We start from the raw sequence: 144,179 nt of genomic DNA on the forward strand, positions 1-144,179 counted from the left end.
GTGACCGAATATGCTAATTTCATAACCCCATATTCATTGTATTATTCCTCCATTATCAGCTAATGTAGAATGTATCTCACTGAACCTCCTGCTAGTGTTTGTTCTATTACCTTCCAATCCAGTCCAGTCTGGTGTGGCAAGGGTCCCCATTCCAGGCTTTTTGATCCCTACATACAGTAGGCTACTCGTTACCGTAAGAACCTTGCCCTTTTTGGAGTTCCATTAGGATTGTTGAAGATTTTGCAGTTTCAAGACCAAGAGCTTTGGATTTTTGTTTTGTTTTCCTTGGATGATTCTTTTTTACCTATAGCAGTATTCATTTATTTATTTATGAAATTAAAAATTTTTAACTTTTAACATCCTGCCCCTTTGTATGAGTGCTTTTCCTTGATGGATCCTGAATGACAACTGGTTTATCTGTCTTGTTTCTTCTGGTTATCGGGTTCCAAGCTTTTACCTGGTCCCAAGCCAGAAAAATCCCCCTTGACTGCAGAAATGCTGCCACCAGTTGCTTGGGTGAGCCCCCATCCAGCTCCTTGCTATGTTCTGCCCTGTCTGCTACTGCCTTTGCATATGATTTGGGTTTAAAGTTGATAACATATTTAATCCCTGTGTTTTCCTAAAGGTCTGTGACCTGACATTCAAGGAAGGCAAGCTGCTTTTCCTTCTCTGCATATTACGTAAAGAGCACCTTGACCTCTACAACCAACTCTGACATGTAAAAACTTCCTCTCATTGGAAGTCCAGTAGGTTTTTTTGTGATCATCCATTACCAGGGTAAAGTTTTCTCCTCTCGTTTTTATAGTGTGTCCCATTGGTTGTAATGCAACCACTCCATTCACTTAGGCATCTTAATGTGGTGATCTCTGGCAGCATTTTATATGTAGAATCAGAACGGAAAAGAATCAGTATTATGAAAAAAAGAAGCTGGTCTGCTTACTGAAATTGCTGGTCTACTGGTATTTTCAGTTCAATTTCAGTAAATGGCATTTACATGGTAACAATGCCTAGTTCTAGGAGGAGCATGACTATGGCTATGTTCACAGTACAGCCTGAAGGGACCCAAATCCGATTTTTTTGCACATATGCAAGCTTTATCTGATCCTTTAATGACAGTCTGAACAACACATATCCGATTTTTTACAGTGCGACCCAGACCATGGATATGTGGTCCTTAATCCTATACGAATCTGATCTTTTCAAATTCATTCATCTAACCTGAACATCATTAATACTCAACAAAGGTCACTATTCTGCATCTTGCTACGCAGAAGCGGGAAGAAAATCAACCATGGTGAAGAGCAGTCTTTTTTTAAAACAATTTTGAAAAGACTGATTTTTTTAAAGTTGGGAAAGATTGCTTGATGCGCTCCAGCACTACCATGCATGTTTAGTTCCGTAAATGTAGAGCACACTTGCTTGTGGCGTCATTGCGTTTTCTAGTGCATGTGGGACACTTGCGTTGTATTAATGCAGTTCACACAGGAGATCACATACAAGTCGCATATCTTTGGAAATGTGAATGGCAACGCAAAAAAATTGGAATTGAGCATTAATGCCTGGAATGTGAACCTAGCCTGTGACTTCAGCAACCTTTGTTGGTCAAAGATCTTTATCAAAGGAAAGTACATTTTAAATGTGGTGGATATTTGGAAAATGAATGTTCAGCTGACTGATGTAAATGTACTGCATTAAATAGAAACCTTGTTAGATCTATTGTATAAGATCCAATGCATCTTTAAGGCAATAGAGACGATCGTATTGTTGCAGATGTTTACCTAATATGATATAGTACTTAATAAAGTGATAATGTGTATACATTTTATAAGGATAATCTGAAATAGTTATGGACAGGTCAAAGCGTTAAAAAAAAAATACAGTAGATTTAATAATACCAATAAGTACATCAATAGATTTTGTTTAGTATTACCATTTTTGTGGGTAGAAATGTTTTTTTGCTATCGGAATGTCATCTACTGTAAAAGATACATTGAAAGTGATGAAAATCATTTATATTTGCACAAACTTTAAGGTGAGCTTGCATTTGTGAAAAGAATATTTTTAAAATGTCTTCATAGAGATGCAAAAAAGAAACAAGAAAAACACAGAGGGTGTGCTTTGAAAGAGACAACAGATATAGATGTCAGTTTCATTGTATTCATCATCAGGTGTGTTTACAAATGTGCTCATAGTACACATCTAACAAAGAGTCTCTCGCTGTCAGTGTAGGTAACAGCTTCACAATACTGACACCCACTGAAAAGCATCTTATCGCACAATTTCTACTCATAGATAAAGCTCTCTCATATATTATGTAACATCTACTTGTGACTCATGGCACAGTTGGCCTTTCACAAAGGCTGAGATACTGACACATATCTACTGTAAGTAAACCACTGCAGGAGAAAGCAGTCAGAGTAAATAGACATAAAACAGTCTGATGCACAAAAATAAAAAACAACAATAAAAATAATATCTTGTTTTTGCACATTTGTTAGAGCCAAAAAAGACACAGCAGTATACTGGATCTTTTTTGGGCAGTTTTCTGACTATCCAAGGGGATGATTATTCAGATATCTTTTAGTGAACTTCTCTTATCACAAATCCTATTAATAAATATGTCCACTTGCTGGATATTGGTCCTTCATCTTGACGGTTAAAGTTTATTAGTTTCACAAACTAAAAAAAAAAAAAAAAAAAAAAAAAAAAACAAGGCAAGCAACAACAGAAAAAAAACACAAACAATGATATTGTTTTATTCCAGTGCCTGCATATTTTAGTTCTGATCAACATTATATGAAACTTTATTACTCTTTGATCAGTGCACATAATTACCAAAAAACAAAAACAACTCTTCTCAAAACTCAAAGTCCCCCCTGCAGATTTTGTAAATAGACTCATCTTTACTCTTGGATAATCTGACTCATTTTAATCCAAACTCTATTGTTGTTAATATTACATAATGATTGCATAAGAAATTTTAACACATCAATGCTGCTCAATGAGAAAGACAAACAGATGGACAAGAAAACAATATTTTTATCACCATAAAAAGAACAAAAGAAGCCTCTCTTTAAAGTTTACACACACTTATAACAGCAGAGATGTCCTTAAACTTATTTTTTTACAGGGTGATATTATTAAACACATTGGTGTTTTGTTATTGAGGATTGTGGATCTCCACCCAAGCAAGACCCAAAGTCCTGCCTTTAACAATAAAACAAGAAAAAAGCTCATGTTGCACGCCAATCATTTTAATTTTGCCTAATTCTATTTAAATCAAAAAACAACAGTGTGATTTTTTTACCCTGTAAGTTGTTTTCTAAAAGGCCCTCATGGTCAACCCAAATGTCTTCTGAAGTTTTTTTTTAAATCAGGGGAAACAAATAACTTCATTTAAGCAATACAAAGATTTGGAAGAAACTGAATAAAGACTTTTTTTTGGTTCCGGGATACTCATGCATTTGATGAAAAACATATAGTGAAGAGGAATACCTCAAACTTTTTTATCTTTTCCTCTGAAAACAGAAGTGTGGAACTGTGACACAACTTGGTTTTCAAACAGGTTAGTAATGCCAAAAAAAAGCATCAAAGATTTTCACTAAAAATGGATGAAAGAGGCCAACGTAAATGCTCTTACATAAGTCCTATTGAAACAAAAATGAAAATATAATAATAATTTTAAGTGAGTGCATCTAAGTACTATCATGTAAGATAGTTTGTCGGTGGTTAGAAAACAATCACTCTTTAAGATCATTGATATGACCAAATATTAGTTGGATCTAATTTATATTTATATTTGAGCCTGTATGTACAGATGGAGATTCAACCAGTTTATTTTATTTTTACCCAAATACTGCTTTTGAAAAGGATGTTATGATAAATGATTAAAAGGCAAAAAAATGAAAATAAATAATCCAATTTCTGCCAATAAGTATCTGTAAACCTTTCCCTGGAACAATTATTATGTCTTTTTTTCTCTAGCTCACAGAAAATAAATGTTACTGCTACTCACCAAATCCTGTTTTTTACTCATTGTGTTTGATGTTGTTTGATGATTAAATCTAAACAATAATTTAAACTGCTAAAAGTGATCTCAGTTACATTGCAAGTATGTGCTGTATTGCTGTACAAAGCTATTCCTAAAGAGCAGCGCTAATATCAAAACACGCGACAAGTAGGCTTAAAAAAAATAACATCAATGCAATGGTTGCATGCATCGAAAACAATCCCAGTATTAGTGCTACATGAGTAGGGAGGGAAGCTTATTTTGCTCTGGCTATACCAACAGAAAAAAATATAGAAATATTATATACATGTTGCCCTTTTCAAAGAGAGCTTCTGTCACCTCCAACCTGCATTTGACATCAATATTTAGTGCAGTGGGAATGTTTTCAACAGAAGATGATTCACAGATGGAACTCTGAAAGTCTCTTTGCTTGTTTTCCATTTTAACTCTAGATTCTGATTAGGAGGGATACATGAATGGAAAAGAGACCATCCCATAAAGACTGACATGCATTGCTGTATTCAAAACAAAAATATGTTTTGTTTGAATTGTTGGCAAGTCATGCAGTTCGTAGAGGATGAGGTCACAAGGGATTTCCTTGCCCTTGGACTTCAGAGTCTAGGCCTGAGTACGTTTTTATATGGTTTGAAAATGAACCGGTACACACCCGACTAATATAAGCCATATCACAGCATTACAGTGCCCTGTAAAAGCATATATAAACCCTTAAACTGTTTTACATTTTGGCATGTGAGAGATATAACATTCCATGCTTTTATTGTTTTTTCTTAATTTTTTTATGATAAACCTACAAAAACTATTGCATTACTGTAAGCAAAACAACATTAATCGAAGGTTTCCAAAATCTGAAAAGTGTGGCATGTATATACTTCAGCTTTACTGAAGATAACATCCCTAAATAAAATCTGTTGTGACCAGTTTCTCTATGGAGGAACGTAACAGTAACACTGTAAAAATGCAGCTGTTCCAAAAAAGCCTCAGAAAACATAAGTAAGCAAAAAGCATTATAAACCCCGAAGAACAGAAAGGTTAAAGATGTGTAGAATTTTAAAGCAATGTTATTTCATAATAATATTACAAATATTACAAATCCTATTGTCATGGTTTTAGGTTGTTCTTCAATTTACTTTCCTGCTACTTCCCTCTTAAATTTAAAAATCTTGTCTTTTGAATTTCACTTAAATGTAACACATTTTATTTGCAAAAATCAAATATTGCTTAAAAGGGCATATTACATGAAAGTCTAATTACATCAGTTCAAATATGAATTATGTGAATTACTTTAGAATTAGTAGTTTAAAAATACATAGGGGCGATGCACACAATTGAAGACGTCAATTTGCGTTGCCATTTTTTGGACATTTTTCCCTAAGTGAAACAAACTTGTCATTCTTTTGCATATACTTGTATCTGAAAATGTGTTGCCAGCTTAAAAGAAGCAAAAACAACTAAAGATCAATCTACCTTCTCCTTTTTGTTGCAATGGACCATGTTCTGCAACTGAAGAGGGAGAATCTGTTTACATAAGAAGTGTTGTCTCTACAAATCTGATTGATGTTGGCTGTAGACCAGGGACCACAGCCAACAAATAGATGGGGGGACTCTTGTCTCCAAGCAGCAGTACTGGTCTTTCTGACCTACATGCAAAGAATGTCATTATAAATGGCCTGCATATAAAATCTACAATATATGCATGCTTATAGAAACACTACACGTCTATTCACTTGTTTACAATGTATGTAACCCATTTGTTAATTATGAGTGGGTCTTGAACTTATACCTGTTGTTTTGACTATTGTTCTCCTTTTAAGTAACATCACTTGATCAAGCCGTTTTTCAATATTCAAATGTCGAAGCACCAAGTTAAGTATCAAATCAGAAATGTTAAAGTTGTATAGGGACATCCCTAACAGAGAGAAACACATTGTGCAGATTAATTACAAATTATTCAGCTTTCTCTTGGAGTGGAATGATGGTTTAAGATAAATGATTGACTTACTGAGGCTTAATAAACATGTCACACTTTAAGATTTTTACATTTAAAACAATATGAATTCTGTTAACCCCTCCCACCTCTCTGCCCAATCCATTGAAATATGTGGTCTTAGTTTAAAAGATTGAGGGCTTTGAATGCTTTTGCAAGACACTATATTTCAAACACATAAACAAAGGATCAGCTCAGTCTTAGATCACTGTCAGAGCACTTAGGCGAACTCTAGTCACAGAGTTATTAGTACTCATGTGATCATCTTAAAGGTTATTACCAGTCTGGATAATGCAGTGACATCAGTTAAATTCTTGATTGTGATTCACAGAGGAGCTACATGGTAATCCTCAATCTGCAGGTCTTCCTCAGACAGTTCAAATACTACATACCGAATGTAGAAATAAACAAACAATTATGCCCTATTCCCCCCATCCCCAATCACACACACACACTAGAGATATGTGCATAGATGCCACAACACACACCTTTACAAACACACCCACACACTAACATACACACTGTACTTAATCTGTTTTCTGGCACTAAGTCCTCTTTTTATTCTGAAGTTGTTTATTTCACTTTGTCTTCATTGCTTCCTCCTCCCCGTGTGGTCTGACTTACTGCTGGTGTTGCTTTAGGCTGAAAAACAAAACACAGGAAGGAATTTGTTAGTCTTGTTCAGCAGATTTGACAGGCCATGGCCTTTTTAAGCACATCAAGCATGAAACTCAGTGGGGTGAATAATGTATTTGTTTATTTATCTGTAGGTCAATTTGAGAATTTAATTACAGAGAAGATGGCAAAATAAAACAGTCATCATAAGTCCTAACAAGACAAATGTGCAGCGATATAATACTGTAATTTTTGCATTGCTGCTACTTCTTATAACCAGCTCCACTTAAAACAAATCCACTTTGCTGAAATATTACCAGAGCTTGGCAATATGCAAAACATTAACCAATACTCCTGCTCCATAATTTTCCCATAATGACAGTCATCTATTATGCCTGCTATTTGGCTGTGCTCCAAATTAAGACAAAAGAAATAGATAAGAGCATAAACCCTTATGTATAGTACAATATTTGCTGTGGATTTGGCCTTTATCTCCCACCACTAATTGTTTTTCACAAAAACAGCCTCTGTGGTTGCATTCTGTGGCATTATCACAATGGAGTGAAGCATGTTGTGAGTCAAATAAGCCACATTCAAATAAAAAAAATAAAAATAAGTTGAATTGAAGATAGAAGGCATCTTTGTATTAAAGAGGCCACACACCATGGGAAATCCAGGGATTCAGAGACACCTTTTGTATGGAGCATAAAACAAATGTATTATGTGTTATTTATCTCTGGAGAACTATTGTGGAATCAATCCCTTGCCTGGTCTATGATGTTAAAATTAGCTCTGCCAATGAGGTTATGCTTTTAGGAAAGTTTGCGTTTCTGTATGTGTGTAGAATAACCATAAAGTTATAGATGGATTTAATGGAATTGTTATCAGGGGTGTCCCTTGTGACAAAGACCAATTCATTTAAATTTTGTGTGAATTTGCTATAGGTGTAAGTCACAATTTGGGGCCAAATTTGCAGCTTGGCGGAGGGTCTGTGCTCCCTGAGTTTTTTGCTAGATTTTATTATCATAGAGTTATCCATTATTCTCAGTGTGAGCTTATACTTATCTCCCTTCACTTTAGCTGAAACAAACAATATCAGACATGCATGGGAATGGGATCATTCACTTTAAACCTGGTTGTCAATTTGAGTTTAAATTAAAACATGGAACACAGACAGTATTACCAGTTCCAATGGTTTCATCACAGTCTTGGGTAAATCATGAGTACGTTATAGTGTGTCTTTATAACCACTGTTTGTGGAAACAGTTCACGAGATCATGAGCTTCATTCATGAGGTCATGAGCTCAGTTCATGAGGTCATGAGCTCCGTTCATGAGCATGGTAAGGCAGTTGTTAACTGAAATTCTTTCTGTCCTTTTTTTTTTAAAGTTTGATGTATCTGTTTTTTTGTTAAGCAATCAGCAAATATATCAACTGAACCTAGAAAACTTGTAACAACGGAGGAGCTAAGATGCAGCACGTTTGCCTGACAAAATCGAACCAGCCTCATGGTGATCAGTGCTGTCATCAGCTTGGTAAATTCACTCTGAGCCTGTTAACAGAGGCTGACAAGAAACCTATGTGCAGATGGAGATGATTTTATATTTAGCTCTGTGTATGATCGCACACAGATCCTTTTACCCATTATTTCAGGTGTTATTTTTTTCCACATTAACCTGAAAATTTTCTCTTTTTTTGTCAGTTTCCATAGAGACAATATTATTTTTTTTAAGTAGTTTATGGAACGTTGCTTTAAACATTATAAAATGTCAATATATAGCTTCTGCTTACACAACAGTCGTTTCTACTGACTTTGTAATTTAGTTTAAAAGTTAACCACATTGTATAAAATGGTTAGACTTTTCTTTGTTGGCTTTGATTCATAACAAACCCATTTATATTAATTTCTTCCATGACCTAGAACTCAGGGATTTCCCTCAACATTGACAGACCATTTTAATGGCTTCTTTCATTTCAGACTAAGATTGAACATGGAAAAAAATTCGGTTACAATATGAATGGTCACAGCAGGATCTTTTAAATGTATTCTTTTCATAATTTTGAATACCTAAGATTTTTAAATTTAGATTATCCTTGTAATCAACTCTCTCAACAAATTTTTGTATGATGTCTCACAACTGTGTGTTGTTTTATGGATATATTGTGAAGTTTAAAATTTTTGCAAGATTAAAGAAGAATGAGTCAAAAATGCATTAATGTGCTTATGATAGCCAGCTTTATGAATGATCATGATGTAATCATTCATAAAGGCTTCCAGCAGATGTCGGTAATCACACCTAAGAATTGTGTTTCATTTACCTGTTCCACCTCTACTCTTTTGACTTTCACAACTATATTTCCATTATCATTTTCAAGTAACATGAATTTAGTCTCTAGATTCAAAGACAATTCTTTTTATTATTATATGTGATATCATTCAATAGCTGCCAGTGGCACTCACTAGTAGAGAAGATATTTGTATCATCTGCAAAGAAAACAAACTTGAATACTCTTGAAATTGTAAACATGTCATGTATGTAGAAAATAAACAGTATTTGGCCCAATACTGATCCCGGTCTCCCTGGGGGACCCACAAGCCATGTTTCAGCATGACAACTGAAAGTCACTTCATTTCACAAATTGTTGCCTGCGACTTGAATAACTCTTCATCCACTCTAGAAACACCCCAGAACATCATACATGTGGAGCTGGTGATTTACTCTATTAATTCCCTGAATACCATAGCACTAATCTAATCTAAATCAATACTCACTTTCAGAAAGAAGTTTGTGTTTATCAAAGAGGTTCTCCTGTCTGCTAATAAAGCGTTTTTCTAAAATCTTGGAAAACATACGTTAAAAACAAAAGTCTTTAGAAGGATTTGAAGTTCAAAACATTTATAGACATTAACAGGCACATTACAATACATCTTCAAATGGATTTGGAAAAATAAATCAGATTGCCTTTGGACAGAAGTGGAAACAGTGCTATATAAAGGAATTTATAACCAAATATTTCAGTCATCAGCCCCTTAAACCCCTGTCACCCCTTGAAAATTTTGCCAGTGTATACTTGACATATGAAAAAATCTGGCAAAAACGATGGCAAAGGTTGGATAAGTACCTTTTGTATAAGTTATGAGCACGCTGAAGTACACTCAAGCACGCTGAATTGTACAGCAAGTACGTCGAGACATACGTTGGGCAAAAGTTACATGTAAGTTATTTGATCATTGATATAACTTAAGTCGAAGTTACTCATAAGTTGTGGTGTCTCTGATGCATCCCGTCACCTGCTCTATTACACTACCAAGCATTGGGTGAGGGTCTGTTATCCTTGCAGTGGAGCCAGCTTGTTGTCGTGGATGTACGGCAGGTATGATACAACCACTGTGCCCAGATGCATCTCAACTTGTTGTGTCGATCTGCCTTGGTGCCTGCCCTGACCCTGCACATGGCCTGTGCCTGCAGTCAGCTAGGGGTGTCTGGCATCTGGGCACTTGCTAACACATGTACAAACTGCCTGGGTAATTTACCTGATGGCTATTGTGGAAGGATATTTTTCCTTGGCTTATTTGCGAGATAAAATGTTTTGAGTGTGCCTGCCTGAATAGGAGCGAGTTCAGAGAAATCCTATACCAGCCCCTATGTTGTAATGTTTAAGGTAGGGGGGACAGAAAGCAGATGCCTCCTTACTCTGGACAAGGATGAAGGGAAGGTTGTGAGAGATAAGAATAAGTTCACACAGCCACCTTCATGCCGTGAGCAGGAGACCTGTTCTGAGTGTTTATCTGGCTAAAATGTATGTCCTTGATAAATTAAAGTGTTTTTTTTCTTAGGAATAACCAAATGTTCAAGTGTGAGAAAGATCTTTATGCAGGGGGTGGGTTTGTTCCCCTGGGGGGAAGAGTGTGTGTGTAAGGTATGTTCTGAAATGCCTCAGTCAGAGAGCGCTATCTCTCTCCGTCCAAGGACGTTAAATAAATTTGACATTATTTCTTATAAGAAATGGTTCTGCCTCAGTTTCCTAACTTCACACTATCAATATGCGTTATTGTACAGTAATGGTTTATGAACTTTGGCTAATAGTATGTGAAGGCATATAAACATGCCTATAGAATTTCTTTGTGAAAATTGGTAACACAGTTGTGTGTAAAAGTTTTTGTTTTTATTCCTAAATAAGCCGACACTTTAAAGAACTAACTTGACAACTTTTATAACAATACAGTGTAGATCATTTTTTATGATCTTTGGCCAGTTTCATATTGATGTATGAAACAGATTTCTCCTTTGTGCTATTAACTCAACAAAAAACACAATAAAGCAGTATTTTTTATATAAATAAATACAAAGAATATGGGGTGTACAGAAGTTATAAAAAGAAAATTACAAAATCACAGAAAACAAAAAATTAAAGACGCATGGTAGAAAAAAGGTAAGCTAAAAGTAAAAATACAGGAACATATACAGAGTCAAGCTGAAGGTGGAGGCAGAAAAAATCTCATGGTCTGTGAAATAACAAGCTGTAAATGGATTAATCCAGTAATCTGTCCCAGGGTCACATACTGTATGTGGAATGTAAGATATATGAGGAGGAGGGTGTGACAGTGGGTTCAAAGAAAGTGCATGTGCCTTTATTAACTACTGGAGGTGTTCTCTGGATGTGAAGGTCATTTTTGCTTGGTGTGACGGTGTGTGTGTGTGTGTGTGTGGGGGTGTGTGCTGGGATGCTGGGGGGTGGGCGTGCATTTCATATTCTGTGGGGACATTTTGTGGGGTTGCATCAACAATACAAAGAACATTAAATTATTTTTTAGGAATGAGAGCTAAAACCTAAAAGGGTGACCCATTTTCAGATGTCACTGAACCGACCACAATCTTTTATTAGAAAGTTTATATGAACTTAAATGTCCCTTTAGCCTTTCAAGGCTATCTCAAAGATTAAATCACGCAACCCTGCAAGAATAGACACTGAAAGTAGATTTTAAAAAAGCAATCCGACCAGACAGCAATGCTGGTAGTGGAACCAGGGAAGAAAATTACAACTAAAAGCAGGTTTAGACTAGGCACCCCTGAACCTCAAGCCGACCATATTATTTAGCAACTCCAACCAAACCTTAATGAAAACCTAACAACTTGAGGGATTTTATAGAAAAGTTTGTAAAAGTATTTTTTTATTATTAAGCTATGCAATTTTATTTGGGATTACAGCATGGATTTGATGAAATCATTTTATTCACCCACCACTAAGGGAATGTAACATTATCAATGACTTCTCACACCCCCACCATGGACTGTTCTCCCTGCTGCCCTCTGGGAAGAGGCTTCACAGCATTCGATGCACGTCCAGCAGATTCTGCAACAGTTTCTTCCACACCGCCATCAGACAGCTGAACTGTTGAAACTGTCTAAATCATGTCACAGACTCTGCATCATACTGATAACACCAAACCAAAAATACTGCATATTTGCACCATATATATTTAATGCTCTGAACTTCCATACCAATGTGTTTTTTTGCATCAACTGCTGCACTTTATGGAATGGAAATGTTCATTTACTGTCTGAAAAGCTGTACTTAACGAAATTTCATTTTGTATAGACTCTGTGTACGCTGTGTTTAAAAGTTGCTGTTTGCATCAATCATACAAGCTTACTTTCAAAAAGAAGATTTGCAGTTTTTTGACTATGGTAAATGAAAATGGGGATGCGCACGTAAGACAGCCTTACCTAAACATATGACCAAAATGATTGACAATTAGGAGGACCATTTATTTTGATGATCTACCCATCCTCCACATCCTCCTCTATAACATCCAAAATGTTATAGAATATCCATCCATCCATCCATCCATCCATCCATCCATCCATCCATCCATCCATCCATCCATCCATCCATCCATCCATCCATCCATCCATCCATCCATCCATCCATCCATCCATCCATCCATCCATCCATCCATCCATTTTCTGTCACGCTTATCCCTGCTGGGGTAATACAGAATATGTTGAGTTTAAATATTTCTGTTTAACAAATTTTATAGCAAAATTCAGTCAGAGTAGAGTAAATCAGACTGCTGCTTTTCATCCTCTCTGTATGGTTTTCTTTCTCTTGTAAAACAGTAGTCTATTTTCAGTTGTTAATTCTTTTACAGTGCAGTAGTACATGTAACATGGGTGTAAACAAAATGAAAACTGCCTGTCTAAATAACCTACCTGTTTCTACAGTGCACAAGAAGAGATAAAGTTGCCCACTAACTACAATAAAATATGATCCTTAATGCTTTTTCTGCCATTGCCATAGGAATACAGACAGCCATCTTTTGTAATATCATTTAGCGTTTGTCATTCTCATTATTATTAATTCTTATTCTTTTGTTTTGCATCCTGCTAAGCTTATTCCATAGTTTTTTTTTTTAAGGTAATTTTCCTTCTTTATTTGGTTTTCATGGTATGTCTGTTTAATCACAGTCTATTCCCTCAGTTACCCAGCCTTCCCTCTACCCTAGTAGTTCTAAGACCTGCTCCCCAAGTTTCACCACCTTACACATTTTAGATGATTGCAATACACCTTATTCAACTAATTACATGACCTCATTAGCAGCCTTTAAGTGCTGCAGAAGCCAGTTAATCATTCATTTATATGTCAGGTTCGTGGGGAGGAGAAATATAAAACATGCAGGGCAGTAATACTTGAGGATCAGGATTGAGAATTCCTGCTCTTCATTGTCACCTTTACAATTAAACACATTCTACACACCTGTGCCTGCTAATAACCTTCATCTCTTATGTGTCATCATTCCTTCTTACTTTCCCTCTGTATTTAACCTCACTGGCTGTTATTGTACTTTACTATACTTATTTTTTAAATGTTAATCACAATAACAATCACAATCCCTTATGTGTCATTGTTTAGGACAGCTTTCTGACATCATCAACAGTAAGAAACACCTGTAAAATGGAAATAAATTAAACATACTAGAACATACTTTTTAAGTCTATTTCAGTTATGTAAGCAATACTAATAATAATACAAAAAAAACAGGAATTGAGATGAAAAATCTTATGGCATGACCATCTTACAGTAAAAAAAAAAACAAAACAAAACAAAGAGATCAATTCATCTTATTAAGGAACTATGTGAAAATCCTGAGAAAACCAAAGTACTTTTTCCACAAGGTATATAAGCTTTGTATGGGGCTACATCAGCATAATCAACTCTTTAATGTGTTGATTATGCTGACTGGAAATCAGCACCAGCAGCCCTCGCAACCCCAGCAGGGAGATAATTGTGTACATTTAGGCCTGTATGGTGTTTGAGTAATTTCCCCTGTAATATTTTTCCATTTTACTCTGCTAAGTTCTGACAAAGCTCAAGTATGAAGATTTCACTTGTATTACTATGATTCATTGGTGGAATCAGCTTCCAGCTATATTGTAGCCTATACATTATTGAATTAAAATCCCCAATTTACTAGATGAAATTATGTTTTTGTGTTTTATTTTTATCAGATCCAAAGTTCTTTTCACTCCTGGGGGTGTCACACTGATTCCCTGCTGCTCCCGCCTGAGCTCAGGAACATGGGCCGTTTCTCAATTCACAAGAACGTGATTATGGACTTGTGTCCTCACCAAGTATGTTCTTCAAAAGAACACAGAAAAGTGTGGACTTGGGGAGAACGGGAGCATGCAGCATGAAACAGAAGCATACTTGTGACGTCACCACATGCTCGGCCTGTCTGGAGCTGCATTTCACCTCCTGTTATTAATAGTCTTTAGATAAAAATAAATTCTTACTTTTTTCATTTAGTGGGGGAATGATAATTAACACAGTCAGATAAACACAAATCTTATGAACATTTTGCCAAATAAAACAAAAAACTCGCCATCACAGCCAGTGGTCCTTCACACACAGCTAGGCCGAGGGAGGGCTGCTGCAGATGGGCTAGGATTACACCTGGCTGCCGTTACCCTTGGAGGTCCCCTGGTTGCCGCGGTGCTCTCAACTTCTTAATTTTTTTTTAAATGACGCATTAAATCGGTAAATGGGACATATAGTGATGCTTAACAGTATAATCTTCACGCCTCAAATGATCTTAAATCGTACTTTTATTGAACTACTGCAACAGGAGAGAGAACTTTTAACTTAATACTCCTAGCTCTGTGAGCGCTCCACTGAAAGCCACTGCTGCCGCAGCGCATCCTGGGTCAGCTGTCAGTCTCAAGAATGGAAAAGTCTGCTCTGTTGCATACTCAGTAAATAGGGAGGGGTGAGAACAACATCAGGGGACTTTGTCCATTCTCGGTCTGCTGCTCTTGTGAATTGGAACAGTACTAGGTCAGAGGCTGATGACGTTTCATGAGTACACGAGCACATGAGAACGCATTGGTACACATTTTGAGAAACGGCCATTGTCTTCCCTTACCTCTGCTGTCAAGGTGATTCGTCCCCCTGTTTTAAACTCTCAGAAAGATGAGAGTACACTCAGGAAAAACAATAACCCAACCCCCCCGCAACAACTGGTGCTTGGAATCAGCTGTCTTCATAGTAACCGGGCGTTTCGCAGTCATGATCGGTGTAAGTCTAGTTCACATAGAAAATTTCTACAAAATATTTTATTAGACTCTGTAGGATTGTTTATGGGCCTAACTTGCCAAAGTCCTATTGTAAGGCGATCTTTATATTCACTACTTTTTCAGCTCAGCTCAGAATCTTAACACCAGAGAAGAGAGTGCTTTTAATAAAATGTCAAAATTTCCTGCCATAACAGACTATATATATATATATATATATATATATATATATATATATATATATATATATATTAGGGCTGCAACAACGAATCGATAAAATCGATAAAAATCGACTTTTAAAAGCGTTGGCAACGAATTTAATCATCGATTAGTTGTGTCGCGCGATTAATGCGTCATCCGCCGCCGCCGTCATCCCGGGGAAGAAAAAAAAAATATGGCGGAGCGAGTCAGCGCCGCAGTTGCAGTGTTGCCAACTCAGCGACTTTTCAGACCCCTCCAGCGACTATTTTTTTAAAAAGCGACTAGCGACAAATCTGGGGACTTTTTACGATGTCACTGCCGGCTTTTGGAGACTCTTACGTGAAAGCATGTATCGTTCCTACTCTTGTCCTCCAGCGGCAGCTGCTGCCGTGGGGCGCCTCCCCCACCCCAACGCCTTTCTCCCTCTCCCACAAGAATCCCTCTCAGCGCTGCAGTCCGAGCCGCAGGATTTTAGTGAGGAGTTTACCCTCAGCGTCCAGACTGCAAATGAAGCGCGCATGCCCCGGGATTGACGGCGCAAATTGATCACAATAATTAAAATAGCCTGCGCTTTGTAAAGTGAAAAAAGTAACATGCAACTTTTGTAAAAACAAATAAACATGGCACGGAAGCACCACTGTTATGACGCAGCACCTGAAAAGAAAACATGTTGGAGCCTTCAATGGCAGTGAAGAGAGCTGATCAGCAGGATGAGTAACCATGTTTGTTTCATTTTAAAGTGGGGAAACGTAAGTTAGTTTCTCAGGTAGCTCATCTGATGCTTTCCTTAGCTTGTTAGTAGGTTACAGACAGTGATAAGGTTGGCTACTTATTTTACTTTTAATTTCATTTGAATTAGCTTAAGCAGCGTTTATATTTTCTTTATAAATAAATTAATTTGTAAATTATGAGGGCAAGGCTTTAAAAGTTTAAATCTTCTGGCCAAGATAAAGTAAAGAAGATCCTGCAATTTATGGAAGTAAAGCAGAATAAAATCCAGCAAGATCAGTAATATGTAAATTAATTATATGCCACATTCCCATGTAAATATCTGTCTTTGGAGGATGTGTTTTTTTAGCACCCCTAGTTCTCTCATTTTTATTCCAAATACAATTTATAATTTGAATCACAGGGCTATTTTTATCTCTATGGTTCAGTATTTTCTCAAGTAGCAACTTTAACTGCTATACTACTTTCCTGTCTTAAAAGGCAGAACTCTTCTAGTCTAAAAAAACCTCATTTGTTGAAATGGGGGGGCCTATTGTTTGAACCCCTTAGGGGCTTTAAAAAACAAAAATGCCTGTCTCTTTTTGCGCTTTATGAAACAAAGTACCCTATATTTTGTGGATGTACAGCTACATTTCTCATGTAAGTTTGCGTAGTTTTAAAACAAACATTTAATTTTTCATATAGCACCAGTACAGTTAATGAGCAACCTGTACTTGTGTGCTTGTTTGTTCTGTCTAAAATGTTTATTTTGGAATAAAGAGGTTAATATAAAAAAAATATTTTGTGTCCGATTCATCGATTAATCGAAAAAATAATCGGCCGATTCATCGATTTTCAAAATAATCGTTAGTTGCAGCCCTAATATATATATATATATATATATATATATATATATATATATATATATATATATATATATATATATATATATATATATATATATATATATAATCTTACGCATTAACTGTAGCAGCAATCTTCTCTCATGCCATCTCCTTCTCTTTTGCAGCTGTGGTGCTGCTGCTCTGTCTTTTAACCAATATGTTTTTTTTGTCTAATTCTGCATTACACTCTCTAGTCCCAGTGGTGTGAAATAGGCAATTCGTCTTGCCTGTTGTCATGGTGACTTGTTGAATCTGGGCTCCACTGATAATGGCTTCTAATAGTTGTTATGCATGTGGTTGACCCCTAGAGAACCTACTCAGAGTAGGTAAAACTTGCTCACATCAGCTTTTATGAAACCAAAAACTCTGAGTTTCCAGCCTTAGGCTAAATCAATTCAGATGTAAGGATATAAGTGTGAGTTTGTTAAATCTGCTTTGTGAAATGGGCCTCAGGTTGTTGTTACAGTAGCTTCCATAGCATGCAGACTTTGGTGCCAAAATTTCTAACTAATTTAAGTAATTTTAAACTTAGTGGCTTTCCACTGGCTGAGTCTTGTCCTACTTCAGCTCACTTGAGTTTACTTTTAGTAACAGTCTCCTTGTTGTTCCTGCAAGTACCTTATTTAGACTCTGATGGCTTTGCCAGGTAAACACAGTTGAGATTTGGCAGTAGCTTAAGGGCAGAGGCTGAGTCATGCTCATCACGTAACCTTCACCACATCACAACTATCCTCATCACAGCAGCTGTCTGTATCTGTATGTCTGCAAAATGTGCACATATATTTTTGTCTTTCCTGCTTTGTTGATTTTCAAAATGTTTACCCTTCTATCACATACTTGGAAATTGTTGTGACCTGAAATTTTACCCATATACACAATAAATGTCCATGTGAGTCTGCAGCCTCTTTAGATACAAACAAATCTAAATAAACGTTTTTTATTTTACATATTTGAGACACTTACTTTAATTTAATTGTTTGATTGAGAACCAGAAAAATACCAATTTAACGTTTTTGGGCATTTTTTCTTGTGGAAGTTTAAAAGCCAGTTACTGTGACCTAGATTTCTTTCATTCACATGAATGTGACATTTTAGGAATCCCTAGAGGGAATTCTTTCATTTTGGGCAGAAAAGTTTACTTGGGCAGGGATTAAATTGATGAGCTTATACATCCAAAAGGTAAAAGTCAATTTTCACTGCCATTACACAGCAGCGTTTTCTGCTTAACTTTAGTAACTCTGTAGCCAAAGACTTAGGACATTATGCTGTAAAATGCAGCTAGACAGACTGGTGGATGCATACAAAATGGGTTTTCTTTTGATACTTGTACAGAATTCCTGTGACAATTGTAGTTTCAATGACTAGTAGTGAGCAAACATTGAACATTCTATAGGTTTGTTTGCTTCTTGGTTGTCAACATATGAGGGAGGCACTTTTTAAAAGGGTCATTAGATCTCCTGTACTTAAAGTAAAACTAAACTACATATCAAGAAAACAAACACAAAACAAAATAAAAATATGTTTGATATACACTTAGAATCCACTTTACAGGCTACAACTACTAGAGGACATGAGTCAGTGTAACCCTAACTCTATTTATAAGTAACCTTCAACCTTTAAAAATAGATTACTCCTACTATACACCTTGCTTAGTTTAGCCAAGAGAACTTAAGAGACTAATTGCTTTCCTTTGCCTAAAGAGAATACCATATTTTTATAGAATCGAGTTAAGTTAAATTATTGAACATTTTACTGGATATATTTTCTATGGATATCAATAAGCTATCTATTGTGATATATACAATTTACTGCCTAGCCCTAGTTAATTGTTTGTGCCAGATGGGCTGATCTAATTAATCCAGGCTTATATAGCATGATTGTTATGCAAAAAGATCTATCTAGGTTTACAGAGAATAGTTAGAATTAGGGAGCACATGTGAACCTAAAATGTCATGTTAATATTAGAGAAGAAAGAATAAATTTGGCTTAAGATGAGGAAACAAATTTCAAATGACCCCTTAAATTACAATCAAGGAGGGAAAATCCCCATTTTGGATCAAGAATGGATTAATTCTGTATTATATTAATGGTTTAGGTAGGTCCAATGGTTTGAAGGATATTTTGTCTTTGAGCTATTTTCTTTTTTCAGCACAAATGATAATTGTTTGAATGCCACAGCCAATATGTTTTGATTCTTCCAGCAAGACAAAGTACTCTGTATGAAACCTAAATGATCTCTAACTGGCAGTTAGTTCACTTTTGTTATTTTCCATCAACATGGTTAATCCATTTGTTTGGGTCTGTGAGTTTCCACCTTTTTTTAAACAGTTTTTAGCTTCTCCTCCAGAGATCCTGCTCAATCACTTTCCCCAAGTGGCAGGTTGATTGGTTTCACGTGTTCTTCATCAAGCAGGGGGCTACTTAAGGAGCTGGCTGCCAGCTCCTATGTGCCAGAGAGCTAACCGTTGTGAACTAATGTCCTTTAGGTTCAAGCTCCTGAAAACCTTCTCTTTCTTCATTCGTCTACAACCCTCAAGTAGTGATGGCAATTTTGAAGCCCTGTGAACCAATGAATCAATTTGACACAATGGCCCAAACTCGACATTATGCTCGATACATTTCATACAGTTTAGAAAACCAGCATCTGCTGGACAGCTATCAGAATTACAATTGAGCGGGTATCCTAATGTCTGCATTATTTCATGGTTGAACTCGTTAGTTCCATAATAATAGTATTGATGATTATATAAACAGAAAAAACACAAATGTCTGACCTGTGAAACTGCAATGTGATAAACAGCCATTCTGATCTATATCACGATGGTGTTCAGTCTCTATGGCTCCTTGTTCTAACCCATCCTAGTTTCTAAGTTACATAAATGTCCGTTTGACTGATGGGCTAACATGCACACCTCACAGTTGAGAGACTCTGATTGAATCCCACCTGATTCCTCTATTGCATATCTATATTTTTTATTAGATTTTTTGCTAATTGATGTGAATTAGAAAAATTCTCTGCACGAGCAGCCTAATATTTGAGTGGGCTGCACCTTCAACTATATGAACACATCAATAAATTATCCTTTGAATAGTTTTTTGATTAAATGATTCGAAGCAACTCTGCTGTCCACTAATTCCAACAGGTTCTGCATCTCGTCTCGCTGTGGTTCTGACCAATAAAGATGTTAGTATTAAAGGACAAGCATCAATAAATGTTGTGCCATGTAAATAAATATCTGTCATAAATTAATCAGTGGATGACTGTGGTGGATATAGATCTGTAGTTTGCGTGTGTCTCTCTCTATTTTAGATCTATGTCTGAGCCGTGACTCTGATGCATTTAAATACCTCAGGAGTATTTAAACGCTTGACACAAAGTGTAAGGTCTCGCTCGCACTGGTCACGTGACTGGGGTGCACTCGAAACACTTTTTAGCAACAGTTCTGCTTCAAAAGGTTTGAAACTGTGTTGAGTTGACTAACTGGAGCCTAACATCCCTACCCTCAAGATAAAGCCTTTGGTGCTTTTTCCCAGCTGTCAGCCCAGAGCACCTTTTAAGTCAGTACCCAATTCAACCTGATCCAGTCTTCTCTGTGCTCACCTGGTCCTCAGTCTCAGACTCAGACATACTTTAATAATCCCAGAGCGAAATTACTTAATTCCGTCAGTACCAAGACTCATAGAATTTCCTGTATCCAACCCACCCTTCTGCCCAGCAGATAACCCCAACCTCAAAAAAGCTCTCTCTACAATTCAGATTTACCTCAATTCAGTTCAACACAGACATGGGCAATGTGGAGTCAACAAGTCATCTCCATGTCATGTATTTGTTCTACCCAGCCAATTAACCAGGTGAGTCAAATCTGCACAGGTTAATTCACGGTGAAGATTGGACTCACCTGCTTCAGTGGCTGGGTAGATTAAATACATGACATTGAGATGACTTGTTGACTCCACATTGCCCATGTCTGGTTCAACACATATAATTTCCCTGTTCATCTGTCAGAGACCCTTGCCATGCCTGTTCCTGGTTCCCAGAGGTCAATTTTCAATATGCACATTCTGTGCAAATAAGAAGTTAACTTTCTCTTGTTTCCTAAGAGTGTCCTGTATGTGGGTAAAATAACTTCAAAAGACCATGGCACCAATAGGGCATATTTAGGTTGTCATAGAATGGAAAAATAGTTGTACACTCCTTCATCAACTTGGTGATGTCATAAATCTGGAAATGTTACAAGTTGGTGTGCCAAGGAAATTAGCCAGGGCAAACCACTATTTTAAATTACTTTAACATTGAAATGTTATAACAGACCTATTCCCTAAAATGTACAAAATAAATATAAAGAGATTTTTAAAACTTTAATATGCAATTTATTTTCATTCAAAAAGTAGTCTTTGTGGGAGAATATTGCTAGAGAATATACAGTAATAGAATACAACATTTCCTTTTTATTATATTCCTTTAGAAACAGAAAAAAAATCAACTGATTTAACATATTTCACTTTAGTATTACATTATTTCTTGTAACATTATCAGTGGGAATTTATACAGCAAAAACTAGAAAATGATTTAACTCCTGTCAACCGAGGCCCTACTTCCTCTACTTTAATTTTAATTTAACATTTTAAGTAATCAGTTTGGAGGAGAACTTAAACTATAAAATTGTATTGTGTTTTAGTATTTATCAGTCTGCTTCAGCTGTGTTGTTGTATCTGTTGGTCAGCAAAATACACAATCTTAATCACTATTAAACTATAAGCTGTAAAAATTTTCTGCCAGTTTATCTTGTCCCTGTAAATGTCCAATTACAGCAGCCCGTTTGAACTGATTTTGGAGTGTGCTGTGCTTCTGGTGAACTGTAGCTGTCTGCAAAGCAGATGGTCGCTTCTGATAAGACTGGAAAATGAAGAGTCCAGGTGTTTAAAAAAGAGAAATCTGTTTTTGTTTTGATTATGATTCTAATAACTGTCATCACACAAAATGCAGACACACACTAGCTTTTAATAGACTTGTCTTCAGCAAGAGCTAATCCTTTCCCATGTTTTCATCTCATTCCAGAAAGCTCTTTACACAAATCAAAGCTCGTCCTTAGTTTGGAAGACCAGATCTTCAACACAAACATGCAAATGATTCCACAGACACTGGGTGAAAGATTGGGTGCATTGACCATAAATAAAAAAAAATCATGATATATATAACAAGGAACTTTTCATAATCCACAGATGTTTCTACTTGTGTTTCTGTTCTGCTGATTGAGCCATCGGATTTATATGTACCACATCACATCTTGTTTGTATTTGAGAACATTGTGTTTGTTTCTTTGTTACAGGATTACTTGTTTCTCTGCCAAATCTCTGTGTCTTTTTTCATCAGAACTTTAAGTTAGTTGTTTGATTTATTAGATTCTCACTATGTTGCTTTGATGTAACTGTGTCACCAGGGTTCCAATTTAACTCTTCTTATCCTACTCGATACAGTTCATTAGCCTGGCACAGAGGACACCAACATTTCCGGCTTGCCTTGCTGTGAGACCTTGCTGATGCCTTGCATGTCTGGTCAGCCCTCACAGCCCCTCCCTTCCGTTTGTGAATGCTATTGCCAGAACATTTCAACTCCTCTGGGGTGGTCAGGCTGAAGCCTCCACATCTGAAGCTACCAGAGTAGCTCCACACTGCCTCGAATCACCACAGCCATCCCTTCAATTCAAGGCTCCTATTGTACCTCTTCCAGAGCTTATTGTAGGATTCCAGTCTCCAGAGAACCTTTTTGAATCTTCCTTGTCTCCCAGCCATGGGTCTTCTAAACCTTTCAGTTGCTCTACAGACATCCTTCCCTACTGACCTCAAAAGTAGATTTGGTGCCTCCTTTGTGGCAATGTTCCTGTGCTGATGGCCTCCAACATTTTGTGCTTTTTTGGGATGGTATCTAGGCCACCCACATAATCTGATTTATTTACTACTGATTGTTGTTCAGGGAAGACGGAACATCTGATAAGTCTGACATATAATTTCATGGACAGTGACTGGGAAAGTAAACAAATTGCTTTTAAACCATACATACATAGTCTCACACTGGTGAATATATCAGCGAGATGTTCTTCAAATTGCTGAAGTATTAGGGCACTGAGACAAAGAATAAGGCTTGTGCTTCACAACAGCGACATCAACATGGTAAATGGTTTATGCTAATTAGAATACCTTATCTCAGCTGCATTGACCATATATTAGAGCTTGGTGTAAATAAAAAAATCAACAGCCGAGTGGCGGTGAACATTGTAAGAAAATTTAAGTAATTTAATCATTTAATAGTCTAATAGTCATCTGATGTCCTGACCAAATTACATCTGGCAACGATTCAGATAATCTTGACTTCACAGAAAATCATCCAGTCTGTACAAATATGCTGGAACTGAACTCTACACAGGTTGCAGAGCAGTAATTTTGAAACTGGGTCCCAGTGACGGTTTCTGCTATGGGCGACATGGGCAGCTGTCCAAGGTGCCTTTGCTATATAGGGCGTCATTGACACGAGCTCCCCCAGCAACACACAAGGGCTCATCCCCCCCTACTGCAAATGCACTGCCCCTGTGTGCTAGGGGTGTAATGAGTGAAAAAAATCAAATATGCAATTTTTGTATACAACAGACTTTGTGCATGTGTGACTGATATGAATCAATCGCAAAAGAAAGTTACAGATTAGTGGCCCCCACCACCACCACACGCTCGCACCCCACTCCTCCCTTCTCCATCCTCTCACCGTCTCCCTCCATGTACTCCAGCATGCACTCCCTCAAGCTTAAGCTACCGTTTTACCTGGAGGAGCAGTTGTGCTAAAGATGGACTCACATTAAAAGAAGCTCTCAGGAGCTCAAAACAGGAAACCAAAGAGGGAGAAATGTGTTGCTGTGGTGAAAGGCAACTTCTCCAAATGGCTAAAAGATGGCAGGTAAATTAAATGAAGTATCTTGAGCTTCTGTTTGGAGGCTGGGACAAATTAAAGTTAGCTTAAACTACTAAAAGTAAAACTTTCTGTAGTCTTTTACTGTATAGAAATAAGATATAACTGATCATGAAAAAAAAGTTTTTGTTTAACTTATCTTACATGAAATTATCAAAATCATTAAATAGGTAAAATTTAGGACTGATAGATGAATGCCAGTGGAAAACATCTTGTCATTAAATCTGCAGATTGATTTTGTAATACAGAAATAAAATAACTGATATAATTATTTCATTCCTTATTTTATTTCTTATTTTTGAACCATTTTTTTAATAACTTCTGAGGAGTCTATAGAGAGAGATCTCATTTTACTCTTTAACTTAATTTTATAATGATATCGAGGAGGCTTGATTAGAGTTTTTAAAATTAGAAGGTATCCTTTAGTAAACTTTGATTATCATTTATTTATGTCAAAGGGGAACCAAGTGTCCTCTTTTTGAAAGTCAAAATCTGCTTACATTAATTCTGATACAGTAGTAGCCATTCAAAATTTCCTCACTTTCCTTGACGGGCTCTTGGCTAATCCCCTACAATTCCTTTTTAGGACATTAAGATCTAAAGAGAAGCATCATCTCCTGGTTAGACCATGTAATTCAGTGAAAGGGTGGGGTCAGAGTAAAAACAAAAATGCACGCCCATGAGAAGGCCAGTGGCTGGAGGTCGTAGCGGCTGGCTTTTGACTGGGAAGGGCCCCTACTGTATGAGCTACAATGCTGCTGTGCTGCATCATATAAGTGTAATTAGATACAGGGTCCAGTTAGAGTCAAAATTATAATTTGAATTAAGATTTCATGTTTTATTTGTGGTTTTGTTTCTTTGGTTTTGAAACCATACACGTTCCACATTCCATTTGTTTTTGTGAGCCAGGGCTGTGAAACTTAAAACATGTAAGCCTAGAAATGTGTAAATCATGTCCATTTTGGACCATACTGTATTTCACAATGTATATCATTATTCTGATACTGACCAGAATGGCTTAGACTGCTGCATTAAACAAAGTTCATGTTGGTCAGCTGCAACTGGAAAAGGCAACAGGTTGGTCTAATACAAGGTGGGAGTGTAGTACCTTCTAATTCATGCACGTCAACTTTTTTCTGTGCCCCAACCTTTGACTTTTGCCAAGCCGATTGATAAGTTGCCTGATCTCTGCCTTTTTCTGCAAGGACCCAACCTTGTTTAACAATGCGGATTCTGGTTTCATGAATCAAGCCTGCCATTGGCTCTTTTCCCCCATTTGACACCGATATCCTCACCTTCAGATCTCTAGATCCATTCTGAAGAAGATAAGCATATTTTTGTTGTTTATGCAAAGATATGTTTATAGTGTGTTGTGATGATGTCAGTGCCCACGCACACCCCCCCATGTTCTGTGTCTCTAAATAAATGGCTGACTTTCAGGACTCCTGTCTGTGTGTTTGTGTTCTGTGTTTGTCTCCCTTCCTCCACCAGGAGGCGCCTGGTTCTGGTCCACCTCCTCACACAACTGCTGATGGTTTCCTCCTTAACAGAGTGATCTTAAGCTGCTGACTGCCACTACCTCGACGCCAGAGTGTTTGCCAGTTTTGCTGATTCAAACTGAGTTCTTGTCAACCTGAGTTTTAACATTGTTTGTCTTTTGCCTCTCGGCAGGAAGTCATCCTGCAAACTGGATTTTTTCGGACCTTCTCTCCCTGGAAGGATTAACTCAGCTTCAAACTGAGCTAGGATTCAAACAGGAGGTTTGGATCCACTTTCCTCCAAGAGATTGTTTAAGCTTCACACTGAGAAAGGGATTGATCTCCATTACGACCCCTTCAAGTACCACAGGAAATCTGAGTGGCAGTCAGTTTCTCCGTTCACCTACAAACAACCGCATTCTGGGTAAACCCTGTTCCGCCCTCCACCGAATCAGACAAACACTGGAACTACATTATACAGACTGGAGTCAAGGATTCAACAACTTCTCTGGAAATGTGAGTCAGCAACCAAATCCTCTTCTCCAAGTTCACAAATCTATTTTCCCACTAAGCCTGAACTAATTGCTGTGCCTTCCCCTCCCTTTTCAGTTCCGGTTGAGCAGTGTTCAGAGCAACACTTCTCTCTGCATTATCTCTTCAATAAAACCTGTTTGGTCTTCTGCATTTAGGTTTGAACTTTAGTAAAATCATGACACTGACTCTGGAGGAGTTAAGGAGTGCCAGCCAGCAGAGATGATGTTGTCCAGTGTTTCTCTCATACTAAGCTAGTCCATAAAGTTTTTCACTGTTTACCCTAAGTGAAACGGTCGTGCTGCTGCGCAGGGATGGTGAATATCCCCACAGGTTATGGGCCCAGTCACTTAGGGCATAGATGGAACAGACTTTTGTTTGAGGGTGAAGAGAAAAGTTATGAACTTTGTTAAGCAAGGTTCCTCGCACACATGGAGCTCCGTAGTCTCACGGAAAGCATCATAGAGACGCCAGAAATCGACAATGAGGATCGAGTAGCTCTTGCCGAAGATGAGGCAAACAATGGTGAGGCGTATGCGGAACTTTTACAAGTTTTGGGAAAAAAAAGTTTATTGTTAGTAATGAGAGAAACTGAACGAGACAGAAGGAAGGCGTTTGATATTCTACAAAAGCATTACGTTGGCAAGGACAAGCCACGAGTCGTGAGTCTTTACTATGAACTCTCATCACTCTGCAAAGCTAACAATGAGACAATTACCAAATACATAATTCGAGCAGAGACTATTTTTACGTCGTAATGGAGAGCAGACGAGCAAATTAGTGATGGACTTTTGATTGCCATGGTAGTGAAAGGGCTACCCGAGTCCTACAAACCGTTCATTGTGTATTTAACACAGTCAAATGAAGTTGTGACTTTTGGCGAGTTTAACAGTAAATAGCGCAGCTATGACAGTACAGAGAAATATAGAAGAGGAGACTTGACCGAGGATAACGTGATGAGGATATGCGGGGCAACGAAAGCGCGCTGGAGAGGCAGAGGAAAGAAGGTGGACTTGGCCGACATGGAGTGCTACGCGTGCGGGAAAATAGGACACATGGCCCGGGCATGCCCCAACAACATGCAACAGAGGAGAGATGATCGAGCATGGGACACACCACAGCGAGGAAAAGGGCGTGGTCGTGGACGCGGCCGAGATCGTGATAAAATCTAGAAAGCAGATAAACAGACAGATACAGTCATTTTTCTTTAAGATATGTATCTGTCAAGTGCGAGGAGAAAACAAGAAAGGGCTCATAGTTGACTGCGGGGCCACATCGCATATGATCAACGATGCCACCAAGTTCAAAATGCTGGACAAGAGTTTCAGACTAGAGGACCACATGATTGAGCTGGCTGACGGAACCAAGGTGAGCGAGATCGCGAAGATGAGGGGAGACGCCGAGGTCTACTTGCGGAACAGCAAGGGACTCGAGCAGGCGTTCTATATCCCTATTATATTCTATATCTATATTAGGAGTAATGGGATAAGGCACGAGACAAGTGCACCCTACTCACCCCATCAGAACGGAACCGCTGAAAGGGGATGGAGAACATTATTCAAAATGGCATAATGCATGCTGTTGGAGAGTAACCTCCCAAAGCAATTATGGACTTATGCAGTGCAAAACACAGCTCAGATTCGTAACAGGTGTTACAGTAAGCATCTAGAGCAGACACCTTACTATGTTTTTACAGGGAAAACACCCAATCTGTCAAACATGAAGGTATTTGAATCTGAATGTTATGTGTATAAGGAGAACAAAAAAAGCTAGATGCTAGGTGTGACAAAGGGATCTTTGTCAGCTATAATAAGTATAGCCCAGCTTACAACATCTACTATCCGGAGACAGGAAAAGTCCTAAGACATAGGCAAGTGAAAATGATTGCTAAGGGCAGTGCAAATAGCCAGACACAGACCAATTATGACATGGAGAATAATGCAGAGAGCTATGGAGATGCAACACCAAAGGTATTGAACCAGGGTCAGAGACAGTCTGAGGAGACTGAGGAACCTAGAGAGCCTAGTGTAGAGACTACTGAGACAGGTCCAACCCAGACAGATGGTACAGAGAAAGAGCAGGTAGAACAGAAATATCCTGTGAGGGAGAGAAGGCCCACTGTGAAAACGGAGCCGTTTTCCCCCTCTGTTCTCAAAGTATAACCGCCGTCTATCACACACAGCATCGCATCCTTCACTACATTTCCCAGCATGCACCACAGACCGGCCATCATGGCGGCGGCCGATCCAAACATTTCACCCGGTAATTTACACTAGTTCTGCAATTACAACGTCACCTTTCATTTAACATTTTACTTACTCACCAGCATAGCAAACTCTGAAAGTATCCACTGCGTCAGCATCAGTATACATTCCGTAGTCGGCAATAAAACTTCCCAGTCAAGTTACACTTTCTCTTCCCTTAGTCCGTCAGAATACTGGTCCGTGTGGAAACACGTACCGCATCGGAGCCAGTCTCTTATTCATTGTCCCAGGGCATTGGAAAAGACTATTAGAGGGCTGCTTGAGGGGCTGCTTGGAGGGCTGCTTGGAAGGTCTGCTTTAAAAAACTATATTTAATGTCAGCTTGCTGTGAGGCTGTCAGTTTTTTGTATTGCCTGCAATGGCCGGTTTTGTTTTCTTTATTTGAAAGTATTTTTGTTTGTTTTGTTTTTTTTGTCTTCACCATCACCAGTAAATAAATTGCTACACGCTTTTTAACTGGAATTTTGTCGTCCGCTGGTTCTTACCATTTAGTTTTTTTTTGCAAGTCATCTGCTTACTCCTCCTCTGACGTGAGACGGGAGCTGGCGAGCCGTTTTTCTCACATGTGGTGTCAGAAGTGGGATCGTGGCGCCGAAGAAGTCTACGAAAAGGAGAGGAGGAGGAAGGCTGCAGTCAAGGTCTGCAATGTCAGTGGTCAGGCGGAACAAAGCTGACTCAATGGAGCTTCCTTGTGATGAGGAGGACTTGGTGGAAGAAGAGAGATTCCAGCGCTCAGCTGATGATGCTGAGGGTGGAGCCACAGGAGGAGCAGCTGAAGTGTCCGGGGAGCTTGACCTGCGTTCACTGTACAACATGCTACAGACTGCTATCAAGACCCAAGAGCATGAGTCCTACAAGCATGAACAGAGGTGGCGTAGTGTTCAGGTCCAGTTGAACAATGTGTGGGATGAGTTGGACTCTGGGCGACAGGGGCGTCAGCGACCTGTGTTTGATGCCACTGTACCAGCACTGCCAGTCAGACCACCAGTGCCGTCTCCAGAAGCCCAGCGGAGTCCGGCAGCCACACCACCAGTGTCACAGCATCCAACGGTGCCACCTGAAGTTCTGCTGAATCCGGTGGTGACGTCGGCCGCACCATTTCCTGTGCCAGTTCCAGCAGCCTCACTGTATCCAGCAATCGACCCAGCAGCGCCGTCCCCAGTGGCCTGGACCAGAGCAGCAGTGCCAAAGCTGGAAGAGGGGGACGACATTGAACAGTACCTCACAACTTTTGAACGACTTGCTGTCGCCTATAGGTGGCCGAGAGCCAACTGGGCTGTGTACCTGGTGCCATATCTTACCGGCCGAGCCAGGGCAGCTTATGTGGCAATGGACAGTTTTGATGCCACGGACTATGATAAAGTCAAAGAGGCTATTCTCACCAAGTTCGAGATAAATGAAGAAGTCTACAGGCAGCGTTTCCGTGATCCAGAGGTCAGGACAGGGGAGACTCCACGGGAGCTGTACAACCGCCTGATGGACCTCTACAGGAAGTGGATTAAGCCATCCGGGAAGTCGGTGGAGGAAGTAGGAGAAATTCTGGTCCTGGAACAGTACCTGCGTACCCTAGCTCCAGAGGTGCGTGTCTGGGTGAAGGAGCACCGCCCAGCTACAGGCCAGCAAGCTGCAGAGCTGGTGGAAGCCTTCCTTGCTGCTCGTCAGGGGCCAAAGACTTTCCGGGTTCAGACCTTCAGCCGACCAGCTATTGGAGGTAAGTCTGGGGGATTCGGTGGTGGAGTTGGTCCTAGGGGGTCCGTACAGAGTAGGATACCGGATAAACAGGCCTACCCTTTTCCTTCTACTTCACAGCCTAGACAGGCCCCAGCCACCTCACAGCCTAGACAGGCCCCAGCACCCACAGCTACACAGAACAGGACTTTTGTTATCTGTCATTACTGCAGCCAACCTGGTCACATGATTCGGGATTGCCCAGTTAGGAAAGCTAAAAACCTGTGTAGCCTGTCAGGGCCTGGAACTGGAGTTGTTGCCAGATTACAGACTACACCGGTCAAAGTAAATGGCAAAACTACAGTTGCTCTCTTAGACTCCGGTAGCATTCACACCTTAGTCCAGCCCCATCTGGTAAAGCAGCCAGTTGAGTTGGGGAAAGGTCAGCTCAGGGTTTGCTGTGTGAATGGAGATGAGCATGTTTACCCGGTAGCAGACATTTGTCTGGAGGTCAAAGGTCAGATCTTTTCATTGGATGTGGGAGTGGTTAAAGGACTGAGCTATCCTGTAGTGTTGGGGCAGGATGTGTTAATTCTGCCTGAGCTTATTCAGTCTTCCAAGCCAGTTAGCCTGGTTGTAACCCGCTCTCAGGCCAAGGCTCAGCAGAAAGAGTTTCTAGAAGAGGTTACTGCCCGAGCACTGATAGAAACTATGCCTTTTAGCCACACTGACATAGACTTCCCTGAGCATGAGAAGTTACACAAAAGCCGCAGACAAAGAAGACGGGAAAAGCTATTGGGATCAGTTCAGAAAATGGCAGAGCAGTTGCCAGTTCCAGATGTTGATAAAGCAGACATATGGGAGCCTCCAAGTAACATTAGGGATCTGCAGAAAGAAGATGAGTCATTAAAGGAGCTTTTCAGTAAAGCAACAGAAACTGAAGGGGAAAAGAATGGGATAGCCACTGCTTTGTATGGGGAGGATTATTTTATCAGGCATGGTTTGCTTTTTCATCAACTTGAGGGGGGCAGTATAGAGCAGGTGGTAGTGCCACAGTGTCTGAGGGGGAAAGTGCTGGCCCTAGGTCATGATGTTCCCTTAGCAGGACATTTGGGTAATGTCAAGACCTTTGAGAGGATAGCACGGCGATTCTACTGGCCAGGGTTATATACTGATGTCCTGAAGTATTGCAAGTCATGTCCCATCTGTCAACTGACCAGCAGCCATAAAGTTAGGCCTTCCCCACTTAAGTCTCTCCCCATTATTGGTGTCCCATTCCATAGAATAGGGATGGATATCGTTGGTCCCCTGGAGAGAACAAGGTCAGGTCACCGGTTCATCCTTGTTGTATGTGATTATGCTACCCGCTACCCAGAAGCCTTCCCCTTGCGCAAAATCACAGCCGTTGCTGTTGCCCGTGCCTTACTCCAGCTGATCTCTAGGGTAGGCATACCTCAGGAGATAATTACAGATCAGGGCACTGCATTTCTGTCTAAGACACTCAAACAGGTCTATAGCTTACTGGGGATAAAGGGGATACGGACTACTCCCTACCACCCCCAGACTGATGGGTTGGTTGAGAGATACAACCGCACACTGAAGAGCATGCTCAAAAAGTTTGTTGCTCTGAATGGCAAAGACTGGGACCAGTGGTTGCCGTACCTGCTTTTTGCCTACAGGGAGGTTCCCCAGGCCTCCACGGGGTTCTCGCCCTTTGAACTGTTGTACGGGCGCCATGTCCGGGGCCCTCTGGATTTATTGCGAGATGCCTGGGTGGCACCTCAACCGGAAGCAGCAGACGGCGTCCTCTCCTATGTCCTTAGGATGCGGGACAAGCTGGAGGAGATGGCCTCCTTGGTGGAGGAGAATATGCAGCAGGCGCAGGAGACCCAAGCACGGTGGTATGACAAGTCTGCACGCCAGAGAACTTTTTCACCGGGGCAGCAGGTCCTGTTGCTGTTGCCGACAACGGAGAAAAAGCTCCTTGCCCGTTGGCAAGGGCCGTACAGGATTACACGTCAGCTGGGCCCAGTGACTTACGAGTTGGAGATGCCGGGGAGGCGGAAGACTCGACAGGCCTACCATGTCAACCTTCTCAAAGAGTGGCACGGACGGGAGCCACCTGTCAGCCAACAGCTGATGGTACAAGCAGTGCAGGAGGATGAGGATCCACCAGAGCAGTTCTTTCCAGCTGCTGTTTCCCCCACTGAACCAGACCTTTCACACCTGACTGCTCAGCAGGCCAAGGAAGTGCAGGCTGTCATACCTGCAGGTCTGTTTTCCGAGCAGCCGGGGCATACTTCATTGGTGGACCATGACATCCCGCTGAAAGACTCCACTCCGGTGAGGCAGCGGATGTATCGTATCCCTGAGCGCTTGTTGCCGGCCCTCCAGCAGGAGCTGGAGGACATGAAGCAGCTTGGGGTCATCGAGCGTTCCAGCAGTGGTTGGAGTAGTCCCATTGTGCTCGTGCCGAAGAAGGATGGGAGCATCCGTTTTTGCATTGACTTCAGGCAAGTTAATGCTCAGTCTCACTTCGATGCATACCCAATGCCGAGGCTGGAGGACCTTATCGAGCGCCTTGGGAGGGCGCAGTTCATCACCACCCTTGATCTCTGTAAGGGGTACTGGCAGGTACCGTTGGCGGAGGGAGCCAGACCATACACGGCCTTCCGTACCCCTCAAGGTCTTTATCAATTTACTGTTATGCCTTTTGGCCTACAGGGAGCACCAGCCACTTTCCAACGGCTGATGGACCAAGTCTTGGAGGGCACTGGAGCCTATGCTGCAGCCTATTTGGACGATGTGGTGATTTACAGTGCCACCTGGCAAGACCATCTTCAACACCTGGCCAAGATTCTGAAGCGCATTCACGCAGCTGGACTGACGATCCAGCCAAAGAAATGTGCCCTAGCCCCGCCGGAGGTCCGGTATCTGGGACACATCATCGGCAGTGGGGTAATCAAACCTCAAAAGGACAAGTTGGAGGCTATCCGAGACTGCCCACAACCCCAGACCAAAAAGGAGATACGGTCTTTCTTGGGGCTGGCGGGGTGGTACCGGAGATTTGTCCCGAACTTTGCTACCCGGGCTGCACCTCTCTCTGACCTGACCCGGAAGTCGGGGTCAGTAAGGGTGAAGTGGGAGGAGGTGCATGAACGGGCTTTCCAAAACTTGAAGGCAGCATTACTCTGTGAGCCGGTGCTGCAGAGTCCAGACTTTGAGAAACCTTTTGTTGTGCAGACTGATGCCTCTGGAGTTGGGCTGGGGGCGGTCCTTCTCCAGGGGGAGGATGAACAGCAGAAGCCTGTGGCTTATATCAGCCGCAAACTATTTCCTCGGGAGACCAGGTATTCTGTGGTGGAGCTAGAGTGCCTAGCTGTGAAATGGGCTCTTGAGTCTTTCAGATATTACCTGTTAGGAAGAGACTTTCTGCTTGAGACTGACCATAGGGCACTCCAATGGTTGGGGAAAATGAAAGACTCCAATGCTCGCATTACAAGATGGTTTTTGTCTTTACAGCCATTTCGGTTTAAAATTCAGTACAGGGCGGGGAAGCTGAACCCTGTAGCGGATTTCCTGTCTCGCCACCCCTGTGTCAAGACTTCAGAAGGGGGAGGAAATGTGAAAACGGAGCCGTTTTCCCCCTCTGTTCTCAAAGTATAACCGCCGTCTATCACACACAGCGTCGCATCCTTCACTACATTTCCCAGCATGCACCACAGACCGGCCATCATGGCGGCGGCCGATCCAAACATTTCACCCGGTAATTTACACTAGTTCTGCAATTACAACGTCACCTTTCATTTAACATTTTACTTACTCACCAGCATAGCAAACTCTGAAAGTATCCACTGCGTCAGCATCAGTATACATTCCGTAGTCGGCAATAAAACTTCCCAGTCAAGTTACACTTTCTCTTCCCTTAGTCCGTCAGAATACTGGTCCGTGTGGAAACACGTACCGCATCGGAGCCAGTCTCTTATTCATTGTCCCAGGGCATTGGAAAAGACTATTAGAGGGCTGCTTGAGGGGCTGCTTGGAGGGCTGCTTGGAAGGTCTGCTTTAAAAAACTATATTTAATGTCAGCTTGCTGTGAGGCTGTCAGTTTTTTGTATTGCCTGCAATGGCCGGTTTTGTTTTCTTTATTTGAAAGTATTTTTGTTTGTTTTGTTTTTTTTGTCTTCACCATCACCAGTAAATAAATTGCTACACGCTTTTTAACTGGAATTTTGTCGTCCGCTGGTTCTTACCATTTAGTTTTTTTTTGCAAGTCATCTGCTTACTCCTCCTCTGACGTGAGACGGGAGCTGGCGAGCCGTTTTTCTCACACCCACAGAATATATGAAAGAGTACCAGTGCAAATCAGGTGTGATGATGAAACAGAAAATGTGGATTATTTTGTACAGAGTGATCTATGTTGTACGTAAAACATTAAGTGAGGCAATGAATTCAGAAAAATCAAAATTGCGATGAAATGGGGTGATGCGATGAAAGAAGAGATGCAGTCCTTGACTGAAAATGAAACTTTCACTCTCACACCACTGCCATATATGCAGTGAAAGAAGGCCCAGATGGATCTGAGACTTGTAAAGCCAGATATGTGGCAAAGGGGTACGGTCAGGTGGAAGGGATTGACTACAAACACAAATTTTTTAACTACTGCTAATATGACCTCTGTCCGAACATTGATGCAGGTAGCCGTGCAGGAGGATCTTATCCTTCCCAAATGAATGCAAAGACTGCTTACTTGCATGCTCCCATGGACTGTGAGGTATATATGGATCAACCAGGAGGTTTTGAGGTCAGGTAAAAAACAGGTGAACATCTTGTGTGTAAGCTCAACAAATCATTGTATGGGTTAACAGTCCGGTCGCAACTGGAATATGTCACTGCATGATCACCTTACAGGGAATGGTATTGTGCAAAATGATGCTGACCACTGTGTCTACACCAGAGAATCTGGGAATGAGAAACTCATACTGTTAGTGTGGGTTGATGAACACCATACTCAGAGATGTGAAAGAAATGCTGAAGAGAAGGTTTAAATAAAGGATATGGGTGCACTTAAACATGTCCTAGGTATTGATTTTAACTGCATTGATGGAGAAATCAAAATTACACAAAAGAGACACATTGAGCAAATGTTAGCTAGATTTGGGATATCTGAATGCAAACTGAGACCTACACTATCTGAGCAGAAGTTACATTTTGACAGTGATGGTGATGTAATTGATCTAACAGGTTACAGAGAGATAGCGGGTAGCTTGATATACAACATGACATGTACAAGACCCAACTTGAGCTGGATAGTTAGCAAACTACCACAACACTTGGCAGAACCAAAGCAACAGCACTGGACTGCTGTGAAAAATTTACTGAGGTATTTAAAGGGTACTATGGATCAGGAATTACACTACCAAAGATGTGAGAAATGCTTACAGCTTGAGGGGTACAGTGACGCTGATTGGGCAGCTGACAAATATGACATTATAAGCATTACTGGATATTGTTTCAGCTTAACTGAGACAGGTGCAGTAATCTCCTTGAAGAGCAGGAAGCAGCCAACAGTGGCGCTATCTAGCTCTGAAGCAGAGTACATGGCTCTAGCAGACGCTACTCAGGAGAGCATGTACCTTGTTCAACTACTGAAAGGGATGAATGGTAATAATCAGCATTTACGAGGCAAAATCTATGAGGACAACCAGGGAGCAATAGCGTTATTGAAGAACACAGTATACAGGCAGAGAATCAAGCATGTGGATATAAAATATCACTGTGTACGGTCTGCACACACATAGGGGAAAATTAATGTTGTTTACTGTCCTACTGCAGACATGGTAGCTGATGTACTTACCAAACCAGTGTCAAAGGTAAAATTTGAGAAATTCATGGGTTATTTGTTCGAAGAGGAATGGAAGCTGGCAGGTGAAATTACTGTTACAAAGTGAAGGATACATCTTTTTTTTTTTAAGGTTTTCAGAACTGCCAGTATGTGAAATGTTTTTTTTTTATTATTATGGGTTATACTGTAACCGAGTACAATACGAAATTAATGATGTGTTTTTGTTCTTGTTTACTTCTATACAGTAGAGAGAGTTGTAAACAGTTCATTGAGTGGGAGTGTTAAGCATATTTTTGTTGTTTAGGCAAAGACATGTTTACTGTGTGGCGTGATGACGTCAATGCCCGCGTACGCATCCGCCATGTTCTTTCTTTGTGTCTAAATAAACAGCTGACTCTGGAGGAGTTAAGGAGTGCCAGCCAACAGATAATATGTTGTCCAATGTTTCTCTCATGCTAAGCTAGTCCATAAAATTTTTTGACGTTTACCCTAAGGAAAACGCAAGTGCTGCTGCGCAGGGATGGTGAATATCCCCACAGAAGCTATAGTAACTGCAGACTGGAGAACTGTCTAGAGAGACAGAGGGACATGCCCTTTAGCTTACTAGGACATAAACACTCATGTGGGAGCATTGCATCTGAATCAAATCCATCTAACCAATCAAGGGAAATGTTTCAAGCTCCAGAAGGTTCCTGAGTCCTACCAATTGAGATTTACAATAGATGCATGCTACATTTTTAACCATACCACTATGTATCAGATTTAAGTTTTAGGGCCTCCTTATGGTTCATTACACTCAATTACAGGTTTAAATCTAAAATATGTATGGTATGATTTCTTGATAGTAGTACTGTATCTTCATCAAAGCTTTTTCGATGTGTGTGTGTGTAGACTATCAACTATACTTACTTATACGGTGACAGTGGTGTTGAATGTAGGGTTGACGGTTCAAGCCCTGGCTCCGGCTTTCAGTGTTGTTGTGTCCTTGGGCAAGACACTTCACCCGAAATGTCGACTGATGGTGGTCAGAGGGGCTGGTGGCGCCAGTTTACGGCAGCCTTGGTTCTGTCAGTGAGCCCCAGGGCGTCATCAGTGTATGAATGTGTGCGTGAGTGGGTGAATGACTGAATGTAGTGTAAAGCGCTTTGGTCAAGTCTCCTGACTTGAAATGGCACTACATAAGTACAGATCATTTATCATTTACCATAGTGGATGGTGTATTCAACTGTATGCATACAAACTTTTTTAGTGGCCACCATTAACAAAAATTCTGATTTGACTCTAAATTTAAAAGCTCTGTTTATTAAGCAGATTTCTTGCATTCTTTTTATGTCATCTATCGTTTTATGGTGTTTTTTTTTTCTTAAAATTCAAGCAGTTTCTAAGACTAGACAGATGTAGTTTTATTTTTCTATCGCCTTCACTAGAGATGCAAGCAGAAGGCTGAGCGATCAAAATAGATACTTTTGATTCATCAACTGTAGTACAAAAGAAAAAAAATAAATAGAAAGCCAAAACATCCTCAGGCTTTCTTGTATCTAGCAAAACACTCTTGATGTTAATTCTATTGCCTTGTATATAGAAATGCTCTCAGCCATGCATCAAAACAAAGCCTGCAACCACACTCTGAGGTACCTCATGGTAAATGCATGCAATATAGTTGTTCTGTTCCAGTTTATCTTCTGCTGGCGGATATAAATTACTTTATGTGTTGCAAATCATTTCTGCAATTTAGATCTTGAGTTCAGGAGATTTATCACTCATTTTTTCAATTTATGTATTCTTTTAATAATAAAAAGAATGCTAAGCCTCATCTGAGAGGAATAATAAATCATAAAACAGGGCAGAAGAAAAAAATATATACCGTAGCTATCTGAAATCACTTTAAAGTGGTAGTTTCAAGGCCACTCTCTCATCAAGTTAAACATTCCTTCACTGCAGTAGTTTTTTTTTTACAGTTGTTTTTCTCTTTCCATTTCCACATCCAATCTTAAAGTCAAATACTACCCTTTCAGATAAACAAACACCTTTAAATGACAGTTAATAATTCTGAATGCAGGTTTAAAGACCATTTCAAATAAATGTTTGAATTAATCCACACTTTTCTAGGTTTATCAATATAAAACCCTGCAAAAGTCCATCTATCAATCCATTTCCTTACACGCTTGTCCCGAGTGGGGTCGCGAGGGGTGCTGGTGCCTATCTCAAGCAGACAATGGGTGAGAGGCGGGGTACACCCTGGACAGGTCGCCAGTCCATCGCAGGTGCAAAAGTAATCTGCGATGGACTGGTGATGGACTGCAAAAGTAAAGCAATTAAAAAACACATTTGTTTAGTTCAAACAGTGAATATCAATTGACTAAAAGGATATCATTTTAAGATAAAAAGGAAAGCAATTTGCAATAAACGTTTAAGTGTTAATATCAGTGTATGTAAATTATGTGAGTTATAGATTTTATATGGATTTCTGTGACTTTCTATGTCTTTTGTTAGCTATGCTTTAATCAGTGGATCTCTTTGTCATCATTGAAATATCGACGCATGCTTCCTTGTTTTAAATAAAACTGCCCAACATTATGATAAAAGCGGATAAAACAGCATGAAGAGAAGGACATTTATAGTTTGTCTGGCATTTAAAAAAAAGACATTAAGTTAAGGTGCATCTTTATAAATGGCAGTGCATATGAAAAAGTGAATAATTAAAGAAATCTAAATAAAAATTTAAAGCAATTCAAGGTTCATTAGACACAAAATCATTTGTATAATTTTTATAATAATGATTGAGGGTGGTATATACTCAAATACCCGATAGTGTGGCAAAGAGAGAGCTAAGTACATTGGCTACTTAAAGCAGTCTGTACCTGCCATTACTCACCTCACCTTTATATATAAAACTGTTCTATCTGAAGACTTTTTCCTGCTGATCAGGCTTTTCTCTTGGAGCAGATACACCTGTATTTACAGATCTACTCACTTGTTCTGGTGCTTGGAGCCCTGGAGATGTGCATGGTACTGTTCGATAGAGTTAAGAACCACACTGCAGACACTGCAAGAGTAACTACTACGCAGTCCTGGAAAGAAACAAACACATAGCAAAATATTTTCAGAGGTCACTGGAAGTGGATTTTAGAATTTGTGAGTACAATTTTTAAGTGCAATCATTATCAGCCTCGCTACAAACAATCATTGGCAATGTTCAGTTCAAAACTGACACTAAGTAAGATATTTTTACTCTTGGAATTAGTAAGTTATTTAGTTAATTAGGTTGTAAAAAAACTAGTTCCGGTTTTAGATCCTTAGATTCATGCCCATGGCTCTCCAGCCCTGTGTGTGAGTGTGCGCAAGGTTGTCTTTTCTCAATTTGAACCGAAGCAGCATTCAACACAAGAATTAAAAGACAGAATGAGGAAAGTACTGAGAAGCTAATTGTAAATTTGCCTTCCTTTGCAAAAATGCACATTTTACATTGTAGTGGTGAATGCATGTTTCAAATGGTGCAGCTCAGACACAGATGTTACCTAATTAGAGGGTTTGCAGGTGGTCGGTTTGAGCACCCACAAAAATAGATGAGTTTGAAGATGCTGATAGAGCTGGGTGAAGCAACATTTGGTGGTGGTGGTGGGGGAGGGGAAGTAGCAGAAATGAAAGAAATTTCCAGAGAAAAGTAAGATGCATACACAGATAAAGAAGAGTGGACAGATAATGAGTTGTTGGCATGGCAGCATTGATTCTAAAAATGTCTGCCTTTTGTGAGGGCAGAGGGAGCAGAGGGAAGGTTCTCTGTGTCAGTTAGGATAGGACGATCAGCAGCTTGACATAATTGGTTCTGTAATCTTGGTCAGAGATACAATGAAGTGCTATAAATGTTTTCTTACACTGCGCAATCAGGCACATCACCTCAGGGCTTTAAGCAGATCAGAGGTCATAATCCTTGACACTATAACTAAGCAGTCAAATCTGCCTGTCGATGGCCCTTAGCTATGTTTGAGCTTCATTATTTTATTTTCTTGGTATTTTTTTATGAACTGCTATTACTGGGCCAGTGCTGTAGGATGAGTTGGAAGATTTTGTTTGTGTGTGGGTGCCCTTTTTCTGCTGTCATTACTGTCTTTGAGATTTATGACTAGTCTGTGTATTCTGTCACCTTCTGACCTTCTGAGGCAGTAATTGCTAAAGAACTATGTTAGCAGAGGAAGATGTTGCACCATTGAGGGCGATGGGAGGTCACCCAAACTGGGTGGGAGCTGCATAATGTAGCATATCCACTTCGTGTTGCCTCGAGAGTCACTCCGTCTGTGACAGGGGTGATTAAAGATGAGCAGTCGTAAAAAAAAAAAGAAAATTAGTAGCCTGGAGTCAACACTGACTTAGATTTGCTTGTGGATATTTGTAGTGCTATTAAAAGCTAATAGCTAAATCTGTAAGCGGGAAAAAAAGAAAAAAAAATCCTCTGACAAAAGCTCTCTTTTTTTGTTTTCCAAAGTAAAAGTGGTATATTGGCCTAAAATTGTTCTGAAAAATAATATAACATGTCTAATTATGACCATTTTTTTAACTTTGAATTAGCATTAAGCCATGGGTGAATAGCCTCTATGAGGCTTCCTTCAAAATACATAGAGCAGAAAATCTAAACTGAGATATAGACAGAGATATAAAAACCAAAGAGATACCGTGGGTTGATTTTTTTTGTGTGTGTTCATAACAGCTTCGTAAACACTTTTTAAAGGGCAATATGTTTTTCTACTCACTAGATTATATCTTGGACCACTGCCATTGGGTCTACTCTTAAGTGTTGTGGTTAATTCGCCCATGCTATCGGTTACTCTAAAAGACATTTCATATCAGTTTTATGTAGGTTCACACTTCCCTGAGAGATTTTTTCTGTTTTTAACATTCATCTATTTTTTTTTTTTGCTTCATATTTCAACTTTTTTACAAATTTAAATAGGAAGATACAAAATGTGTGTTATGCAATTATAGTTATTCAATTATAATTATTATTAACAATAATAATTTTAAATTAAAATTAACAATGTATTATTCTGATCAAAGTTAATCCATAAACAAAAGATGTTTTAAGTAATTGTGATAAATGCCTAAAGCATTTATTGATTATAGTTAACGGTTTGTATTATTAACTACGCCTCCACAACCCGCCATCTTTATGTGATGCATGGGTTTCAGTGTCCAGATGATCCTTGGGGCTAAAATGCCCCTGGTAGGGTATATCAAGGCAAACAGGCTCTAGGTGATTGGTCAATTGAGGCATGTCTCCCACTTCGGCGAAGCCGAGACCTCACCCTGGAGCCATGCCTGGGATTTGCTGGCTAGTGTCTTCTAGTGTGGTCACGTCGCTTCTTGCAGCACTCAGCAGGGCCAAGGCCAAAGGAGTGATGTGAGGCAATTGCCCAGAGGGCCCACCAGGTGGAGGGGGAACCATGAGGAACCACTGCAAAGAGGATTGAGCAGCAGTCAGAGAAGGGGGTGGTGGCAACCAGATCAACGGACCCTTAACTTACTCTGGGGACATACAATCTCACCTTCCGCACCAACTTGTGTGGGAGGTGTAGCAATACCGGATAGAAATAGTCTGGTTCGGCTCTATGTATAGTCTGGGCTCTGAAACAGCTCCTCGAAGGAGCCTGGACTCTCTATACTCTCGAGTGGCCCATGAGGAACAATGGAGGGCTGGGGTGGGTCTGCTCGTCTCCTTCCAGCTAAGCCGTCTCATATTGGAGTTTATCCCAGTAGATGAGTGGGGTCACATCCATTTGCCTTTAGGTAAGGAGAACATCTCTGACTATTGCTTAGGACTATGAGCCAAATGGCAGTACTAAGTACCAGGCCTTCTTGGCATCTCTGTGGGGGTTTTTGATAGCGCCATCCCAGGATTTTTTCATTCTGCTGTGGGACTTCAATGCCCATGTAGGGAATGACAGTGACACCTGGAAGGGTGTGATCTGAGAAACTGCCCTGAGCTGTGAACTAAAGAGGAGTATTATTATTGGGATTCTGTGCAAGTCATGGACTGTTCATAATGAACACCATGTTCAAGCATAAGGATGTTGATTGTTGCACTTGAAAAAAGGATACTTTGTAGTCTTATTTTCTGACCTTCAGTGCCATATCTGGGGCACTTAGGTGAACAGAGGGGTGGAGCTGTTCACCGGTCACCACCTGCTGTTGAGCTGGATATACTGGGAGCGGAGGACCCTGGTCACACTGAGCAGGCACACACGAGAAGGGAGGATCTGCTGGAAACATCTGGTGGGGCCCTTGGTATGGGGTATATACAGCTCCCACCTCTGGCAACTCAGATTCCGATACAGGGTGGGGACATTGAGTCTGAGTGGACCATGTTCTCTGCCTCTATTGTCCTTGCAGACACCCAAAGCTGGGGCAGTAAGATCTATGGTGCCCCTTGCGGCAGCAACCCCTGAACCCCCAGGATGCTGTCAAGTTGAAGGTTTATCAACCTGTTTGGCTTATGGGACTCCTGAAGCATTAGGAAGGTAGGCCAGGTGTGCTGCTACCTTGGCGGTTGTAGGGGCAAGAATTCAGATCTCGGGGTTGCCACTTTCTTTTAAAAATAGGCATTTTAAAATGTACATGTATTAAAAGATTTTGCTAACCAGAGCCCTATCTGGGTGAAATAATCTGAGCTTCTCAATGAATTAATTTCTTTGAATTTCAAACTTTATGTAAACATTACATAAAATTATTGCATAAATATTTTAACTACTATATATCAATGCTATGAACTTATATAAATCTTTTGAACTTTCTTTTCACAGAGTTACACTTTAACATGGAGCTTTCTTTTTACAAAGCTGATTAAAACACATGTACATATATCCAGTGCGTGATGCTACAGGTAGTTATGTCATATAAGACAACTTTACTATTCTATTTACCTAATTGTGGTTCAGAACATTGGGTGCTGGAGGAAAATTACAGTATGTGGAGCAGGAAATTGTTTACTTTTTTCTTACTGAATAATTTGAATGGGTGTAAAAGTTGTCTACGTTGTGTTGTGGGTGTAAGAGTTGTTTACTGTACCTCAGTTCCGCTTATCTAGAAGTAAAAGCACTTATGTTTGACTTTTGTAGACAAGAGGATTGATGCAATTTAATGTTCTGTCATTCAGTTAGTAGTTTTAGTCATGTGAAACAGGTTCACAAACCAATGGTTGCACAAAACTCCTGCAGATCCTTCTCTGATTTTGGGAATCTCCCATTTCTGGTTGGTGGACAGGGCATCGAAACCAGGAAATGAAAATAATAAATTTCAACAATTCCAGGAGAGTCAATGGTTGGAACCACTTCCGATCAATAATTGCATAAGCCAAAACCAGGTGCAGGAATGAGCAAGGGTGTGGTCAGGATTAGGGGATAATGAAATATGTAAAGTTTATCTGCAATTGCATTTTATCTGCAAAAAAAAAAGAGTTTCAGGGTTTTATTTACTCTTTAAAATCTGAATGTATACTGAACAGTGACTTCAGTGTACAGTTACACACCTCTGAAACACAATTTAAAGCTTTATGGCAGTTGTATAGATCTTTAAAATTATTTTTTGCTGTTTAAGATGTGATATCATGATTTTCAAATACATAGAAAAGCCTTTAAATTTAGAGTATTCATTGGCAATTACAAAAAATAATTATATTATTAATCATGATATTTTTATACCCATTAAAATTATTCAGTAGGAAAAAGTAGATTGGATTACTTTAGAAGGTTTTTATACTTTGCAAATTTAAAACAAATTTTAACAAAACCTTAATAATAATTATAACCTGATGATTACACGTGACAAGATTAAAATGTTGCCAATGTTGGCATTTGTTCTTAGGAAAAATGTCTAATGGTGAAAAGAAAAACAATGCCTAGTCCTGCTCATTTTAAGTTCCATGTATCCATGCTGCTACAACGATTACACAAAGATCTTTCTTCTTGAATATATATAAAACCAACTTTGTTGTAAGTGCATGTGTGTAAGTGGCTAGATAATGTCAGTTCCCCTGCTTTTAGCCTGATTGATGTCACCTCCCCAATGCCTGGCCGAGCAGCACTGATGTGCAATATGCTACTGCTTTGTGTAGGCGCCAGTGGTCTGAACACAAACACACATGCACTCAAGCACACACACATTAATGTATACTCCAGAACAGACGCTTTGTGTTTTAGGTTCTGGCATAAGTTTCTGGCAAAAGACTACGGTTTATCCTAATCCATGTTAATTATATGCAAGAAAAAGTATGCACGATAGCATTAAGGAATTTTGCTTTTTTTGTCAACAGGAGCAGAATTTGTGCTGGTGTTTTAAGCTTGGTTAATTAAATGAGAAGATATGCCAGAGAGGGTATGTTAAGCAAAGGCAGTGGGAGTGGAGTTAAGACTGTCATTTAATGTGCAAAGTGTTCTAGCATTGTACCCATTCCAGTTTGTAGACACATTGACTGTGATCTCCCTCTCCTACCCTCTGTGTCAGATGCTCAATTATTCCTCTGTCTCCTTTAGCGATTTTGGTATGTGTAATAAGTGTAGTATTTTTGTTGATTTAGGGGCGAGCGTGTCAAAGTTAGATTCCTGGCTTAGGCCTGCTGAATATCCTGGAGTTAGAGCCACTAGTTAACAGCCTGGATCCACCGAGACCAGGAACATGTCTCCTGTATGTAGTGGTCCTCGTATGTAGTAGTGTATCCCGAGCAGGCAGGAAGCGACTGGGTGACAGTACAGCATAGTCCTAGATCTTTGCCCTTTGGTCATTACCATGTTTCTAACAGATTTCCCCCAGCTCAGTGACACACCAACTCGGAATCCTGCTATGGTAATTTGCAGCTACGTAGTCAGAAATGTGAGACATCAACTCCTACCTGAAAGTGTTGGCTCAGAATACTTTTAAATATGGCAAGATTGCTTTTCAGACTGGGCCAATGGCACCCGGCTACGCTGAGGAGGTCTCTAAAATTAATGTTACTTTAGTGATTAAGTTTGCCAAACTGAACAAAATATCGGACTAAGAAATTTTCTCTGTACCCTCCCTGATCGGACCAATGATGACATGTTCAGCTGCATGTCATCACCCAACCTCTGGTTATCTAAGTGGTGTCATGAAAATGGTGTGGGCTACACTGATAATTGCTAATCTTTCTGGTGATAAGCTGGTCTGATTCAGGAAGGTGGCATCACCCACTGTGGATGGACCACACTGAATTCTTTCTAAGAATTTGAACAAATTAGTTAGTCCTCCAAAACCCTGGCAGCCATGGATGCAGACCAGAAAGTAGTTGTAGTTTAACACACCTCTAAGCAGCTGCTCTACTGTTACCCACCCAATTCAAATTCAAAAATACTGTATTAATCCCAAAGGGAAATTAAATGTTGCAATAACTCAAAAGTTATTTTTAAACAGGTGTTGTAGGTGTTGATAGCTGTGGACAGGAAAGATCATCTCTATCTGTCTGTCTTGCACCAGATGGGGAGCAGCCTCTTACTTGCCCATAATGTTCTTCACTTTATGAAGAATTCTTCTTTGTGAAATAGTCTCCTGAAGTTCTAGAGGAGATCCCAGAACAGAGCCAGCCTTCTTTAGTAGCTTGTTGAGCATTTTTAAATCATTACCTCTAATACTGTTAGATGTATTGTTACTCCTTTCAGTGTTTTGCCCAAAACCAAAAATATTAGAAAAGAATCCTAACAGAGTAAATCATGATAATCAAATTGAAATTAAAATGACTCCAATCAGGGTAAGAATTTAAAACAGTTAAAGATTAATTTAATATGATCTATTTCTTCAAAAATTTCCAAACAGCCAGAAATTCTGGGTGATGAGAGTGGAAACGATCTTTCAATGTGACTTACTGATTACTCAAAGCCCAGTTAAAAGTTGCAACTCTTTTGAACATTTAACTCTTAGTTTCCCTCATCCAAATTGCAAAGCAACAAAACCTCTTCCTTTTGTAATTTTGTGTCATCCACCAGGTTCAATTTTCAGATCAGTTTTCAGAGTTCCTATCTGATTTACTGTTAAATATTGACAAGGTCATTATAGTGGTGGATTTCATCATCCATGCAGACACTAAAGGTGAAAGCTTAAATTAAGCCTTTAATGCTATCTTAGACTCAATTGACTTTGCTCGAAATGTGAATAGTACCAAATATTCTCATCTTCATACTTTGGACCTTGTATTGACAGAGTTCTCCTCCCCCAAAAGAAGGTGGTACTTTAGCAGAACATTATCATATAATGCAGTTATACATTTTAATGCATCTGTTCCAGTTGTTATCTCATCTATGTCACTAATCATAGGGAAATTATTTATTTTATCTTTCTTCACAAATTGATGATTTTGTTGATGGTATTAATGGTGAATGTCCTTTCATCTGAATATTGCAGAAATGAGACATATCTTGTTCAGGGATGATGCTGAGAAACTAGTCCATGCATTTGTTACTTCAAGGCTGGATTATTGTATTTCTTTACTATCAGGAATCCATAAACTGTAGTTTAAAGCCTTCAGCTGATCCAAAATGCTATGGCCAGAGTTCCGATAAAAATTATAAAGCAGCTCATCTCTCCCCTATCAAAGTTTTTCATCTTTGGCTTCATGTTAAATCCACAATAAAATATAAAATACTCCTTCTATCATATAAAGCCTTTAATTGCCATGCTACATCTATTATCAGGGATCTGATATCTGATAGTACCTTATGTCCCTGACAGAACACTGCACTCTCAATCTGCAGGTTTACTAGTGGTTCCACTGTCTCTACATGCATGCTTAGTGGGAGGGATTGCTTAAGGGTCAATGGGATGATGCAATCAGCTGGTTTTCCTTAGATAGAAAATGTTAATCTAGTTGAATTGTCTCTGTAAATCGCCTTCATATGACATATGTTGTGAATTAAATAAAAAATAAACTGAAGTGGATTTAATTTGTTACAATAACTATTTGACACACTGAATGCATGGGTTCACAATATTTAGAAATACCCTGTATGCTTATAATGGAGACCTAGCTGGAGATATTTTTTGACTTGCCCTTGCTTTAGTTTCAGACCTTTAAACAGTACATAGATGTACAAGTGAAGGTTTTTGATTCAAGCCTTGGAACATTATTGCTCCCTGTTGGGGTATGATGTTTGTGACTCACTCCATTTATATGCCCTGCCAAGCTCTTTCTCCAAATCCTTTTATGTGTCTCAGATGGATTTTTGGGACCATTTAATACAGGCAATTATGAAATCTTGTTTATGGTGAGTATAGTTTGATAAATGGCACTAATTCAAACAAAGTAAGTGGGATACTTAAGCCATGAGCAATGATTATTATAAAAGTAAACATCACTTATTGCATATAGTGTCTTATTTCTTCTTCTATTAAATGATTGACCATAACATAAGACATATTAATTTGTACCTCGTTTCATGGTATTGACATTTTAATTTGGATACATGTTTTTAAGCTTTTCTCATTCCAAAGCGTTTATACCATGATCCACTAGGAGCGGGTTATGTGCTGTTCAGTGGCCAAATAAAATAGGATATTTACTTAGATGCTACCAAAACCAACAATATTGACAAGGTGGCCGGTTGTTGGTTAAAATAAGCATTTGTGGAAATGAAAAAACATTTATTATATGAAAAGTCCTTAAGGTTGAGTGAGAAACTGTCTAGCTCTAAGTGGAACTTTTCAAATACTAAAACAAGTCTAATTAATTTTGCAGCACATGTTGCAGAAAATGGATACACCATCTGTTTTATCAAAATTTAAGTAGAAATGAAAAATTAGTCAGAAAGTTATTCCTTAGATATACCTACACATGTTTCAACTTTTACAGTTCTATTGCCACTTGATTTAGTGAGGTATATTTCATTGTAGGAAATAATTTATAGTGGCAAATGGGTAATAATAAAATCAAATAGTCATTAGACATAATGTGAACCAATCACCATATTCACTTTATTTTCCTTATCTGTCTGATGTTATTTTTCAGCTCCACTCACTCTATAGAGGATATCTAAATGCTCTTCAAATCCAAATGAAAGTACGAGTACTCAACTGGCAAGAACATTTTTACCTTTTTAGTCATTCCACAAAAAGAGCAGTGTTTTTTTTTTTTTATTATTATTTAGCTCTGTTGAAGGTTTTGAGGGAAAATTTCACAACCCTAACTACTGAATATTCTGTAACTGTTAGGATCCTCAGGCTTGCCCACCAGAAGGCGCCGAGGATCCTCTTTTGTTCTTTGTTTCTTTCCATTAGGACTGGAGTTACTGCTGGGATCTGGAGATTACCCTCTGTCTCCAGCAGAGTGCGCCGTGGGTCTCCTTGGGCTGGAGTCTTCTTGCACACCTGTTGTTAATCCTCTCATCAGGAGACCTCCCCTTTATAAGCCCCTGCCAGACCTTGCTTCCAGGCCGCAGTGTTGATCTTAGTTGGTTAGCTTCCTGAGCCTCTGTTACAGATTAAATCTTGGTAGTCTCTAGAGTGAGATCTGATTCTAATCTCTCCTTTGTCTGTGCCTCACAGGAAACCTGTCTCTGGTCTGAAGCTCAGGAAGAGCTGCCTCACTGGAAACCTGTCTCTGGTCTGAAGCTCAGGAAGAGCTGCCTCACTGGAAACCAGTCTCAAGCCTGAAGCTCTAGGAGAGCTTAACCTGAAGAAGCTAGATGCTTAGCTTCTTATAAACTCTGCTAACCAACAGTCTCCAGTCCCAGTCAAGACTCTAGTGAACCAGCCCTGAACTTGTTCCAGATTAAGTTCTTTATCGTCTGTTTTGTGAACCATAATAAACTCTGTTGAACTTTTACCCCGTTTTCCGTGTGTTCTGCATTTTGGGCTTAATTCTGAGACCCATCATGACAGTAACATTCAGAAAGAATTGTGATGTGTATATTTGAGAGAAATTAGAGCCGGCCCTATATTGAATTACAGTTTGCATTATAAAACCAATGTGTTGCAATATCACAACTGCAAAAAAAAATGAAAAATATCGAAGAACATATTGCTAATAAGAACTTTTGAGCCTTCTAATATTCCTCTTAAGGTTATTTAGAACCACCCCTAATTAGAGCCATCTCATAGCTGTAAATACAATGAATAAAAAAAATCTATTTAAAAATATAAGTCCAAATAAGTCATTTCCTATAGTGGTTATAGGGTCAGGCATTTTATTGATCTGCACTCAATAATCAACACATATATCTGCAAAGCCGACAAATTATTGTGGTTATATATGTAAGTGATGTTCAGCTATTACAGTGAGCACTATCTCCTGGGACAGGAGGTCATCTCCGTCTCACAACTGAAACACAACCATCAATTATAGACAGTATTCTTCCGACTTCAGAACTTAACTGTCTCTAGAGTCCACATACACATGCACACGCATACACACAACCATCTCGCTGCCTATCTCTCTGCTTCCAATTCCTTTCCTAATCTCCAGAGAGCCAAGACAAAGCACAGGGCCTGTCTTGAGGGGTTTCTACCCTTTTATGATTTATGTTAGGAATAAGCTGAGTCAGGCACCCTCGATCCCCTGCCTCTAGCCACACCCATTACACCTCCCTTGTCAATGGCTGAACAAAATGTTAGAGAACAATTCTACACATGTATACATTGTGCTGCTTTGAGACAATTTTATATAAAGGTCATATATTATGGGAAGTATAAATGTAATGCAAGAATAAAACAGTTGGCAGATCCTATGGTTACATCTTGTATATAGAATATAATTAACCACACCTTGCAGAGATGATGACAGATGGGATGTGTTGACAGATTTAACATGATTGTCATGCAAATACACACATCCAGACAACAAGGGAGCAAAGAAACAAGCTATAGACACGGAGGAATGATTTCAGAAGCAGGAAGGACAGAATAAAAGGATTATAAATAAGAGAAGGAGAAAACCGAGGCAAAGATAAATTTATGCAACACTGAGGTTCTTATTTGCCCTTCACTTTCACCCTAACTCACATCTGAAGTAATAATAAAAGCCAATCAGAAGTGAGAATTATGCTACAGCTGCAATATGTTTGAGCCATGTTATCACAGTGTTTTGGACATTAAAAGTGCGGGATTTAGACTAACATACATAAATATAGTTTAAATGAAAATTATGCAAGAAATATGTTTAAAAAACTAAAAACTGCCATATATTCAACCCTTTATTCCTGATAATTAAGTCTTGTGGGATAAATTTACTTCAAATAGCCTGAGTAAATACAGTCCACCTGTGTTAAGCTAAAAACATTACTGTTTTGATCAGGCACGTGCTACTCCAGTTGCAATAACTATTTTAATGAAACTTTTTGCCCCAATCCTTACCTCAACATGTGTAAATGAAATAGTTAAAGTTCTCCATGGACCTAATAATAAGTAACTCATTTAATGCAGGTGTTTTAAAGCTGTGAAAAATCTAAAAACTGATGGACTCTGACTCTTAATAACTGCAGCAGAATAGGGCAAGATTACACCCACGAGCTGCAACCTTAACGTGGCGGGGTTGTTTGAGTGCCCGGATGATCCTAGGAGCTATGTTGTCCGGGGCGTTATGCCCCTAGTAGGGTCTCTCATGCCAAAAAGGTCCTAGGTGATGGCTCAGACTAAGTGCAGCTTACAAGACCACTATTGATAGTACTAAATCAAGGACCATGACGTCGCCCGGTATGGCGCAGCCGGGGCCCCACCCTGGGGCCAGGCCTGGGGTTGGGGCCCCCATGCGAGCGCCTGGTGCCCAGGCCTTTGCCCACAGGGCCCAGCCGGCCTCAGCCTGAACCTACGACGTGGGCCCCTCCTTCTGTGGACCCACCACCTGCAGAGGGATCTGTAGGGGTCAGGTGCAGAGAGAACCGGGTGGCGGTCGAGGCCTAGTCCACGCACCCAATTTCTGGCTGTAGGGACGTGGCACGTCGCATCGTTGAGGGGAAGGGGCCTGAGCTTGTGCAGGAAGTTGAGAGGTACCAGCTGGATATAGTCTGGCTCACCTCTAAGCACAGCTTGGGTTCCGGATCCTGTCTCCTGGAGAGAGGCTGGACGCTCCACTTTTCTGGCGTTGCCAACATGGAGAGGTGGTGAGCTGAGGTGGCCTTGCTCATTGCCCCATCACAGTCGTTAGGTGTTGGAGTTCACGCCGGTGAATGAGAGGGTCAACTCCCTACGCCTTTGGTTTGGGCACAGGTCTCTCACCGTTGTCTCAGCCTATGGGCGCAATATCAGTGCAGAGTACCGGCCTTCTTGGAGTGCTTGGGAGAAGTACTAGATGGTGCTCCAACTGGGAACTCCATTATTCTACTGGGGTACTTCAATGCCCACATGGGCAGCGACAGTAAGACCTGGACATGGGTGATCGGTAGGCTGATCTGAACCCAAGCGGGGTTCTGTTATAGGACTTCTCTGCTAATAACAGTTTGTCCATGCCGAACAACATGTTCTAGCACAAGGGCGTCCATAAGTGCACCCTGACACCCTGCCGGAGGTCGATGATCAACTTTGTGGTCGTGTTATCTGATCTCTGGTCATGTGCCTTGGACACTCGGGTCATCCGATCACCACCTGGTGGTGAGCTGGATCTGCTGGCAGGGAAGGAAGCCGGTCAGACCTGGCAGGCCTAAGCATGTTGTGAGGGTTTATGGGAATGTCTGGTGGATCCGTCTGTTAGTGCGGTCTTCAACTCTCACCTCCGGATGAGTTTCTCCAAGATCCGAGCGTGGTTGGAGACATGGAGTCGGAGCGGTCCAACATGTGGCCCAACCAGTCCACATGTGTTTTGTGGATCTGGAGGGACTATGTATCTGAGCTTGCCTGGTGTTGCCTCGGGGTCCCCCGAGAGCAGCTGGAGGCAGTGTGTGGGGATCGGGAAGGCCTGCTGCCTCTGGGACCCAGCCCCGGATAAGCGGAAGAAAATGGATGGATGGATGGCTGGATGGATCTCAGAATGCATGATGGATTGCATCAACTTCTACGCGGTTAAAATCATGTCCTATTCCAGACAACAAAAAAAATCAAGTTGTCTTGTCTTCTTTTTCTTATAAGTATTCTGTTGGTTTTTAATGCAGAAATGTGCATATACATTTGATCTATATATATATATATATATATATATATATATATATATATATATATATATATATATATATAGATATATATATATATATAGATATATAATATATATCTATCTATATATATATATATAGATATATATAGATATATATATATATATATATATATATATATATATATATATATATATATATATATAGATATATATATATATAATCTTTTTTTGTACATGCATGCTTTACTTTATATCTGGGTTTCACTTGCTGCAAGGACATGTGAAGTCCTCCACATAATGATGCCTCTTTCTATCATACTACATATATAAATATATGCCTCTTTCTATCATACTATATACTACATATATAAATATATGCCTCTTTCTATCATACTATATATATATATATATATATATATATATATATATGGCAGTGAAGCAAGAGGTTTTATTAAATGCAAACCACAACTGGTTTAAAAAGCTACCTGTTAAATATTTATAATAGTTTTATTATTATTTTATAATGTTTTAGTCAAAAATCATAGAAAAGGAGCTAAGTTTGTGGGATCTGGGTCACAGTGTGTGGATCGCGGACAATATCCAACACGACACTTTTAAAGCCTCTGAGCCACTGTAGGCGGCAATATGACTCATGCTTTTAATATGATTGGCTTCTTGAGATGATGGTTTGTGTCATGGCACCTGGAGCACAGAGCGATGAGCGCAGCTTTGGCTCACAAAATGATTTGCTTGCAGAGACTGTGTAATGTGTGCTATGAGTGCGCCAAATTTGTAAGTGCAGCAGGACGATGTTAGATGGTATCACTGTGCCAAATAGTACCCAATGTTTTGTAAGACTACCTTTCAGTTAAGGTTAAAGTTTAAATCAGGAGGGTTTCTTCCTGCTCTACTTGAGCAGGAATGTGGGTAGGAGAAAGACGAAAGAAATGGCCCTGACTAATATGTGAAATGTAAAACCTAAGACATGCCAACATGCTAGTATTTGACATTGATCCAACTCAAGTAAGCAAGGCAAATTGTTGTTACCTTTACATAGGTGGTTTGTGTTAGAATGCTTGCTCATGTTTTTTTTAGATCGATTGAAATCATCTTAACAACTTCCTACAGCAGCAGAGGAACCATGAGCTTCACACATACCCAGAAATGCAGCTTTGACAAGTGTGAAAGCTGTACTGTAATCTGAGTAGACTGTGAACCCTGGCAACTGATCTGGAAAACTAGCTGTTGCAAACAGAATTAACAAGATATCAGGTCAAAGTTTAACAAGGAATAAGAGCCATATACAGAGAGGAAAATACATATGTCTATGTATTAATATATTCATCAAACCTGTTGCAATCTATGGGGTTCAACTCTGTTCTCTTTCTGTCTAGACTTGCAAAGATTTTACATTTTTATTTTGGTTCTCTTTTGGTTTTGTCTATTTTTGATACTCTGATAATTCTAATGCCATCCTGTCTTGGAGTTATCACCTTTTATCTGTCCTTCTGACTTCAACCCTTCAAATTTGTTCTAGGTTGCAATGTCCTTCTTTAATCTACCACAGCTTTGTGTCCCCTATTTTCCCAAAACTGTTTACAGTATTTGGTTGTATTTTTGACATATTCTTCAACTTTATGACTGCTTCAACTAATTAGGTAAGATAAAATTGTGTTTTTGATTTGATAGTTTCTATTTATACAGTGGGTAGAAAATGTATATTTTTTTTACCAATATTTCTACAGATGCATACACTCAAGATACAGGAATTCTAATTTATAGATCATCATTCTACAATTACTTAGTCAAGCAAAATCTGATTTTTTGAGGGTCAAGTGATCAGGTCAAGCTGTTTAAAGTAAGTGGGAATGACTGTTTTAAGTCACATTTGAGTCACATTCCTATGTGCTCTGGAATCATATCTTCTCTTTTAAAGTGAGTCTTGTGGGATCTACGAAGGCAGATTATGTGTTGTGAGATGAAGTTTTAATATAAATGTTTCTTTGACGTCATTTTACAGTCCTCACATTTTTGCACTCCCCCCAGAATACTGCAGCACTTAACAAAATAGACAGGAGCTGGGATAATACTGCACAGGGGAGAGAGAAAAATATTGGAGTTGTCAATAAATAGAGATCAAAATTTATTAAGGCCTAATATAAATACTCTCAGAACTATCAGGATGTATGGGATACATAGTTTGTATTGTAAAATTCATACTGGACCCTACAAACAGATGACTTTAGAAATGCTATCTTGGTTAGAGAGCATGCTATGATCTGCCTCTGTCTTTTATATATCTGAAAAAAAGTTGCCCCAAATAATCTGTTGTGCTGAAATGGCAGTAAGATCTTCCTTAAACATCACAATAAAGAGAACCAGTTCCCTTTTATCAATGTTTGTCGCACAGCACCCGCTGACACATTAAATGGCTGTATTTAAACCATAACACCTATTTCCCTCTGTTTACTGTTGTGCTGTTGCTCTTATGTGTATTCTGGTCAGTTTGGAGCTGTAAGCAGTTTGCGCTGAAGTCAGATATAATATTTTAAAGTTAATGGGATAACCAGATAAAACAAATTACAGCCAAAGAATCTGATTTGCGCATGAAGACCTGGAGTGGGAATGTAGCCCTATTGCTAAGATCTACAGGGTCAGAATTAGACTTGTGTTCACAGAATTTTTGATTATTGCTACTTAATCTAATTTCCAAGTCCCTTACTAAAAGCTAAGTGACTAAAACAAATGTTTCAGAAATAAAGTCTGTTTCTGTAAGATTTCCGCAGGATAAGCTTTATAAAATTAGGGAGACTTTAATTGTAAATTATTCACCTAAAAACCCAAAATATGCCCAGAGACATTGATATTCAACATATAACTCATTAAATTAGTTATTGAAGTGATTCATCAATGTTGTGATTTCGGAGGGAGAAATCTTACAACTACTAAAATTTAATTTAATGTCTCATTTCTACATGACCACCTTTAGAGTGTACAAATTGAAGATTTAACCAACCATACTCAATCACTTCACCTCCTTCATCTTCACACTCTCACTAGCAATGCCTGTCACTGAATTGAGTGGGGACTTCAGAGGCCGACCTGTGCTCTCTGTGGCATCCAGACTGCCTGCTAGCTGCTCCAGCAGGCGTGCCCTGGCAGCATTTCTGCGGTGTTTCTTTCCCTCATAGTGCTGCTGGGCCATCAGAGGGTTGTTGAACCAGGCTCCACATAGGCAGCAGTACTTCCCAGCCTCTCTGCCACCATTTCCACTGAGCTCCGGCGTTGGCCAGGGTAAGGCAGGGGAAGTGTTGGAGTCTGAGGTTAGTGGGGTGGAAGGTGAGGAATCTGGAGGAGAGAGTGATAAGGCAAGAGTTAAAGCTGAGAGAGGGATACAGGATAAAAAAAGAAAAGAGAGAGGATTAAAGGTGGATAATAATGTTCATTCAAATGCAAATGTTCTACTAATGCAAAAAAGGCATGACATGAAAACACTTTATTATACTGGTAAGAAAAGCATAATGCAATCAAATTCGGAGTGAAGAATAGTCAATGAAAGCAATCTGCACTCCAGTCTTCAAGATCTTATATCTACCATCCTGCTTAGCCTTTCCATTTTATCTTTTTTTCTCAGCATTGCAATGTATTGTCTTTCCTCTGAGGGACTGAAAAAGAAATGGCAGATTTCCAGGTGACCTGCTACTCATGACACGACACTGGTTACCATGGTGATTGTCCATTAATAGCCAACAGGCTCTGATATGACCACAGGACGTAGTTGTGGCTCTCGCAGAGAAGACAGCATGTCTCCGTATGTATGGGCCTGGCTTTTTGAGGAACAAACTCCATGTTTAATCTCTTGAGAAAAAGTGTGTTTTTGTGCAAGAACTAAGTTTCCAAACAGCCTGCTTGGATGTGTAAGGTACAATACGTGTAAAAAGACATCCTGGGAGGGGGGCTGGGTCCACAGCCGGACTGAGAGAAAAAGCTGACGATGCCAGATGGTATCTCCAAATGTGCCAATTCACTATCCTCAATGTGTTAATGACTCTAAGGTCAGAGCGACTATGATTACAGAGCTGCAATGCCACACGTTTAGTCATATCATAGTTATATCACAAACAAAAGCCCACTCACATGTGCTTTCAAGCTAGAATGAGCCACTTATTTCACAGAAACCACAAGCTAACCACTAAAATATGAAGAGCATGCTTAAAATATTTGACCACTGACCCTTGTTTGCGGAGGTCTGCTACTGAGAGGTCTATGTAGGCCTGTGTTGACTGAACTCTAGCCATGCAAACTGATTGGCTGCTAATACTTTGATGTGTCTCCAGTCTCTGTTCACATAGTTACCGTAGCTATGGCTCTTCTTCTCCTCATCGCACCCACCACACCCACCCACATTTGCTTTGCCACCCTGTCTTCTCAGTTGCTCAAATGCAACATTGTAACTGTGTAGCAGTCCTTTATTTTCAATTTTTCTCTGCCACCCTCAAATATTAGTTGGTCATCAAAGTTCTCTGTGATGTTTGTCTGTGCATGCCCATGCACACATGAAATATCTCAACTTTGACAGCTTTGTGGAAGAAGTACTGAGCAGAAGTAGAGAGAGAGAAAAAGATTCTCCAATGTAATTTCCTCTCTCTATCCCATGTTTTCCCTACATTTCCTCTTTTGACTGTGATCCTTGTACATTGGAGCAGAAATAAGTGTTTTTCACAGAGTGGAGCACAGGGAGAGTGTGTGTGTAACAGTAGAAGGAAATGCTTGATTGATGTGCTCAGAGGAACAGACACAAGTATCTCAGCTTTATCTCTCTGGAGTATCTCCTAGCATCTATTGACTCTTCTTTTTCTTACTTCAGCGAATGTTGGTTTCCAGATTTCTTAAGCAACTGCATTAGTAACTCTACTTCCGTGTGTCTTCTCAGTTGCTCAAATGCAACATTGTAACTGTGTAGCAGTCCTTTATTTTCAATTTTTCTCTGCCACCCTCAAATATTAGTTGGTCATCAAAGTTCTCTGTGATGTTTGTCTGTGCATGCCCATGCACACATGAAATATCTCAACTTTGACAGCTTTGTGGAAGAAGTACTGAGCAGAAGTAGAGAGAGAGAAAAAGATTCTCCAATGTAATTTCCTCTCTCTATCCCATGTTTTCCCTACATTTCCTCTTTTGACTGTGATCCTTGTACATTGGAGCAGAAATAAGTGTTTTTCACAGAGTGGAGCACAGGGAGAGTGTGTGTGTAACAGTAGAAGGAAAAGCTTGATTGATGTGCTCAGAGGAACAGACACAAGTATCTCAGCTTTATCTCTCTGGAGTATCTCCTAGCATCTATTGACTCTTCTTTTTCTTACTTCAGCGAATGTTAGTTTCCAGATTTCTTAAGCAACTGCATTAGTAACTCTACTTCCGTGTGTCTGATGATCATGTGCATGTATGCGTGTTGTGCTGCCCATGCACGCCCTAGCCTGTCAACTTGAGTGTGTGTCTTTTGTACTGTGCTCATCTTAGGGAGCTCACAAAGTCTAGCTTTGACTTTAATCTCTCCTGAAATCCTCTCCTTCTCTCCCAGGTCACTATTTCTCTCTTCTTATACGACTTCCCCTGTATCTTTTCCTCCAGGTCCCACTGTCATAAAGAGACGTAAATTTGAAAGTAGCAGAATCACAGAAGTGACAGTTTTCCAAAGTAGGCCAAAGTTTAGCAGAAGTCACTTTGGGGGTTGATTATAACACACCATTTTGGAGCAATGGTGTGTTTACAGCTCTCTGACTTACCTCTTTCAGTCCAATTTGTATCACATTATGTAAAACATCCTGGGAGATGATCACACATTTAAGGAAAATATACTCAAACTCTCATAAGAAAGTACTACGAAATAACTGTAAAATGATTTTCTTTATTTTTATTTTGAACTTGGTTTATGCTGTAACCTTTTTACCTTGTTTTATCACATTAAAACATGTTAGTTGTAATACCAGATTTACTATAGTCCTGTTAGATATGCCATACCTCCAAGTACCTTGCTTTATGGTCCCACTTGCTTACATACAGTGTTGTGCACAAACTTAAAGATGTTTGTTGGGGGTTAAAGAGGGCTGTAAACTAGCTTCTTAATAGCCTTACCATTTCTCAATGCTTTCATTTAGGAAACATTTTCTAGCGCTTTTAGCAGGTGTCACCAAAAATAGTACTAGCATAAAGAACCTGGATGGTTTGAACTTAAAAATGTGCCTAAAGTTTACTGCAGTCTGAGCACTTTTTTTTGGCATAAATGTTGTGATAAGAGATATTTTGATAATAATAAATGTGTAATGCATTGTGACTCACTAATGTAAACTTTGGGGCAAACATGTATTTTGCAACATTTACTGTCAAAGAAGAGGGCATGTTGACTGCTATGAGTGTACATCTGTGTGTGGGTGAAATTCATGCTGTTAAAAATATATCGGTCTCTTTGGGAATCTGTTATTTATTATGTCTGCCTCCCCCCTCATTTTAATAAAACGATTTTAAATGAAGGATCATGCCCTAGCCATACAAAAGACTAAAAATACTCTCCAAAGTCGCTTTAAAATCCCTTGTTTTACTCCCTACCCCAAGCTGGGAACAAGAAAAACTATCAATATTTAAAAGTAATTCACATTTTTCACAATTTAGGCAACTGATTTTCAACTAATTTTTCTTAAAAATAAGACTAGATTAAAATGCAGTTTATATCAGAAATAAATAAGCTGGAAAAGATCAGTTTGCAAATACTAAGCAATGAGAATTAATTTTCATCAGCATTTGTAATTTTTATAATGAGGACTATTGCCAATTCTATAACAACATTATTGCACACTAGTTTTTTTTATTGTGTTGAAATTCAGTTTAAAATCTCATAAACTATTAACAAAGAATTTGTTAATAGGGGGAAGCTGAGCAAAACTACAAACTCCAGTCTTTTTCAATCTGGATTTAGTCTACGGGCCCCATTAATGCTCCTGAGATGTTTGGTTGTACTACATCAGTGGTGCTTGCATTTCTTTATGGGGGGGATACAACTTTTGGTTTGTTCTGGACTTTCATTGGGCATTCTAAATGTTGCATTTTGAACAATAAATACAATAATGTGGATAAAGTGGAACACCTAATCAAATATTTAGTGTTTTATTCAATATAAAGATGTACAATGTGATTCTTGTTTTTCGGTGGAAATCTCATCAGTGGTATCGGGGTGAGGAAAGGTTGCAATACTCCTCACTTTTAACTAGAGATTCTTAACAAGTTTTTTTTGTATTTAGATTAAATTTCTATTTACACTGCAGCATGTAAAAGGATAGAGATCCAGGCTTAACTCTGCGGACGTTTTATTTCTTAATACCTAATTGTCTCTCTCTTTCAATTCTTAATGGATTTGCTAATTTTTTCTGTTGTCATATTTTAGGTTCATGTTCAGCTACAGCTTACTGTATTTTTATGCGGGTGATATTACATTTTCCTCAAACACCATCTGATACATGGTACGTAGAAATCAGCTAAGATTTTATAGCCAGCAAGTTGCTGCCTGAGCAAAGTATCCCCCAAAATTACACTGCTACCATCAAGCTTTTGGGTTTGAATGAGGTTCTGCTAAACATATCGGTTCTAGCATAACTTGTTCTCTGTTATGCTACAAATGAACAAATAAAATCAGAGTCAGTCTCATCTGTCCAAAGAAAATTAATCCATAAATATTAATCTTTGTCTCCTTTCTCTCAATTGTCAGTCTGGCCTCCAAGTTTCCTTTAGAGAAAACAATTTTACTAATTCACTCACATTAAAAATGAAATAGCTCTTTATACTTTTTACATACATAAACAATAGCAAGAGGCTGCCTCTATTCCAAGGTTATATCTCTGGCATCTGGATGCGCCTTTTACCATCTAGCTTTTTGGGATGACCAGACCAGGTGGTAGCTATTTTATTTTAAGATCCCTTACCACAATCTTAATAGCTGCTACAGTTTTCTTTCCTAAGGCATCAGACAGCTCTTTGGATCATAGAATTCACTCTTACTTGTAATGTTTGTAACTGTTTGTGGACAAAACAGATATCTCCCCAGGAAAGAATAATTGGTATTCTAAATAAGTACAATGAGAAACCACAGTTATATTAAATAGCAATACATGGGGAGAGGCCTTAAATTATTTCGTATTAGCCATCACATTTTATCATGAGGTTACGGTCAGATTACTATATGGATTACATAAGGTTTGTCAGAGTATGCATAAAATACCTTGAAGTCTAAGCCAAAAGAAATAAATAAACAATAGCTTTCTAATAGAATTACATTTTTAACAGTCATTTTTAAAAACATGATTAGTGTTTAATTTTTTCACTATTAGTTGTAACATTAAGAAATCAGTTGAGTTCAAGCCATACACAGTACAAAGCTTACAGCAAATTATCAATACATTTCAAGATTTTAATTATAATACTGGATAATTTTTCTTTTTTTCTTTCTTTTGTAGACTCCCAGTTCAAATTTAAATATGCTTGCCTCAATCCCATAATGACTTCTATGACATAATTGGTCACTGAAACACACTGAATCACACTAAGACTATCCCAAATGGTACAAGGATAAGTATATTTTGTATATTTTTTCATAAAGCATACTTAAAAAATGGTCTTTCAACATTATTGCTAAAAGATTTTGCAAACATAAGTAAAGCTGAAATCTACCTGTGTTTGTAGGACTGGTTATGGCTGTGGGTAGGATTGGTGGTTCCCCGAGGACTAGACGCACTCTCTTGGCATGGGTTTTGCCCTGGTAGTGGGACTGGGCCACAATGGCAGAGGTGAAGAACATGTTACACAAGGTACAGCACTTGTTTCTGTCTACTTCTGTTTCTGCGCAATCCTAGAAGAACAAAAGAAGGAAAGATGGTTAATGCAAACTAAATGGCAGGGAAGGAAAAGGGTAGGTTTGGAGAAAAGTAAAAAGGGAATAATGGTGTTAGGAGATGAAGGAGTGAAAGAATAGCAGGAGGTAAGGAAGTGAAGAGAGAGAAATAACGCTTTTACTGAACTCAATGGGCTTTCTCTTTCTCTAACAATCACACACAATGGTAAAGAAAGCGATGATCAAATATGCATCTGTCTCTCAGGGCTGAGATTGTGGCTTGCCCTCTCCAGTGCTGCTGATTCATTACTAATGATGAACCACAGTACCTTCCTGTGGGACATAAACTAAAAGACCAACTGTGAGTAACACAAATGTGCAAACAGGCGCAGATGCAAGTCGTAACCAGATATACACACAGACAAAAATAGAGATTTACTATTATTTAAAATAAAATAAAAATATGAAAAGCGTAACGCCACCATAATGTAAATTGGGCTGTACTGTGACCTCCTGCTGGAGGAAAGGACTGGGAGTAGCTTACGCCTGTCTTTTTGGAGATGGTGGGCTACTTTTGGTCTGTACTGACAGATAACTAGTCTTTGCAGAGTCTTTTATTTTTGCTCTGAGCACTGTAGTAGAAAATTTTAAATGGCTAACCACGTTTTCAGATAAGAAGAATTCATTGCAGGTGGACTTAAGCTGCCATGCTTAATCTTTCTCGTAGTGTTGATGCCCTATGTAAGGTCACTGTACAGAGCCACAAATTTAGCTGTATTATGATCTCAATAGGTTTTTTTTCCCTACAAAAGAGAAAGTCTCTGCCACACTAAAGTGCCGGTTGTTTGCTGTGCATCAGTTAGCAAGCTCTTGTAGCCATTTTATAAGCCATTTATTTCATTTATAAATAGAGTGACTTTCCTTTGCGTCCATGCAAGGAAGGAAGTTAAGGTGATGTTCACACTGCAGGCCTTTTTTTTGCATTGCTGTTGACATTTCAAAATATATCCAAATTTATGTGATCTCCTGTGTGAACTGCATCCATACAAAGCAAGTGTTCTGCATGCTCAGTAGAGGACGCAATGACATCACAAGCAAGAATGCTCTTTGCTTATAGGGAGTAAACATGGATAGTAGTGCTGGAGCGCATCTAGCAGACTTTCCCAACCTTAAAAACTAAATTTTTGTGGCCCCTCCGAATTATCGTCCACTGTGTTTGTTGTTTTTCATCCCGCTTCTTGGTAGCAAGACGCAGAAGAACAAAGAAACTTTTTTGAGTATTAATGACGTTCAGGTCCGATGAATTCCACGCGGTTTCTCAGACACAGGTCGCATTTGAAAAGATGTGATTGGTATCGGATTTTGGACCACATAGCCAAAGCTACATTCACACTTCAGCCTGAATTGATCCAAATCAGATTTTTTTTTGCACATATGGCAGTCTGAACAACAAAGATAATTTCTTCAATAAAACCCAGGTCACTTGTCTATGTGATCCTAAATCTGATAGGACTCTGAACGTCATTAATACTCAACAAAGGTCACTATTCTGTGTCTTGCTATGCAGAAGCGGGAAGAAAAACAGCAACCATGGTGGACAATAATGCTAAGAGCAGTCTTTTTTTAACCATCTTGAAAAGATTGAGTTTTTAATGTTGGGAAAGATCGCCAAATGCACTCCAGCACTACCATCCATGTTTGCCTCCTTAAACACAGAGCGTGCTTGCTTTTGATGTCACTGAGTCCTTTAATGCTCATGTGGGGCACTTGCGTTGTATGAATTCAGTTCACACAGGGGATCACAAACAACTTGCATATATTTGGAAATGTGAACAGCAACACAAATAAAATTGGATTTACAAAAAAATCGGAATTGAGCATTAAGGCCTCTGGTGTGAACGTAGCACAAGTGACCTCAGTTGCATTGGAAACAATTGGATCTGTGTTGTTCAGACAGCCATGAAAAGCTCGGATACAGGTCGATGGGCAAAAAGCCTAAAAGTGCAGAGGATTCCAAGTTAGTCTTCCACTGCCTGCAGTTTAAAAATATCGGATTTTGGTGTGACACATAAATAAAATATATTTGTATTTTATAATTTTTTTTTTTTTTATTTAACATATTGAAGTATTGTCTAATGAAGAAGAACTAACATTTTATTCTTAAAGCTTATATATTTATGCCATATATTGAAATCTACAGAGAGGACAGGCTTTTCAGACAACTTAATGATTACACAAGAACTTTATCATCATCTCAGTAGTGTGTATAAGAGCATTTCAATAATGCGTATGAGAGTGTTTCAATAGTTCTGTAAGAGCATTTTAGTAGTGGATATGAGAGCGTTTCAGTAATGTGTATGACTGCTGTGCAACTGCTGTGCTTTTTGGATACCATAGAATATGGAAAACACAATCCTGAAAGATTCAGTGACATAGCACAGTAAAGTAAATAAAACAAGCTGTTTGGCATCCCCTTTCATCCAACAACTTCTGATAAATGTTTAAGTTTAACCTTTTTTGTTCTTCTAAATTGTCCTTGTATATTTGTGTTTCGCTTTCATTTCACTTTCCTATTTTCTGTCTGTTTGCATTCCAAGTGAAAAATTCATTTCAACATAAACAGCTAAGTTGTGGTAAGTGAATACGTTAAACGTGTTGTCTCTGGTTCACCATATTTAAATGAGAGGATGCAGGCTGTGTGTCTTAGAGGATGTGTGTGTATGTCTCTCTCATGTCACCCCTAGTTAGCATCAAAGACAGTGGATGTGAGAGTTGAGGACACCTTTACCTTCCAGGCTTTCTTTCTCTCTCTCCTTCTCCCCTTTTTCTTTCTTTTGTTTTTGTCTTGCCTGTCTTCCCATTGCTCTTAGCATTTCCTCCCCTGCATCCTCTCTTCCCCTCCGGGCTCCAGTCTCAGTGACTCTGTGTGTTGTGGGATGAAATATTTATCTGTATTGGCAGGCCCTTGCCATCCCCTCCTCTTTTTGCCCTCTCCCGGCTCGCCTCTTCGCCTCCTACATGTCCGTTACTGCTGTGAACGACGTGTAAATGTGTGCCATCCACTATCCTACGCCTCTTTCTCACATCAATAAAACAAACTGAACTTATTTCAGTTTTATCTGAGACTTGAATGCAATATCTAATAATTTGTTCATAATTTCCTTTTAAATCTTTTGTTCAGGCTTAAAGGTCAGGAATTAAATGTAGGCTATCATATTGATTTACATCCACATATGTAAAAATAGCATCAGAAAAAAAGGTTGGGGAAAACCTCAAGGAATGCAGCCAATAGATTGTAAAAGAAAAAATAATAATTGAAAAATCTCTGGTTTAAATGCAGAATTACTGTATAAAGAAAACATTTATTTGGTGACAAGAATTATTGACTGAGAGCAGTGGCTTGGAGTCAACTAGTAACCTAAAAAGCCCTATGTGGTGAAGCTAGGCAATGTAATTTGTCGTGGTTAATGAATGCTTGTAGTTAAGTATAGTTTTGTGATACAAAATTATGGCTTTTTTCACTTATTCAATGCAATTAACACTCTGTTTCTGTTACTATATTGTCCCAAGATTTACTGCAATGTCCTCCAACAACTGTGTCCCCAAAGTTTTTTGTATTATGCTGTCCTGCAATGCAACGATTATGAAGGTCTCTTTTTTTTTATCATATGATAATTCCATGTTTTTCTTATAGGGGTCTAAATGTACTACAATATTTTAATAGGTGAAATGTAAGCTCAAGTAAACTGTCTGTTAATGCACAAGAAGTCTGCAGTCTTGTGCAGACTTCTAAGAGAAGTTTCATGATTTCAGATTACTTAGAATTATTCGTCAAAGTATTCTGTTGTCATTAGACAGATTCCCTGATACTGTTGGTGTTTTTTCATATATACATGAAAGTACTTTTCTGGTTTCAAAGGTTTGAATAAAGAAGCCATCTCAGTATCAGAACAGAATGTTTAATATAAATGTCCTTTTAAAGCCGATGGAGATACTGACAGTCATTCATTAATGATAACTGTTACTGTTGTTTGTGTTTTTTTTTTAGAAACTCTTGAGAGAAAATGTTTCCTATCCTGTCTTGTTCTTAAAAAGAGAGTTTTCCCTTTCATATCCCTCGCTCCCTCATTTCTCCCCCATAGTCTCTTGTGTGTATACTATCTGCGATATTTCCTTTTCTTTTTATCTTACTGTTCCTTCCTTTTACCAAATAGGTTGCACAATGTTCACCTCACACTTCTCTGATGTATTGTATAGCTCAACCAAAATCTCAAATGAGGGGAAAAACTGGGCTGGGTTTTTTTTCTAACATTTTGTATTTCTCAGTTTTTCTTTATTTAAGGACATAAATTAGAGATTACACCCTGTGGGAACTTGAAGGGTTGCCACATGCTATGGTTCTGTAAAAAAGTAAAAGATCAACAGACACAAATGGCAGCCAAACAACTGAGAACCATCTGAAAGAAAAAGACAAAATAAGCCTCATCGAGGGGTTTATTGAAAGCAGGGTAAAAGTTTTTAAACAAATGCATGCATTTGTAAGTGACTGGCAGTTGAGTAATTGCCAGCTCATTACTGCTGCCAGTCTGCTCAACCTCTTTGAAGAAAAAAAACATGTCTGACTCATTGTTTTTTTTCTATCCTCTGCATTTGCTGAAAGTCATCAACCTTTCTAAATTTTATTTTACTGTTGTTACCTGTCACACTTCTAAGATCCATTGGGGCTCATTTCCATGCCCTGTAATTGTCGTATGCATTTGCTTTGGATTTATGTATGTATGCATGCATGCCTGCTTATCCGTTGTCTGACAGTGACGTCTCTATTGCTGCACTTATTTTTTGCTAGGGTGACTATTTCCTGCTCATGCAACTAACAATAGACTACTAATTAGCAGTGTTTATCTTCTTCTCCTTCTGTTTTGTTTTTCTGAACTCCTCCTTGATTCTCCCAACATTCTAAGCTGACTTGGTGTGGGAAGTCTTGCTGAATTTACACATGCAGGGTAGATTTTTAGGAAGCTACGAAAAAAAAATTTGAAAGGGGTTACAGCAGTAGCATAATAATTAAAAAGAGAATAAAACCTGAAGGTAAACTGATATTTTCAACCTTGTGCAAAGGTAGAAAAAGTCACAGACAGAGAGAGCAAATGTTAAAAAAAAACCTCCTTCACATCTGCTAGCACCTTTACGACCTACTTTCTCTCCATCTTCTCTGTGACAAATACTTTCACAAACACAGAAGCACAGAAAACCTCAAGGCATGGGATTATACTCTGGCTGTTCACGCAGTCTAGAAAACCTTTTCTGTTGTTCCCACTGGACAGCCGCATGTCAATCAGAACAAAAACGGAGAGTAACACAAAAAAAAAGGAAGTTGCAGGGCTGAGAATATGTGTGTGAAAGTTCCCGTGGGACGAGAAAGGTAAAATAGATGAAAGGAGAAACGTTTTTTCTCTCAAACTGACTGCAGAGTATTTTATCTTTGTTCATCTAATATCAGCTTCTGAGCATTGTCTGATACAATCAAACACAAAGCAGAGTTGCAGCACTCACACTGCATTACAGTATGGCAGATGATTGGTATGTGTGCTTGTCTGTTGACCTGTTTATATGCATTCACTGTCCCATATGAGAAGCGAGCCAGGATGGGCTGAGTCACATCTTATTCACTTTGGGAGACAGATGGAGGCACAGGTGTCTTTATTTCTATAGTGTGTTTGAGCCAAGACCTCTTCACTTGATATTTAAGTGCAACCTGGATAATTCTACTTCTTCTTTTTTTTTTTTTTTTTTTTTTTTTTTTTTTTTTTTTTTTTTTTAGAAACTACATTATATTAAAAATCTACTACTATTATATTATTGATCCAAATGTATTGAGTACTCCAACAGTGATGAGACCAAGGGGAGTTCAATTTCAAATAATCTGGTTGTATTCCAATTTTTTTATTTTTTTTTTTATTTTTTATTTTTTAATTTTTTTTTTATGTTTTGGAGAAACCTTTTCAGAAATAACCTATTTACATATCTTTACTTTCAAAAGGGGAGACTATCTAAATGGATATGTTGGATTAGATTTTTTTTTTTTTTAAGTAGAACCTTCATCTTGTTAAAGTGTTAGATGCTCCCAATTATATTTATTGATAAATAACAATAGTATAATTGAACTTTATTGATCTCACATTGGAGAAAATTTGCCAGTGGGCTGCCATTGTGTGGCCACCATTCCCTCAAATAAGTAAAGTTATGCAAACTTTAATCAACTATAAAAAAGCCTTTTCTGTGCATAAGTAATGTAGTTCTTCATCTCAGACGAGGGGCTTATGATCTTGTCATGTGTTGCATAACTCTTTACTGTCTAACTGCCTGATAGTAGACAACAAAGTGTCTGAAAAAAACTGAAAAGTATTATTTTCACTTAAGCAAAAAATCTGAAAGAACTCTGAAATAATCGGGTATCAGTCATGATTTTAAATACCTATTATTGTGTACAGCTTAGAATGTTAGCCTGTCCTTAATTTAAAATGATATTTAGATAGTTTAATGGCTGAATGTAAAAAAAATAAAGCCTCGATCATGAAAAGATTGACTGAAGTTATAGACTGTTTACATTTTTTTAACCAAAGTCTGTTAGTTGTGGAAAAGTTTTTTTAATTAAAAAAGAAAAACATTTAATCCACTCATCATGTTGCTCCAAGCTAAAGGACATGCATAAATATAAATAACTATGAAATCCCTTCACCTACTGTTGAATTGAAATTAATTATCTCTTTTTAATGATTATCTCAATTATTCTAGATCTATTTTTCTAGATTTTATTATTTAATTAATAGTTTCTATTAAGGTAGTTTTTTGGTGCAGTAGCAAGAAAAAATGTAGTATTAGCATGCTGAATCTTAAAATCTATAAACTGGTAATGACTGGTAAATTCCTGATCTCTGCATCTCAAATTCCAGACTACCGGTAATTGTATTTTCATCGTGGTTTAAATCTCTGTGCCCTGTGGGATTTTCAGTGAATATATAATTTTATGTGATAATGAATGTTTGGCTACACACAGAGGAAATAAATTCTATAAAACAATCACGCTCAACACAATGATAAACAGTCAGAGACAAACAAAGACATCAGAGAATCTCATTTTAGGGGGCAAGGGGGAGAAATGAAAAACTAGGCCAAGATATCACCAGAGAATGTTATTATTCCTACAAAGGCAATGGGTTTTTTTTAGCAGCAACTTCATAGTACTGTTCTCTTTTTTTGTTTGATGCTAGGTTTGTCTTAATTGGTTTTCCATTGTAAAAGATAACTTTATCTAGCATTATTTATTTATTTATTTATTTTTTTTTTTGAAGAATGTCTATGAATATGACTGGCCTTCTGCTGTGATTTATTTAGATTTTGGTGTACAATATTTTTATTTCTAATCCCCCGTCTCTTCAAAGCCGACATGGTAAGTATTCTCTGTGTGTATTTCTGTTTCATGCCACATGGGTCAGCCCAAATAAATTGGCACACATTATGAGGGTAGACTCCTTTGTGGGACCCTGAAAGCATTACAATTATTACACATTCAAGCACATGCACCAAAACACATTCTATGCCTTGTGTTAAAAGTGCAACAATTCAGTTAAAATGCAAATGCAACCTCAGCACTTGCTATAATTGCAAATTGTGCAAATCAGGCCATTTCTCAAAATAAAGCACACAGAAGGACTGGGATAATGGAGTGTCCTCTTTAGCAATAGCTAGCAATTATCAAACACAAAACAATTTTGGTACCATCTGCCTCTACTACATCTTACAGGACAGATTCAGAAATATTTAAAGCAGAACCATAAATGGCAGAGCAAATAGTTTCCTACAGCAGCCAAGGGTGAAAAATGGTACGCTTTGTATGGGTTTAGGGTCAGTTTTGTTTTTCCTTATCTAGACGTAAAAAAATAAAATAAATATTTTGATAAAGATGCTAAATATAACGCAGACAAGTCAACAAGGAAATCCAACTTAAGCAAGAGAAAAAATATTTGTGTATTAGTTTAACATTAGAAACAAAGAGAGAAATACATAAAAGATAACATGAAATATGAGCTTACTGGGTTATCTGGCCTCAGTCTTTTAGAAGGTGGTCCTCCATCTTCAGGGTGAAGCATGTAGAACAGACGTACCTTGTTTGCATGTTTCTTACTCTGCAAAAGACAGAAAGCGGGAAAAAAAAGCAATCAACAGCTACAGCTCACAGTCCTTCAGAAGAGTGCTTTTCAGTTTTCAAAGTCAAGACGTAAATCAAACCCAAACTAATCTGCAAAATATGTGCAGTGAGTCAATGCAATCAACTGGTTTTCCTTAGGTAGAAAAGTTTGACTCAAATTGACTGTATGATCTGGTTGAATTGTAAAGTGCCTTGAGATGACAGGTTGTGAATTGGGTATATATAGATAAACTAAATTGAATCTATGAAAATGTATATAGACAGTGTTCTTAGAATAAAGGCAACAAACAGATTTATTTGTCTGCTATCTGTGCAAAGCTCTTTAAGAATTAACATACAATATACACTAGCAGCTGAAATTGCAAGAAAGGTGATAAAGGCATAATTCAATGCCTTTACAGAGGTTTAACTTCATTTAATGTTGTAATCCACAGCATTATTATTTGCAACCCAGCAGTGCATTGTTGTTTTTTATTATGTCTTTATCTATAACATGAAATCCTAACAAAAAATCAACAAAACAGTAAACTCTGTGGTTCAAGAAGTTCAGGAGAAGTAATTTGTTTCCAAGACTTTGTAGCCTGTGGTTATGTGATAAATGCTAATGGGAGCACGATTAAAACATTAAGTAAAAGATTAGGGAGTTAGATATTTCTTCACCTTCAAATTAACACTTTATTTTGCTGAGAGAAGTGGGAAAAGAATTTAGGTTTAGCAAGTGATAATTAGGCAAAAAACAATGTGACAAAATAATGCAACCCAACATGAAGGGAAAAAAAATACTTGATACAACAGAATTATGGTCAACATGTTAATATAACATTAACTGAACAAGTTTAGAGGTACAGAGTGTGACATTTTTTTATTTGTCCCTCACTTATTTAGATTTCTCCAAACGGAGTCCATTCTGGTGTTATATTACTTTAAAATACAGGGACTGAAACGACAATCACTGCAGAAATGTTTATACGAAAAGACAGTGAGCTGTCCTTGTAGCTGCTAACTGTCACTTTAATAACAAGCAACGGAAATAACTACACAAAGTGCAGGGCTTAGATGTGTAAATGCGAATATGATCAGACATTTCTGGCAAAGTCAGGCTTTCATTTCCTATCTCTTTCTAAAACCTATGATTGTCTCTATTCACTGTGTACTGCTGCTTCTGTCCTATAAAGAGACAAAGAATAAAATGGAGGGGCTCCAAGGAAGATTTCAAGAATGGCAGGCATTTAGCTTGCAAATATAAAACAGTTCAAAGCTGATGGCATACTGTATGTTGAATGGTAAGAAGTGAGGATAAACGTTTATTACAACTGAAACCAACACAAAGAAAACAAGGCAATACTGCACTTGTAGCCCCTCAGCTTATCCTAGATCCTTTGCCCCAGGAGAGAAGTCCCCCTCAGCCTCCTCCTGTTAATACATTTTGTCGGTAAGTATATATGTGTTTTGGAGTGTCTACGAGTGTGCTGTGTGTTCATAGGTTTATAAAGTCTTGTTTTTGATGGCTCTGGGATATGGCCAGTAAAATCTGGACCTTAAGTCAGCAGGGCTACCCTCCAATGACCCTCAGTGCTTATGCTACTCTAATGGACTATGCATGTCTCTACTCTATTTTCTCTGTGTTGGTGTGGCAAGTCAAGTCAGTGGAGATAGATGAGGGGACATCTTAAAAGGAAAAAGGCATGTTGTTTTAAATTGTGTTTGTAGTCTCTGTTGAAGCTTTAGAACAAATCTATGAAGTTTTTCATTTTTTCATCAAGAAGACCATTTGCTTAAGCCTAATGTTTGTTTATACTTTTTAACAAAAAGGTAACTATGCACTTCCAAGGAAAGAGATTCTTTTCATTTAACATTTTTTTTGGAAGTTGTCTCTTTACTTGAAATTAGTTAAATAAATGCTATACTGTATAAATGCTACTTTTAATAAAATGCAAATGCCGTTTTATCACAGTCTGTTTATCTTTAAAATAAGAGCCATCTGGAAAGACACGTTATTCTAGATTACTGTTTTGAGTAAAAAAATTAAAAAAAAAACTAGACAGACTGCTACAGTTTTAGGGCAATGCATATGATACTGCATGTTGTTGGCTTTTCCCAGCTATGAATCGCTCAGCCCTGATTTGTGTGTGGTGTAATGCAGGTCCATGAAACAGAAACTTGGTCATAAGCTGCATTTTGACTGTTGGTGTGCTTTTTTGCACAGAATTTGAGGTGTGGTTAGGGAATATAAGAAAGAAGTAGTGACCTTTGCAGAGGAGTCTCAGAGAAAGACCTGGACATTTGATAAGTGTGTTATTCTCAGAGTCATTCAGCTACAAGTGAATGATTGTTGCCAAAGAGGGCAAGCCTCCTTCAAAAGGGGCTGAAAAGCTTATGAGGATAAGATGGAAGTGCTTGGTTCCATTCGCTGTTACAGAAATTGTACTTTTACTGCTCTTGTACTTTTACTGCACTTCAGTTTCACAAGAGTCATTATTTAACGTGCCAAAATGTCTGTTTAGTGCACATTTTTCATTATAGAACAATTAATTAAAAAAAGGATAAAAATGAATCTACTATGTAAAACAAATATCAAAAGCACCAGGGTGGAATGTCAGAGGCCTTGTGTACAAAAGGCTACAAATACTCACAACAATGGCATACACCTTTTTTTAATTAAAACATTGTATCAAATAAACTCATAAATAAAATCAAATGGAGAAGCTATGCTGCAAATCTAATGATAATGTTAAACTTTATAAGTGGCTATGCTTATAAAGTTTAAGATTATCAATAGTTTTGCAACATAGCTCATCTAGCATAATTTCTTGTTTGTTAAACTGACTTTTTTAATTTTGTTTATTTTGTTGCTGAAATTAATATTCTAAAGCAGATGTCTTTAACCCTGGTCAGCAGGATCCACTGTCCTGTATTTTTAAAGTTGCTGTGTTTAGATGCAGCTGCTGCGTCCTCCAAAGGCCTAGTTCATTGGTCGATTATCTTGTAGCGGTGCGCCATGGCCCCCTGAAATTTGAAGACTACTTTGTATGTGGCTGACAAATTGTGGCTCCGTGCTCAGAGGGAAAAGGGAAATGGCTAAGAACAGTGGTGAATATTGTAACTGCAGTTTAATATAATACAAATATGTGAATAGCTTTGTCTTAAATTAATGAAATAAGTTCTTGAAATGGTTAATGCGTCCTATATGTCGGTGATAATGTTTGGTTTATTGAAAGGTTTTATCTGTCCCTATAAAAATGGATTCTCTCCAGTGAGGGGACAATAAGTCTGATGATTGCTGTGCTGCAATGACTACTGCTGCTCAGAACAGTATAATTCTGCATCCATTCTTTCCCTGCTTTGTGAGTAAACTATCACGGTTGCCAGGCGGCAAAGCATACTCTAAGTAAGGGGGAGTGAGAGCTGCCGAAGGCTGGACCTGTTTGAATCTATAGCCAAACTCTTCTGACCTTATTACTTTCACAGCCCTCGGAAGATGCAGCCGCCAAAATCCAACACAAACAAAGCTGTTTTTTTTTTTTATCACATCTGAATCACATGATAGCATTTCCTCGTCGGTAGTCATCAATAGATGCAAAGGTCTGATAATCACCAATTTATTCATTCAGATGTGTAAGAGCAGAAAAACCTAAGACATGTAAAATAGTGGGTCCTGAGCGAAAGGTGTAACCTCTCATTCACAGAGACTCCTTAAACTATGCATCCTCTGTTCCGTCAAAAATAGGAGCTTTTCTAGTAAGTGTGTTAATTCCTATCCACTCCGTTGCACTGTACCATGATGCACAGCTCCCCTCCATCATCCATCATATGTGGACTGAGTTTATTTGGGACGGATGATGGAGCAAAATTTGTCAATATCTAATATCAAGAGGAGCCACGCATAAAGTCAGACACGGATGTGGAATTTCTTTCCTATTCAAAAAATGGTTCTTACTGCTTACTCCACAAAAGGTGAATGGATGGGAGCTAGGAACAGGAAATAGGAGGGGAATTTTGCCGCTCAAAACAGGTGTTAAGTTACTCTTCGGTTGTGACTTTGTTTTAGGCAGAAAATTTAAGTTAGTTTTATTAGCCGGAGATGTTACAATGAATATTTTCAACTTAGAGCCATAAGATTCTTATTTTGAAGTAAGCTGATTGAGTCATATAATAAAAAACATTGCTTCATAAACTTCTGTTTCCACTACATTGCAAAACTATTTAATCTGGACTCTTTGATAAGCTTCAGTTCAAATATCAAAACGCTTAAAAAAAACAAAAAAAACGGGGTTAGGTGAACAGCATCTTGAAATTTCCCAAATCTTTATTCCATTATTGACAACAGAACATAATTTTAGTGCATTTTGGGGATTTGGATGGACATATTTGGACAGCGACTGCAGCAATACAGTATTTCAACCAGTCAAATGTGAACTGGAATATTTTCCATTCACTGTAGACCTTTTAAAAGGCAGAGTTATTGGGTTTCCTTTCTGTTCTACGAGCTAGATAACTTGACATCATTAATGAAGCCATAAAATTCCCTCTCTGCTTAGAAATCATGATAAATAATGTACAGGCAGCAGTGCATGCAGCAGTACAATGATCAAAAGTGTAGAGGCAGTCTACCTCCTAATAGCAAAAATGATATTAATGTTTTGGAGTGGCCAAGTCAAAATTTGGATTGCATTTTATTGAATGTTGTAGTATGATATACAGGAAGAGCAGACCAAAATTTTTCTACAGTAATGTAAAAATCCTATTGCAGCGATTGCAAATGCTTAATGGAATGAGCCAGAGGGGTTTGAAAGAAAAATTATCTAAAAAAGCTTTGTTTGGAAATGATCAATTAACTGCTTTACATTAAAAACATTTTTATAATCAAAAGCTTTGAAAAGTGACATAATTGAAAGAATTTTTTTCATCGGCTGACCTCCACAGAGTTATTTTGTAAAGACTGACTCTGACAAGATGGTGTGACTCATCTTGTCTAGTTGTCTGCTTTATCTCAAGGCTGCATGTTTTTGTCAGACTGTAAGAATCAGCGACAGAAATAGATTGCTGTCAAGTCAAAGTGGCAAACAAACGTGTGCATACACATGCACACACACACTGTCATTGTTCTTGCCCAAGTCTCTTAAAAAGGGCCCTTGTTACCATTAGCCTGCTTGTAATTCCTCTCCTGCCATATAATCAACGATGACCTCAAAGCAACACACACAGTAACACACCGATAAACACACGGATGCATCCGCATATAGATTCAGGTCACTTAATTTAAATGCCGATTGTTTAATGGCCTTTAATTATAATAGTAATAGAAAGTCTGCTAAATAGGAGACCACATTATGCCAAAGTGAGCATGTTTGTTTGGGTGCAAGTAACCAGCATTACCATACTTCTTTAAGCCTATGTATAATGGATGAGCAGAGTGTTGAATGGCACAAACACAAATTGGTACAAATAAAGCAGATGCAAAATGTACAATACATTGCAGGAATTGGAACTGAGATCAATAATCGTGGCAACACTTTTTGTTTCAGTGCATCCTAAGTTTAATTCCTTAGAAAGATAAGTCTGAAACCTAAGAGACAAACTCACCTCATAGTGAGCTGTGCGCTGGGACTCAGAGATGAGCTGAGCATTACAGATGTTGCAGTAGCTCTCTGTGAATAAACCTCCATCCACCACACCCACAGACTTCATCTTCATCAAAACCTGCATAAAAATACAAAAACAGCAAAACAATGTGAATAAAACTGAGCCAATTAACATCCATCCATCAAATGTCAGAAAATCCTACAATGTTGCATGTAAACAACTCACATACTAAAGAATGACTAATTAATCATGAGAGCTCAGCCCTAAATATGCTTACCCACTACAATTTTTTAATTTTGTTTTACTGACCTCAAAATATCAGTTCCTTTTAGTGCACATCAGTCTGTGCCCAATTATCCGAGATTAGATTTGGACTTTAAAAAATAATTCTATAAAATAATATTGCATGATTTTTTTGGCCGAGTTCTTAGTACTTAATTAACTACCAAATTATTTCAAGAATTTGGCTCATATGTAGGGCTTATTATGCTTACATATGCTTGATCAAATAAATGTAGGTATAATGATTCATTAAATTTTAACTGAGGATTAGAATGCATGACAACAAATAAATTATTACTTCAGATATAATGAAGTGATGCAAATGCAGTATAATGCAGAGGTTTGGCCCATTCATTGTATTACATTAAAACTTTTTTCCTCATACACTCAGTGGTTTAGGTAAGGTTTATGTTGAACATAAACATTCATTTTTATACAGAAATTATTGTTGGTTTTACTTATATATTCATAACAATGGATGTAGAACAAATATGTGTTTTGTTTGAAGCAGAGCTCTTTACTGTTTCTGTAGTATAAACTCAGAACGCTTTTTTTGCTCTGTAAAAACATCAAATATTAGTAATCAGTTTGAAATGTGTTGCCATGGGACAGATGCACTGTGTTGTTATTCTATTTCCACATTACCACACAGAAATCGGCTGTGTTTTACTCCAGATGCCTCCAGCCGCTGCCTAAAGCAACAACTGGAGGTGTATGCTAGATTCTGCAAGTTGAAAAGTAGGGATACGAATATACATGATATTGCCAGCAGTTTTGGGTTCCAAATAAAATTCCTTAAATGAAGGTGTTCAAAAATCTTCCATTAAGATTAGAGTAGAAAATTCGGCACCAGACTACTTCTTCAAGCTTTCGTGAAAGACTGAGTCACCTTTAGTAGGTCATTGAAATTTAATGTTGTATTTTGGTATAATGCCGTCTGGGTGTACTCCCCTGTCTGGGAGTCCAATGAATGTGCAATTCTAAAATGTACACTATTTTAAAAAATGTAAATATACTATCTTTGGACCCGAGTTTGAAGGAACAGTTTCGGGATGGTTCCTTTCCCTTGTAACATAACATAACCATATTACAGTGCACAAATGTTGATAAATACATGAATGAGCAAACATGGAGTGGAAGAAATTGAATAACATGCAAAGGGCCCTGAGCTCTTAATAGAAAAAAAATTGTTAAAAATCAGTATTTGACTTAAAAATGCACTTTTGGAGGAACTATTGGTTATACCCTTATACACTTTGCAGACAGCCATTCCAGAAGAGTTGAAGCTGTTATAGACAGCAGGTTGGGCCAATGTCATACTAAAAACCTAATTATAAGACTGGTATGTAACTCAAGTTCAGATGCGAAAATGAAAATGTGACATAATACTTTTGGCAGTATAGTATATTAATATATCAATAATACCTGGTTTTGTTTTTTTGTGCAATAAGAAGGTTCTCTCAGTAAAAGATTTGAGGCAGGAACCTGGAACCAGTGCTGGACTGGCAATCAGGGATAGCAGGCAATTGCCCGGTTGGCTGATAGTGATTTGGGGCCATTGGGCTTTTTTTTCTCTCTCTCCTCTATTACGCTCTCTATGCTCACTGTGTCAAAAACCTGGTAGGGATGATTGATGCTGGGCTGCACCAATCACGGCAGGCGAAGGCCAACATAATACCCTCTCATGCCACAGCTGTCAATCAATCAATGAAGACAGAGAGTGGAGAAAATATTGGAAAGAGCTAAGACACAAATAGATGGTACTGAAAAAATATGAATTAGAGACAAGTCCTTCAAGCAGATGCTGCTAAATATGCAAAATGAACTCAGATGTTTTCTGGTGGTTATGGTAGAGAAGCAAATGCAGGTGGGGGGGAGGGTGGCAGGTGGAGAAGAGAACTGTTCCATTTCTGGAGAAATCTTAGCTTCACTAAAAAAGTGATAAAGTACAGTTTACCTAGGTCAGGTAATCACATTACCTTTTTTGGTTAGTTTATTTTCGTTGTGCATGGTAATTCACAGTCAGTAGTTACATTTAGGCCATTTAAGAATTTAGCTTTTATTAACTAGTAACTTCATTTTATTCATTCAGGTGGTTAATTTCTGTCTTTATTGGTTAGATTTAAATATTCCAGTGTTTATCAATAAATATATGTGCACTATGCTGTACTTTTCACTCAGAACAGCTAAACCTCCACAGTGCAAAAGTGTTTAGGTAAAAACAAATTATGCAGCTTAGATTCAATTCAATTCAGTTTATTTATATAGCACAAATTCATAACACATGTCATTTCAAGGCACTTTACAGTTCACCGGATCAGCCAGTAAAATTGATTCAAAGTTTATATCTTAGGAAAAAAAGGTTGATTGCATTGACTCACTGACTCGAAGGTTATTCCTCACACTAAGCATGCTTGTAGCAACAGTGGAGAGGAAAAAGTCACTTTTAACAGAAAAAAAAAACCTCCAGCAGAACCAGGCTCAGTGTGAGCGGTCATCTGCCAAGGCCGACTGGGGTTCAGGGAGACAGAAGCAGAGGTACAAAAGGCAACTGTAAAACGCGGCTCCGTCCAGGAAACACACAGCCAGGCAGACAAGCTCCAACCCAGCTCCCATGTCAGAGGATGAAGAGAGCACATCCAACCAGTCATGGTCAGAGAAAAAGGACTACGCTGAAAAACAGGCCGATCTGGAACATCTATAAACAAAGGTGTTTATGGCAGCAGCACAGCTGATATTTCTAAGTGTTTAGCAGCATAACTATAGCTCAAGATAACATGAGCCACTCTACCTATACAGTAAGCTTTATCAAAAAGGAAAGTTTTAAGCCTACCCTTAAAAGTAGACAGGATGTCTCAGGGACTACTGGTAGTTGGTTCCACAGAAGAGGATAACTAAAAGATCTGCCTTCTATTCTACTTTTAGAAATTCTAGGAACCACAAGTAAACCTGCAGATTGAGAGCGAAGTGCTCTGTTAGGAACTTATGAAACAATTATATCTAAGATGGAGCTTGGGCATTTAAGGCTTTATATGTGAGAAGGGGGATTTTAAATTCTATTCTGGATTTAACAGGAAGCTAATGAAGATAAGCCAGGATAGGAGAGATATGATATCTCTTATTAATTTTCATCAGAACTCTGGCTGCAGCATTTTGGATCAGCTGAAGGCTTTTAAATACAGGTTGTGGACCTCCTGATAGTAAAGAATTACAATAGTCCAGCCTTGAAGTAACAAATGCATGGACTAGTTTCTCAGCATCACCCCTGGACAGGATATTTCAAAATTTTGCAATATTGCACAGATGAAAGAAAGAAATTCTACAATCCTCTTTGATATGGGATTTAAATGACAGGTCCTGATCAAAAATAACACCAAGATTTTCTACTTTATTTTCTGAAATCAGTTGAATCCCATCCAGATGAAGTGACTGACTAAACATTTTTTTTTCAAAGACTCTGGCCCAAAGCCTATAACCTCTGCTTTGCCTGCAGTCAGGAGCAGAAAGTTAAGGGTCATCCAGGTTTTTATGTCTTGAAGACATGTCTGTAATCTACTTCTCAAGAATTTTGGATAAGAAAGGAAGACTGGATATAGGTCTATAATTGAGCAAGTCATCGGTGTCAAGAAAAAGTTTCTTAAGTAAAGGTTTAATTACAGCAACCTTAAAACCCTTCGGTACATATCCCTGTAATAGAGTTAGATTAATCACATCTAAAATGAGGGACAAGATCAAAGAGAAAACTTCCTTAAATAACCTAGTCGGAAATGGGTCTAACATACAAGTTGAAGGCTTAGATGAAGACAATAGTTTTGCTAACTCTGAAAGTTCAACTGGATTAAAGCAGTCTAAACCCAGTTTGAATTATATGGCTATCTCAGATGCTGCCTCGCCTTCTAGAGATAAACCAATTATAGTTAGAGGAGTGCTAATGATCCTATTTTTAATAAGATCAATCTCATTCATAAAGAATCACACAAAATTATTACTGCTAATAGAAGGTGGGATGGACGTTTCAACAAAGCTATGGCTCTGGGTGAGTTTGGAAACTGTATTAAAAAGATATCTAGGATTATTCTTATTCTCCTCTATTAATGAGGAAAAATATGCTGCTCTTGCTTTACAATTATATTATGTATAATATAATACACTTCTGTCCTTAAATCACTGTAATTATTACACACTGTATCTTTAAATATGAGCATAGATCATTTGAGCAACATTGTTTAAATGATATACCAGGGGAAAAAAAAGTATCTTAAGTGTCTTAAAACTTTTAAAATCAAGACAATAAAAAGACCTGAAATACACGCTATTGGCCCAAAGCCTTAACAAGTAGGCAGCAGCGCTTTTGGTTTTAACTTGCGTGGCTTTAAAAAAAATACCCTATTAATAACGCACTCTTGAATCTTTTGTTCAATTTTCTTCATAAGTGTCCCCTTAAGATGCCGCTCTGGCTGGACTGAGGTGAGTTATGAGTCTTCAGGGAATGATTCTGAAACATAAACTGTTCGGCAGCATGAGATCCATTCACCAGAGAAGCCACAACAAAGAGGGGTTTACAAAGGAAGGCCTGAAATACTTAGGTCCTGAGGAGGTCAGCTTTCACCTTGTAAAAAAGATTTTTGGAATTGGAGGGTGTGAAGAATCACATTCGTTTGGCAAACTAAGAGTTTTAACAGGAATTAGTTTTCTGTATCCCAGGTCTGGCATGTAATTACAGTGCACTGATAATTTTGCTTTGCTTTCTTATATGCACAGTTACTGTAAGCACATGCATTGCACTGCATTGGTAATTAGCCGTGTCTACTGATCTTGTCTGTTTAGTCCACCTTGGACCTTTCAATCACCAAAAGACATGGTGTACAAATTCATCCTTCATTATCTGATTGAACCTAACAGTGCCAAATATATCCAATTGAATATTAAAAAAGAAACATGTTTTATCTAAAGAATGAGACTATCCCCTTAGGGTGTGCTTTGGAAATTAAACATGCTTGAAAGGTTTGGTTTCATGTCTAAAAGGCCAAAGATGAAGAACTGAAAACATGTTTTGTCTTGAGAAACATTATTACCTCCATGATAACTTGCCCTATGTGGCATGATAGATGAGAAATATTTTGAGAAATGATACACTGATACAAGTTTGCCTCAAAATATCCCGTGTGCCTAAATGTTGAAATGATAAGAAGACCTTGCAATGCCCGCTGATATCAGCCTGAAGGAAGCAACTGTAGCTTTTAGTCCTCGGGCTAATTAAAAATGAGGTTGAGGTAGGACATATCTCTATCTTTTTAATATCTCTATTACCTTTGATTATAAGACAGAAGATAAGAGATGTAGACTAATTAGTAGAGCCAATCTGTTGGGGAGATTAATGGAATGGTATGCTCAACGAAGCGAAAAAATGGTGACAGGAAAATAATGAATAAGATAAAAAGAAAAGCACGATGGAGAGGAAAGGAAGAGAATGAAGTCGTTACATACGTTTGATCCATTGATTCATTTTAACCTTCTTTAGGCTATAGGAAGAAATAATCTTAGTATAAGAAAAAATTAAAGTAATCTGGATGAGCAATGGGAACTCACTTTAGTTCTGTTCATTTTATTGTTTTGTTGTTTTAGTGAATGTTAAGAAAGGTTTAAATACCCTTTAAAGAAAGGTTTTAATTGAAACTTTATTACAATTGTCCTATGTGACTTTGGTCTAACAGTACCAAATGTGATTGAATTTATTGACATTAAGGGTTTTACAATGTCTTGTGGTGCTTAATGATAAAACATTACCATGTGACAATATTTGTTGTCATGATAAGCTCCAGTTGCTGTCAGCATCTAACCTTGGCTGATGAAATATATCTAAGGCACTGGATCTCAAACCTGATCAGGAATCACAGAGTTTCTGTTGTCACACACCCAACAACAGGATTGTAAAGCACTTATTGACAGACATTTTGAATTGAAAAAGCTTCTTGGATGGGAAGCGAAAAGTCATCAAACTTGGAAAACAAAGTCCTGTGTTTTTTTGTGTGTGTTTTTTTTTGTTTTTTTTTTTACTTTTTTGGAATTCAAATAAATGTTTAAATGTGTATGTGGACATATGACCTAAATCTCTCATTTAGCACAAACATCGTACAATCTATTTGCACACTGACTGTGCAAAGGCATTTAATTCATACTTTTGCGGTTTCATTTGTAACACAACTACGTTTGATCCTGCAGATGGTGGCAGTGACTGGTCTAGGATGCGCTTATTGCGCAGCTGCTTTGAGCTCCAGAGTGAATGCATGCCGGGTCATCCTGGCATCAATGCAGAAGAGACCTTTGAGCTCTAACTGTCATTTTTCGTGGTAGAACTTTGTTACCTAGTAACTCTGGCAGTTGAGAGGACCGCGGCAACCAGCAGAGCTCCGAGGGTAACGTCAGCCATGTCTAATCCTAGCCCGTCTGCATCAGCCCTCTCTCGGCATAGCCGTGTGTGAAGGTACACTGGCTATGATGGCGAGTTTTTTGCTTTACGTGGCAAAATGTTCATTTTATTTTTGTTTATCTGACTGTGTTAATTATTATTCCCCCAATAAATAAAAAAAGTAAGAATGTATTATTATCTAGAGACTATTAATCAGAATCAGAATCAGAATCAGAATCAGAATCAAGTTTATTGCCAAGTAGGTTTTCACTTACAAGGAATTTGACTTGGTGTTGTTGGTGCAGACAAAAAACAAAACAAAATAGCAAAATAAGATAGAATATATATAATATATATATATATATATATATATACACAGAAGCTATATACAAACAGTAGACTGTGCGTTAATGTGACAGGAGGTGAAATGCAGTTCTAGAATAGATTTGAATGTGGTGATGTCATCATTACACTTCTGTTCCAATTGACCCATGTTTATGTTGCATGCTCACTTTCTTCCTGAGTCCAGACTTTCCATACAAGTCCGTATTCTCGTTCTTGTGAATTGAGAAACGGCTATAGTTTTCAATTGGTTAAAAATTACTACTGCAGGGGTTCTATTTATAAATGATCACAGTCTTTTTATTTTGTAATAAAGACATTCCAAAATTCTTAAGAAGCCAAATTTGGTCATTTTAGGAAAAGTCATTAAGTTTGACACAGATAGGGTTACATTTATGAGAGTTGGGTACATTTGAAAAAAATGCAGAGGGCATGAAAAGGAATCCATTGGCTGTTTTAAGCGTTAGAAGTTGTATTGTCAAGGGTGAGGAAGTGTCCAAAGAGGGCAGGGAGGCCTGAAATGTCGATGAGTGGGACTGAATCAGACAGTTCATGCAAAGCCACACTAGAACCGGATTAGCATTTGGGACCAGACTTCATCCAGTATAGTAGACAGTGCCAGGCTTGACTTTAGGTTGCCAGAAAGGATAAACCCCAGCTCAAATCTATAATGAAGAACAGAGGTATAGACAATGCATGAAGCTCACCAAAAGATCAGATGTGGCTTAAATTAACACAGAAGTTCAGACATGCCTGCAGCTGGAGCTAGTTACGGTGCTGAATAGTGGCTGGGAGGTGACTAAAGAACATGCAGCATGGAATAGGAATAAGTTAGTCCAAACAAAACAAAAATCAAAACCTATCATTGCTAATCATCAGATACTGTACCCTGCTGGGGTAATAAGTTGGCAAAAGGGGGAAATTCAGGCCCCAGATGTTAAAACACGAAAGCTATTGGCCGTGCATGTTAGATTTGACCCGAAATCTAGTATCCACAGGATACACACCAAGTGCACAGGAAGAGGCAGAGGGGCATCAGAGCCACCATTGACGATGCAGTATCCAAGTTTGAAGAATATAAGCTCCAAGGGATGAAGCATTCAGTGAATGTCTCAGACAAGGAAAGGTGGAAGTGAAGAAACTAGAGGAACGATCATGGGAGGAAAAAACACTGCATGGGATGTACTGGCGTAAGATAACTGAACTGCCTTATGTGACCAAATCCAAACCAATGACTAGGGCTGAATGACAACAGAGAAGCACTGATCATAATAGCACAGGAGCAGGCCTTGACCAATAGAGGTCCAGATCTACCATACCAGACAGGATCCTAGGTACACACTGTGTAAAGAGGTTCCAGAAACAACCCAGCATCTCACAGCAAGGTGTAAGATACCAGTAGGAAAGAAATACATAGACACATCATAACAGAGTGCCGAATAAAAAATGGAGGCCCCAAATAAAAAATGTAGGTAGCGGAGAATTTTAGAGCTAAGATTGTTTGGGAGATTCAGACACAGAGACAGAAGTGGAGTGTCCAACGTAAGCCAGCAGCTTGGTTGGAGAAGGCTTCCCTACCTGTGGCAGCCAGTACAGTTCATATAGTAGGACAGCTAAAGTGTCACCAAGCCCTATTTGCTAAAAGGAAAGTGCATCTTGAAATGAAATAGCTAGCAAATTACTTTTTGTAAATGTTAATCCTCGTGATTTATGTTGCCTCTTTTTTGCATAATACAATTTATAAGAGCCAAAAATTCTAAATACTAAAGCACACTGAAAGGGGGAATGAGAGCCTAAAAAAGGAAAAAAAACGGTATCTGTGATCTATGGTATCTGCAATTAAATTTACTACTTCTAAATAAGTAAACTTTTTTTTTTATTTTATTTCATGCTTCACAGACAAGAAAGGGTCACAAAGTCCTTTACAGTAAGTAACCAAAAATACAATAAAATTACAAATATATTAAGCATCCAACTGGAACTAGGAGAAAATCGATAAAACAATTCAGAGCTGATGCTATAAACTCTATCTTATAGCTTTTTTCTATAAAGATCAGCCCTTCTTACTTTCTTCTTTTAATCTAGATATTTCTGAAAAAAAGCTGTTATTATAACACCCATAACTGTATAATACCCTGATTCTGTAATAAATTTTTTAAACTTTAAACATTTAATACATGAAAGCATATGTAATAATAGATTAGTAATAAGCCAGTATGAAATTCTGATATGAAAATACAGTTTCACGGTATCAGGGTATTTGATATATCATGCAGGTCTTGCTAAGAATAGCAAGATCTTTGTTTCTGTTTATAGTGCAGATAGCCATAGACGAGACAGTGTCTGATTCTGAAAGTGCATTTTGGACAGCCTGTAGGGCTTGCCTGAGGTCAACAGCTCCTAAAGGTGGGACAACTAAAGTAACATGAGGAAGCTTTTCTCTTCGGGGAGGGTTGTTGCTTTCCCCCTGCTTTTCTGAAGCAATTTACAAAATTGAAAGATGTCTGTGCTCCATGCTTTCAACTCTAATGCAGTAAGAGGCAAGACTGAAGCACTCAAGCAGGAGTCAGGGCTTTATTTCAGCCTCATGCTCCACATCTTCTTAATCCCATAAAATCCAAAAAGATAATCTAGTTCTGAGGAAGATTCAGGGTTACCCTACACCAAGTTTAAAAGGTCGTATTTTTATCCACAGCCCGAATTAATAAAACGCCTTAAGATTGGAAATATTAGATTACCTTTTTTAAAAAGACAATGCATACATTTTTTTAAAATTTATTTATTTACAATAGGAACTTTGTTGGCATTTTTAATGAGCTGAAGGAATTTTGTATTTAGGGAAAACTATCAAAAAAAGCACAGTTTCCAACCTAGTTACAAGTACAACAGATCGAAATGAATATTAATGGTACCCCAAGGTTCAATCTATTGGGGAGATCCAATGCAAATATTCTATGAAATAGTGCTTGAATATGGTAAACTCGCTTCAAAAAGAGGTGCTTCTTTACTGGTTTTAGGGTTACATTTTTAAGTAATTACAGGCCACTGTGGAAGGTCCACAGTGCCCAACTGCAGCTCCAGAGCCACAGGTTGAAGACCCCTTCTCTAGACAGAGAAGAAACATACTGTAGTACCATTGCAGGGCACTCTTAGGAAGAAGTTTGAAGAACATTTAGGAAGAACATGAGAGTTTTCAGTGTTGTTAAATACAAATTATGTTAAATATTTTGACACCTTATTTTTTGTGGGAACTGAAAGGAGAAGCAAAGAGATCCCAGTGAACCCAAGGGGGACGTCTAGGGGGCACCGGAAAAAGATGCCAGCGAACTCAGCTGACTGCTTTCAATATGGCGGAGAAGCGGCTATACTATGAGCCCCTCCTGAATGACCGAGTTCCTTAACCTATCTCTAAAGAGGAGTCCTGCCACCCTGTGGAGAAAGCTAATTTCAGTTGCTTCTATCCAGGAGCTTGTTGTTTCGGACTTGATCCAGATTTTAGAGCCATAGTTGGAGGTAGGAACATAGACAGACCAGTAAATAGGGAGCTTTGCCTTTTGCTCAGCTCTCTCTTTGCCATGACAGACTGGTGCAGCTTCTGCATTGCAGCAGCAGTCGCACTGATCTGTCTACCGATCTCCAGCTTCATTCTGCCCTTACTCGTGAACCATACCCAAAGTTACTTAAATTCAAACCCCTCCACTTGAGGCAGAGACTCTCCTCCAACAGGAAGGGGACAGGCCACCTTTTATCTGGTTGAGAACCATTGGCCTTGAACTTGGAGGAGCTGATTCTCATCCCTGTTCACACTCGGCTGCGAACTGCCCCAGTGCATACTGCAAGTCTCGTCAGTAGGGAGCTATTAAAACCACGTTATCTGCAAAAAATCTGCCCCTCTCTTCACCCGAGTGTCCAAGACATATGGCCGAAGGTTAGAAGATAGGACTATAAAGTCTATCGTTTACCTCCGGACTATGGTGTCCTTGTGTCAGGCGCACTAACAGACATACTTATGCTTGACATTGGTGTTCGATATGGACAATCAATGACTTGCACAGAAGTCCTTTAATAAAAACACCTAATTTCAGAGCTGGGGGTCCTTTCCTTCCGATCATGCCCCTCCAGGAGTCACTATCGTTTCCCACATGGGTGATGAGGTCCCCCAGTAGAGTGATTGAATACCTAGGAGGGGTAGTCTCCAACACCCCTCCCAGGGAGGCAAAGAAGGCCTGGTACTACATACTTTCATTTGTCTCAATCACAATATTTGTTGAAAAATAATAAAACATTAGATGTTGGGCAAAATAGCTCAGCCCTACCTGTCACCAAGATCCTCTTTGTCTTAGTATCATCCAGGCAATTAAACCTTCTCCACCATATTAAGGTAGTGGTTCGAGGAGAGGTACTTTTTTACTTTTTGAGAAATTTCTTTGATGATAACTTTTGTAATTTTTGATCAGCCTACAAAACATCTCAGGATAGAAGGAAAACAAAGACAAAAAAAATAACAAGAAGATCTTTGGAAAAACAAAACATTTTGAAGAAACTAATAATTTGCTCTGTAAATGTGATAATAGGTTGGAATGTGACAAGTGTACTAAGAGTAACTAAATAAGCCTTTGGCATCTGGTGGTTTAATGATGGGATGCAGGACATCAAACTGATAAGATGAACAAAACAGGTCTCTGTAAAACAACTGTAACAATTTGCAAGCACTATAATCACAAAGTATTCACAAAAGGAGAGAGAATACTAATACATGGAAGATAGTATAACTCCACTAAAACTAGCAAAAATTACTCACTATAAAAAACGTAGGAGATCCTTAAATCTCAGAATGAGAAAAAGATTGCTTTTGAAGTTACCATAGAGTATTCAACATAGATGTCACCTTTACACAGAAAATAAAATTCCTTACCCAATGGTTGACTTAAATTTATGCTGAACTCTATTAAGCGTTCTCTTGTTAAATAAACTCAACAGCCTGTGTAATGTCATTTTCCATACCATGGAACGTGTAATCTCAGCTGGATATTTCAGAAACACTATCCCTATTTTTATTGCATTATAATTTCTTTTATTATTCACAAGAACAACTTTTTCCTAAACAGAATATAACCTGTGTTTAAACAGTATAACTGAATAAACAGTGTTTTGATGAAAACACTGGCTGGAATTTCCCCCACTTTTTACAGGATGAATTCAGAAATGATCAAGGAGAAAGACAAACGAACACTAGTTTGTTGCCACAGCAGGATTTTATTGAGCTCATTGCTTCTTGCCTTAGTTTAATTTATGCATAATAAGAAAGGAAACAAGACTCCTGAAAACCAGACTTGGACTTCTTCTCTTTCACTTTCATTACTTCCATCTATTTAACTTGAACTAGATAACTATTCTGGTTTGACGGTCAAACTGTGCATTCAGATGAAGAAACACTGACACCAGCCTGTGAGACAGTGACCTGTTTAATTAGTCACAGGCAGAAATAACAGGAGTTGGGGTTAATAATATGGAACATTCTCCAGCAATGGGCCCTGCGTTGAGTATCTTTGGTGTTCCATGCTACATTGTCATTTTTTCACTCTTGTAATATAATTCTTTTGAATGCTGTCTTCCCTTAGTCTACCATCCTAACTAAGATTTACAGACTCATCCGCTCTTATTGGCACCCCCAGTAGAGAGGTATAAAAATACCATAAAATAAATCCAGTTTATCCATCCATCCATCCATCCATCCTGTCACGCTAAGCCCAAGTGGGGTCACAAGGGGTGTTGTTTTTTTTTTTTGTTTTTGCAAAATCATTAATCTATAGGAAACCCAGCGTTTATGATGATGACCTTTTTTTCAGATTTCCTCTCAAGATTACCAGATTTTCCAGCTTTTATTGTCATTACACTGTCACAAGTACAGAACAACGAAATTAACTCTCTGTATTTAACCCATCCCCTTGGGGAGGGGAGTGGGCTATCATTGTGCGGCGCCCGGGGAGCAGTGTGGGGTTAAGGGACTTGCTCAGGGACCCAGATTGGCAGTCTGTGCAGTTCAATACCCCAAGCACTTTGCTTCCAGTCCCTCTTTTTTTTTTTAAACCTATGCATGCATGTGGAGAATATGCAAACTCTATGCAGAAAGACCTCGGGCCGTGAATCGGACCCGAAACTTTACTGCTGCGAGACAACATTGCTACAAACCGCTCCACCATGCAGCCCATATTCCAAATTGTGAACCACAAATACTTAAATAAATTAAATGAAACACAACCTTCAATACCTTAAAGATTTGGAACTTGTTTGTTACAGATATTATTTTTCCGTCAACTTTAACTTTCATTTTGAGTAGATTAAAAAGGAAATTGAAACCACTTGCTTTGATGGTTGATTTTGACATGTTGGTTGCTTCCGTGTACCAAAACATTTAGGAGGGAATGTTATTGTCTTTTAAACCATTGGACATAATTTTATAGCAATGTTAAAGCAAGTCTGAAAATAGAACAAAAGTGATCCGAATTCCATTGTTTTTTTTTCATCAACATATTTATCTTTGTCCATTGTAAATTATTAACATAAAAAATGGAATATTTAACAGTGCGTGTACCTTAGGATGCCGTACTTCTGGCTGAGGACTTCACCCATTGATTTCAAGAGGCAGATATGTTTTGTGTTTTTTTTCAAGTGGTCATCAGAAAGATACAATAAAGTTGGACAAGATATCCTTATTCATTTCATCTCCCAGCTTTGGTCCTAATAATCAATATTAGGAATGCCTAAATTATGTTTTCCTTTTAAATATTGTGTTTTAGGCCTACAAATTGCAAAAATTCTTTAATTGTTACTGTATTGTTTTTTTTTTTTTACTGATTTTTACATATTTGTTTGTACAAAGCCCCCATAAAAAACATCACTGTTCATATTATTTTAAACATTTTATATTAATGTCAGTCCAGTCTTTTTAAAAACACTCTTTCAATGATATTAAAGTTTCAACATTGGCTGTGCCACTGCAGCACACTCATTTCTTCATTTTCAGCCATTCTGTTTCATATTTTCTGCTGTTATTTTAGAACGTCATATTGTTGTTGATCATTAATCAAACAACACCATGCTTGACAGCTGGTAAAAGGTGTTTGTGCTGATATACTGTGTTAGACTATCTCCAACATCATTTCATTCTGCCAGCCCTCCCAAACAAATCATAATTGTTCAGTCTTTTAAAAAAATACCATCATGAAGTCAATAATTGAGGCCTATTGTGGGAGATGGAATTCTTGTTCTCTTTATTTTTTTTTTTCTGCGTTATTTTTTAACAATGTTTCCTCAATAACATTTCACAGTGTGGAATGATTACTGTTTGTACTTAAATTGTTTGGGCACCAACACCTTAAATACCTTTGATTGGAAGAAACAATTCTTTCTTAAGGCCATCCATGTAATGGTTAATTCTTTTATTGTGACATTCAAGAGAGAATGAGATTGCATTGTTTTTTTTTTTGTTTTTTTTTTTGTTTTTTTTAATACTGTAGTGCTGAGCATGATTAAGTTAAATGCACATTTTAATTACTAAAGATGTTTACATTAACATTTTTGTAAGCACATTTTACAATATCACATTAGAAGAGTATGATGGAAAAGCAATATTTGGGTCAAAGTACTACAAAAAAAGTTTTTTCCCCCCGCATATTTGAGATGGTTTTTGACTTTTTCAAAAAGGTGTTAATGTCCTAATTGGATGATGGAAACACTTGCCAAATAAGTTCTCACACTGCCAATGTTTAGCTCACATGACTGATCACATGTTTCTGCTGCCAGCAGCATTACAATTGAACTTTCCTTTCGACATCTCCTCACTAACATCATTAATACTAGCTTAACAAGCATTCTTTCTCCATTACTGATCTGCAGTCGGCAATAGTTTGTGACCTCTACTTTCTTTTTATTACAACCAAGCATAGGCATAATTTGCTCCAAATCAAATGGACCAGTCTAATTTTTAAGCTTTGGAGTTATGGAGCAACATAGTTAGTTGATGATAAAGCCATTTTTGTATAAGTTTATTTCATAAATTACTCTAATTTATAGTAGGTTTACAATGTTTCCTTTCATAGCTTTATCACAATGACATCCTTTTACAGTAGCTGCTAAAATAAGCTTAAGGTGGTCTGGTTTTAATTGACTAAGACACTCTCAAGTCACAAACCCCCAATCTACCAGTCCCAAAACAAGTCTGGTTAATTCAGTCCAACAGGTTTGAATCAACCCTGGATCCTGCCTATTTCTAAACTCTTTCAAGTTTGTACATTGCTGTGGTTTAACGCAGAAAATGAATTTGATCATTCATTCCTCTTAGTTTGGACAACTTCATACTGATAAATTAAATTAGTGACACATTGTCACACTAGGCTTTTCATTAGACTCCTCCATACATATCCCTCCTCATCAACTTCTTTTATCTTTCAGTAAGTAAGATATGGCCCCTAGGCCAGATATAATTCATGAGGAATTATTTAGGCTAGACTTACCTACTCTTGTGGGGGAAAGAACATTACTTCTCCCTACTTTAATATGCACATTACAACTGAGGCTATATTATAAAATTTGTTACATAAAAGTGTTTTGAAAAGGTCTCTTGCTGAACAAGCTGTTCTCTATATCGAGAAGATAAACATATAAAACTTAACAGTTTACAGACTGGATTTTATCCGGACATGGTCATGCAAACTTTAGTACATAACATTTTTTTCTATTCAGCTGGGAGTCAAAACCTGAATCCACAGTATCAACAGAACAGCAGTAACAATTTCATTAAAATAAATAAACTATCTTCTTTAATAGGACAACTAAGGCTACTAGGGCACTCTGGTAGTTTTAAATCTGAAAATCTCTCTCTGCAGACCATTAGCTGTTAATGTTATCAATAAAAGATCTATGGCCTCAGGACACTATATTTACTTAAAAGGTTAAAGACTATTACTTCAAGGGAAAAAAATGCTTCTTAAGTTTAACTGAGCAGATCTCCAACTCAGTGTGTCTATCAGTAGGAGACTTCTAGGCAAAAAGAGTTAATGGTGGGAAACAAAAGACAACCTAAAGTTTTAATGGGGGGATGGGGCTTGTGTGTTACTTCAACATATGGACTATTGCTATGCTGGAAAGCAACATAACTGTGGGGGTCTGTCTGTTCCATTAGCAACTAATTGCATTTTTTATTCAAGCTATTTTTTCCCCAGATGTTTCTATTCTGTTTCTGTGACTTTACAAGTTGTGTTGTTTATTTCTTTTTTCATTCAAGTTGAAAAACACTACTTAATTATGTTGTTGCACTCAAGACCTAGAATAATCAAGATGTGAAACTGTAATCAATTATCTTAATTATATCAGAAAATTGCAAATGACTATCACACCACTAAAAAAGCAAAAGGTTAGTCTTACATATGGCCACAAAACCATTACTTTACTTTCCTCATTCTTTTTGTTCCAATGCCAAAGGTCCAGATACTTTCATTGAATTTCTGTTGGTCGAAATTTCTTAGTTTTACTTTAAGTAGCAGCTGCTGCTACACTGTAAGAGGATACATTCGATCACCAACCAGGGATGTTTGTAAATACTGGCTATTAAGGGCATAAAAAAATCCCTTAATTTTAGCTGAAGCTTTATAATAATGATATCTGGATTTGAATAATTTCGGAAATAAAATAAACATATATTTAGCATCAATGTTAAACTTTTCCGGAAAGAAGGAAATAAAAAATAAAAGCAATTCCTTACATTTTTTGGTTTAACACTCATTTATTAACCTACCAAACTTTGCATCGTCTTGCATCGTACCTTAGATTTTAACAACTTTAGTAAATTCATAACTTTAACAACAGTAACTAGAAATTTAGCCTAAGGTTATGTACTTTTCAAGGCTAAGGTAGTTATTGCAAGAAGTTAACATTAACTGATTGGGCATATATGTCGATCCAACTCAATGGATGGACAATCTGACAGGATTACCTCTGGATGAGTGGTGTGACATCTGCACCTTGTTAACTGAAATACAGAAGCAATTTATAGCTCAAAGGCCAGAAAATCAACCATGTAGCTGCCTTGGGTCATTGTCAACAGAAGACAGCAAAATGCATTTGAAAAGCTAGTTGTGTAATGTTGCTTAAACAAACCATAATCTTCGACTTAGAAAATGTATTGTCATTTGGTATACACTGAGTTTTTACAAAAAGAAATGAAATGTGCAAGTCACTTTCCCTTTGGGCAAGTGGTAAAAATCCTTAACTTCAACCCCTGAGTACTATTTAGTTTATCCCAAACACTCCATAATAGGATAAACAACGCCTCTCTCTCTTAGACTCCTTGCACCTATAAGGCCCAAAACAAAATTTTTGTTTTTTGTGATTTTGGCAAGGAAATATTCTGACTTTGCTATCTTAATTGATAATGTAGCTCTCCTCAGTATTGTATTTCCTTGCTCTAGCTCAAGCTGCATCTCTTTGTTTAGGCACAGCCCCAATAGCTTAGCCTCGTGAGACCATCCTGATTTCGCAAGCTTTCAAGGTTTCACTCGCAAATCAGTCTGGAGACTCTCCGTTAAAGAAAATTTGGAGCCATTCACCAAACCAACGTCCAATCAGCGTTGGCTTTAGGGCGGGTTGAGGTGTGACGCAGCGAGAAGAGCGACAGTTCAGTCTAAAGAACATGGCGGCTTCAGCCGACGAAACTAGCATTAGCGTGGCTATCGAGCAAGTTTTATCGGAATTACAGAGTATTTCTTCACTGAAAGAAGAGCAAAACACTCTGGAGGCTTTTCTCAGAGGAAAAGATGTTTTTGCTCTTCTCCCGACTGGTTTCGGCAAGAGTTTGAACTATCAATTGGCTCCTCTTCGTCGTAGCTGTTAGTACGTCATATGCTTCGTTGATCTGATTGGTTTATTTGGCCCGTCTATCACCAACATAGGCCAATCAGCTTACCAGTATTTTCGCCCCTTCCCAAAATTACTTCAACGGAAGGTTTCCGGATGGATATGCACAATGACATCACAGTTCTAAAGTGGCCGTGGCTTCTCTAACTGAATGTTCTGACCTCATTATAGAAAATTAAGCAGAGAGGAACTCACAGAATGGATTGTTCAGTCAGGCTCAGTGAGCATTGGCGTTCAGTGTTAAAACCACAAGTTTAAAAAAAATGTATGGATCTCGATTTAATATCTTCTTCTACTATACCTGTTCTACTTAAAAGGTATAAGGTAAATAAGAGTGGAAAAAAAAACTAAAGCTAAAAATAACTTAATGAATATGTTCATAAATATAGATAAAAAGTGCTAGAAATCATTAAAAACTTTGAAATATGCCTTAAGCGATTGTTTTCAGTGACAGATTAAACAACCAATAGCTGGCACAGGCTGAGATTTTGCTCAGACAGCTTACAGCTGACTGTTGTTTCCACTAATAGCCTGGAAAATGTTGTCAAATTTGATGAAAAATCTTGAAAATTGGTAAGAAATAACAATGTTAAAATAGTTTCCTACAATATATCATTCAAAATGGTAAATCTGTTTTGTTAAATCTCAGAAAGCTTCTGTTACCAGTGTGACGCAGTCTCGATTTGGGACCTAATTTTGTTTTGTTTTTTCAGCAGTTCAGCAGTCTGATGACATTTTAGGATTCAACTTATTACTATTCCCATCCATCCATCCATTTTCTGACATGCTTTATTCCAAGTGGGGTTGCAAGGGGTGCTGGTGTCTATCTCCAGCTGTCTACCGGCGAGAGACAGGGTACACCCTGGACCGGTTGCCAGTCAATCACAGGGCAACACAGAGACAAAAAGGACAAACAACCATTCACGTACACAGTCACACATAAGCAAAATTTAGAGAAGTCAATTAACCTAACAGTCAGAATGTTTTTAAACTGTGGGAGTACCTGGGGGGAACCCCTGCATCTTCAGGGAGAACATGAAAACCAGAAGCAGACCCCAAGCCAGGAATTGAACCCAGAACCTTTGTGCTTCACGGCGACAGTGCTACCCACTGTTGCACCGAGCAGCCGCAATTCTTTTCAACTTAATATAAATCGTAAAGGGAAATTCAATGCTATTGTAACTCTGGATTTTTTTTTAATAAAAAAAGTTAAATCTATTCTGCCAGTGTTTCTGCAGAAGCCTCTGATCAAGGACACTGTTGTTGTTTGACAACACACATGAATAATAAAGACATTAAGATTGACAATACACAACAAATAAAGAATAAATCTAACAGGATAAAAAATTATTTTCTATAAAATCATTCAAAAAGGTTCAAGAGGAATTCCCAGAACAGAACTGGCCTTAGCTATTAGTTCTTAAACTAATAAAAAAAAGTATTTTTCTCTAATGCATCTACTCTGATAGATGATGGCATAATAGATCACACTGTCAGCAACAAAGGTGTAGGGCATATGCAGCATCTTTCTGAAAGCACTGAAGGAACTAAGCCTGGAACTAAGATTCAACTTATTCCTATTTCTTTTGTTTCTTTTCTTTTACTAGAAGGCTGTGTACAGAGTAAAAAGAATGCTGGAATTACCCTCACCTGTGGTGTTCTTTTCCTGTTGACTGTAATTACCCTCAACCCTTCAGTCTCAGAAATGAGGGTTTGTTATTTAGGTAATTTTTTAGCATCTTAAACTCAATCTGTACAATGATAAACAAACTACAGGGGTCCTGATAGCTGCTTTTTGCTTGCTTAGTAGATTCAACCGGCGTCTCTCTAAGACCTTCATGATGTCGGGTTGACAATTCTGTAGTCATTAGTCATCAACTCATAGCTGAGTTATCTTTGGTATCAGATTAAAGCATGAGGTCTACTGCATCACAGGTACCACATCCTGGGTCAGGCTAAGGTTAAGAGAAGTATGGTAGAATTCCACAGAGCTGATTTACACAGGCTGCAGGACTCTGAGACTGACACAATCTGGACCTGACGTCCATTTCTAAGAGCAGGTTAACCAAAAAATCGACTGTATGTTTTCTAAACCTGAAAACAGGGAAACTCTGACTTTTCCATTTCACAAAAAAACTCTGTTTCAGTCATTGTAGTAACATTCTCCTCAGAGCTAACCTGGTTGGTAGCAGGTCAGTAAACTCAGAGTTTCCTCTGTCGCCACGCTCCTTACAGCCAATCATGTTGTTTTATTTCCTGATTCAGTACAATTTTTTTTGTAGTTTTGTGCATTAATATATATATATATATATATATATATATATATATATATATATATATATATATATATATATATATCATTCACTAGGTCCGTTACACAATAAGTTTTTTAAAACAAACATTGCATGTCCGTGTGACGAGGATCTTATTAAAGAATGATCAGCAATTTTTCTGATAGAATTAAATATTTAAAGGTAGAGGATTTTACAAATCAGTTTACAGGGCATGACATTACTAGATCTTGGTTTGTTTAATATGAGCGAGATGGGGATTATTTAATTTTCATTTAGTTATATTTACAGTACATGAAGAACTACTGAAAAAAAATTCAGATTACACATAAATAAATTCATTAATTCCGCGGGTTAGGATTAAAATTCAATCGATGATAAGTCTACTCTGGGCCTGATAGCCACTTATAACAACCATCTATTGGGATTATAACATCCGAAGTGCCGCTGCAAACAGCCACTTATTATTTACTGTGTAAAAGAAGACTGAATCAAAATAAGGGATCCATGAGATAATGAACAGGTCCTATCTATTAGAACGTTTTTAGACTTCATCTTCACCTGCTGCCAGAAGATTTCACCTAAACAGATACATTGATCTACTGCAAAGAAATAATCCCATAATATTATCATAGTCACAGTAGGCTACGGCAAGCCGTTTTGATTTGTACTAATTTTACTGAAAATATATATTCCTGATATCTGAAAACAAAATTTTTTTCTTTGTCTAAATTGTGAATTCAAACAAAATGTCATTCTCCAAATCTAGAATAAACATTCTGGACGTCTATAAATAAGTTTCAGATCTCCATATTCCTAAAATGGAGCTCAGGATTTCCATTATTTTAACTATGAAACAATGTATTTCAGATATCTTTAAAACATTTTCAGTCAAGCTGATAAAAGTCCGAATGACCAATTAAGATGAGATATCATTTCTAGATATATAAAACTTCATTCTTACTAATACAATTTTTTGTTTTTTACTTTCTAAAATTCAGTTTTTGCTACAAAAATGTAATTTAGAAAAATATATTATTACAATTCAGTCTAGGTGTATCATTTTTATCAGGGATAATCTTATTTTAGTAATCTTCAAAGGGCACAACAGAGAGGAGAATGCTTACAATGAATGCAAAAATGGCCTACCACAGTCCACTTCATATAAACTTCAGTATTAACTCGAGCAATAATCATCTCCTTCGTCACCTTCCTCTACTTTGTAGCTGTAGCGCTGTTTCTCTGTCCTTTAAACACATTCTTACATTTTTATACTATTTCTGCATTAAAAACTCTAGTTCCAGTGGGGTGAATCAGGCACCTCCTGTTGCCTTTTGTCACGGTGACTCATCATTATGGCTCCACCATAATGGCTTTTCATACCTTTTACGCACATGCTAAACTCTGAGTGGTTCTACTTGGAGTTGGAGTAATAATAAAACCGAAAACTCAGAGTTCTCGACTTTTAGGCTAGATCGATTTAGAGTTCAAGATTTGAATCTGAGTTTGTTAAACCTGCTTCGTGAAACGGACCCCTGGTGCCTTATTTCAGTACAGTCAGTCCAACTGCCTCTTCATCAGCCTTCTTCAGACAGACAATTCAACAACCTCTGTTCTTTTGTATGATCTTCATGTAGTTGTTGTTTTCTGGCTCCTATGTTTATTAACCATTTTGCACAACATTATGGTTATCAGTGGTGTAATTGATATGCAATGACAAAGTTCACAAATAGCCTCATTTTGCAGTCTGAACCCTGAACAAAAAAAGCCATGCATAATTCAGAGTATCATCTTTTATACAAGTAAGGAGGATTCTACAAGCTTAAAAAAGTTGGAATACTCAGGATTACTCAGAATTAGCATCAGAACACTGGACACTTTTTTAGTCTCAATCCATTTTATATTAGCTAAGGATTATTTATGAACTTACAATGATATACAGTATAATCACTAACAGTCTTTTTATTTTGGTTGTGAAAATAAACATTATTAGGTAATATACTGTAGCACATTCTCTTATTATGCTGAACTAAATGTTGAAACAATAAAAACAGAGTACTTATAGTACGCAGCGCATTTCAAACTCAATGTTGTTGTTAATGCATTCTCCTAACCCCCCAATAATCTAATTCACTATCAATACCACAATGTATTGTAAATTGCAGTAGGTATCACTCCACTAGATTATCAAGATTTCTAAAACAAATAACAACAGAAAACCTCTTTGAGTTTAAAGCAAATGTCGAAAGCAAACATAAATTGAGCATATTATTAGAAAAACAAAGACAGAGGTTACAATAATATTTTTTTTAGATATTGTTCCTGCTTCATATTTCTCTTTTTCTCCCTCTTTTTGTTTGTCTTACCGAAGCAGGCAGCTAAAGACCAACGAGACATTTTCTTCTCTTACTAATTTCCATAACAGGATATAAGCTGCTTGTTCATCACTACAAAAGACTCAGCCGACAAATCAAATGCTAAACAATAACCCCAACATATTACAGTGTAGAAGTTTGACGCTAAAGCAACTATATAAATAGCTACACCACAATGCAGCTCACAGTCAATTATACATTCTGTTTCTCAGGAGATATGTGCACAACTGGATTCCTCATAGCTATTTATTGTTTCTCTCTCTAGGTGTATGTCTCCAATGCTTGACTTCAAATGTATTCGATCTCCTTGCCTAAACAAGAAACATTGAGTCAAATATATTCTTACAAACCAAGAAAACATAAATTTGACATTTTTCAATTTTCTGCAAGGGCAGTTTGAGATTGCATATTGCTGAAACATTAAAAAATAAGGTAAACTGCTCAATCAGCACTGACAAAACCAGAATGTGCAGATCCAGAAAACAGGAGGTGTTACCTTTTCACTACCATTAAGTTAATTAGTGCAAACAAACATCAAATAAAAAAGAAACTATGTTACAAATAGCTTTGCAGTACAATGTTTATTGGTTTTTACTGTTTAAGTTTTTTTTTTCTCTCTGAGTAATAATGAATCACACAAAGTTCTAAAACCATGAACGTTAGATCAATGCAGGGCAACTGGAAGTACTTTTGAACAGTGGTAAAATAATAAGTTATAAAATAAAAAGAGTCAAAATCATTAACCAAAATATTCATAAAAAATGTATAAATTAGGTAAATAAAGTATCAATGGGTATCTGTAAATATCCCTTTGGAGAAGGTACATGTATATATGGTATGGTATCTCTGGGTTTTACCTTTGCAACCTACCCAGGCTGTACTTCATTTCTTTCCTAGTGACTTTTAGAGGTAGGCACCAGCCCCATGGCCAAATTCAACTGGCTGAACAATTCTCTGTACAATAGATGGTTGATGCAAACTTTTCTGTATGTATCGAAATAAATAACAATAAAAAAAACAAGAAAAGAAGAAAGAAGCAGATAACTCCTCCCAGCTGTGCAACAGATATGTGGCTACAGACCTCAGCAGTGACACAGTTCTGGTGAAGCACTATTAAGAAAAAACTCTCTCTTGCTTAATAATTTTGAAAGGTCAATAAAGGTCCTGTATAGACAACAGTGAACCTGACAAACAGCCTTTGCAAGTACTATCCTCATGAATAGCAAATTATATATATCCCCATTAGGGTGTTTTGTCAGATTGGGTTCATGTTACATTTTTTTTTTTTTTTTTTAACACTAATAGACAATGACTCTGCCTTCAGTGGGAACAAATTGATTTAGGGAACCCGCTAGAAATACACACCCATAAGGTGGATTCATGCTTAAGCTAGCAATTTGGGCAGAAACTGAACAGAAACAAAATGCTCTCTGAACCACATGACGAAAGAAAATATGGTGCAAAATTAAGAGAAACATAGTGAGCAAAAAAAAAAAAATGAGCAGGCTACTGCTGAATGCATCTGCACTGACCAAAATATTAAAAAAAGTTTTTAAATCAACTGCAAAAGGAAAATAAAGGTAAAACCTAAACCGAACATATTAACACTTCCATAGTTGTATGTCTTCTTATGTAGCTTTGACACAAAAGTGACACATTTTTCTTTCTAAATGGTTGGTAAATTGCCAATTTATTAAATATTTCCCAGTAGAAACTTTAATTCTTTATATTTCCTGACCTTTATATTACCTGACCCCAAACATTCACAAAAGGTTGCCACACTGAATTGAAATTGGTAATGGGTATTGTTACTTGATATTGAAGTCACTTCAATTATGCTACAGACACTGACTGCCAAACAATTGCTCGTTAAACCTAGCTATACTTTTTCATGTCTGTAAAAAAAACTGTTTTTGCTGCACTAACCTAAAGATTAGGTGTTGTGACACGGAAATGGACGGATCCTGACTGTGATTGCATTAAGTATCAGATATCTTACTGAAGGACAAGTCCTCAATGAAATCTCGCTGCACTCTGTGTTCTGTCGTAAGATAACAGTTGCTCTGCCAAAATAGGCTTGTGCAATTTTATCTGCACACTATGTATGGCATGGACACTAGTTGTAAATACCTATCTTCTACTAATGGCATTTAACCATGCACCAACCACACCATCTATCTGAATGCAGACAAAAAATAAATATTTTTTGTCACAAATATCCAAGAATATAGATCAGTGCAAAACTAGTATTAATGGAACTAGAGACCAGATAAGCAGCAAAAAAAAAACAAAAAACTTAATTTTGTTTTGTACATAGACGTAATTGTTACTAAATCAGCTCACCACCAACAGAATAAAGGATTTCCTGTCAAAACAGGACAAAGAATAACAGGTGTGCGTCTTTTTATTTTTAGCTGGATGGTTATAATGGAATCTTTACAGTTATTTACAGCTGCTGTCCATTTAAATTGCTGCTGTCAGATTCATGACCAACACCAGAAAACAGATTTTATCCCACCAGGTCTTAAATCTCTGGACTGGCTTCCTGATTGCAAAATCATAGACAAGAGACAGTTATTTGATTAAATCAATAATAAAAATTTTCTGTTTATGTAGATTTAATTAGAAGAAAATCTGGATTTTTTCCCCCCCCCAGCAATGTACTCCCTGTGCTTCCGTAGCTCAGGGTGACATTAGTTCTTATTTTTCGATGTGTACTGATATCTGATAAACTAGCTGACAAAAAATTTGTTTGTTTGAACTGTTTTACAAGCAGTTTTTGAAAGTAATGTATGTCATTTGTCACATCTGGCAGCACGCACTTGAGAACTGTTTTTTTTTTTTTTTTTTTCACCTGACGCGCAGTTGCCAATGGTTTATGAGTTGAGCTGGAAGAGGGTCTCTTTTGTTTATCCAAAAAAATCCATCTTGAATATGATGCTTCCATTGTTTGATTGGTTTTACAATTCAGCATGAACGAGCTTGATGTCACATCAGCTAAACGTTGGGGAACTTGTGAACCAAAGAACATTCAGGGAAAATAAGCTAGCAGCTAATAGATGCATCAGCTCTCAACTATTGAGGTGTAAGTCTGCATCAAACGATGCGAGAATCATAAAAGCTCAAATCAAATTCATTTTTTTCCCCTTTTTTTTGTTAGTAGGCTGCCCACTAAGGTGGTGCATAAATGCCAAGCTCAATTACTCTGACAGTCTCAATGAGGCAAGATGTCTCTGTAAACCGAAGGTTGCAAAAGCTTAGCTTTGGTGTTTGCACTTAAAATGGTCATTTGTAAAAAAAAATAAATAAAAAAAAAATACATAAAATACATAGATTTTAATAAGATCATGTCTGCTACTTTTGTTTCAGAGATATCTAAAAAAAAAAGTGTTTTTAGGTCACCCAGGGGTCTACTATCCCCCCATTAATCTTCTAATTGAATCAAAATTATCTAGCCTACTTTGTCAGTGGTACTTGATTTGTGCAGGTAAAAATGTAGTTAGGGTTGATTTTGGTTATTTAAGATAGAATAATTATAAATTACATTGGTAATGAATATACCAAAGGGGTTTGTTTATCTTTTTTTTGGGCTGGAATGAGTGTTTAATATTTAGTAAATAACCAGCCTCCCAGACCCTTAGCTTTGGACCTGCTGTAACCCCTGGCAACCCCATAGCATTTCCTTTCAAGGATTTGTCAGTACTTCATTGTAAATCTACCCACAAAGACAGCACTGATACAGGGCAGTGCACAGTGACAGACAGCGGTCAATGCTGGAGATAAGGGAGGATGATGAACAGTTCTTATAGGACTAAAGTAAAAAGGCTTTGGTTAAGGCCACCTAAAAATCTCTTCAGAGCATTCCTTATTCGTATCTTTGTTAGTATAAAACCAGTCCCTGATTGGTTGCCATGTTGCAATTTCACAGAAAATTTCAGCTCATTTAAACTTCAGCGATCACCGCTTTGCTCTCTCCATGTGGTGCTACTGTTTGACAACACCTCAGCTCTATCTAGTAGCACGTGCTGTGACAGGAGCACTCAATGCCCTCACTGCAGTTTGTATAGGATTTTTATGTGAATTAACCGCCCTTGCCGCGGACACCACGTCCGGTCTGAACATACAGTAACAGCGTTTTTCCCTGAAGACATTTGTTGTCATGAGGCACTAAAGTGTAGTTTTAGTTTTACACAGTCATAGCTTTCCAAGAGGTAAACTGTTTGGGTTTTCCATCTTCCTCTTCTGTGCTTTTCTCCTCCATGCTTTTCTCTGCTTGTTGCCGCTGTGAGTGTGTGTGTATCCAAGGGCAGAGGAACAGAATTAGTTTGCAGCAGACTTTTATTTCAGCTGTTTGCATCAAAAATAGATTAATAGAATACATTTTTATATTGGCCACATTTTAGTTGATGTCAATTAATTGGCCAGATGCTAAAATCTTTTTTATATATATGACCTGCTGATTTATCAGTCAGGCTCTAATCTAAAGGTACATTTCTGATGTTGGTGTCTTTAATTGAAATGCAATTGTAGGTGCATTAAAGTTTCGAAAACGAAAACTTTGATGAAAAGATCTACACAGGCTTGATTCAAACTGGGCATAACTTTGCAACAGTCTATGTTTCCAACTACACCCCTATAATGGATAATATCAATAGCTGAGATTCCTTAAACCATCAACTTGCACAAATTAAAGAAAAAAAAATTGTTAAATCGAACAGTGCAATTTCAAAAAACTTGTAAAAACTGTTCACAGTAAAACAGTTTTATGCTTTGATGGTGATTTGAAAGTGGACCTGGATGAATGGATCAATGGACAGATGGACGGACAGATGTACGTATATATGTATTTTTCAACCAAAGCTTTTCCCACTGAAGCAAGTCCTTGCTGGACCAGGACAACACATCATATTTCTGATTTCCAATCACCTCATTTGGTTACATTTTTCCAAATATAAAATCTTTGGCTTAAAGTGGCACTGGTAATTGCGCTCCACTCAGCAGTGTAGCATAAATAAAGTCATGTTACAAGTTGTGGAAGTATGCTTATTAGAACATGGCAGTGCTTTAAGTAGGCCAATATAAAGACAGATCCATGAAACTTACCTTACAGATGTGTTCCATGCGTCCAAACTTTGGACATATGCTCTTAACTAATCTTCGCACAGTGATTGCAAAATGGAGCTCACACTTTATTAAACCATGAAGTTGGATTGCAAAACCAAGAAGAAAATTTTATAAATCCGTAAGACTGGAAAAATTAGCACAAAATTTGATAAAGTGTGAGCACAGGTTTTTGCTTTGTTTTTTTTAACCCCATTCACACTTACCGGGCTTTTTTAGGATATTAATTAAAAACATATTAAAATGAAAGCCTTTCAAAGTTGACTTATTATCACTCCAAAAAAATGAAGTTAATGGTAAAATTTTATTATGAGTCAAGTCTTTTTGACCTTGTCAGTCAGAATGACAACTATGAAAAAGTCGAGTGCAAGACTTGATGGCAAGTATGTTACTTCTCTCTAATTGAGTAATGCATCGTTAAATATCACAGTATGCTTCACTTCTTGCCTTCTTCCAACTAATAATATGATAGTTTTGGAATACATGAGCAAAGTAAGAAATATTACAATTGAGTGGGCTACTACTCAATAAATAAAACTGAAACAAACTTTTAATCAAAAATTAGAAAAACACAATTTTTGAGTGAGAAAATCTTTGAATAAGAAGCTCTTTAAATAAGGGTAAGCTACAGCTAAAAGATGGTTAAGTATCTTGTACTGGTAGACATTTACAGTTGTTGCTTCCATATTAGTTATCATGCAGCTATTAATGAAAGTACACTATAAAAGGTCAAATGGCTTTCACATCGATCTTTCAATACCCCCTACCCCTCACACACACATACACACACCCAAGGGAGCACAAATGCAGATGCAGCCAGGCAAAGACATCAGCGTCAGCAGAAAGGTCACAGCACACCATGAGTGAGAAAAAAATATATCCAAAGATGATACGATATGCAGCCTGTTGCTATGGAGCATTTCTGCAAGAGAACACACACATAAAGACACACACCCACTCATGATCCACTATCAATCTTAAAGAAACAAACACATGTCCATGAACATAACACACATGCTCAATCAGCTGTCGTTCTGTTAGTAAAGAAGCTTTAACAACTTTTTATAAGTGCTGCTCCTTCAGCCATTTTTACAAACTCTTTTTTTTTATCCCTTTGCCTCTATTTTCATGTTCATCCAAAAAGGCTAATACTTAGCAACTGATTCTGGCTAGATAATCAGACTCCTGTTTACAAGAGAAAGTTAAAAAGCAAAAAGTAGGGCTGGTCTTACAGATCACAAGATCCGAGGAACATTGTCATGGTTCTTGTAAGTGCATCACCTTTAACTTAATTTAGGATATATTATAAGAAGGTCTTGATCTAATCAGATTAAATGATAACATCAATTTTTTTTTTATAAATAGTTCATAATAGTAGTTTATTGCATTAACTTCTGCTGACGTTGTGAATGAAGCTAAAAGTATATTAGTTCTAAGTCAAAAATACTGTATAAGAAATTGCACTTTCAAAAGGGACATCTGCTTCAAATGGACCCATCTTACATAACATAAAAACAAATGATTTATGAATGAAAAAAGCTAAAACAAGATTAGGGATATCACAAAGCCTCCACATTCTGATTATCTATTAATTTTGTCTGCTTACTATATAATGTCATTTATGTTTTAATGTTACACTTTATTGCGGAGATAATCCCTGTTAAACAGAACAGAACAACATTAATGAACAATATTAAGATCACTGACAGGTGTATGACAACAACAGTCTTGTTATCATGGCTTGTAATTTTATTGTATCAAATATTAAGAAAACATTATGATCCCAAAGCTGAGTAGAAGCAGGAGCAATTAGACAAGTGTAAAGATTTGAGCAAACTGGACCAAGTCTAGATTGCTGGGTTTGATGCAGTCTGAAGGGGATAGTATACGTCATCAATAGTTCAAAGAATAAACAAAACTTAACCTGCAGAAAGTGTAATTGTTAAAGAAAGGGGAAAAGGCTGGACTGTGAGGTCGAGTCATCCAATAAGAGCTCAAATTGGTGTTTAAAGAAAGGTTTCAGAAGCATTGTGCTTTGCAGGGCTACATAGCTGCAGATCATTTAGGACATCCATGCTTATCATTCTGTTTTTCATATTCACAGTACAGCAGAAAGTAATTTTTTACATCTCTATTTTTTTCCACCCCTTAAATTCATTATAAGTGAAACAGTTAGAGTAGGATATAACTTCCCAACTTTGCATGTTTTATTAGTAATCATTTAATATATTAAGGCAAGCAATTCATGCATCAAGTTGTCCTTCATTTTCTAACAATAGATACTTCACTGATACATAGACACTTCATCCTTCATTATTACATGTTGCTAAAAAACATACAATAATTGTCAGCTTCAGATTGACCAGTGATGATAGCTCAAAGTTTTGCTGAGTCTATCTGTAATGGGTCTAACAGAACTTTTATGACAAGATAAGAAGAAATGTTATAGAGGCAATAATTAAGACGAATGCTGTCAATAATACATGAGTTGGTAAAACTCCAGTCTTGATAGTGGGAAGCGGAGTCCATCACTCACCTTGCGCAGAGGCAGAGACTTCTCTCTGGAAATCGCCAACCATCCGCCAGCTGTCCTGTCTATTCCTTTAACGCACCTGTTCCTTAAAATCCGTCAGAGCTCAGTGGGACTCTGCGCCATGCGCAAACATCGTTTTCTCCTATATCTTATTTCGAGCAGCGTCGTCTCCTCTGACAAAATGAAATACAAAAAAAAAAAAAAAAAAAGATGACAACAATAAACTCCTTGTCGCCGCTTTACGTCGTGATGCGCGTTATCCTCTGGAGACCTGTCAGGTCTGCGGTACCGCGCAGGTGGGAAGAGGAGCACGGAGCTCTACAGAGGAGACCAGTCGGAGAATTGAGTTTTGCCGGCGTCGGAGGAGAGGGAAGGGAGTAGGGAGAGCTGGAAGTGTGAGAGGAAGCGGCAGCCCTGACAGGGATGAATGAAAGACACAAAGCGCTCTCGCTTTACGCGGTGTGTGCGATGGAGTCCAGGCTGAATGCTGGATTTGTTCAGTGAATTAGTGTGAGCTCCTGTCCACTGAGCTGGTCTCTGTTGACTTCAGACGCTTCAACTATTAAAAAGAGTAAAATGCACACCACATTAAGCTGTTTAATTAACTTGGGTGTCATTTTCTGCTTCTCCTTATTCTATTTTAGCTATTTTAAGGTCCCTTTCTTTTACTTTCACGCGTCCAGCAATGGTCGCCTACAGGTGTTTGAAATAATTATTTGTGTAAAGGTCGATATCCTGATTGATTATTTCAAATTTCTGAAAATGATCCAGACCGGATGGTCTATCTGGTGTAGCTATGACAACATCTTCATGAGGCTGCTATAGGTTTCAGGTAAAGCAAAGGGAGTTTATTGTATTTGTACATTCATATACAAGGTCATTCAAAGTAGTTTTAGGGGAAATTAAAGTAAAAACAAACGTTTAAAACAAGAAATGCCTTAGAATGAAAATGTAAGCAGCAGAAAAACATTAGAATGCCAGATTTACAGAGAAAAACTTGATGAAAATGAACAGTGGTTTCAGATTTTGGGTTAACTTAACCTAATTTTGTTTCCAGAAACGCTAACAGTAAACAGTTATTTGAATACTTAATAAGTTAACAACAAGTCTGAAATATATTTAGGCCCAAGTACTACCTGATCTTTATAGAACACTGAGGATTTAAAAAACATGTACAGTAATTCCAGTTGATAATCTATGCTTCTTATATTGGCCAAAACTAATCTAGTCACTTCTTCTATGAACACAATCAATTGTGACAAAGTACTCTGTGCCTATATATATATATATATATATATATATTTATATATATATATATATATATATATATATATATATATATATATATATATATATATATATACAGAGTACATGTATAGTATATATATATACAGAGTACATGTATAGTATATATATATATATATATATGCACATAGATGATCTAACAGCAATCATTTCATACACAACACCATTAAATCAGAAAATTTTTGTTTTTTATTCATGTTATATAGTAGTATTACGTTTATGTGTTTATGTATTCCAGGGATTCCATTTAAAAACAGTTTTCTTTAAATAATGTGTCAAACACCATAATCCTAGTGGCCTAAATCTCTAAAGTCTGGATGTGTGCCAGAAGCTGTTGCAGAGCCAATATAATCACCATTCTAACAGAGACTCTTAAAATAGTACACATCCCTGGTAAAATTACATAATTTTCTGATGTAAAAAATGAGGCCACGATGGATAATTTCAAGGTATAAATCCTACTTTGCAAAATTAGGAAGGAAGAAGAGTTAAATCCGTTAAAACAATTATCAAGATGAATAAATAGAAAGTTGCAACACAGTATGTGTACACACACCTACACTAATACTTTGGTAAAACACCTTTTGGTTTTAATATGAAGGCTTTAGTAGGTGTTTCAGCATCCCACACCCTGACTAGTCTTTGCCCACCTTACGAGTCCTAATTCATGAGAGCAGTTTGGCATCTTTTGTTTAATGCATTCTTCAGGTGAAAGCCATATGTTACCTGATAGTTTTAAGTAAACTCTGCTAAGGCTGTTGAGAGCCTTGAATTGTCCTGTGGTGCAGCCATTCTCTTGTTGATTTGGATGTTTTGACTTACAAGGAGGTTGAAAATGACTTGCATTTGAAACCTCTTATAATTTGTATCCACCTTGATAAAAAAAAAAATCCAGTTCCATGTGAAAAAATATAACTTCAAATCATTATGATGCCTCCATCATGTTGGCATGATGTTCTTGATGCTCAGTTCATTATTGATGTGAACGTGTTGTACAATATAGAAGTGTTTAAAGCTTATTTTAATGAAAACATAACAGATTCTTATTTATTTTTTGTATTTCAACTATGTTTGGATGTTTTCTATGACAAGAATACTTTCTGGATAAACTAACTATAACCTGCAGATATGGGAAAAAAGTACAAAAACAACAAAAAAAATTACTTTTTTATCGAATGTCTGCATACATTGTCAGTGTTAGAATCTTAGCTTTAATGCATTTTTATGTCTTTTCAATAATTCTGAAGAAATGTCAAGTCTTATAAGTGTCCACTGTACCTGTTGTCTTTCTCAAATTATTGATAAATCTCTTGATTGTGCCATGATATACAGTATATACTTTATACTGCTGCAGTACTTTATCTACCTTTCTCCTAAATTATATCTTTTGTGGAATAAGATGACTTCAATCCCTTTTTTCCCACTTTTCTCCTTTTCCCACCATAAAAATGTGGTTTAAGTTAAATAATGCAGGTTTACTTTATTTTAGGTTAATCACATTCATCATTTCTTGCATGTAAACTATAGAAAAATAAATGTTGATAATGAATTAAATGTTGCAAATATTATTTTAAGACAGTGTAATGCCCCTTTTTTTAAATTTTCTTTCCCCTTCTTCCGTGCACTTTTTGTTGGATTTCAGTCAAATTGTGTGGTTAATTTAACATTGTATGTGGAAGAGGCTTTGAAAAGATTTTCTCAAATTTTTTTTTTTTCACGTTGGCATTTTAGCTGAAAAGCATAGACTTTTGAAAACCACTGTATGTCGAATAATGGCATAAATTCATTTTGACTTGCATGCAGTTCATAAAGCAGTCATGTGCACCAAATTTAGTACTTAGTTGAAGTGAATGACATCGCCACGCCCCTTTGTATAATTTTCTTCAGTTCGATTATCCCGGTCTTTTTCAAATGTCACATTTTTTTGTGTTTGTGTATGGATGTGCATTCATGCTGAGAGAATGGGCAGCTATTATACGCTTTCAGGGGCTGTGACAGCAGCGCTCAGTGAGGAAGCCAAACACTTTGCAGCTTAGACAGTGTACCAAGGCAGACACACATGTATGCACTCACAGATCCAAATATACACACATCCAATGACACAATTCACAATGAAAGGGCCAATTTATCAAACTACCAGCCAAGCCAGGCCTGAGGATGGTTAGTGCCAGCACTAGTCTGGAGACAGGGGGCGGTATGAACTAATGCGTGGGTACATGTTTGTGTGTGAAACTTTTTGCACAGTGGTGAGGCAAGTCTTCAGATTTAGTATTTACTTTTGCCTTTGGCTAAATTTCAAAGAGCATTACCTGCTGATTGTGGGGGCATAAAAATGAGTTTGTGGATCTTTTGGCTATGGAGAAATTGTCTGCTTGAGTTTGTGATAAACAGAGCTAAACAGTGGGAGGTAGTAATGACACTGCCTGTAATTAAATTTTAGGATCGACAACTTCTGTAAATGATCCTACTGTTTAAAGCTGCTCTGTAAAAACAAAGAGGCACATGAAACAGATATTTCAGTATTTCTAGCGTTTTAAATGGTTGGCAAAGTGTGGATCATAAAAAAATCTTCATACCTTCTCAACTTGTCGTGAGGGATGTATTTTAAATTTTATCATCTGTCCAAATCTATCTTAAGCCATTTGACATATGAACTGCAACCACTGCATCCAGCTTAATTATAAAAAAACAGGAAAGACTACTTTTCACTCTGTAATGTTTTGAACGCTATGTGTGACAATACTGCCATGTGTCCATTAAAATTCATCCAAATTAAATAACACAGAGAACATTTAATTTGATTTCCAACAGTTTTAGATCTTTTTTTTTTCTGCATGTATGAATGCTCCACTGTTTGCCACAGAGTTGCTAGTTTGAGGCCTGAGCTGACCAAGCATCTGCTAAATCTCTCTTAACATGCAAACACTAAACTGTACCCTGGGAACAGCCTACTGCATCAAGCAAATAAAGGCTGGTATCATGGATTGAATTATTTTCTTTTCCAGGCAAGTTTCTGACAACAGATACTGTATGGCTGTCACACCGTTTTCTGTCTTGCTATCTGTGGTGTTGTACTTCTGTCTAAATGGAAGGAAATTAAATGCATTTTGGGTAACATGAAGTCCTGTGTTGTTTTGGATCTAACATTGTTTTTACATCATTAAGATAAACTAACTAGGGTTGAAGTAATGTTAAAGTGGCACTTAACACAAAAAAGGCATTTTGGTCAAATTATGCAGATAAATTCAAGGTCAGGTACTTACACCTCTTTTTGAGGATGTAGCAACATTGGCCAGGCGCCTGCATTATGCCCTTATAGCAGTCCGCCTTACCAAGTATGCATGCAGTGACACTGGGAAGGAAAAGTCCCCTTTAACAGGAAGAAATATCCAGAGCAACCAGGCTTAGTTTGAATAACCTTCTGCCACAATGGACTGGGGTTTGAGAGGAAAGACACACAAAAAGACACAAGAATTGAACCAAGAGTATTTCTTTGTTAAATGAGAAGCAAATAGGAAATGGAAGTAGTAGCTCCTTCAGTCGTTTCATCTGGGAGAGAAACATAGCTAAGCAGATGAGCTCTGAATGTTTTTAAGCCTGGAGATGAAAGAGAGAACAACTAAAAGACAGTGATATGTGTATCGTTTATAGAAGCACATGAGATTGTTGGCAGCAGCTTAGCATATTGCCAGGATGGTGACACAGCTAAACAGAAGACTAGACTAGGTGTAGCTACTATTAACAGAAAGGGTTAGGGTTAAGAGATTATAAAGTTAGAAATTGAAGTAATAAATGATGCAAAACTGAATATGGCATTTAAATGTTACATGATTGCATCCAAGTAGTTGAAATTTCCTTGCTTAATAATAATTTAAAAAAAAGGTCAAACTGTCAGTCTCTATGTTTTTAATGAGATTTAGTGGAAAGCAGTTAAAAACTGGGTCAAATATTCCTGGCCCATGATGGGGTTGGGCCCAATGTAGACCTGATATTTAACTTACATACAACCATATATTTTCACTTATCTCTTCTTTATTTATTTCTTTAAATTTATAATACAGAACCACCCTTCACCAGTCCCTTCCTTCATTTTTCTTTAATTGTTTCTAATCAGTTCTTTACTCTTTTTTGGTCAAATAATGTCCCTGTGTACGAATGTACTCATCATTCCTGGACATATTGAAGTTTAAAAATCTTAAGCTTGTGATGATATATACAAAAAAACATTTTTTTCATGTGAAAAATATTGTAGAGAATAATTATACTTGTTTATAAGGATATTGCTAACTAAAAGTTAGATACTTTTGTGTGAAGATAACTTACATAAGGCACTGAATTTAAGTATGTCTGCTCTCTTTTTGATGCAATTATTCCCATGATTAGACAGGTATAGCAACTTTACCATGACTGTTTCACAGCTTGAGTAACATTCATGTTCATTATATGACTGTTTATAGCTTTCTTGCTTAAAAAATACCAATTTCTTTTCAAAAGTTAGCTATTTAATCTAAGCTTTTTCCCTTTTGCAACAAAACCGCTAACAAAGCCACAAATTTCAGATTCACGAGACTCATGTTCCCAATAAGTGTTTTAAAGAGTCTAGGGTAAGTGATGCGTTGGTGTCTTTATTTTCTCTCCAGAAATAATATTAAGTCTCCTAATTCTTGAGATGATCTTGTTTTCATACTGCTTTGCTGTTGCGTTTGCGCTGCTTGGATACTGGGTAGATCAGATTAATGCCAGGCCAAGGTCAAGATCCTCTGCTGAAGAAGTTTAGGGAAGCCAAGTGAGGTGAATCGCCAGTTATAGCTTGAAAATAATCAGTGCTAGCTCCTTGAATCAAATTTCCCTAAGTAATTAGAAAATGGACATGCCTCTTTCAACCCTAAAGGCTATGATAAAACAAAAATGGCCTTTTGAGTGGGTGGTTTTTGTAAGTAAAAAATTGAAGAAATGAAGACTCCGGTGAGTATTGATGTACACGGCTCCAAAGTTCTTAACAATAAAGTGTTTATTGGCAACAGGTGAAAGGAAATCCAGCAAGAGATTTGATTTCAGGAGCATCAGCAACTCTTGGCATTACTGCTCAGATCACTTACAAAGTCATATATACAGACCAGCTGACTCTGAGATTGCACAGAGGGAGCTAAATCAAAATAAACGTGAACTTGTTACGCCTGGATACTAGTCAAGAAAAGGGGCCCTGAAAAATGATCTTACAAGCACCCATTTTAAAGCAGATTGATTTTTGAGGGATAAATATTTTTTTCCTCTATTCTCAAAATATGAAAGCAATATGAATATATATAAAGTACCTATAGATATACTTAAATAATATATATATATATGTATATATATATATATATATATATATATATATATATATATATATATATATATATATATATATATATATATATATATATTTATACACAGACAAACACAAATATATATATATTTGTGTTTGTCTGTGTATAAATATTTTGTATATATCACACCAAATCCACTCACTGCGCTAGTTTCATTTCAGCTAATGTGGGATTTGTTTATAGTGGGGTGACAGACAGTTCTATGTCAGCTTCAAAGTACAAATTTGATCCTTGTCATCAGATGTCAAGCACAGTATTTTTAATCTAACAGTGTCTGCAGGGTGTGTTTCAGATTGAGTCATATCATGTGATTGATATGGTTAAAACAAGCTCCTGTAGAATATATGACTTTATACGCATGCATTTTCTATTACATTGCAGAAAAAGAAAGATTTATATCTCAAAAGAACATTCCTCTGAAAATTTGTATTTTTTCTAACAGTTTTTGTGTTTTTTACTAAACAGCATACATAAAGCTGCTTCCCAAAGGCTGACAATTTGTGAATAGTTTATAATGGATGGGAAGCTGCTTTTAAAAATAGATATTTTTGTCTCCTCTGTTTTTAATGAATGACCTCTAGATGACTTCTCTCCTCTAGATGGCTACTGACATCTAGAGGAAAGAATTATACATGCAGTAAATGATGTCATCTAAGTGTTGATTTATAACTGCGGTTTTATACATTTGTTTTCAGACAACTTTAAAAAGGAAATATAGTGATGTCGTGTGTAATTCAATCTAGTTTGTTCATATAGCAAGATAATTTGAGCTATTCTTTGGTTAATTTACAGCATCAGTTAAGTTAAATTCAAACCCATATTATTTTTTTCTGTTGCATCAGTCATAGACATATCAAACCAAACAGATGGCCTGAACGAATAAAACCGAATTGGTTTTATTCAAAGATACAATAATTTATAAAACTGGTTAATTTCAAGAAAAAAACAGATAGCTGTAAATGGTCTCTTCAGTGGAGCAACCAGGGTGAAAAAGGCGTTTAGAAAGAGAAGTCCTAAAGTTGCTGGAAATTTAGAGTAAAGGAAGAAATCCTGCTTTTGGCAATGCAAAACGTGTTCACAAAATAGTACATTTAAAATGTAAAGCTTCTTATTAACTAAATATTAACAATATAATAATATATAATATACAACTATATGAAGCTAAATCAATTAATCATTAAAGTACATAGATAAACAAAACTTGAATAAGTAAATGAAATAATTAACTAATTAATTAATTGGTTGTCTGTGTGTGTGTGTGTGTGTGTGTGTGTGTGTGTGTGTGTGTGTGTGTGTGTGTGTGTGTGTGTGTGTATATATATATATATATATATATATATATATATATATATATATATATATATATATCATAGAATATATATATTCTATGATGTCCCTTTAGTCTTATATCTTCTCCAGTTGTTGGTGACATCCTACACCATGCTTTGCATATACAGTATTGCAAACATTTTGGTACACCTCTGCTTATTGAGCCCTTTGTCAAATAAGGTAGTTTTGATCCTTGATCATGCATTTCAAAATTATGGCTGGAGATAAAGGGTGTATTTAAGTGATTTCAAGAGATTCTAACTCAGACTGCTGCAATTTATTCAAGGTCGATTAGATTCAATAAAACTTCCCACGATGTGTAAACTCAAGAGAACGATGACATTAAATTGAGTTTGCAATTATTTAAGCAGTTTGATCCATCCATCCTCTCCCACTTATTCTGTCAGGGTCAAGGTGGGGCCGGTGCCTATCTCCAGCAGTCACACCTAAGGATAATTTAGAAATGCCAGCCACAGTACTTCAAACTGCACCACTGTGCAGCTGTTAGGCATATTGTTGCAACTTTTAATTTGACTTTTGTTTCTTCATTAATGCACCATTTCATAGGATAGAGCAAATGTGGAGAAGGTTTTAAAATAATATATCCCATGATTTATCTCACGTTTACATCACATTAACCTGAGATTTTAACAAAATCTTCATCTTTTTGAGTGGCATTTGTCACTCGGATTTGTTGTGGGATGGTTTTAGAGGCAATAGATGGCGCCAAAGTACTGTTTTCTTTACTGAGTGCCACAAACAAAACTGGTAGAATATAGATGGTGGGGGTGGCATGAGTTACATGACAGTGTTTTTTTTCCTTGTCCCAGTGCTTTAATTTTAATTTAACTCTCCAATGATTAAATTCATGTCAAACTGAGCTTACAGTTTCTTCATGGAGACTAGGTTGAATTTACTTCCTCCATTCTTTGCAAATATTGGAAATTAATTGTATTTAAACGACTTCTTTACAGATGTCCTTAAGGAATAGAAAAGTTTGTGCTAACTGGGTATGTGTATGTCACTACTTCTGTTTGTGCAAATGACAGGGTGTATGTATGGAATACATTTATGCAGTTCATGACTCATGCATGTTGCCATATCTTTTCTGTTTGATGGACAGACTTCTACAGCATGTTGGTTCTGTTCTCAGGCAATCAGACTAACTTGCAAAATAAATGTATATGTGAATCTTCATTTAGGTCACTGGGAATTTTACTGTAAAGGTCGGGTTATTGTGATCCCTTAAACTTCTTTTGGTCAGTAAGTTCTGAAACAGATTTTTATATTGTTTCTGTCAACAGGAATGCTGAAATTAACACATACTCCAAATAGTTTCCAATTAAAACAGCACAATAAACCATGAGCACAAAGAGTGAGAAATGAACAACTTGCATAGCAACTTAAGTATATATTTTTAAGGAGAATGTGACTTTGTGCATAAATCTAAGCATTATGCTCTGAGATTTTGAACTCAGAGCAGCACTGGGAATCTCTATCCCCCCAGTATACATGATTTTCATATGACTTTATTCTAAATCCCCAGAAATCCTTTACAACCACTGGCATGAATGTAACCCTGTCCACAAGGCTATTATTCTGTTCAAAACAAAAGGGATTATACTTTCCAGCTAACAAGGCTAAACTTGCTTTCTTGTGGTTGAAACAGAAACAAAACAACTAAGGGCACATTTTTTATGTTTCAGGGACCTGGGGACATTTACTGTATTCCTGAGAACGGACTGGGTTTGTATGTTTTGTAGGTTTTATTTATTTATTTATTTGTTAATTTGACTTACATTTGTAACATTACCCTCAGATAGTCAGGGTAATGTTTTTTTTTTTTATGTTTGCAACCATGCTAAAAATCATTGGAAAAGTCTCTTCTTTGTAGTATAATACAAATCAACCATACTATGTGAAGAAAAAAAAGTCTTGCAGTATGCTATCACCATACAGGAAATCATTATTCTGCAACATTGACTGATTTCATGCTGTTCCACAATCATTCATGTTAGAGTTGAGGAGGACACTTAAGATTGCAAATCCAGTCAGAATCTTAATACAAGAATAACAAAATAAAAGAAATCTTCACAAAAGAAAAACCTTTGGTTTTCACCTCATAAATTCTGTAAAATATTCAAGATCCAGTTTTTATCCACACACTGAAATCCCTATTGGTCACGTCTTTTCCTTCCTCCTTCAGCTTGTCAACTAACAACCTGACCACACATTCAATGTAATAGTTCACTGAAAGTGTTTAAACAGACAGCCTAGGAGAAATAGAGATTGGGGCTTGTAAAAGTAATTTAGCAAAATTACCTGTTAAGGCTTCTCTAACCTCTCTCTGGGTGCATACTCTCTTGTGTTTGCATGAAACCCCACATTTCAACAAATTCAATATTTATCATTTCCTTCATTTCTCCCTCCGTGTCTAACTTCTCCCTGCCAAGACATAACTGACAGCTGTGCCGACCCGGTTCTCTTGGATCTTTGTGTGTGTTTGTCTCTCTCAATATGACCCCTGTGGGTTGGTGATTTATGCCTCTCAGGTGGTTGTAAAGTTCCTGAGGAAAGAAATCCCAGCTGATACAAAGATATGGAGTGCCACTTTTTGTGAGTGTTATGCTTCAGTGTTGCTTTCCAAGTGAGTGTGGATGTAAGGTATCTCAGGGAAAAGCTTTCCTTCTCACAGTCCTGCACAACCCATCCATCACAGTTGTTGATAACATGCTGTTTGATTAATCACGTACAGAGATCCATTATACAACAGGTTCCTGACCACACCAGGAGAATTTCACTTTTTTTTTGTTTTACTGCTGGCTCTACTTCTGTCTGACTGTTCACAGGTCCTTCAGAGAATATATAGTTATACAAAATTAGGCTTGGTTCAAAAAATAGAGTATATATGCCTAAATATTTATGTGTATTATTTTTGTAACATATATATTTTGATGTGGTGTTTTGAAAAAAAATTGCTTCAAGATATGCAAAACAGATGTGACCAGGGTGTCAGTGAGATTTATGAAATATTTACTATGTTATCAGATGTTCTAATGAGCAAATCTTTTATCCGAAAATACAGAGCTGTGAAGAAGCATTTAAAGAGTTTTTTTCTTGATTTAAGTATTCTTATTTAGAGTTTATATGTTAGGCAGATATCAGGCAGCTGGTTATTCTGAAGTGAAAGGCAAATTACAACATTTCTTTTTTATTTGTTTTTGTTTTTCATATCTGAAGAGCAATGTTCATTTGTCTGCTTTACCCTATTCCTCCTAAATAAGTTTCAGTGCAACCATTTGCCTTTAAAAAACATTTAAATTGCAAACAGGTTGTTATTTAAATGCTGGTGTAACACAAAAAAAGGTTAACCTGATAATGACTGCAATAATTTTCAGTTATACGTATATATATAAAAAAATTATTTTACAATCAGTTGTTGTTAATTTGAAAATTGTATATAGAATCTATGCAGTTTTGTGTATGATGCATATTCGAGGCATCATACTGATAAGGGATAGAAAATGTTGCCATATAATACAAAATAAAATTCAAGGGCATATAAACCTTTCAGTAAAAACTAACAAAAAAAAGTTATTTATCAATGAATTTATTTTTGTAATCAATTACTAATCAATTTTTATGGAGATGTAATGATTTAGTGCTACATAGGATACCACAACATACCAAATTAATTTATAGTCACTTTGACAAATAAGAGCTAAAGATATAGCCACATAGATAGGCAAAAGTAAAACAAAAGACATAAACACAATAAAACCAGTTTCAACAAGAAAGGTGAAACTATGTCCTGCTCATTTTATGATTTGAAAGCCAAATCATAAAAGTAGGTTTTAAAGAGAGTCTTAAAAGTAACCAATAATGGGGGCTCTCTAATGTGCAGGGTAGTTTGTTCTACAGCTGAGGCGCAGTAACAGAAAAGACTTGAGCTTCTTCTTAGACCTCAGTACCTGTAGGACCTGCTGTTCAATGGACCTGAGAGCCGAAAAGGAGAGCCTGAAAAAGCTCAGAGAGGTATAAAGATCATTCAAACACTTAAAAACAAAAATTTGATTTCTTAAAATTAATGGCAACCAGAGAGGCCAGGACACAAGTGATACAGTCCCTCTTTGGACTATGTTAAAAGACATGCAGTAGTTATTTGAACCATCTACAAACAAGTGAGCAATGACTGATCCATTACAATAATCTAAAAGGGATGTTATAAAAGCAAGGATTGTGGTTTAAAAGAGTTGCCTCAACAGGAAGGACTGAACTTTTGCCACTCTCCGTAAGTGATAAAAACAGGATCTATAACAGTTACAAATTGTCTGTAAAATTTTAAAGCACTTTCTAATTTAAAGCATAAATTAATAACCGTGGATTTAGAATAAGCTAAGTCAACAGTGATGTCCTCACAGGGGCCAGTAATGTCCGGACAGAATCTCTAGACCTTTCTGAGTAATTCACCTGACAGAAGGAACAAGTGGTATAACTGGAACAGCATCTAACTGGAACTAAAATCCCTGTGGGGAGGAGAGCAGGGTTATTGAACGAGGGTAACTCAGTGGTGTTAAAGGTAAAATGAATGAAAGCCACTAACCATCTCAGATGCCAAAAGATTAAGCTGACCCTGAAGATTGATCCAAGCGGCTCAGTTTCAATGATTTGGACCACTAGTGGATTGATCCAAATCCTGATGGTGCTAGACAGGGCAAAGGCTAGCAGGGTAGTCATAGTCACTTCAGGGATCAGTCACATGGAAAAAGGGCAGAGGTTTTAACAAGGTTTAGACTAGAGGGGCGTCTGGTATATAGGCTAGAGCATCTGAAAGGTGGTGATTTTCATCACTACAAAGGCAGTAGGCAGATGTTGATAACTTACAGAACAATCCAAACAGGGCTGAAGCAAACAGACTTGGTCAACAGGCAGGGCAGCAGGTAAATTATCTGGGATCAGAAGCCAGCAGGAGTATCTCACAGGTGCAAGACAGGTAGGAGAATACAGAAACAAGAGGCATTGAGATCAGGAGGTCAAAACTGGGAATGCTGAATGGTCTACTCACACAAACAGCTTTCAAGAATCTGGCAGTTACCCACTGAGAGAGCGAGGAATACATAGTGCTTTTAGGTACAGCAACTCCCGATAATTGAAATTGTTGCAGGTGTAACCCCTCAAACATTGATCGCTCGCCCAGCGCAAGGGGTAGGGAGGGTCATCATGGGACTGCACAGAGCAGCTTCTCAGGCAGCTACAACAGAAATCATTATTCTTTTCATAAAATCACATTACATACCTGATATATATGTACAATATCTTCAGTTTGTACAGTTCTTACAAAATTATACACATTACAAGTTTATACTAAAAAGATGTTGCATCCTATTGTTAAATGTTGTAAAAAGTGCCAAGTGGATATTTACAGTTTTTATATGTTTTCACTCAATTAATCTAGTAACGGCAAATTACTGCGTTGATAACGCAAAAAACATGCTGTCTGCCAAGTACAAATCAGAGAGTTTTACTCTTTGATGACAATGTGGAAGCAATATAAATTTAACACAATATTGTTGTAGTGGGAGCACTATTTGTTTTATACAACTGTATTGATACTGAAAACCAAAAGTGGTTTGAAAGAGCAGTTTCCCTTAAGCCCGGCGTACACTGTGCGATTTTCGGGGCGGTTTTCCAGTCATACGAGAACCTTTTGATCGGGCCGACTTTCAGTCTGATCGTGCGTCCTGAGTCGTGTAGTGTTCAGGAGGTTATGAGGGGCGATCAGCCTCTCAGAACCACCTACCGATCAGGAATTGTGAGGTCGGGAGAAGATGATTTTCTCCCGACCATCGTGGGCAAATTGCTTAGTGCGCATGCGCAAAGAAGGATTCTTCTTTTTATTTTTCCTCTCAGATGTAAACACAGCAGCGTGGCAGGGGTACAATGAGTGAAATGCAGTTCTGTCTGTAAAATTGACAGACTGTAGTAGCCACGTTTGCTCAGCCATGTTTTTTTTTTAAATACGTCATCGCCTTTTCTTTTCAGGGCTGTCAGCACAAAATTGCACAAATTGCCAAGGCAGCGCGGTTCACTATAGTGATCTTAATATTCCCCTTCTATTTGTTTGGCTTCCGGATAGACGAGTCAGAGCAGCTCCATGTCACTGCAGAGCTGAGTCCGACGTGGTGTTTAGGCGTACAGTGTGAACAGATAGATCACATCAGAGTGTCTGGCCAGACATAAATCGTGAGCTGTGAACTCACACTGTACGATGAAACCATGCGGTTAGTCGTACAGTGTGAGCAGTAGCTGCGTGCAACGATTGAAAGAAATCGCACAGTGTACGCCCGGCTTTATTCTTGTAAGGGACACAGCAAAAGTTGGGGGAGGGGTAGTTGGGTAAATGGTTATATATCCTGAAAACACCATTCCACACCGAAGCCTAAAGACATAGCATTACACTTTTTAGAGTTTTGTGAGCATTAAGAGCTACCTGGTTTATATCTAAGCATATTAATGTATTCATATGGACCAGTCAAAGACAACAATCTTATACACAGTCTGTGGCTAGACTTAAGGATTGATGTTTACATATGTTTTTAGTCTAATCTGACTAAGCTATACCTTTAAAAAAAAAAAAAAAAAAACACAATAGGCAAATATGACAATTACCAGTTGAACAAAAGTGGACATAAAAGTGGTTAGGACTCACAGCAGTAATTGCAGTAAAAGCTGTTTGCACAAGTTGCCGCAGAGTAACCCACACTTATCAGTTTGTAATTGTCAAAATATTTTTGAAAACTATGCATCATCTTTCAAACGGCTTGAAAGGTTGAAATGCTTTTGCAGAAGGGCCTGTATTTCGAGCTTGCTTCTCAACATCATAAACTGACCACAGTGGGCTACACCCTGGCTCCCTTGAGGCTTTGAAAGCTCGGATCTCATTTAACTCCAGATGTACCCTTTGCACTGTGGCTGTTTTGCCATGTGGTAAATGGCCAACTAAACTTGGCAAGTTCTTACCCGGGAGCTTCCATGGGCCAAAAGTAAGGGGTTTAATAGGGTCATATTTGGAAAAATTGTATTACTTGGACTGACTTGATTGCCAATGCTTTTTGATGATGCAATGGGATGTTCTGCCATGCAAATCATATAGTCCAATGGGTGTTCCTACCATGTTTTATATGTCTGTAAAATGCAGTGAGGTGTGTTTTATGTATTATTTTCAGTGCACCTTGCTGTAACCAAAGACATTTTTAACTTAATTTTGCAACTTATCTTTGTTGAACTTGTATGTCCAACTTGGAAAGGAACCTACTGAAGGCTGACATGAAGTATATAAAAAAAAACAGTGTCCTTATGACAGTTTTGATGAAGATTACATTTTTAATAACACAATTAGTGTTTATTTAAAGACAGGAGTTTCACAAAGTTGAACTTTGAAAATTAAGACATAAAGAGACCTAAAGTAACATATTTATACCTGGGCACCATAAAATAAGAGGATATTTGAGCTAAAACTTTAAAATCTTAAACCACAGTTCCAAAGGCAAAGTGCTTTTATGTAGGTCTTAAAGTGTAACTAATCAATAAAAATGAATCCTTATATACTACATGAATGCATTTTTAATAAGGTATTTATATTTGGCGGAAAATGTTTGTTAAATTCTATTTATTATGTATTGATTTGAATTTTTTATTTCCCTTTGGGATTAATTATGCACTTTTGAATTGAACTCAAATAAAAAATTTTAATTAAAATAATGTATGATTCTTTTTCTGTCTGACTTTTATATAAAAGCAGTGGTCAAGAAAAAAGGCTTTTGTTCAAAAAAACTGTTTTGGGGGAACTTACAGTACTCCTAAGGCTGACCAATCAGGTATAATGGTCTACTTGATTGTCTACTTGAAGTTAAAAAAACTCTTGGTTGCATCCCATAACTTGAACCATAGAACTATTGCATCAATGCTTTACAAATGATTTATGAATCATTCCACTACATATGATATAATATAGTATAATATAATAATTAATACATTCATATAGTCATTAACAATCTCAGCTGTTTTGTCTGCAGATTTATCTTGATTATGATTTATCAACATTTTTATTTGATCTATTAAATCGTGGGGAGTGGGGTTCTAGTGGTTAGACCATTGAGCTTGGAATCCTGAGGTTCTGAGTTTGAGCCCCACTCCCACAGACTGCCACTCTGGGTCCCTAAACAAAGACCCTTAACCCCACACTGCTTCCCGGGTGCCGCACAATGGCAGCCCACTGCTCCCCAAGGGGATAAGTTAAATGCAGAGTGTTCATTTCATTGTTCTGTACTTGCGATAAAAAGCTGGGAAAAAAATTTAACAGCTTACTAACAAAAGGACATGGCTAGGGGTTTGTATGAAAATATGTTGATTTTTTTAAAAGTTTTTCTCAATTGCTTTAGCTCATTCACTGAAACCTGGTTAAAGTTGTTCATTTTCTTCAAACATATATTTCAAGAGCATTCTCTGTTTGCAAATCACCTAGAACATTTCCCATAATTTTACGCACTTTTTGAGCTCTATCTCAAATCTCTTTGTTGTGCAAATGAAACAGTCTTGTTAACACAAATCAATAAAGATTTTGGTCAAAACTACTTAAATATAAAAACTTGCACTGAACTGCAAGCTCTACCATTTGTAGAAATTACATTTGTTTCAGTGTTTTCATACATGAATCATAAAGTGTAAAAGCATCTGAACACGCAGTCAGAGGCAGGGCACAATACAAAGTCCTATTTGGAGTTTCTGTGTGACCTGTTCTATAAAAAAAATTTTGAATGGAGAAATGTGTCTAAGCAATTGGGAAAAGAACTATCACATTTTAATGTGAAATTTGCATATACATATATACAAAGGCTGGAACTAAACACAAAAAAGGCATGTCACACGTTAAGAGGTGTCGGCATTAATAGCAATGGCCTCCATAGTTATCCCAAACCCTGGATTTCAGGGAGGGAACAAAAAAGAACTAGCTCGTAGTTTATTCAAATCTTTCAACAGTGTCTAATTGGAATCTGCTAGCATCTGTAGCACTCTGTGAGAGTGTGTCTTAAAAAGAGAATGCTGGTGCCTGACTTTTGATCATTATCTGTAAAAAGACCTTTAGTGAATAACTTCTTGCGAGCTCAAGCTATAATGATCGCATTGTCAGTGTTATAAATGAGGGTCAGGAGCATTGATATACATGTTTTGCACACTAGTGCACTATGCTATGGAATCTAAATTTGCTTATTGTCTGATATATTAGCATCATTGCCTCAGACTATAATGATCTATAAGTCATAATAGCTATGTGTGATTGTGGGTCTTTGCATATCCTTTTATAGACCAATTTGATTTTATTTAATTACTCATTTGTTCATGCTGAACCAACACATTTTTAGAACAGTGGGATTCTCCAAACTTCTTTTAAAATGCTATTTTAGTCTCATTAAGTAATGCAGCATTTAGAGGAAACTGAATGGAAAATGGATAAAAAAGACTTGATAAGTTTCCATGTGCAAGACTAAGCACAATTAGGAGTCAATACAGTAAATGTGGTTTAATTTATGTCATGAAGGATATAACAACTGCTGGATGCTAAAGTTAGTCAGGGCTCCAGCACCAGCAAGGCACAAAAACACTAAAAATCACAAAAATGCCTTAAGACAGGAGACAAGCCATTAAATTGTATTTAAAGTCTTGTTGACACTGCTCAAATTAATGTTTTTTATTGTAATCCTGTAGTTCCATGTTTTATTTCTTTATCTTTAATCATATTTTGGTTATTATGAGAATTTAAGTTGTATAGTGCATGTCCCCTGTATGTCAGTGTCCAGTTTTTAAAAATGTTCTGGATCATAGCTCCCAGATATCGGCTATATTGGATATTGTTTAAAACCTCCAAATAGCGATATCAAAATTTGTCTTAAAAATCCAATATCTGTAGGGCTCTAGTTTGTACCCTCCCAATATGTAGCAAAGAGAAATTTGACTCAGAATATTGCCTTTTGAAACTAAAGAAGCTGCGTATTTGAGCATTGATCGGTTAGTAATCTTTAACTTGAAAGTTTTGTAATAAAACAAAAATCACACATCCAGGAATTTGACGCCTTTTGTTGTTTTTGTCGACAAAAGGCGTTTGTGTAGTGTCAAGTTCTTCCTTATTCTGTCATGATGCAACAAATGTTTTAGTTTGTCTTTTTTTCCAACTCCCCTGTTCCAGGGCTGAACAAATAAAGAAAGCAAAAAAGACATTAAAATATTTTGCTCTTAAAAAGAAAATCTAGTTGCCTTCTGGGGATTCCATACTTCTTATTTCCTTTTGCAGAGTTTTCACTTACTTCTTTGTTTCTCAATATGAATGCACTTTTTCTCTCCTGAGACCCTTTTTGTCAGGGTTGATCCAGGGCTTGCTATTGGGAAACCATGACACTTTTGTGAGAGGGATAGTGTTCACAGAGGTTAATGCAGTCCATGATGTAGTCTATGACGCTTTCAATGTCCTTTCCATGGGCCTTACAGAGCTTTTCCCACATATTGGAGTCGAAGCAGTCCATAAGAGTGCATTGAGTCTCCTCAGACCACATTTTCACTGTCTGTCACAGCTGGATCTCCGTGTACAGGGAGTGTATACAACGGCAGGGGATTAAAGCAAAAGGTGATCTGAGCCTAAAAAAAGAACCTAAAAGGGAAGTGGGGGATCTATGTTTGGAGTCTCCTGGTCACAGAACATCACAGGTTTCGTTGTCATCATGAAATAATAAAAAATGATTCATTTTTGGCATAGAATATGTCAGCTCACATAGGGAGTAAAAAAAAAATACAAAACATAAAATACCCTTAGAACTTAAAAACACTCCAATAAAACGTAAATACCTTTAGAGGACAAAAAGGGACTCTTAGGGGAACAGTTAGTGAAGAGCCAAAAAAAAAAAAAAAAAAAAGAAACACACTTTAGAACAACTTTAAAAGAAAAAAATAGAAATGTAGTAATAGATACATAGTGTGCAGCTAGTTAAAGATTAATCTTTGAAAATGGCCCCAACTGGAGTCTCCACTTTGACCATTACGAAACGTTTCATAATAAATTCTTATAAATAGAAACCTGCAAGGTCTCGGCCATCATTGGCTATCTGTGCTGCCTACATAAAGCATTTTGAAGCTTCTAACAAGTTTTCCAGTAGAATTACTTTGTAATTTAAACTCTATCCATCTTCTAATCAATTGTGATAAAAGCTGTGCCACTTTTTTGGTTTAGAAACAAACCTTGCTTTATACTTCTCCACAATTTTGATCCTGATTCGTTCTTTCATCTTTGCAGATTTAAATTTACATTTTATAACTGGTGCACTTTAACAAAGGGAAATGTCATGAGAGCTGTACAAAATTAATTTTTGTTTTGTATACACTGTGTGTAAACAAAATGAATATAAACGTTGTCTAAGTCTAAGTAAGTCTTAATCTACTTCTAACATTTTATAGCAAACCAGTGAGAACCTAAAAGTTGTGTTAATACAGAGATTAAACTATCCCCAGATGCACTCTATATATTATAAGTGTCACATTTAAAGATGGTTGAGTTTGCTGGATTTTATCAAGAGAAATTAACGCAAAGAATGCAAATCCAGTCCCTTTTATTAAAGAGAAAAGAAAGTTATGACTTTTACCTTTCAGTTACAGTTCTTACCAAGTCTATCACATTCATTCTCAATAATATTATTTAAGTAAATGGTCAGAGTATAGCAAAATGCAAAAAAAAGAAGTTTCAAGATCAAGTTTTTAAGGCATTGTAAATTCATTGATCTTTACGTGTCAAATTGAGCATGTCCAAGTCCTTTTCGGAAAAAGTGGCTCTAATTTTTTTAATTATATTCTCCTATATTCTGTAATTATGAGAATTTAGATTTTCAGTGATTTTAATGTGTAAAGACAACTGCCACAGTTGAAACTTTTCCCTACAAATTTGATCAATTGATTTAGATTTCACCAGAAGAGGGCAGATTTGAACAATAAAAACAAGATCCAGATCCCTCATAAATCTCCTCATGCATCCATGATTATATTTATCATATTTTTTAATATATGGAACCAGTATTTCATTTTGCTCTGCTTGCTAAGCCTCTCATGTCTCTTCCACAAGGAATTCGAGGAACGTGAATGGCCTGATGATTGAACTGGTCCAGAGCTGATGGTGTAAATCCCTCTGCCAGATATATAGAAGAGAATAGACAGAGCCTGTCTCTCTTTTTAGGCAACCAAATTCATCTATTTCTGCTCATCTGATGCTGTCTATAACTCAACTTCAAAGGGAGTGTCTTTGTGGAGCTGGAGTGATAAACTGCCAGACAGCATAAGAATTTTAATGATTAGGGCTCTGTTAGTTTAGATGTAAGAATATATATAGAGAGTCAAGTGAGAGCGTGTGAAAGTGTCAAAGAGGGTGTCTGTTGTAATTCAGAGTAAAGTATGCATTGAATATAGTTTGTTCATAATAAAAAGTAAGATATGATAAAATCAATAAAGTGACAGTGGAGTCTGTTCCAGGCTTGAGAGAATATTGAAAATGAGACTGCGTAAAAGCAAAGCCTGCTGTGTGAGGGGTTGATTTACCGCTGCGTATAGGAAATTATGAATCAGGTCATTTGTGACACTAGATTTTGGGCTTGGGGGGAGAAGGGCAAGCATAAAGAGCATGGAAAGAATCACAAAGGATTTATGATGTCTGAGCTCTCCAGAAGGGGCCTTTCCTCTGACCAGCAAGGAAATACTTCTTCGATTTGTCCTCTTACCAGCACCTTCCAAAGAACTGACACACGAGACCTTTTTAACCCTGATCGTACCCCTCGCTTTCACTCTTCTTTTGCTTGGATATTAACTCTACTATTAATGATGTGGCCACTTTCAAAAAAAGAGAGAGAATGAGAAAACAGACAGAGAGGGATAACGGAAAAAAGATGGGGTTTAAAGATCCCTGAACTGTGAAAAAAAGGTTTACACACATCTTCATCCTTCTTGAGAGAATGTTGTGCTCTGGGAAGTGCAGGGGTTAAGCACACACGGTTTGGTGTCAACCTCTCACCCCTGATTAGCCTAGCATAGCCTCTAAGTGGTTTTCTGTGACTCCTCCAATCAGCTTTCCAGTTTCTCACACAGTAGCAGAGACCATGGCATTTCATTTGACACAGGCTGCTTACTCTTGTGGTGAACTGATTGTAAGTCTGTCATTGTATAAATGTAATGAAGCTTGGCTTTATTAATGGCATCTCACATTCACTTCCCCACTAATAAGTTAGAAACCAAGGGTGGCCAAGACACCGTAACTAATAACAGACCCTGTATGTTTTGTGGTACAAGAATGCGTGCAGGCGGTAGCCTGTGCTTTTAGTGGCTTTGTAGTGTGTGATTTTTAAAGCTCCACTGCTGCGATCATAACCATTGGCTATGTTGAAAATCTTTCCTTTTCTTCCACAGCTGACCCATTTCTGACCCGTTTTTACTTGTCATGCCTGATATTAGAAAAGTTTAATCATTGCTGGGAGAAATACAAAGAGGATTAACATTCCTAGGTCTCCTACACTCAGACCTCCCCTCCCACCTCCCATTTTGGCGTTACCCCTCTCTTATTCTCTTCTTTTTCGTATTTCTCCACATCGATATTGTCATCTCTCATTTCTTTCCATGTCACTGTTCTTACCTGCTCCTTCACTAAGTGACCTAATAATTCTATTATAAAAGAGCAGAAGACCTCTATGAAGAAGCACATTTATTAAAACAATGGCACTTAGTTTACATTTGTTTTCCCGCTTTTCGATTTAAATTTTCTTGGATTATTTGTGTTTATATGTGAAGCATAAAAAAGCAACCTTTTTTATGGTTATTTAGGACCACCAACTGCTTTTACAAAAAATTTGATTTATATACTCTGTTTAGGGCATTTGGGCTTGCTGGTTACATGTCCCCTCTAATACAAACAGAAATGGCCTGCAAATCTGTGTATGCTACAGATCTTTGGTATGCTTACACCAAGTGTATACAGTGTGTTCTTTATGGATATTAATAGATAAACTGTATTTCAAAGTAATGGGCTTGAAGAGAGATAAATGTGGTCAGCCATGTGCCTTCATGTGTCATTTTTCTAAATGTTTTCAAGTGTCTGTTTATCTCCTTCCCTCTACAAAAAAATGTTGATGGGTTTTTGTTTGTAAAACATCAAATCCAGATTTTATACTGATAATAAAGAGAGAATACCGCCACCATGGGCCACACCTGTACCTTCTTCTCTCCATCAAAAAAGGTATGGTTTGAGGTATATTTAAACCATTTAAGAGTCATTAACTTACTGTTATTCATTTCAAAAGTCTGATGTGTATACAGGCCTTTTGAATAAAAAATAATATTATTGAAAAGTTTATAAATTTTATTTTTTTGGACTTTGCATTATATGCGTGTTTGTAGCTCTTTTCGCCCCACTTTCTTTTCTTGTTGGCAGCATGTTTCTTTTGCATTTATCGTATATCGTACATCAAATTAATAGCACGTCTGCACCTGTCGACCACTGTAATGAGCAAATAGCTTCCTTAAGCAAAATTTGGTCCTTTCAAGTTTACTTAAGTCTCGTGTCAATCTATTCATGTATTATGCTTTGTAAATATATTACAGAATTTGCTATTTCAATACATTTATGTCAACACAGCTCTGTCTCTGTTCTACATTGCAAAATGTAAAGTATGTGCTCATTCCCATATAGGCTTCCTTCACAACCCTGTCCTATCCGAATACTTTTTAATAACTTTCAAAATGTTTTAACAGAGTTTTCCCCCAAAGGAAGAATGAATTCTAGCGGATCATTATCAGATACTAAAATAATACATTTTAAAGAATTTTTCCTTCACTGAACAATAGTGCAGAAGGCAACCATTTAATTTAATTCTCTGCTTACTGCTTTGGACAGGGTAGCATGACAAGAACAACTTGTCATGATTCTGCATTTGTGGACTTTTTGGTTCTGTTTAAGTTTCTTTTTGAGTTTTCAATTACACTTTGATTTAGACGATTCTGTGTCTTCTTGGTTATTGGATTCTTTTCCATTTTGTGTCATTGTAGTTGTTTTCTAGTTATACTTAGCAATGTTTTTTGTGTTGCTCTCTGTTACCCCCTTGTGTCAGGCTCCTTTCCCCTAGCTTCTAGTTGCTTCTATCCACACCTGCTCCCTGTCAGCTGATTACCACAGTCTTTGGTCTGTTTCCCATATATGCTGCTCATCTGCTGTTTCTCAGTGCTGGTTTCTCTTCATTGCTTCTATCCTCATGTGTGTTCCCCCCTTGGCATCTCCTGGTTTCTTTTTTTTATTTGTTCTTGGATTTGTGCTTATGTTGCCATCTACATCCAAATAAAATCTGCAAGAACTCTTCTCTGCTTCCTCATCTCGGCATTTGTCCTCAACTAACTTCCACTAAACCTGACACAACTTAAATAATTTGAGGCTTACCTTGCAACCTAGATGAATTGTCAAGAGATTGTCAAATCACAAACTCCTAAAAATACATGCATGCATTACCCTTGACAGAGAAATGTCTGGGAACAATGAAATGCAGTGAGATGTATGACAAGTCATACGAGTTAACCATAAGTGGAAGGCTGAAAAAAAACAACATGCTTAGGCTAGTTTTAGCTGGAATACCCACTCTTTCTTTTTGAAAATTGAGCAAAAGGACATGTTTTGTCTTTGTTAAATCCAATTTGGAAAGAGTTTAATATATCAGTTAACTCCACTAGCAGTAAAACAAACTAAGAATGTGATACGGCACAGAATTGTGATTGGCTAAAATCTTGACAAGGGAGACATGTTCCCCTTAGGGATTTACTCAGTCAGCTCAATGAATTGTACTGCATTTTCCTCCCTTTGGCACACACTTTCCATAGGAGCCTTTCAAGATTGATTCTGTGCGTAAATCATAATGAGTGTTTGTAGCCTAATCACAAGCTTTTGCTGTATTTTTTATTTTTCCTCTCTCATTCTCACCCACCGAAATAAACCATATAATGTGCAAATAACATACTTGACAGATGTGTTACTTAACAAATTTCTGGATTTAATAAAGATCAAAAACCGCATGATTGAAATGGGACATTTTTTTTTGTCAGAATTTAAAATTACTTCTGGTCTCTGACAACAAAAACAGAAACATATTTCACTGTGGCATTATACAATAAACAAAAGTTTCTGTCAAAGATTATATTACAGTGGGTAAATCTCTCTTGCTCAAAAAAGTGTGACTGTTTTTTTTACTGCTTTATGCTCCCTTTCTTTTCTTTTTTTCTTCTGCCATTTTAGCATATTTTTTGATCAAGCATTTGACAATGTAATTGACTTTAACACTAATAAGCTATAACACAGTTGAGGAGAAAAAGTCATAAAAGGGACTTTACATATATAATGAATATTAGGATAATTATGATTCAACTCAGTTAAATACAGGTTATTTAACAGTGCCAATTCACAACACATAACAAATATGGCACTTTACAGAGATAATTCAATCAAATAATACAGAAAGATTTGTGAAAAGTTTATTATCTATAGAAACTCAGCTGATTGCATCGAGTCATCAGCTTTGCAGATTGTGTTTCTCATGGATGAGCATTTAGCAGAAGTAGACATTGTGATGTTGACTCTGTAGCAATGAACATGCATATTCATCCTAATGATTAAATTAGATATTTAGCAACACATTTGTTTACTAAAAAGGAATCTCTTAAGCGAAAACTTAAAAAAAAATCAAACCTTTACTCAATCTATGACTTATAATTTGAATTCAAAATATTATTTGTTATGCACTCTTTAAAAGATGAACCAAATTGTTTGAATTACAGCTTTCCACATGTATAGTTCTATATGAAGCCATCTGTCGTCAAAACCCAGATAAATCTTTCCTGTAGACAAAAAGTAGGGTACCATTTCTGCAGTTTGTTTGATGTCCAATGTATTCTACTGATTAAATAACACTGCCTCAGCCCTGCCTCAATAAGCAGTAGCCCTTGGGCTATACAGTTGAAACCAAACCTATCTTTGATTTTTTTTTTTTAATCCCTGAAAACCTTTTTCACCTTTCCCACAAAACACTTTTTGATTACAGGTATTATTGAATGTTTTTTGGTTTATAAGGGAGTTTTAAAAGAATTGGGCTCCAACCTAAGTATTCAAACAATACAATTATGTGGTTAGAGTCAGATTGCATCAAATATTGTGTTATATTACTGTGGGTTGTGTACTGAGTCCTCAATACAGTTTTAACTCTGGTGTCTGATGCTATAAATCTATAATAAATATAGAGTATTTAATCAGTTTTTCAATGTCATTGAGATAACACATTATGTAAAATGTCCAAAAGCCCCATAAAACTCGTCATGGCTGGTTTTCAAAAGTAAAGAACAAAACCTTTTTTTCCCCCTTCATGAAAAACACTATAACAGCCGAATTATAATCCTGCAAAAAAGTTTATTTATCATAAAACCGAGATACATACTGTATTCTGCATGTGCATTATTAAAAGTTTAATTGATTCCCAAGTAGGACATTACAAAAACATTATTATTTTTTAGCGGTTATATCTAAATCCTCATTAGCGTTGCTGCAAAAACCTTTGGATAGATGTCTTGTTTTTCCTAAGGAACTTCCAAGAAGTAAAGTCATAGCTGGAGTGGTTGTGTTCCTCTGTTGTTTCTCTGCAATACTTTTAAGTTACATTTTCTTTTATCATTATCTTTAACATGGACTGTCTTCTATTAGTAGAATTGTTATAGTTTTTGCTTGCGCAAAATCAGTTCTATGATCCATATTATCACATTATTGGCACCAACATGCTTCACTATTAACTGTTCTTTGAATGCAATAGCTATCTTTATCCAAGGCCTTCTCTTCTCATTGTTAGCTAAACTGTGCATACTTTGGCCTCCTAATCATATCGAGTTTGACTGCCTTCAGATAGCCTGTATTTCAATCTGAAAAACTCACACGAAGAGAAAAGACATTTAGGAGAAATTTATTGATACAATTACTTTGCCTTTGGCGCTCAGACCTCGGCAGGAAACATAGCACTTAATTTTGATAAATATGCATGAACAGGAGCAAAGAATAGGGCTGTTTCTCCCCAGGCCTGAAGCTGATGGTGGAGTGGAGATAGATGAAGTTGGTATGTCTGTAGACTGCTGGTTAGCGAGACGTAATGCTGAGCTATATGGGGAGCTCCAGTGGATTGCGTGAGCTGAATCTAGAGCTTCACTCAGAGACCAGGAAGATGGAAATCCAGTTTGGATAACACAAGTTGAGAGAACCTGTCCATGATGAGCAAGCATGAAGGTTTCTTCCCAACTGGGAAGAAACCTCTGGCAGAACCAGGCTCAACATGGCAGTCTTCTCCCGGACTGGTTCAGATGAGGCAGGGAAAGCAGTAAGAGTCTGGGAGGAATGATGAAGCTTTAGCTACAATGGTAGAGGAGGGGCTGGAGGTGGGTTGAAACAGCATCCGCCACCTGCGCACAGGAGCAGACAAGTGCATATCAGAGGCCTTTAAAGATGAACTTTGGATGCCGATTGGCTTTCATGGAGGTGAGGTTCAAATTTGATTGGCTGTGTTGCAGGTGGATGTAGGGAAGAAATTAGTTTCTTCAGTTGAACTTCTGCCTAGGCTCCATTAGGAACACTACCATTAAACTAGTACATTAATGACTTTCCAATTCCCATCATTTTTTTTCTTGCTTTTAGTTTGAAACATTATTTCTTGAGTTGAACAAAATATTTGTTTAAGAAATAATTTATAAAATGTAAGATAATTCTGTTTCTGTTTATCTTGGAATGCAGGCCGATAAAAGCTGACTGACATATAAATGCTTTAGAATGGATATACAATTCATCAAATTGAGTCGGGAGTACTAAAATGCATTTATATCATAAATCAGGTATATATAAATACATGAAAAAAACTAAGCAATATTCTGATTATAAGAACTTCTTTACTCCTTCATATAATGGATCCATTTTTGAGGCTTATTCTTACGGGGGTGAAGACTGTTCTAAATGTAAAGAAATATGTCATTAGCTATTTTTTGTGTTGTTTACTTTACCCTACTAGAATCTTCTCTCCTTTTCTTTATGCTTTTAAGAGCTGTTGTTTTTAGTCTATCATAAGCCTTGAGAAGTCCAAATGATGTTCTCACACATGTGACAATTTACTGGCTATTATACAAGGTTAGCATTCATTTCCTTAATACATGACAATCTTTAATTATATACTGACAACAAATCTCAGCAAAAAGAATGTTTCAGTGCACTACTTATTGGAAATTTAGTTTACTATCTGCAGCTTTATGACACTTGTCTCATGTTTACTTTGACATATTACCTTGTCTAGAACTTAACTTAAAAAAGTCAGAGCACACCCTAATTGATTGCAGTTTATCATCTTCTTAAGCCGCAGCAAATACACACACACACACACACACACACACACACACACACACACACACACACACACACACACACACACACACACACACACACACACACACACACACACACACACACACACACACACACACACACACAGCCTACCAACCTACCCCCACCCACACACTCAAGCAGGTGGGCACACAAGAACAAAGGTCTCTTTCTTACTGAGTAACCTCTTTAAACTCAATAGTTGGCGACAGTTTGTCAATAACACCATCTTTTTCTGAAGTGCCTAGGTGAATTATAGCAACATCTTGGCCTCCATTTCTTAATCAATATGTAATTTATTTTTAATGCAGCTTTTTTGACAAAGAAAAAGTCCTTTTGATTTGTTTTCAGCCCAACTAAATAGCATGCAATTGCTATTTCTAATGGCTTCTTAATTTCCTTTTCAGCTGGGAAACAAAAAAAAAAATACTTGTTTAAATAAGTTATTTTTAAGTATTTTTATTCTTTTAAAAACATCTGTTTATTGACATTTTGCCTTGTTAAACCTATGTAGGTCATGTTTTACTGGAAGTTTCCTTGCTTTAACCGTTTTACCCTATTTTGCTTACTGTGCATTTAGATGTAAAAATAATACATTTTTATCTATTTATTCTTGTATACTGTACATCTATATGTTTATACATTTAATGTAAACTTACAAGGTGGATATTGTTTTAAAAAAATTGAAATTGCTAATTTTTTAAGTTAAAGCTGAACCTTACTTACAATCCAGTACATTAAACTTTTATGAACATATTTGAAAACAAAGCACTCACATCAGAGTTTGTGCAGCAGTCGGCTGTATAGCTGTTAAACATACATACTGTACTGCAAACTTTAAGTGTAATCAATAACTTTCGGGATCTTCTACATACAGTACAGCTAAATGTATCTTGTTTCAATAACTTTAAATAATTATTTTAGTCATTTCCATAAGATAAGATATTTGCATAATCATGTCAGTTTGTAATAGCAGAAAAAGTATGGAAACCTGACCAACAACTTGATGCTTTTCACAAGTAGCAACCAAAACTGCACGGATGCAGCAAGCATGCAAACGTGTACTTGTTTGGAAGAGATATTACAGCTCACTTTGAGTGTCGTGTGAGGGATTTGGCGTAAGAAGCTGTTGATTTGCTGACTTCTCCCTCTAAATCAACAGAGGTACATACACAAACTGACTCCCACAGGAGAGCTGTTATACTGTCAACAAACACATTTATCATTAATGTGGGGTGCGCTGCAGCTTCCAGGATCTCAACTGAAAATGGCATGGTTTGAAAGATCACTCATCCAGAAATCAAAACTTGATACTGGATCCAGACAAAGTTCTGCATGTTTGCAAGTAAATTAAGGATTAACCATCTGTTGGAAAAACAACAGATGTTTTCTGCCAGGAACAGAAAGTTTTTAAGTGATGAGGCATCTGTGACCTTGATAATGTTATGTCACATATTTGATGGGATCGTGCTCCTCCTGCATGAAGTAATGTTGTGTGTTGTTCTAGAAGATTTTTAACCATTTAAAGTTAGATTAACCTATAGTGAGATATATTTAAAATGTGCCACTTTAATAGTGCAACAAATCACATGTTTTAGAAAAAGATAGCACTCCCATAAACCATGTATTACAAACTTTGGGTGTGCAGATGTTTCTTGCTCTTTCCCTTTCAGGCAAAGGCTTTGATCACTGGGTTGTATTAAAGTCAAAACTTACAGCAAAAGCTCATTCAGAACAAGGAGTGGGGACCAAACTATGCCTTAACCAATTAGTGCCCTGTCATCAGATTGAATAATTGGAAACACATGGAAACACAGATAAAGACCTTGTGAAAATACATTCTTTAAGGAAAGAAAGCTAAATGGACAATAGAACAAACAAAGGGATGAGACATCAGATTGGGTTTTTGGAAGTGCAATGGACGCAGGTAAGCGCAGTCCCATTTCTACTTGTACAAGAAAAACAAAAAAACGTTTCCCTTGTTTCTCACAGTCATTGCATATCAGGAGATGTCCCACTTGTAAAAAAAGAAGAGAATTCAGGTGCAACTAAACTACTTTTCTGTGTGACTGCCCTTGTCTTCTACCTTGTACTGTATGCGTCTGTAAATGAGTGCTTGCTTGTGAGCACTATTTGCCTGGGTTGGCCCTTTATTTCTTTATAAGCTGGTGCTGACAGACAGAGATAGTGTTTTTTTTTAGTCAATGTGATGAAGGAGCAGAGAAGCTCTTTCACATGAGTGAAGGTCACAACAACCATGTGGTTCTTCCATCTCATATGCTAAATTGACTCATCTTTATTCCCTTTTTAGTTTAGCAGGTGTTTACATAGAAGATATGATTGATATTCTTTCTATATGTTTAGTTGGAACCACATATTACATATATTGTATGAAACCCATTTTTTGACTGTGGTCCATTTATTCAGACAAGCCCTGATTATTTATATAACTAAGAATTGCTATTAGTATTCACACGTGCTCATTTAAAAAATAACGAGAGAGAAAACTCTAACTTTTTTTATTAGCTTATCCCAGACTACAATCACACCAGAAAGAAGGACAGGTCTATGGCAGAACAAGATAGCCCCCTTACACACAAGAGTTTGACAAGCATCTACAAAAAATAGATGTAATAGAAATGAAAATGAACCAACTGGATGTCAATGCTGAGGTAAATACTGGCAATTACAATGATACAACCATGCCAGTATTGACCCAGCTGGTGTATCAAAACACTGATCTAACTCCAACAATGTTTTTAAACAGCATTATGTCAGAGCAACTACAGAGACAAGGTGCAGATTCTAATTACATCAGCCAGTTAGTCCTTGTGAAACTCTTGGAGCAAAGCCAAAGAACAAACAATCTAACCCTGATCTGAAAAGATGTCTGACAGTGTGAATGCCACAGCTAGATGATGAAACCTATCCAAGTATTCAAAAATCATGTCTTGTATAGCAGGTTCCAGAGGGTGGTGTGAGTCAAAACAGGGACACTGTTCAGTATGTGTGGGTTTCCTGTAGACTTATAATTTAAGTTGTCTGTCCTCCATGATGTGAACCACGCAGTCCAGGAAAGCAAGGCTGTCATTTTACACATTCTCAGTTGAATTTGATTTTTCTGTCCATTGTGTTGATGTGGTCTGTGAACGTGTTGATATCCTTGGTCTTTATTTTGAGCCATGTGTCATCCATGTATCTGAACAAGTGAGTTGGTTTGGTTCCTATGTACGAGTGTAGAGATCTGCTTTCCACTTCCGCCATGTATAAGTCCACCACTATGGGAGACACAGGAGAGCCCATCGCGCGTCCACACTTCTGCCTGTAGAAATCTTGGATGAATTAGAAGTATGTGGTGTTGAGGCACAAGACCAAGAAAAAAACAGATGTGTTCATCAACATATGACATTACTTTCAGCTCCTTCTGATTTGTAGGCAGAAAGCATCTGGTTTGGCCAGCGAGCACAGACTCTTCTCCAGAGAGGATTTGGTGGCTATGTATGTAGCCTCTGCTGAAAATCTGTGTACATTACCCTATTGAGGCCCGAAAGCCACAGCCAAGAGCGAATTAAATCTAAATAGGCTGCTTTACATCACAATGTCACCAGGTACCTATGGACCCATCAGAGTGTTAGCTAGGTGCATAGAACAGATCAGTTTATGAATTGTTAAAAAACAAATCTGAGGTAATAATCTTTGGACCAGGAGAGATCCAGGGTTTTGGTTACTACTTGTGAGTTCTTGTTTGTCTGTTGCATTCACCTTCATGCTCTAGATGGTGACTAGAGGCTGCTCCTGGAGGGACGGGCCGTTTGCTCTCTCCTCCATCTGTTGTCTTCATTTATGGATGACAAGCTTTCAGTCAAAAACTTAATGACACTACTTCCCATGTGATCGTGTCTGCAAGGCCCAATTAGGAAGAGGCTTACAGAAGAGGTTTGTCTCCGCCCAACCTGTCATAACACATTTACCTTAAAGCGAGGAGAAAATCAGTGCGAGGGCAGAGATGCTTCCGAGAGTGCAGCTGTCCTCCAATGTGGCCACTGAATAGAAAATTGTGAGCGTTATGAGATTCCGAGCATGATCCCAAGTGCACGAGGGAGGAGCTGGCGCAAAGCAGACTGATTTTCTCCTCTCGAATCTGCAATTTGTCATGCATGTGTGATTTTGTTGTGTGGTGGTAGATAAACCATGCGAAGAAGTAGTTTAACATACATGTTACAGTAGTTTAACATATGTTTATTTTGCTTGTGCCAGATAAAAGCAACTTTGTCTTCCAGCAGTGCTGTTTTTCAATCCTCATCTAAATCACGATGAAAATGGGCAAGAATGGAGAGTGTTTTTAACCTACTTTATCATATAAAAATGTCAAAGTAAAAACATTTAGGATTTTAAAGGTTTAATTTAAAATATTTCTTTGTGTAATATATGAAGCAATGAGTGCTAAGACTGATATTACCAACCAATTAACCAAAACCAATTTTCTTTTTGGTTATTTTGTGTGTTTTGGTACTTCATAGTTAAATGAGACATTTGAAAAGCCTGTGCCAGGGAGACCATTATTGTTCCAAAGCGAGGGTGTTTCTTCAGGATGGAAGATGAGGAGCTCTCAGAGGCTTAGTGAACAACAACGCCAATATTTCTATTTAACAATAGCAGAATGCCACCCACATACTCTCTGTTCGAGACAAACTTATTATGTTTCTTTGAAAGGAGACTGACAAGTTAAAGATTGGAGATTAAGTCAATTAGTGCCCACAGCCCCATTTGACTAGACTGCCCCATCTCTCAGGGCCCAAGAGTTCAGAGTGCACAACCTCCCTGCCAAATACTGAGGTTGCATATGTTTTGCCATAGTGACTTTATCCACAGTTTTATCAGCTTGTGAGCCCCTTTCACAAATGCACACACCAACACACCCTCACCTCCCTCCGACCTTCCACTCTTCTCTGCCTGCCCTTGAACCCCTGTTGTTGTGTGTGTGAACTGAAAAGAGGAGAAGGGCAAAGTGTCTCCAGGCAGGAGGAGTAATTTATTAGCTGATGCTTGTCTTTCCAAAGAGGTGTAAATCTCTTTGCCAGCAAGGTAATTAAGCATGAACATTAATGTATTGACTAGAAGCTCTTAGTCTGTATATATTTTTGGGTATAAGTTTTAGTCCAAGCCATTGTATGCCAACTCTGTCCGGTAGTGATGCATGTGAATGTGGGTTCGGCTTCACCTACAGTGAATATATGAATGTGTGTAGGCATGTGTTAACGTATGTCTGTGCTTTCCAAGTGGCTGTAAATCTCCAGAATGACTTGTTGGTTCAGTAGGGAAACAGGAGGTTTGGGACACCCTGATAGCCTTCACAGATGGCTGAAGAGACCCTGCCCACACAAACTCTTTTTTACTCCACCTATTAATCTATCCATTTTCCATTGCAGAGGAGACTCTGGGGAAAATTCTGATTGTGATTGTTTCCTAATGCTAATTGCTGTTGAGAAAGATCTGGTTATTTGGAACTCCAGTCCATCCTGCCCCTGCCGTATAATACTTTCCCAGAAACCGCTCTTTCTGTGACCTGTCCTCTTCAGGTTAAATTGTTGTACAGTAATTTGTCCTGCTTTTACTACCGACACCTATGATTTATACAGTCTCTTCATTATGTGTGCAGAAGGGAGATAACGCCATAAATTAATTCTGATGGCAATCCCAATGTAACCCCCCATGTAACCATCGAGGTCAGCTGCCAATAGTGGCAGTGCGCTCAATCGCAGTGGCTCAACCTAACCCTCCATAAGATCTTCTCTTCTCTTCTCTTCTCTTCTCTCTGGCCTACCTAATAATAACATCTTTGTTAAAGAGAAAAATCTGCAACAGCATAGAGTCAGTACAAGGCCTACTGTAATGCTATGTTTTTTATCCTCCACTTTCTAGGCAGGTGTACTTGTGGACCAGACCAGAGGGGTTTGGCATAATGTTTAATGCGGTTTTAATGGTACCCTGTGTGTTAGTTATACAGAGCAATGCTGTTTCTGATAGATATTCTTCTAACTATCCACAGGGTTATACAACTGGCTTTTCATTACGAGATATAAATGTATGGGTGTTGGTCTGTGTGTTCTTAACTCTTTTGTGTGGACGTTTACTTTTATTGAGATATTATTCAAAATCAAAATAGAGTTTAGCTTCTATATCTTCATGTCAACTCTGAGCAAAGTCATCAAAACATAACTTTTGTAAAAGCAATAAAAGCTCTTTATTTGAAATACTGTTTAGCTAATATTTTATGCCAGGGAACTTGAATTAAAGGTAGTATTACCATCATAAAGTACAGTAGAGTCAAGTTTTGTAATGAGTGAATATATACATTTTTTCCATATGCTGTAAGCTAATTAGATAATTTTATTACAGTGATAAAAGGACGACAGATTATGTTCTTTAAAAGGATAAGTGTTTTATTGACCTTTTATGGTTGGTGAGAGTATTGAAACCACACTATGAATCTAATTAATGGGACATACTTTAAAGCTCCATTAGCTAATTTCCCCAAAGAAATGTATCATACAAGCAAAAAATTTGATCTGATATTGAAACATGCAGCATTAAGTAGAGCACCCCATCTCTCTGGGGTTTTTAAACTTTTAAGCAAGTCTTGGAATGTTCAGTATAAAAAAAGAGTGTGTAAAAGGTTTGCATGTGTGCAGGGAGGTGAGAGACAACCACTATTCAGCTGTGAAAAAAGGTACCGCTTATCAGCACACTGCAATGAAAGCAGACAATGTGGCCCTTATTCTAGATCCTTTGTGCATGTCTGTGAGGGTTTTTTTTGTTTTTTTTTTATTTTACAGATTGTTTTATCTAATGCTTTCAGTGCAGGCCAACTGTGCTGTATTTTTGATACAGCAGATGTTTCAGTTAATTTCTCTGTAGGACAGTAAGAAAGCAGGACATTTTTCTGCTGTCGAGTCTGTGTGTGGGTGTGTGTGGGTTTTAAAAGTTTTGCAGGTCGATCATCGGGCCCTTATTAACTTCACAAGTGACCTTTGAAGAAGTGTTGATTGTTGTCTTTGGGACTTTGCCAAATGTCCTCCACTCCTTTTTCACCTTTCATTTAACTCCAAATGTAAAGACTGTTTATGTTTTTCAAGGTTCCTTTATAGATCTGGAGGTTGGAAAAAAAAAACTTTTTTTCAGTTGTGGGGAAAAATGTCCAGGTTTCTGAGGGACATCTAGTCTAATAAAGTGTATTAAATACAACTATTTGGTCATAACGTTTTTTACTTATAATAAAAGAAAAATAAGATACTTTGGCATTTATCTTTTTGCACATTGACAGCCATGACTATAAAAGAGGAATGAAGCTGAAAAATAATGCTTTTCAAGCAATTTAACAAAAGAAGATAAATACCATGCAATATAAATGACCAGGGTTACACTATTCCAGAAAAGAAAAAAAAATAACTGAAGCAAAAAGTAAACCATGCAAGTAAACTCATTATAGCCTAATTAAAGAACATGTGTTGATTAAAGCCAGCAGCTGTCAGTCAGTGTTAAATGACGTGAGGAGTCTTTAAGTTACGGTGACCAGCCATCCCTGATTTCCAGGGACAGTCCCCGTTTTGGATCATCTGTCCCCAGCCAAAGCTTTCCCTAGAAATGTCCCTGACTTTAGCCTTTTATGAAAAAGTGGGAAAATGTTGTTTTGTAGTCTGGTATTAAGGTAAAAAGAGCACAGGAGCATGTTTCATGCAGAAACACATGTTAGCTAGCTGGTTGGCAGCTGTTGATGTATAGATGAGGAGCAGAGTGCACCAATTCTAAAAGAGACGAGGAAGTTCGTTATCAGAACCGGGCCACCCTGTGTTGTGGTGAGTGTGTTAATTGGTTTATTTGATTTGAAATGGGCTGATGATTTTGATAAATGTTTGGTTCATGTCCAGGTTAAAAAAAAGGACTTTGAGGTGTTTGTTTTACTAAAGATGAGGAACAGAAATGTAACACAAACCAAGCTAATCAACGAAAAGTAAGACAAACCAATGGCTGCAGCTGGCATGAATAAATAGACTCAAATTAAGTTATACAGCGTGATTGAAAACTTCTTGTAAGTTGCTAATATGGTTGTTCTCCAGGGATCTACAAGCATTTTATGTTTTTAGAACTGACTGGTGTCCTTTAGTTTATATCTTTAGATAGTTAATTATTGTAAGTAGAGTTATAAGTAGTTTTGCTGTTTTATGGTGTGATTTGTGAGCATAGAGTTTTAGGCTTAGGTCTAATTTTCTACCACTCAGTTTGAATACATGAAAGTTCCTTATTATAAACAAATAAGTGGCAATAAAATGAAAACTGAATGAGACAAGATCTGCATGATCTGAGAATGATGGAGGAAGAGATGACCACCTGTTTAATGTTCATTTATTAAGTTCTTTTTACTTGTATCTCCAAATATTGTTTTGATAATTATAATCATCATAATAATCATATGTATGATGAGATTATATGTGTTTGGAAGTAATTTTGGTTGTATTATGTCCCTGTTTTAGATCAGTGCAAGATTGATAGAAGAGGAGATAAAGAAGATTAGAAGACTGTTAGAAAAATGAAAAAGAGTGTAGGAAAAAAGGTACATTGATGGAATGATCAGTTGGAGACATTGAAGAAAAATTTACTTAGAAGAGTAAAACAGAGAGTAGGCAAAAGTCAGCTACAAAGAAATGATAATGGAGAGGGAAGAAGACAGAGAAGACTGAATGACCAGATGAAACTAATAAACACTATTGATTGACTATATTATGTAATCTTACAGAAATAGGTGTAATACATTCCTGGATTTTACACTTGATTCATTTTGTTTTTTAAAATCAATAATAAATATGTAAAAATGAAAGAAAGCATCACTGTCCCCATTTTCTAGTTTAATTTTGATACATATTTATTTTTATCTATGAGTTGGAAATGTCCCCGGATTCAATTTCAGAAATCTGCTCACCTTACTTTTAAGTTTATGATGTTGATAAAGTCTTTGTTGCCACACAAAATAAGAAAATCACTGCAAAAGTTAGCCTTCGGTGAGCATTTTTGTTGTAGCACCGCTGTCATTGGCTCTGTGCCATCAACTCTCTGTGTTCATGCTAAAGTTGAGCATACAGTAGCTGTGCTTGCGTCATGTGTGCTTACATTTGTAAGTTGATGGCACATGTGGGTACACCAGGAAACTGTAGACCATATTTATACATGGTAAATAACGAATAATTAATCTATTTAAACCGTGGTAATGACTAATGCTAGTAACAACTAATTTACTGTCTTTTACTAAGGGATTAGTTGCAGTGCTAGTCATTCGAAAAGTAACATTGTTACCATAATACGTTACTTAACAATGTTCCCACTGGTTATTTGTGGAATTTACAAATAGAATACAATATGAACAGTTTAGGGTGAGGTAATTAAAATACACAGACTCTTATAAAACTAAGTCTTGAAATTCTAATCTTGAAAACTGTAACATTGTGTTCTCTTTGATTTTGCTTAAGGCTAGGTTTATATGTGCATTGGTCTGCTTTAAAGATGGAAAGAAACTTGGTAGGGTGCTCTCTTTTTTCTGGCCATTTTAACGTTTAATTGACCCCACTGATGTGATGCTCTAGAAACTCATTCTGCTCAAAAGAAGGTCAGTTTTGTACCTTCTGTAACGAGCTAAACTGTTTTCAGATGTGTGAACATTATTGCACAAGGGTTTTCTAATCATCAATTAGCCTTCTGAGCCAATGAGCAAACACATTGTACCATTAGAACACTGGAGTGATAATTGCTGGAAATTGGCCTCTATACACCTATGTAGATATTGCACCAAAAAACAGACATTTGCAGCTAGAATAGTCATTTACCACATTAGCAATGTATAGAATTTAGTTCTTTAAAGTTCAGACTAGATTCATGCTTCCAGCTGCCTCTGCATTTTAAGTGAGATTACCATTTTAATACGGTCAACAAGTTTATTCATCTCACAATAGAGAGATTTCAGTGCTCAGATAATCCACAAGACTATGTTGTCAGGGGCTTCATGCCCCTGTTAAGGTCTCCCAAGCAAAAACACTCTGTGTGAAGGATCAGACAAAGAGTGGTGCATAAAGCCCGACTGATGACCAAGATATTGGGGCACAAGATTTCCAGGCTCAGTAAAGCCAAGCCTGTAGGTGGAGTTTATTAATGAGTAGCTGGTGGTTCCTCCTTGTGGGACTTGGCCAAGGCAATCCTAAAGGAGCAATTTAAGGCCATCCACCAGTGGGCGTACCACCTCTCGGGGAAACCATGAGGGACCGGTGCAGAGAATTTTGCCACAGCAACTTGATCCACAGACATTAAAACTGGCCCATTGGATGTAGAATGACATTTCGCTGGGGGGGAAGGAGCCTTAGCCTGTGTGGGAGGTGGAGCAATACGACTAGAAATAGTCAGGCTGGCCTAAACCCATAACCTGGACTCTGGAACCCAGCTCTATGAGATAGGCTGGGTGCTGTTTGAGGCAGAGGGCTGAGGTGGATGTTGTGTTACCCCATCTCAGCTGTCTTGTTGGAGTTCACCACCGTGAATGAGAAGATCACATCTCTTTTTCTTCAGGTAGGGCGGAAATTTTTGACTGTTGTTTGTACCATCTCAGTGATTTCATCCTTCTGCTGTGAGATTTAATTAAAGGGATGCTGTTAAACAGGAGAAGTCTGATAGAGTTCGGTTGGCTTGTCGGACTGCTTAGGCAGCAAACCGGTACTTTTCCAAACATGTCGCTGCCAAGGCAGTTGTAGAGGAAAAAACTCTGGGATGGGAGCAATATGGGGACACTATAGAAAAATACTTTTGTTTGGCCTAAATGCGATTCTATAAAGCCGTCCGGTGCCTCCAGAGAGGTAAGCATTGCTTCAATAACACAGTATTCACTGTAAAAGAGGTGCTGCAGACATTTACTGAGGACATTCTTTGAATGGTGGAAGGAATACTTTCAAAATCTCCTCAACACAGATGACATACCTTCCATGGTGAAAGCAGAAACTTGGTGCGGAGGCCTGAACTAGATCCATCATCCAGGCCAAAGTCAGCAAGGTTTTTAGGTAACTCCATAATGGCAAGTCTTCTGGGGTGGTTGAGATCCTCTCTTAGTACCCTAGGTCTCTGAATGTTGTTGAGCTGTAGTGGCTGAAACATCTTTGCATTGTATGGTGGTCATGGACAGTACCCTGGGACAAGCTGTCGGCGGTAGTGGTTCCCCTCCATAAGAAAGAGCACCAAAGGATGTGTCCCAAATGTTGAGGGATCACCTTTGGAAAGCTTAGAGGGTTCTCAACAGCATATTTATGCGTAACAAGACATTACGCTCAAAAAAGTCACCATTGCATTCAAAATCTGGCAGATACACTGATTTTATAGGAGCGTATTGACCCTATGACTAACACCTGGACTTACTCTCCAGCACATTCTAGCACAGCCACCAGTTAAGTGGAAATTTAGAATTAAAATTGAAATACACAGATTCCCTGATTTTTGAGTGTAACAGAGAATGAAACTGTTTTTAAACAAATTTACAACCTTGTTTACACATAAACATGACAAAAACATGTGCCATTAAGACTGTCATCAACTCACGGAGGCAGGTGAAAAAGATGCTGCCCAGACAGCAGAGAGCAAGCTTTAAAAAAAAAAGTAAAAGTAACTATAATGCGAATATTGCAATGCTCTCAATTTAAAGGTTGGTCTATGTACCTACCCTCACCTTTGGTCATGAAATCAGGATCAGAAGGACCCTGAGACATGCTGAAGAGACTATATCTCTCAGCTGACCTGGGAACGCCTTGGGCTTTCATCAGCAGAGCTGGAGGTGAATTCTTGGGAAAGGGAAATCTTTGTGTCTC

The 144,179-nt window shown here is 37.5% G+C and overlaps 1 protein-coding gene across 2 annotated transcripts; it reads right to left on the bottom strand.

Annotated features, from left to right (window-relative positions):
* Nucleotides 1–2,137: 2,137 nt before the first annotated feature.
* On the bottom strand, nucleotides 2,138–105,300 carry zgc:171482 (zinc finger protein). Of its 2 annotated transcripts, none has more exons than XM_038296473.1 (7): nucleotides 104,773–105,300; nucleotides 74,503–74,619; nucleotides 68,804–68,896; nucleotides 60,551–60,647; nucleotides 54,935–55,180; nucleotides 38,735–38,831; nucleotides 2,138–6,656 (listed from the first exon to the last, which is right to left on the bottom strand). In XM_038296473.1, exons 2-7 carry the CDS (start codon nucleotides 74,611–74,613, stop codon nucleotides 6,635–6,637), a joined length of 666 nt encoding a protein of 221 aa, XP_038152401.1. In that variant the 5' UTR covers nucleotides 74,614–74,619; nucleotides 104,773–105,300; the 3' UTR covers nucleotides 2,138–6,634. The 2 variants fall into 2 exon arrangements, with proteins under 2 accessions (XP_038152401.1, XP_038152400.1); XM_038296472.1 differs by having other exon boundaries at nucleotides 60,551–60,728; nucleotides 104,773–105,295.
* Between the last annotated feature and the right edge of the window lie 38,879 nt (nucleotides 105,301–144,179).

The sequence above is a fragment of the Cyprinodon tularosa genome, unplaced genomic scaffold (assembly GCF_016077235.1).
Source record: "Cyprinodon tularosa strain WSP-4 unplaced genomic scaffold, ASM1607723v1 ctg37, whole genome shotgun sequence".
Classification (NCBI taxonomy): Eukaryota; Metazoa; Chordata; class Actinopteri; order Cyprinodontiformes; family Cyprinodontidae; genus Cyprinodon; species Cyprinodon tularosa.

What these genes read in the sequence shown, in the direction of transcription:
- zgc:171482 (XM_038296472.1), bottom strand. Translation starts at nt 74,613, where the DNA reads ATGAAGATGAAGTCTGTGGGTGTGGTGGATGGAGGTTTATTCACAGAG. An exon ending in GACTGAGGCCAGATAACCCA is followed by an intron (nt 60,729 to 68,803) that starts GTAAGCTCATAT and finishes TTGTTCTTCTAG; the next exon opens with GATTGCGCAGAAACAGAAGT. An exon ending in GGATGCCACAGAGAGCACAG is followed by an intron (nt 38,832 to 54,934) that starts GTCGGCCTCTGA and finishes GTTTCTTTCCAG; the next exon opens with GACTGCGTAGTAGTTACTCT.